Source organism: Apodemus sylvaticus, chromosome 3, assembly GCF_947179515.1.
Source record: "Apodemus sylvaticus chromosome 3, mApoSyl1.1, whole genome shotgun sequence".
Lineage (NCBI taxonomy): Eukaryota > Metazoa > Chordata > Mammalia > Rodentia > Muridae > Apodemus > Apodemus sylvaticus.
In genome coordinates this window covers 143,965,602-144,076,646 of record NC_067474.1, presented here as the reverse complement: position 1 = coordinate 144,076,646, position 111,045 = coordinate 143,965,602, and the positions used below count along the sequence as shown (strand labels likewise).

General features: G+C 47.4%; 3 protein-coding genes and 1 long non-coding RNA gene across 14 annotated transcripts; 2 read left to right on the top strand and 2 right to left on the bottom strand.

Moving 5' to 3' along the window:
* Positions 1-8,788: 8,788 nt before the first annotated feature.
* Snrnp40 (small nuclear ribonucleoprotein U5 subunit 40) lies at positions 8,789-40,725 on the bottom strand. 2 transcript variants are annotated; one of them, XM_052177514.1, is made up of 10 exons: positions 40,519-40,724; positions 37,837-37,966; positions 35,566-35,659; positions 33,099-33,264; positions 22,540-22,662; positions 18,305-18,425; positions 14,682-14,764; positions 13,483-13,544; positions 10,732-10,835; positions 8,789-9,260 (listed from the first exon to the last, which is right to left on the bottom strand). In XM_052177514.1, exons 1-10 carry the CDS (start codon positions 40,660-40,662, stop codon positions 9,211-9,213), a joined length of 1,077 nt encoding a protein of 358 aa, XP_052033474.1. In that variant the 5' UTR covers positions 40,663-40,724; the 3' UTR covers positions 8,789-9,210. The 2 variants fall into 2 exon arrangements, with proteins under 2 accessions (XP_052033474.1, XP_052033475.1); XM_052177515.1 differs by lacking the exon at positions 10,732-10,835 and having other exon boundaries at positions 40,519-40,725.
* LOC127681359 (uncharacterized) lies at positions 27,225-28,334 on the top strand. Of its 7 annotated transcripts, XR_007977107.1 has the most exons (5): positions 27,225-27,366; positions 27,436-27,504; positions 27,781-27,895; positions 28,063-28,246; positions 28,293-28,334. It is a non-coding gene; the product is annotated as an uncharacterized LOC127681359 (long non-coding RNA). The 7 variants fall into 7 exon arrangements; XR_007977110.1 differs by having other exon boundaries at positions 27,459-27,504; positions 28,063-28,332; XR_007977111.1 differs by having other exon boundaries at positions 27,827-27,895; positions 28,063-28,332.
* Positions 40,726-40,904: 179 nt separating the features above from the next.
* Zcchc17 (zinc finger CCHC-type containing 17) lies at positions 40,905-82,942 on the top strand. 4 transcript variants are annotated; one of them, XM_052177509.1, is made up of 8 exons: positions 40,905-40,992; positions 46,584-46,704; positions 51,457-51,514; positions 61,523-61,623; positions 62,876-62,967; positions 70,249-70,349; positions 72,738-72,883; positions 82,242-82,942. In XM_052177509.1, the coding sequence occupies exons 2-8, from the start codon at positions 46,639-46,641 to the stop codon at positions 82,401-82,403; spliced, it is 726 nt and encodes a 241-aa protein (XP_052033469.1). In that variant the 5' UTR covers positions 40,905-40,992; positions 46,584-46,638; the 3' UTR covers positions 82,404-82,942. The 4 variants fall into 4 exon arrangements, with proteins under 4 accessions (XP_052033469.1, XP_052033471.1, XP_052033470.1 ...); XM_052177510.1 differs by lacking the exon at positions 46,584-46,704 and having other exon boundaries at positions 40,906-40,992; XM_052177511.1 differs by lacking the exons at positions 46,584-46,704; positions 51,457-51,514.
* A 551-nt stretch (positions 82,943-83,493) lies between these two features.
* Positions 83,494-90,588, bottom strand: Fabp3 (fatty acid binding protein 3). The gene is made up of 4 exons (XM_052177513.1): positions 90,466-90,588; positions 86,901-87,073; positions 85,111-85,212; positions 83,494-83,776 (listed from the first exon to the last, which is right to left on the bottom strand). Exons 1-4 carry the CDS (start codon positions 90,536-90,538, stop codon positions 83,723-83,725), a joined length of 402 nt encoding a protein of 133 aa, XP_052033473.1. The 5' UTR covers positions 90,539-90,588; the 3' UTR covers positions 83,494-83,722.
* Positions 90,589-111,045: the final 20,457 nt, after the last annotated feature.

Sequence of the window (111,045 nt, the reverse complement as noted above, 5' to 3'; positions counted from 1 at the left end):
GCCCAGCATTGTAAGAAACAAGTCAGGTTCTTTATCATTCAGGAGACTCTAGGGCTTTGCTGGATTCTATGCCAGTCACTAAAGGACAAGCCCAACTATGTCATTACACCTTGGTAGCTAGCTCTATAAAAATCAAAGTGTGTGTGGGGAGGGAGGAGGGGCTAAGGATAGAGAGGGGTGTTCAGAGACAGAAGGTCAGGATCCTAAATGGCGCTGCAAAAGGGACCTCTCCCAGGCTGTGGGGCCCTGCCTGCCTGCTCGCTCTCACTAGCGTCTCCCGCATAGACTCTGCTGACAGCTGAGACAAATCTCCTTTCCCACCAGCCCTCGGAGGACACACGGGCTTTCAGCTCAAGTAGGCCCTGAGGCCAGCTGAGCTGGGACATTGAGAGATGAGGCGAGGCCCTCTCCAGCAGCCCGCACTGCTGCTGGGCCTTCAGTGCGCTGCATTGAGCTTGTCCCAGGGCCAACAAGGAGGTAATAGAGCCCGCTCAGGCGGGGCCCTCCAGCAGCTCTGACTGGACCCGTGCTGCCTGCCGCCTGTCCCTATCCTGTCACTGTCTTTCACCGGGTGCCTGGTCTGAGCCCAGGAAAGGCCATCCTAAAATCACAGAGGGCAGCAGCTCTGAACAGTTCCCAATGGTTAGTGACCTGGACACCCAGGGCCCTAGGCCAGGAAAGTAATAGCTCTGCAGGTAGGCTGTGCCTGCATGGGTGTCTGGTGTGTGTGGTCTGTGTATGATATGTATATGGTATGTGTATGGTGGTGTGGTACATGTGGAGTGTGTTGTATGTGTGGAATGTGTGTGTATGGTATGTATGTGGTATCTGTGTGATGTACGTGTGTGCTGTTTGTATGTGTGTGTGTAGTATTTATGTGTGTATGTGATGTGGGGTGTGTGAGGTATGTATGTGGTATGTGTGCATATTATTGTGTTTGTGTGTGTGTGTAGTATGGTATTAGTGTGGGTATATGATGCATGTGTGTATGTGTGTGGTGTTGTATATGTGTGTATGTGCCTATGTGTGTATGTGGTATGGTATGGGGTTTATGTGTGTATGTGTGTGTGGTATGGTGTGGTGTTTGTGTGTGTGTGGTGTGGTATTTGTGTCAGTGTATGATGTGTATGGTGTTGTGTGAGTGTGAATGTGGAGCCGTGTGTGATGTGTGTATGTATGCAGTGTTTGTGTGCGTGTGTGCGTGTGCACGTGTGTTTAGGTCAGAGGACAACTGTCTGGCTTTGAGGTGAGCTTCTTTACATGCTAAGTCATCTGGCCAGCCATGACATTTGTTGGAGACCACTGAGCCCAGGACTGGCTGATAGGACAAGCATTGCTGCAGCCATAGGATCCCTGTGTGGCCCCCATATCTGGCTTTTTATAGAGGCACTAAGGATGGTGTGTTTGCTGCGTGGCAAACACTTTTACTGACTGGGTTATCTTCCTAGTTCCCCCTTCCTCTTTCTTTCTTTTTGTTTGTCTGTTTCTGTTTTTGGTTTTTGAGACAGGGTTTCTCTGTGTAGCCCTGGCTGTCCTGGAATGCACTCTGTAGACCAGGCTGGCCTTGAACTCAGAAATCTACCTGCTTTTGCCACCTGAGTGCTGGAATTAAAGTGCACCACCACCTCCTGACTCCCCTCCCTCTTGATGGAGTCTTGTTATTTAGCCTAGGCTGAGTTCCAAATCTCCAGCCTCAGGCTTCGGAATGCTGGGATCACAGGGGGCCAGTGGTCTAGCATTAGATGCTTTGTTTTTGTTTTTGTTTTTTTGTTAAGTTTGTTTGGGTTTTGTTTGTTTTGATTTGATTTGATTTTGAGACAGGGTTCCTCTGTGTAGCCCTGGTTGTCCTGGAACTTACTCTGTAAACCCGGGTAGCTCTGAACTCAGATCTGCCTGTCTCTGCCTCACCAGCATAAAGCTTCTTATGATTCCCTGGTCTTAGCTGTGTCCCTGCCTGTGGCTTCACAGGCAGTTCTTTGCTGTGCAGAAGCCTGTTTTCTCTTCCCTCAATGACTGTGTGTGGGGCAGCCTTTAGCAAGAGCATGCTCGCTTGGGGACCCCGTGTGCACAGCACTGAGCAGTTTGTGGCAGCTCTTTCCCTAGGATGACATCAGCACTTCCAACTGTCTTTGAGCCCTTCGCAGTCCCAGCAGTTCCCAAAGCTCTTGCTCACCTCTTACTGCCCCAATGCAGTGTGCAGTCAGCCTTGCAAATCCCAGCCAAGACAGTGCCGAGCTGTGCTGCCATTCCCCCGTTACCTCATAGACGGTCCTTATCCCCAGCTAGCTTCTGCATTCAGTCTCCGCTGCTGTGAGATTCATCTTACATACCATTTCCTCAGTGAAACTTACCTAGCTCCTCTCTAGCCCTGCCTTCTACTAATACGGAGGCCTTTGGCAGCATCTGTTAGAGCATCTGTCTGTCTATCATCTATCTATGCATCTCTGTATCTATCTTATGTATCTATCTTTATGTATCTATCTCTATCATCTATCTATCTATCTGTCTGTCTGTCTGTCTGTCTGTCTATCTATCTCACTTTGTACCCCTGTAGACCAGCCTTGCCTAGAACTCACAGAGAGCCACATGCCTGGGATTAAAGGTGTGTGGCCTCAAGCCTAGCTTTAATTTTGTCAGAAAAAAATTTCAAAAACATTTTAGGAGGTTGGGAATAGAGCACATGTTTTAGTCCAACCTCTGGACTCAATCCACTCTCAAGAAGACGGAAACCTCTACAGGTGGTATCTGTGTGCCCCTGGGAACTTTCTCCTTCCGGTTTCCCCATCTGTAAGGTGAGAAAGGACTACTATGACCTACAAACAGATGTACAGATTACAGGGTCTTTTCTGATCTATGCTTTACTGGTGAACTTTTTTGAGACAGTCTGTCTATCTGTCTCTCTCCTGGTATTTATGTAACTTAGACTAGCTTCACTCAAGGAAACACCCCTGTCCCAGCCTCCACAGTGCTGTAATTACAGGTATGCACCAAGACACCCACTTTTCTTCTCTATGAGTTGCTAGGGATGGAACTCAAGGGCTTATACACATTGGTTAAGGAAGTATTTAGCACCAAGTCACCCAATAGCCCTTGTACTTGGGACTTAGAAGTTAGGGGCATTTTCAGAGGATTATTTTACACAAAGTTCCATAGTCTACCATGCAGCGATGACTGTGATTCTCTGGCCATGTTCCTGCATTTATGATCAACCAGGGGCTTTGGTAGAGGTTCTGAAGCTCACACCGTATGTGTGTGAGGCAGAGGCTTTCTTGCAAGGTGATGGATAACACAGTGTGTGTGTGTGTGTGTGTATGGGCATGTGTGTTTGTCATGTTAAAGGGACTTGGAGGGAGCTGGCCTTATGCTGCCCTGTGGTGTAGTTACAGGACAGCCAACACCAGTGATCTCAATTGCCTCTTGGAGCTGCCTAAGAAGCTATTCTGAGGCCCTTCTCCAAGATTCAGGTTTAGTTGTTTGGGGCACAGCCTGAGTGTGGGGTTTTTAAAAGCTCCCTGGGTGATTCCAGCATACACTCAAGACGAGAAGAAGCCATTAAGGTCCACACTGTGGTAACTGGAAAGGCTCCAGCGAGGATGAAAGGCAGCTCTCTCCCTCTTTGGACTTGTTGCTTTATGAGATAATACAGCACTGAGACTTAAAGGCCAGTGGACGGCGAAGGCTAGAGAGGGAGTAAATAAAAGTCTCTGCAGGGCCCGGCCGAAGGGTGAGAAGCAGCAGCGCTTCTGAACACAATGCTTCTCCAGGGGACTCAGGTGCACCCGAAGGATGCACGCTGGGAGTATTATGGCTGAATGCTGGCCTAGCATAGGAGGTCAGGTTCAGTCCAGTAGCAGTTCTCTCTCTCTTTCTCTCTCTCTCTGCTTCCCTCCCTCCCTCCCTCCTCTCCTGTTCATTCTGTTTATTCATCCCTCTCTCCCTCCTTTCCCCTTTCCTTTTTTTGACACAAGGTTTCTCTTGGTAGCCCAGGCTGTCTGGAACCAGGCTGGCCTGCGCTCTGCCTGCCTCTGCCTTTAAGTGCTGGGATTACAGGTGTGTGCACCACCATCGGGACTTTAGAATTTGCATTAAAAAAAAGATTTATTTATTTTATGCATATGAGTATACCACCATTGCTCTCTTCAGACACACCAGAAGAGGGCACCAGGCCCCGTTACAGATGGTTGTGATTCACCCTGTGGTTACTGGGAGTTGAACTCAGGACCTCTGGAAGAGCAATCAGGGCTCTTTAACCCCTGAGCCATCTCTCTAGCCTAGAATTTGCATTTTTCAGAAGTTCTGTGTGTTGCTACTGCTGCTGCTGCTCTAGGAAAGCACACTCTGAGAATCACAACTCCTTGGTTATCATGTGAAGCTCTGCCTTTAGTCACCCACTACTGAAACACAGAATAAAGGAATGACTGAATGAATTACTGTCACTGTTGTAGAGCAGGTTTTCCCAACAGTCTCACGAGGGACTTTCTGAAGCAGCAAATTCTTTACGTGTCCTTGGTCTCTGCCTACCAGACAGCCACAGGTATCTTCAAACATCATCAAATGTTCCCCAGAGGACAACATTGACCCAAGAGCAATGCTGGAGTCTAGGTGATCTTCAGAGTGGAATGAAAAAACCCCTGAAGCCTAGGCGTCTGGCACAGCCCAGGGAGAGGGTAGGGGTTCACTTGGGATGATTGCAGAGAATGACATCATATGCAGGGGTAGGTGGAGAAGGCTGATGAGAACATAGAGATTTACACACAAAGAGGCTGCCATGCTAAATCACCCCTCTCCCCAGCACACTTTGGCCTGGGGTATTAGCTGTCTAGTCTCAGACTCTTGATTTGTTTTGGGTTTTTGCTGCTAGAGATTGAACCCAGGGCCTCATCCACAATCCAAGTGAACCCACCCCAAGTCCCTTAAAAGTCCTGTCAACCCAAGTTCCTGACATTTCTTCCTAAGGCTTAAATTCTCACAGGCCAAACTGTTTATAGAGATATTTACCTCAGAGATATTTCACCCCATCTTGAGCCATTAAGACACGGCAGACTCAGGCCAGACTAGAGTGGTGCACACCTTCAACGCCAGGAGGCAGAAACAGGCAGATATCTGAATTCCAGGCCAGCCTAGTCTACAGAGTGAGTTCCAGGACAGCCAGGACTATACAAAGAAACCCTGTCTTGAACCCCACCCCCACATACAGAGCAGCATCAGGCCCCTGGGCCTATTGGTTAGCAAATACTGTGGATTTGATGTGTAGAAGCAACTGACAGCTGGCTCTGGATCAGTCAGCATCTCTGCCTGTCATTGTTTACATGGGACAAAGGATGACTGGAACGCTCTCTTTAGGGGACTCATCCTAGACTGAGGCCACTCACATTCTTCTTCCCTGAAAGGGTTAACTGTCTCTGTCCAATCAGAGGAAGTCTGGCAGACAGGGCTGTGCTCTCAAGAACAGTTCCTAAATAAGCCCAGGGATAGAACTGGGGTGGCTAGATCCACCTCCCACACGATTCAGTCCATAACAAGCCACCCAGTGAAAAAGAAGTTTGGCTCTTTAAGTGCCCGCGGTATTAAGTGCTAGAGCCTGAAGTCATAAAGGGAAATTAACTGAAAGCCAGAGATGCCATCACTCATTCGGGAGTAATCTATCTCTCCCAAAGTGAGGAGACGATTTGTACCCCCTGGAGATATTTTATGCTTAAATCTTTATTCCCAGGCCGAGGCTTCTGTTCTCTTCAATCCTAAGTGGTACTGCCATTTCCTGCTAATGGCTCCCGGGAAGGGGCTGGAGTTAGAAGAAGCACCTGCAATCTCCAAGGCCTTACCCCTCCAGTGAACTCAAGGGGCCAGGAGGCCTTTAGAAGTGCAGTGTCAGGGGCTGGTGAGAGGGCTCAGTAGGTAAAGGCGGTCTCAAGCCTGACAACTTGAGTTCGACCCGAGGGATCCACATGGTAGGAGAGAGCCAACTCTAAGTTATCTCTGACCACATGTGTATGTATCGTGGCATGTACTCACGCCCGCACATAGCCTGGTGACCCAAGTCTAACCTGTGGAACCCGTGTCAAGGTAGAGGGAATCAACTCCACCAAGCTGCCAAGTCACAGGTAGCCACATATACATACCATGTTTATAAACACACATAATGACGTGAGTAGAAGGGACTGGACTGAGAGGCATGTGGACCCAGGGTTAGAAGAAGCCGGGAGCCGGGTGGAGTCAGGCGGTGGTGGCACATGCCTGTAATCCCAGCACTCTGGGAGGTAGAGACAGGCGATTTCTGTGTTCAAGGCCAGCTTGGTCTACAGAGTGAGTTCTAGGACAGCCAGGGCTATACAGAGAAACCCTGTCTTGAAAAAACCAAATCCAAAAACCCAAAGAAAAAAAAAGCGGGGTGGTGGTGGCATACGTCTTTAATCCCAGCACTTGGGAGGCAGAGGCAGGCGGATTTCTGAGTTCAAGGCCAGCCTGGTCTACAGAGTGAGTTTCAGGATAGCCAGGACTACAGAGAGAAACTCTGTCTTGAAAAACCAAAAAAAAAAAAAAAACCCAAACCAAACCAAACAAAAAACAAAAAGAAAGAAAGAAAGAAAGAGAAAGAAGGAAAAAAGAAAAAAAGGGTTAGAGGGCTGTACTTGGGAGCATTTGCTGAGTCCAGATCCTAGCACACACATCAGCTGGTTCAAAACTGCTTGTAACTAACTACAGCACCCTGGATCTAATGCCCTCTATTGGGTACTGGGTACCTTTGTGGGTACTGCACCCACATGGTACACATACAGAGAAACACACATACACATAGATTAAAAATTACATTTAAAAAGGGATCTTAAGCTACCTGTGATCTCTGTGGGGACATGAAGACAAGGCTGAATGCCTTCTGGAGACACATTTCTCCTGCAGAAGGTCATCATAGCCACAGACACAACTGATGAGTGCTCAGGCCCCAGCGTGATGTCTGAGTCACTGTTGCTTCTGCTCAACGGTTTTCTTCCACTGTTTTAGTTTTGAGGCAGGATCTCTTGTGTCAGCTGTGTGGGTGCTTCAGGATGGCTGGCCTCTGAGCTTCTGGACAATCCCCTTTGTCTCCAGTCCCCATCTTGCACCACTACATCTGGATTTTTTACTCAGTTTCTGGGGACCAAACTCAGGCTTGCCTCCAACTAGCTGTGTCACAGAGCATGACCTTGAACCTGACTCCCCCCTATCCCTGTTCCCTGGTCCCCATCCCTGTCCCCTGGTCCCCATCCCTGTCCCCTGACTCCCCCATCCCCCACCCCTGATCCCCTGGCTCCAAGTGTTGGAGTTACACAGGCACGCGCCACTTCTGGCCTGATCTCACAGCACACAATCCTTCACGTGGTAAAGGCTGAAAGTAAAGAAATGAGTTACATGCTGTTTAATTCCATCTTTCCCAAATGTATTTTGACAATGGGAGCTTTAAAACTCAGTGTCTGTGGGACACACCTCGGGAAACCTCAATCTACAGGAGCGAGCAGGTTCCAGAAGGCGAGGACTGGACTCGTATACTCACTGGGATCTGGCTCCTTCTGTCTCGGTCACACTGCGGCACACTACCCTACCCTCAGGACTGTGTCTGTTTTTAGAAGGCCCTCCTTGCATCCTCTGCCCCATCCAAGCCTAATCACAGCATCTATGCTGTTTTCCTGTTCTCTCACAGGCACAATAAATCGCTTCCCCCTATGTTCCCAGTGTGCTTTAGTCAAACTTCATTCACTGTATTACAAGTAATTGCTCTGAGAGCCTTCCCACACTGCTGGCTTCTTCATTAATAAGTTATATAAATCTCTGGCATGTGCTCACTTAAAAAAAAAAGTAGTTTCTTTCCGACAATGTTCTCTACTGGTCTGTGCACATCTCATGGTGGCACGGACAGGGTGCTTTCTGTCTCTGTCCTCGGTTATGACAACTCTGCCTGTCATATAACGTGTTTGTTGAATGACTATGTTCTTAACCCAGGGTAGCACCCTCTCTGTAATTTAGGATAAATATGATTTAAGATCATAAGTTGAAGCCGGCAGTTGAAGGCGGCAGTGGTGGCACATGCTTTTAATCCCAGCACTTGGGAGGCAGAGGCAGGCGGATTTCTTTCTTTTTCTTTTTTTTTTTGGATTTGGTTTTTTTCAAGGCAGGGTTTCTCTGTGTAGCCCTGGCTGTCCTGGAGCTCACTCTGTAGACCAGGGTGGCCTCGAACTCAGAAATCCACCTGCCTCTGCCTCCCAGAGTGCTGGGATTACAGGCGTGCGCCACCACCGCCCTGCTTGGCGGGCGGATTTCTGAGTGATCTACAGAGTGAGTTCCAGGACAGCCAGAGCTACACAGAGAAACCCTGTCTGGGGGGTGGGGTGGGGAAGCCCAGAAAATGCACGGCTAAAGCCCCTCAGACACCACCTGCCCCGTGCACTGCTCGGGAAGCAGCATCCTGGCTGAGGCACTGGCTGGGGCTGCCACGCTCCTGCCTACTCCAGGACCCTGAGCACACGTGAGAAACGTGCTTTGGGCAGGGGGCAGAGCAGAGGGCCTGTGTGTTTGAGCAGGCTCTTGTGGACCGCACTCATCACCTTTGGATGTCCTGCTTCTAGTCACAGACATACATTTGCTCCTGACAAGGACAGAACGCCATGTTTAGAGGAGTGAAGAAAACTCACAAACAGAAAGAGAGCTCCTCGCAAAGGTGCACGCTGACATGCAAATGGACTGTACCTTCTGGACATGCGCTGTGACTTACAGCAGTAAGCCAGAGAAAAGACAGCAATAAATCCAAGCCACAAGGTTCTTGTAAAAAGGTGGATTTTTAATACAAATACAAAATGACTCAAACACCGAAAGAAATATCATACAAGCCAGTTACTCAATTTAAAAATAAAACAGAAAACAAATCCAACAAATTTTAATTGACATTCCCTGTCTCCAGCCTAGATTAAAAAACAGAAAATATCAAACCAATGTTTGTCCTTCTGAAGGAATCTTACTTTTGAAAGAGAAGAAACCAATCCCTGAAATCTGGCAGGTGGTACCAGAGGCCACAGTTGTTCTGGTGAGTGGGGTACAAGCGGCTGCTGGACACGGCCGTCACCTCCAGCGGATGATGATGATGGTCATCTGAGGGCAGGTTAGCCCAGACACCATCAGACTCTGGCCAATTTCATAGTCTGAGCCTCAGGGCCCGGAGCCGGGAGCCTCCCACTGCACACCTCACTGGATCTCGCCCATGTACAGCCTCTTGTCACTGGATGCTGAGAGGACTGGGAGAAAAAGAGCGAGAGGAGACAATGAAGGCTCGGGGATCCTCGGGGCTCAAAGGCCCTGTGTCAAGAGACAATTGTGACAAAGAAGAGCAATTGGATTTAGCTTGAATTCTCCTAAATACTACACACAGGAAATTGCAGTCTGGCTTCTCATTTCAAGTCCCCTTGAAACTGTGAAAATGGTTGTACATGGGAACAACCAGGCTCAAATCCTGATGGTCTTGCAAGTCAAACGCAAGATGTCTGTGCTAGACACACACACACACACACACACACACACACACACACACACACACACACACACCTCCTATCTGTTTATTTAAGGTTGTGGCATTCTCAGACAAAGTTTATGAAACAGTCTTTTTATCCATTCCAGTCTGATATAGAACTTGCTATGTGGACTGGCCAGCCTCAAACCTCCAGTGATCCTCCTGTTTCTGCCCACCCAGAGCTGGGGTTACAAGTTCCCACCCACCAGTCAATGTGCCTCTTATAGAAAGTCCTGGAGAATGCTGACAGGCTTTTTAAAATTGGCTTAGTTAGCCAATCAAATTTGCTATAATTTTAATCTAAATATTCATAGACCAGTCTTGACTACAGTCCCTGCCACTCCAAGAGAAGTAAGGAGTGACAAGAGGCCTCAGTCTATCAGCCTTCTCTGAGGTGAGGAACTGATGCCACACCATTTGGAACAGCAATTCCGATACTGACCCGTAGATGGCAGCAACCCTCCAGAGGCATATGTCCACTCATTCATTCTATCAATGTAAGTGTGCTCTCACTGGCTTCAGACACACCAGAAGAGAGCAACCTAAAACATGGTTGTGAGCCACCATGTAGGTGTCTGGAATTGAACTTGGGACCTCTGGAAAAACAGTCAGTGTTCTTACCCACTGAGCCATCTCTCCAGCCCTCCAGGGTCATTCTTAAACTGTAACACTGCCTCATACTGACTCCGTGAGATTCCCTTCCTGTGCTTTAAGTGCTGGGTTCATATCTGGGAGGCTGAGGTAGAGCCCTGCATGGATACACAGCTAGCACCAGCTAGGCCAAGGCTACACAGTGAGACCCAGGTGGAGAAAGACTTTCAGTTTGGCCTAGAAATGGTAGCACAGGTCTTTAAGCTCAGTACTTGGGAGGCAGAGGCAGGCAAACCTCTGAGTTCCAGGACAGGCAGAGCTACACCCTGAAAACCATGTCTGGAAAAATTAAAAAGACTTCTAGTTCCATCTGAGCATTCCTGTAAAAATCAACTCTTAGGTTATTATAGTATTGGTGTCTCCTTTATGCTGACAACTGCATTCTTTTTTGGTCACTTGTCCCAGCCTCACCCCCACCCCCACCAACCCTCAAAACCCAAGTGTTAACACTGGATTCACATAGCTGACTCCTGCCTGCCTCTATACTCCCAAGGTCCTGGAGAGTGGTCACTTCCCATCTGGAGCAGTCAGGGCAGCCACGGACTTACTGATGGGCTCGTCGGGGTGGAAAGCCACCTCATTGATGGAGCCAGCATGACCAGGCAGCTTATACAGGATCCTTCGGCTCGTGGTGTCCCACACATACACAAACCTGCAAGATGCCGCAATGAACAGGGGGAGGGTCAGAGCCCTGGGCTGGATGCACTGGGAATGCCTGTTTACTGAGCTACACTCTGGGCTTTGGACACTAGGACAACACCAACTTCAACCCAACACAACTGAGGCTGGGCAGCAGTGGCATGCACCTTTAATCCCAGCATTAGGATCTCTGTGAGTTCGAGGCCAGCCTGGTGTATAGTTTGTTCCAGGACAGCCAGGACTACAAAGAGAATGCCTGTTTCAAAAAACAAACAAAACAATCAAACTCTGACAAAACTGATAATAGCCCTTGATTGATTATGCTATTTACAGAATTCTGAAATTACAGAAAGATCCTACCTGCAATCCCAGCACTGGGAAGAGGGAAGCCAGGAGGATTATGGGTTTGAGGCCAGCCTAGAATATACTGTGAGCTGTTCTAAACCCCACTATATTCAGCAAATACACAGGAGTTTATTAATTGCATCCTATGCGCTCACAGTGTAGGCTCCAGAGTAACTGGGTAGCAGATTTGGAATAGTTGGGCATATTGGCAAATGCCTATCAACCCAGCACTTGGTAGGAACAGCTGCAGGACAGGGAATTTAAAGGCCACCATGGGTTACACAATAACTATGATGTCACCATGGGCTACATAAGATCTAAATGGTCTGGACAAGAGGCAGACCCCACCCTGCCTCTCAGCTGGTGCTCAGCCCTCTATGATGCCCTTCTCTGCCACGCACAAGTCAGTCTCCCTCGCCAGCCCCACCTCGGGCAGAACAGAAGACTGACAGCTGGGTCAGAAAAGCGTGGGCAAGCTCCACCGCACCGACTCACTGGCGAGGTCACCAGACCACTGCCTCGTTCTTCTGTTATAATAATGGAGAAAAAGGATTATAGCTTTTTTGAGGAAAAAAAAAGAGAATATATGCAAAGTGTCTGGCACATAGAATTAATGATTGCTATTGCTATTATGAGTATATGTGCTCTACAGCCAGAACCACATAACGTCATGTGGCTGACCCGAATCCTCTTGGCTTGGCCTGACCTAGCCTGGCCTGAAACAGGGCAGCGGAGGGTTAGAGTACACAAGAGGAAGTGATCTGTAAGCAGAAAGGGAAGCCCACCAGACCCAGGCACAGCTGGAAAGTGGTTTCTCAAGAAAGCAGGTTCTGCAGAAACCAGCAGAAGCCTAGCTCTCCAAGGGTTTACTTCAAGGCCCTGCTTGCTCCTCATGGCTGCCAATTACATGCTAAATTTAGAGGGGTTCCTTGTCCTCCCCACACTTGGTCATGTCACCATGTGGTAGAAACCAGGCTACTTATGTAACAGAACTGATTGCTGACTGTAGGCTATCAGGGTGGCCTGTGAAATCCAGCCAGGCCCAGCAGAGGAGACAGGTTTTCCTTCTGACCAAGCCAAGTGTCCTTTTGTAAGGACTGGTGCAAAGAAAGAGGACCGAGAGGACCAGAGGACATTATAACTCAGAAGATGTGAGCTGGGCATGCTAGCACATTCCTGCTGAGTTCAAGGCTAGCCTGGTGTACACAGTGAGTCTGAAGACAGTCAGAGACATATAATGAGACCTTGTCTTGAAAATAACAAAACCAAAAAAGTTTCTAAGCAGGTCTGCAAAGGGAACCCCGAGCTGTGCTGAAAGTTATGAGCCGGGGAAGAGCCCTACTTACAGAACTCCACACTGAACCCCAGGAGGCACGGACAAGTCCTCTGTCTTCGGCACTCAGAATCCCTTCTCCATCTGATTTCCTCCCAAGTACATGGCACCACAGACACCAAAACCAATCTGTATCTGACAGGTGAATTCTGCCCTCTGTTTCCCATTCAAATAGGGCCTTCTAAGCCACTCTTAAGTTCACACTCAGGAAAGTCTAGTAACTTGGCAGAGATGGAAGCTACCTAGCCTGAGACGTTGGCACTTTCCACTGAGACTGAATCTGCCTCTGAGTCATCTTTAACATTGGCAGAGGACCAAAGGTTGGGTTGATACAAGGGTGGGATTTGATTGTCACCTCTGACCTAGGAATTTGTCCTTGAAACAGCAAGTGTTCAGAATTCAAGACCCTACTAGCAGTACCCTGGGTTTATAGCGGATGCCAAAAGATTGCCTCTGACTTTGAGAGCCATTCACAGGGATGCCCAACATGTCTGTCTAAATGTAAGGAGGGAAAATTCTAATAAAAGTTGGACATATGAAGCAAAGAGCAATGTGTCATGCTGGGGTGGGGGTGGGGGGTGGGAGAGAGAGAGAGAGAGAGAGCGCGCACCATGGATAGCTCTGAGAAATACTGGAGTGGTTACTGGGAAGACACAGCCTAGAGAGCAGAGAGAGGCATGAGAGACTCTGGAGGAGAATGCAGGACTGGGATGGCAGGAGAGGACAGCCTCTAAGGTACTGGATGACAGGAAGAAGACAGAGACACTAGGAAGGTTACGAGTCTCCAACACATAAACACTAAGACTCTGCCTAAAAACTAAGACAGAAAACTATGTTTGTCCAACATGGGTTATAACCCTTCACTGCTGAGAGGCCCTCAGTCACGTGGGCAGCAGCTCTACGCACTGTCTGCACATTCAGGCATTAGATGCGTGGCCCGCACAGCCACACCATTCCCCACTTTATACCGAGAGATGCTCACCTGTCTGCTGAGCCGGCTGCTATCTTGCTTCCGTCTGGCGACCAGGAGCATCTCAGGAGGTTCTGGAATGAAAAGAAACTCCATGAACAGTTAATTCGCCAAACTCCTCCTGCTGCACTAGGAGTCACCTAACTTCATTTCCCGCGGGGCTTTGAGCATCTCCCAGACTGTCATCAGCTACCACACTCCTGCTCAACAAAGCACGCTCTGTAATCTCATTTGTTTGTCTTTAAATATTTATTTCTAAAAACTGTATTTATTTATTGGTTTTTTTAGACAGGGTGTTTCTGTGTAACAATATCCCTGACTGTCTTAGAACTCGCTTTGTAGACCAGGCTGGCCTCGAACTCATAAAGATCCACCTGCCCCTGCCTCCTGAGTGCTGGGAATAAGAACATATGCCACCATGGCCTGGCTTACCTTATTTATCATTCATGTAAGTGCATTATTTTAAATGATTTGTCTGCAAGTATGTGTGGGCACCACATGTGTGACTGAGAAGGCCAGAGACAGGGTCACATCCCCTGGAACTGGAGTTACAGACAAGTGTGAGCTGCTCTCTGGTTGCCAGGAATCAAACCCTGGTCCTCTGCAAGGGCAGCAAGGACAGCCAGTGCTTTTAACTGCTGAGGCATCTCTCCACCCTGCCTTGTAATTTTATAAAACATAAACACTAGATGCAGAGATGCTTAACCTAGTTATTAAGAACAAACCCGTGGACAAAAATTTGTTCTGTCTTTAAATGAAGTCTCCCTTAGCTCCACCTACCTTGATTCTATTAAAATATTTTAAAAATGTATATTGTTTTTATTTTTCTTTGTTGGTTATCTTGAAGAAGAAAAAACAAACAACAACCCTTCCCCCACCAAACACAACAGATTGAGATTCCCAAGGGATAAAGGGCCAGGAATAAATGCCGTCAAGGAGACACTGGAGTCAGAAGTCTAGGACTGAATGAGCATGGGCCCAGGGCCGGCTCTCTGTGAGACTGCCTTCTCTAATACACTGCACTCATTTTACATGGGGACAGCTCCCTAATCCAAGCGCATGGGAGCTAGGCAGGAGGGGGGCAGCTTTGGTGAAGAATGGCTACCAGACTTAACTCATAGTGAGTCAACAACTCTATCCTGAGCATCGCTTTAAATGTTTCCTCAGATCAAACGCGCACACAGCCAACCCCCGAGGCAAACCAGACTCACCTTTTCAAAGTTGTGGACGTTTCCTTGAAATATCTTCACACATCTCTCTTTGGGAGCAAATGGCCGGACATCCCAGACACGCACTACAAAGCAAATCCAAACCAGTCAAGCAACAAAGACGACCAGAGCCAGCAGCCTCCTTGTCAGTAACAAACACTGTCGTCTGGAGGAGGATGCCCAACGGGACATAGTGCTAACTACGAGTGCTTTCCTCCTCCTCCTCCCAGTGCAAACAACCTACACTAAAATAAAGCTGGGGGGCCATGACCATCTTTTCATTAGGCTAGGGGCTGAGGAGAGCTGAGGGAGGAGGGAGAGGAGAAACACAGCTGGGGATTTGCAACAGAATACAGTTAGATCTGACTGTCACACACACACACACACACACACACACACACACACACACACACACCCACACACCCACACCCACACCCACACCATTTTTGGGGGGTGGGGAGTGAAGCAGGAGGCTCAATGTAAGTTTGACTTTAAGGTCTGCCTGGATCTTAAAACACCCAAAATTCAAAAAACATTTCCCAAATGATTTATTTTTCTGACAGTTTAGAATCATATCCATCAACACCTCAATATGGCAATCAATGTTTTTAGTTAAAAAAAAAAAAGTTCTGGGGCTAGAAAGATGGCTCAGGGGGTAAGAGCACTGACTGCTCTTCCAGAGGTTCTGAGTTCAATTCCCAGCAGCCACATGGTGACTTCAGAGCCACCTGTAATGGGATCTGGTGTGTCTGAAGACAGTTATAGTATAACCATATAAATAAAATAAATAAATCTTGAAGAAAAGGTTTAAAAAAAAGTTCTGAGCTGGGCAGTAGTGGCGCAGGCCTTTAATCCCAGCACTTGGGAGGCAGAGGCAGGTGGATTTCTGAGTTGGAGGCCAGCCTGGTCTACAGAGCGAGTTCTAGGACAGTCAGGGCTATACAGAGAAACCCTGTCTGGAAAAACCAAAAAAGCCGGGCGGTGGTGGCGCACACCTCTGGGCTACACAGAGAAACCCTGTCTCGGAAAAAAATCAAATCCAAAAAAAAACCCACCACCACCACCACCACCAACAACAAAAAAACACCCCCCCCCCAAAAAAAAACCAACCAACCAACCAACCAACCAATCAACCAACCAAAAAAGTTCTGGGGCTAAAGAGACAGCCTTGTGCTTAAGAACACTTGTTGGTCTTGCAGAGGACTGGGTCCAGTTCCCAGTACCCATGTGGTAACTTATAACCATCCGCCTGTAACTCAGTTCCAGGAGGTCCAGTGCACCAGTGTACCTTCTGACCTCTAAGGGCATCAGGCACATACATAGGTGCACATAAACACATGAGTGCAAACATTCATATACAATGAATAAAAGGAAAAATATTTTTGGGCATACAATGTGAGCACATGCTTCAGTATACATTCATGTGTGGAGATAGCAGAGGCTAGACTCTTCCTCCCATGCCCCAGACAGGGTCTCATTCCGCAGCTTTCCCTGGCCTGGATGCTCTGTCAGTGGTTCTCAAGCTGAGGGTCTGGGTCCCCTCAACAAGCTTCTATCTCCAAAAGTATTTACATTTCTATTCATAACAGTAACAAAATGCAGTTATGAAGTAGCAACAATAACTTTATGGCTGGGGTCACCACCCCATGAGGACCTGTATTAAAGGGTTGTAGCATTGCTTTATGTAGACCAATGAGGCTAACCTTGAACTCAGAGACTCTGCTTCTCAAGTGCTGGGGTTAAAGGTGAACCACCATGCCCAGCGTCTACCTTATTTTTTGAAACAGGGTTCACTGAACCTAAAACACCCTGAGCTCTAGACTGGCTGGCCAGGGAGCCCGGGGAGCCCCTTGCAGCTGGGGTTTCAAATGTCTGAACTCAGGTCCTCAGGTTGGACCAGCAGGCACGTGACTGACTGTCATCTCCCTAGCCTCCACTGATTGCTGTGATGCAGGGCGGTAAAAACCAACGTCACCTTCCCTTTCACTTGATGGGCACTCTGACAGAAGCCACTATACTGACAACTAGGGCATATGACACTGTCCCCCGTCCTCAGGACACATGACACTGTCCTCATCCCCAGGACACACGAACTCTTCCTCCCCAGGACTCATAGCACTCTTCCGCACCCCCAGTTGCTGGGGATTTAATCCAGGGCCTCACATAGACCACGTGAGAGCTTTACCACACACTCCAGCCTTAGAAAACATGAATTCTGAATCTAATTTTGAATCATATATAGAAATATGGGTAATGTTAGGTAAAGTGAGAATACATCTTGGCTTCCTGCTCTACAAAATTAAGAAAAACACCACCAACAAAACACCAGCATTTGTTTTTCTTTGGATACAGTCTCATGTAGCCTTGGGTAACCTTGACTATGTAGCTGAGGTTAACTTTGAGCTTTTAAGAAACATAAGCCTATTTAAAGGGTAACAATAACAAGCAATTCTTACCATTTTAACAGCTATGTACAGGAAGCTTCCTGTTCCTTACTTTAAGAATGCAAGACTAGTCAAAGATGATCAATCCATCCATCCAAAGATCACATACAACCATGCACTGCGACCAGCAGTGAGAGCTGTTATACAGCAAGGGCAACTTCACATGAGAATACGATCAGGAGGTAAAGATTGACATCCATCCACAAACAGTTATTGAGCATCTGTTACATGCCAAGAACCAGTTGTGCTTTAGTCTCCACAGCCTCGGTCTCTTCACAGCAAGGGCATTTCCAACGCCACTGTCTGTCTCATGACCGCAGACCCATCCTCCCACTCTGTAACTCAGTGATGAGCAGAGGGAGAGGGTAAGAAAATGTGCAGGTAAAGCCAGATGGTGACATGTTTTCCTAAGGACTTTGTCTGATCCCAGTGCTGCTGAGGGATGACAACGGCCAGAAAAGAGCACATAAGAAAGCTTCAAACGGACAGCAGACGACCACCCATCTCAATTTTGCTAATCAGCCAAAGTTTCTAGTGTCAAGTTAGGACGCACAGCGTCTCGGAGCTGAAAGGGAAACTGTAGCCCTCTGACTATCTGTGTAGGAAGCCAGGCACCGAGGAGATGCCGTGGGTAAAACTGTGTACGCTGCACACAACACTTAGGGCAAGATTTGTAAATCCTGGTCTTAGAACCCTGGATTCTAGATCACTTCATGTAAATGGTCTCCTAGCTGGCAGGGCAGTTCTGTCAGCACCCTTTCCCCTGGACTTCGTTTAGGCTGAGGCACATGTGCCTCCAGGCCTTCTGCGTGGCTGGAGAGCCCAGGGGTGTGTGCATGCTAGGCACTCTACCACTGATATCTCCCTAGACTCCTAATAAAAACATTTTTACAAGATTTATTTTTTAGTGAGTGCATATGTGAGGGAGAGAGCTTGCAAATGAAGGAGGAGGTACACATGTCATGGAATGTCTATGAAGGTCAAAGGGCAATTTGTGGGAGTGACTGTCCTTTTATCACCTGAGCCCCAGGCTCAAATTCGGGCAGTCGCATCTGATGACAGGAGGCTTAGCTAGCTGCGCAGTGCCACCGCTTCCCCATGCACTGTATTAATACTAAATGTCCCCACCCCCACTTAAGGGCCAACAGACAGCAGCCTGGAACAGCTGCTATCCAAAGTTACCTGTGTTGTCCATTGCATTGGACAAGAGATAAGACCCTTCAGAACTCAAGCTCAGGCCAGTTACAGAGTCTGCATGGCCTCTCATGGTGTAGGTTAACTTGTTTTGGCGTAGGTCCCAAACCTGTAAAAATATAAAACTGCATTCAGGATTCAAATTGAATAGCAGCAGAGAAAAGGCCAGGTGTGGTGGCAGACACCTTTAATCCCAGCACCCTGCGATTTTGAGGCCTGCCTGGTCTACACAGTAAGCATCAGGATAGCTAGAATGACGTAGACACTGTCTCAGAAAAGGAAAGGAAAGGAATGAGAAAAACAGCAGAGAAGCTGGGACCTGGTGGCTCCTGACTCTAATCGCAGCACTGGGAGGCAGAGATAGGCAGATCTGTTCAAGGCCAGCCTGGTTTGCACAGCCAATCCAGGACAAACAGGGCTACACAGAGAGACCTTGCTTTAAAAACAGCAACAAACAGACCAAACAAATGGAGCCTGTAGAGGTGGCTCAGAGGGCCGGGGTGCTTGCTGCTCTTGGGTAGGATCTGCTTTGGTTTCTACCACTGACATAGCGGGTCACTGTCTGGAATTACCATTCCAAGGGGGATCCAGTGCCCTCTTCTGGTACCTGGCATGAGTGCTCGTGTGTGTGTGTGTGTGTGTGTGTGTGTGTGTGTGTGTGTGTGTCTTGCGTACCCACACACATACACCTCCCCCCACAGGCAAACCATTCATATACATCATTTAAAATTTAAAAATCTAAGAAATGTGGGGAAAAAACCTACATAAACTAGATGCCAGGCTTAGTGGTATATGTCTAATTTTAGCACTCAGGAAATAGATGAAAAAGGATTTTGAATTTGAAGCCAGTTGGAACAACACAAAATTCCAGACGAACTTGGCCATAAGACCATCTCGCTCCATCCCCCAACCCCTGTCCCCGCTGCAAGCCAAGAGCATCCCTTGGTGGGGAGAGGCAGAGGCTCAGGAGAAAGAGCTGAGCTACATACTGCACTTGAGGCCAGGCTTTTCAAAACAAAATTAAAAAACCTCATACTAATAAAAGTGCACAAGGCTGGGCACAGTAGTATATTTAGGAACATCACTTAGGAAACAGAGGTAGAATTGTTGCAAGCCCCAGGCTAATCAGGGACACTCAGGAAAACTGACAAGGCAAAATGAAAACAAAACCCGAAATTGTATAAAGTAAAAGAAACTGGAAAACACTGTGTAAGGTATTTCATCTTATGTCATATATACAGATATAGAAGCAATGCATGCATTATGTGTATATACACACATACATTTAGAAAAGAAAAAGGTAAAAAGCATGTTTATGCGAAGAACCCTTCTAGGCCTCCTCTGAAGACAGACACAGAATATGGAGGTGTCTGTCCTTTGCTGTTGTTATAGCCGAGGCTCAGGTCCAGGGCTCTGTATGCTACAGTAAATCAAACCTCAGCCTCGGCAGTATCGACATCTTCTGTACAAGTCTGTCTGTCGTTTAGACGCTTTGTGGTGCTGGAGATTGAACCTAGGGACTCAGGCAGACCAGACAAGTGATCTTCCATTCTAAAGATTATAAATAAGAATGCTTTGCATATGCCTGGTTCATGGCAGGCTCTAAATATTGTTAAGCATTTCCTAAAAATAACTCTAAAGCCAAAATATATAAATATTTACATAATAGACGATTAAGCAAATATATAAAAATAAACATTAACACAAACAAAAATAGCCTTGATGTCACGGAAAAAGATTAGCAATTTTGTAAAGGTCATTGGTAGTATAAAAATTTCATTTAATACTGCCATGTAATTTTTCTAAATGAATAAAATAACTGACATCCCCTAAACTAAGGCACTTACTTTTTTTCAGAAAGGAGTTGGGTAATGCATGTATGATGCAAAAAATCTGAACAGTGGGGCTGGAGGGTGGCTCAGCAGTCAAGAGCATACACTTCTCCAGCACGTCCTGGGGCATTTTCCAGGACATACACTGGGGGGCTATCAGCCACAGTATAACTTAGCTGCAAGGGATCAGACACCCTTTTTTGTTTCCAGTGGATGTATACAGACATGTACGCACACATGCACAAACCCAGTGCGAGCGTTAAACGTATGCCTACAATACCAGGTGTAGTTGAGGATGCAGGTTTGAGGACCTGGGCTCAAACCAAGCTGGGCGCGGTGGCATACACCTTTAATCTCAGCATCAGGAAGCATTGGCAGAGGGATATCTAGGAGTTCAAGGCCAGCCAGAGGTACATATTTACTGTGAAACCCAAACCAGAAGACTTAGCTTAGAAAGATAAGACCTGGGGAGTTGGAGAGATGGCTCAGCAGGTAAGAGCACTGACAGCTCTTCCAGAGGTCTTGAGTTCAAATCTCAGCAACCACATGTTTTTTAATGGGATCTGACGCTCTCTTCTGGACTGTCTGAAGACAGCTTCAGTGTACTTACATATAATAAATAAATAATTCTTTAAAAAAAAAGAAAGATAAGACTTCATGGCTGTGAGAATCAGGACACTTTCCAGAAACACAGGAAGGATAGTTTAGAACACAGAGCTAAATTTAAATGCAATATTCTTGGACTATATTTGTACATTCCTCATACTTGAGATAAGTTCAAATTTCAGAGCAAAACTGACATATAAAAGCATTCAATGGCTAGGACTTACTTTCTGCAGAGAACCCTCCCTATGAGAAGGTGTAACACACTGTCTCCTGAGAGGACAGGAAACGCCTACAGAAGGAAGGACCTGGCCGACCTCAGACCTATACTACACACCACCAGCAGCAGTCATGCTGTTTTTAGTCAGAAGACGTCATTAACACGAGACTGTTCTTTTGCCTGTCTGTCCCTATGGTACAGAGAGGAGAATCAAATTCTTGAAGCTTAACTAAAAAGAAGCCTGTCCCCTCAAAGGTATATACTCACATACTCCATATATTCTGGAAAAGGAAGTACGGGACAATGGTTGGTAGACATTAGGATGGGACATGGCACAGAACACACTGTAAACTTTGGGAGATGGAAACTGTCTTACACTCTGGTTATCTGTCTTTAGTTTTGTTTTAAGTCCATTAGTGTTTTAAAAACCTACATGCATGTCTGTGTGAGGGAGTCAGATTCCCCTGGAACTAGAGTTATAGACAGTTAAGAGCTGTCATGTGGATGTTGAGAATTCAACCTGGGTCCTCTGAAAGAACAGCCAGTGTTATTAATCACCAAGCCATCACTGGTTACTTCCAGTTTTTTGTTTTCTTTTGGAGATAAGGTCTTACTATGCTGTCCAGGCGGCTCTCAAGCTTGTGATCCTCTTGCCCTAGCCTCTCTAGGCTAGTACTATAGAGTACAGATGTGAACCACCATCTATACAAGCAGTAACATCTTTTAAATGGTGTGTAGAGCAGTCTGTCTGCATGTACACCTGCAGGCCAGAAGAGAGCATCAGATCCCATTACAGATGGTTGTGAACCACCATGTGGTTTATGGGAATTGAACTCAGGACCTCTGGAAGAGCAGCCAATGCTCTCAATCATGAGCCATCTCTCCAGCCCAAGCTTTAACATAAAATAAGCACATACCAAATGAACAAACATGCCATGTCTCTTTGCACATGCATCTGTTCATGTATTTACTCATTTGTGGAGTGGCCGGCACTCACGGAGGTGAGAGGACAGCCTGCAGGAGTCAGCTTTCTCTTTTCACCACATGGCCACTAGGGACTGAATTTAAGTCCCCCTGCCTCTGGAGCATCATATTAATCACCTGAACCTTGGTGATTTTAAAGTATTGAATAGATTTTATTCAGGGCATGGGGAGGGGAGTTGAGAGGGTAGTACAGACAGAGGAAGGCAGAGAGAGACACACACACATACACACACACACACACAGAGAGAGAGAGAGAGAGAGAGAGAGAGAGAGAGAGAGAGCGAGAGAGCAGGAGCGAGCGAGCAAGCAGAAGAGTAGAGGCTGGCCATGAGCATTGGAGAGAAGGGGGAGGGGAATGGGGAGAGAGGAGGAGCGGGAGCAGGAGGACAGAGCAAGAACAAGAGAAGCACATTTATTTATTATATGTAACCTTTACTTAGGATTAGAACAGGACAGAAAGAAAGTAAATTTCAAGTCACTTTCTTCCTTTTAGTTAGCATTAAGTATCAACCTCCTGCAATCTCAACATTTAAAAAAGACTAGCTTCTGATATATAGATTAAAAGTAAATATATACAAATGTACCTTGATATCATTGTCTATTCCACCAGAGATAATCTGATCACTCGTGTCATTGAAGGTCACAGCTAACACCTGGTATGTGTTCTGAAATGTCTGGATAGCTGCTTTCTTCCGGATGTCCCAAAGCTGAAGTGGAAAACAGGAAAACAGGCACCGTCAGTAATGCCATTCTCAGGGGCATCAGAGCAGATCCTTCCACTCAGCCTCAGGTGAGCAGGAAACACCAGACCCTGCTAAAGCTCGGCACTTCAGCTCTTCCCCACCTCAAACAGGCAAGCTTGGCTACAAGGCCACATGTCTGATAAACTTCCAAATAAACAGAACGTGGGCTGGAGAGATGGCTCAGTGATTAAGAACACTGGCTGCTCCTCCAGAACCCAGGTATGATTCCCAGCTCCCATGCAGCAGTCAGTTCCAGAGGTTCTGACTACCTCTTCTGGCCTCCAAAGCATCGGGCATATAAGTGGTGCAGACAGACAGACACGCAGACAACACACCTATACACATAATAAAAAGAAGGAAATCTTAAACAAACAAAACTAGCATGAAAACATAAAGACAAACCACATACAAACAAGTGTCTGGGACAAATAAGACCTCGACGACGGCCACACTGCACCTCTGCCTTGCTCAAGGAAGAGGGCCAGGTGTGTTCAGCCAAGTTTATAAACGGGTCTCTGCACTCAGTCCGCAGCCTGCTGATGCTGGACTTAGCAAGGTTGTAACTACTCTGCTTTAATCTCACAACACCCCCAGGGCTTTCACTATGAAACCAGAGTAGCCCATGGAGTGAGAGCAGATCACAATTTCTTACACAACGGAAGGCTGGTGGAACAAGTCATTTTAGTAATAGTTTCAGACTTTCTGTCTAAAGACGAGGTCTTGCTGCTGCACAGGTCCCAAACTCCTGACCTCCAGGATTCCTATTGTCTCAGCCTCCCAAGTAGCTGGTACCAAAGACACATGCCACAGCTTAGCTCAGATCCCTTTGTTAAAGTGTGGATCAACAATGTGCACCTATGTTCTCAGCTTCTGACAGGCTGAGCCATGCAACTCAACTCTCAGCTCAAGAGTTTGAGGTTTTTTTAGGCCTCATAGCAGCCTGTTTAAATACCTGAATTTAAAAAAAAACCCAACAAACCAAATCAAAAACCCATCTCCTTCAAGCACCTCCCAAAGCTTGAAAAATACAGTGCAAGTGCGTGTGTGTGTGTGTGTGTGTGTGTGTGTGTGTGTGTCTGAATGCATGTGTGTATGGACGCATGCCCTGTACTGGGTCTCCACCATAAGTTTGAGATACACACATGCATATACCACACACACAATACAAACAGCAAATTAACAAATGGTACATTGTTTACTCACACTTTAACAAAAGACTCTGAGCCAAGCCGAGGCATGTGTTTTTAGTACCAGTAGATATGGACTAAACAAGATACGGTATGGACCAGCAAGACCACAGAGTAAGTTCTAGACAGCTAGGAACAGAGTGAGATCAAAGACCCCAAGAGGGCTCTAAGAGAACTACTCAGCTAGTAAAGAGCTTGTTGGCAAGCCTGCTGACCTGCATTTGATCCTGCGACCCACACAGCAGGAGAGAACTGGGTCCTCCAAGCTGTCCTCTGGCCTCCACACACACATCATGGTGTGCACGCCCTGCCTTCCCCGGTAAACAAACAGGTAAAGAACTTCAAGAGTAGGGACATGGCTAGGTGTTTGCTAGATAACACGAGCACCTGGGTTCAGGTCGACTCCCAACACCCATGAGCAAGCTGGCCCAGTGCCCAGCGCTGGGAAGATGGCGCAGGATCATAAGGCTACCATTGCTGCTCAACAGATGAGCTCTCCAGGTTCATGGAGAGACTGTCTCAGAGTAGGTGAGAAAGAGGAAAGCCCTGCAAGCTGCCTGTGGCTTTCACCTGTGTGAATGTAAGCACAGCACCCACACAGCCTGAGGAGATGGAGCAGCAGGAGAAGTTATTACAGTGCAAGGTGGGGTCTGGGTGGCCTACCTGAGGCCCTGCCTCAAAACAAAAGAACTGCCTCAGTCAGGGTTTCTATTGCAGTGATAAAACACCATGGCCAAAGCAACCTGCAAAGGTTGAAGCCTGTGTACATTTCCAGGTAGTAGTCCATCATCCTAAGATCAGGATAGGATCTCAAGCAGCGCAGAAACCTGGAGGCAAGAACTCATCATCAATCAAGGAAATATCCCACAGGCTTGCCTACAGGCAGACTTCCCAAGGACATTTTCTCACCTAAGTCCCCCTTTCCAAAGGACTCTAGCTGTGTCAAGCTGACAGAAAACTAGGCAGCACAAAAAAACCAACCAAGCCAAAAGAATATGGAAAAACTCAACACCATATTTTATAAAAGAAATGCAAATAAAAACAGTTACTCTGGCACGGTGGTACACTGCAGAGGAAGGCAGGATTCTGTGTAGAGGCCAGCCTGGTCTACATAGTGAGTTTCCTGACAGCCAAAGCTGCAGAGACCCTGTCTCAAAAAAATCAAAACAAACAAAAACCAAAAGCAACAAACAAAACCCTAAAAAAAAGATACTTACTATGATAATGATTTTATTTTTATTTTAGTTTTTCTGGGACAGGGTTTCACTATGTAGCTTTGGCTAACCTGGAACTCATTCCATCACCCAGGCTAGCATGCCCAGCAGGATAGCTACCTTAATGAAAACAGACAGGGCTGGCCAGTGGAGGTGCATGTCTTTAATCCCAGCCCTCCAGGGTTGGGGGACAGAGGCAAGCAGATCTGATTTCGAGGCTAGCCAGGAGAGCCAGGGCTACCCAGAGAGGCCCTGTGGGCAAAACCAACAACCACAGGACAGTGCTGCATGCCTCTAGCTCAGCACTGCAGAGGCTGAGTGAATACTTCCAATTTAAGCCCGTCTGGACCACACATTAAGTCTGTCTTGAAACCAATCAACTAAACAACCACAACCCAAAGTGCCACGCACTGTAGTACACAGTATGGTCATTTGAACTTGGAGGTCAGCCTGACCACACAGCGCAGACTCAGTCTCATCACAGACACCTCTAATCCCAGCACCTAAAAGGCTTACATAGGAGGAACAATGGTTGTGAGGTGAGGCTTCTGCCTCAAAAAACTAAACCAAAAAACCTCAAGAATTCCTTCTTTCTGCTCCCCACTCCCAAGCAGCGGAATACCACATTCAGCTGTGAAAAATGTCTTTGCATACATTTGTAGTGTGCATCTGTGATGCATGTTCATGTGTGTGAGATGCATGTTCATGTGTGTGTGATGCACATGCTTGTGGAAGCTGAACACTGACAGTGGGTACCTTCCAACCTTACAGTGAGGTGGGGGTCTCTAACTCAGTCTGAAGCTTGTCACTTCAGCTAATCTGGAAGGCCTCCTTGTTTCGTGGATGCCCTGCCCCACTGCCAGTGCGCTGGGATTACGACAGGCCACCAGGCTCAGCATCTTTCTCACTCGCAAGTGGGTATCTGAGTTCTGGTCTCCATGCCTGCACAAAAAACATGTTTCCTCAGCCCCCCAAAAATGATGAGTCTGCTATACCATGTAGCTGTCATGTAAATGACAGTGGTACACTGCAGTGTGCTTGAGGTAAGTGGACTCCAGCAGTGGAGGAATCTTCTGTTGTCTCCTGTCTTAGTCAGGGTTTCTATTCCTGCACAAACATCATGACCAAGAAGCAAGTTGGGGAGGAAAGGGTTTATTGAGCTTACACTTCCACATTGCAGTTCATCACCAAAGGGAAGTCAGGACTGGAACTCAAGCAGGTCGAGGCAGGAGCTAATGTAGAGGCCATGGAGGGATGTTTCTTATTGGTTTGCTTCCCCTGGCTTGCTCAGTCTGCTCTCTTAAAGAACCCAAGACTACCAACCAAAGGATGGTACCACCCACTATGGGTCCTCCCCCCCTTGATCACCAACTGAGAAAATGCACCACAGCTCGATCTCATAGAGGCATTTCCCCAACTGAAGTTCCTTTCTCTGTGATAACTCCAGCCTATGTCAAGTCGACACACAAAACCAGCCAGCATATCTCCTCCAAATGCCCATTCTGGGTCAAGCTGGCTCTGTAGTTGAGAGATGGAGAGACAGCAGACAGCCAAGAGTGCTGGGAGCCAAACTGACCTTACTTTACGTTTAGAGTTCATTTTAAAGATAGGCTTAGGTTTTGACTTCTCTTCAGCTACAGACCTTGGAGAGATCGGGTGGTCGATGGTCACTGTGCCCTTCCCAGAAGAAAAAAAACATCTTGCAGCTGCCAGAGATTCACCTCGGCTGAATGCCCAGACTACGTAAAAGTATCCCAATTGCTCCCCCCCCCCCCCCCCCCCGTATAAGTTCCCTGAGAAAATACAGTTTTGGGGGCCTTGAACAAGTTGGTCTTGGCCTTCTTCGAGTCTCCTGTCTGTTTCTCTGCCCTTCTCTTCTAGGGTCCCCTGTCAAAAACACCCATGGGCACAAGAGAACTGACCCTGTGCCCTTGAGAACATCCAGCAGGTAACCAATGCCAACAGGGGGCACTACTGATTATCCCATGATAAAGAAATGCCTGCAGTGGGAAGCAGAAGACAGGCGCTCGGTCACAGGAGAACACTCAGAATGAACTCCAGCAGAGTGCCTCAACTTGCCCAGTTCATTTCTGCTGGGCTTGGATTTGATAGTTCCCTTTGTCTCTTTCTCAGGCAGGCCACCTCAGGTCTCTCATTGCCATTATGAACTCAGTCAAGGATGTTTTGCTACTTACTGTTCTTTTACATTTGCTTGTTCTGCACTTAATAAACTCACTCATTAGAACCCAAAGGTACAGCTATCACAGGTCACCCTGTACGGCTATCATAGGTCACACTGTACGGCTATCAGAGGTCACCCTGTACAGCTATCATAGGTCACACTGTACGGCTATCATAGGTCACACTGTACGGCTATCATAGGTCACACTGTACGGCTATCATAGGTCACACTGTACAGCTATCATAGGTCACCCTGTACAGCTATCATAGGTCACCCTGTACAGCTATCATAGGTCACCCTGTACAGCTATCATAGGTCACACTGTACAGCTATCATAGGTCACACTGTACGGCTATCACAGGTCACACTGTACGGCTTTCACAGGTCACCCTGTACAGCTATCACAGGTCACCCTGTACAGCTATCACAGGTCACACTGTACAGCTATCACAGGTCACACTGTACAGCTATCACAGGTCACACTGTACAGCTATCATAGGTCACACTGTACGGCTATCATAGGTCACACTGTACGGCTATCATAGGTCACACTGTACGGCTATCATAGGTCACACTGTACGGCTATCATAGGTCACACTGTACGGCTATCATAGGTCATACTGTACGGCTATCATAGGTCACACTGTACAGCTATCATAGGTCACACTGTACACGGCTATCATAGGTCACACTGTATACAGCTATCATAGGTCACACTGTATACAGCTATCATAGGTCACACTGTACGGCTATCATAGGTTACACTGTACAGCTATCATAGGTCACACTGTACGGCTATCATAGGTCACACTGTACGGCTATCATAGGTCACCCTGTACGGCTATCATAGGTCACCCTGTACGGCTATCATAGGTCACCCTGTACGGCTATCATAGGTCACACTGTACGGCTATCATAGGTCACACTGTACGGCTATCATAGGTCACACTGTACGGCTATCATAGGTCACACTGTACGGCTATCAGAGGTCACACTGTACGGCTATCATAGGTCACACTGTACGGCTATCATAGGTCACACTGTACGGCTATCAGAGGTCACACTGTACGGCTATCAGAGGTCACACTGTACGGCTATCATAGGCCACACTGTACGGCTATGATAGGTCACTCTGTACGGCTATCATAGGTCACTCTGTACGGCTATCATAGGTCACTCTGTACGGCTATCATAGGTCACTCTGTACAGCTATCATAGGTCACACTGTACAGCTATCATAGGTCACACTGTATAGCTATCATAGGTCACACTGTACGGCTATCAGAGGTCACACTGTACAGCTATCATAGGTCACTCTGTACAGCTATCATAGGTCACACTGTACAGCTATCATAGGTCACACTGTACGGCTATCAGAGGTCACACTGTACGGCTATCAGAGGTCACACTGTACAGCTATCATAGGTCACTCTGTACAGCTATCATAGGTCACACTGTACAGCTATCATAGGTCACACTGTACAGCTATCATAGGTCACACTGTACAGCTATCATAGGTCACTCTGTACAGCTATCATAGGTCACACTGTACAGCTATCATAGGTCACACTGTACAGCTATCATAGGTCACACTGTACAGCTATCATAGGTCACACTGTACAGCTATCATAGGTCACACTATACAGCTATCATAGGTCACCCTGTACAGCTATCATAGGTCACACTGTACAGAACAGCAGCCAAGGCCCGCCTCAAATCTGAGATCTTCCCCCGTAGACTGTACAGACTGTAGCTCGTCTCATTTCATTGTAGGAAACCCCCGGAACAGGCAATTTAGACCCAACAGCAGTTGCCAGGGCTTGAACATAGGATTGAAACAGGAGGACTGACTTCTTTAACAGGGTAAGGGTTTCTCGGGAGAAGATGAAATGTTTGGGTATCAGTCACTTTAGTTTTGATTTCCTTCATTTAAATATTAGGCACCCCGTGCGTACTGGGCAAGGTCTCTACAATCCAGTCTTGCCCATTACTGTACAAGACTTCAGGGTGAACTTAAGTTTATCTCAAAAAAAAAATTCCATAGAAAATAGACACTATGTCCTTGTCCTCCTACAGACCTTAGCTGTATAATCCTCCAGAAAAGTCCTTGAGAATCCAGTTCCCACACAGATGACGAACCTTTCTTCAATCTTTGTCTCAACAGATAATCTTTATACAGATCAAAATAATCTTTATCCCTTATTCCCCCCCTCCCCTAATTTGAGGCAGGGATTCCCTATGTAGCCCAGGCTAGTCTGAAACTCACCATTTTCTTGCCTCAGCCTCCTGTTTCTGGGATTATAGGAGTGTGGCCCAACGCCTGGCACCATTCTGTCTTTAACCTAAAAGGTATGGTAGCCACTTAAAGTTTGATTAAAATAATTAAAAAATTCTGAAACAATCGCAAATTTACTAAAAAGTTGTAATTTTCTTCTTTTTTCCCTAAAAGCATTTTAGAGCAATTTGCTGACCTAATTAATGCTCTATCCTCCTGAACACATTCTAGTGCCTGTCCCAAAGATGTTTACTACTTAACCTCAATATGCCATCAACATGAAGAAATTAAATTTACCACAATTCTCAAACGCCGTTCAAGCTTAATCATTATCCCTACCCCCTCCCCACCCCTTTAAAGATACCAAAGTCAGTTTGGAATTATGTTTTAAATTTGTCATGGCTTTTTCTCTCTCAGATTTTCCTTAAGTTTTGAGGCCCCAGCACTTCTAAAAACCATAGAAATCTTTGTCTCTCTGCACTTGAATTTGTTTGGTATTGCCTCGGTGAGACTGAAGACTTGTTATCTTTGGTGGGGATATTAAAGAAATGGTAACACATCTTTATCATGTATTAACAAGCGGATCACAGTTCTGCCTCATTTACTAATAACATTCAGATGCATTACTTGCCTAGACATGTTGGTACAAGCTGCTGTAGGTGCATTTTATATTTTGGGCTGAGGCCAGCCTTACTGGCCAGTCATCTCTCCTGCCCCTAGGCTCGTCCTAAAGCACTTTCCCTGACTCGGTCTAATCTAAGAGCCCAAGTTCTGTTTATTGGCAAATGGTATTTAAAGACCAAGACATAAAACAAACAAGCCAGGTGTGGTGGTGCTTTTGATCACCCTTGATCCCAGCACTCAGGAGGCAGAGGCAGGCCTCTGTGAGTTTAAGGATAGCCTGATCTACAGAGCAAGTTCTAGAACAGCCAGAGCAATACCCCATCTCGAAATACAAAAACCAACCAAACAAAAAAGACTAAGCCTTGAAGCTGGGACTCTATGTCTCATCGCAGAACATGACCTCTGCGTGAGGCCCTGGTGACTGTCACTAGGTCAAGTCGGGTCTTGTTGCTCCTAAGGCTTCTAATGCTGGGCGAGATGCGTTTACTTCAGAATACAGATGCTGGCACACACAGATTTACATCTTTTGTTTGTTTTTTCAAAAAATGTCCAGTGCATCCAGGCTGGCCTTGTGTTTGCCAAATAGCTGATGGTGACCTTAAAATTCTGATCCTCAATCATATGTTCACTGCTCATGCTCTGGGATTAGTGTGCACCATCCCTCATTCACACAGTGCTGGGGATCAAACCCAGGGCTCTGTGTGTGGCAAGCAAGATCCACACCTGCACTATCTCCCCAGCCCTATATTCACTCCCCAACAGACTGAAAGTTCACATACTGATCCCTCTGGAGTATTGCCTCTTATCCAAAAATATTTACTTTCAAGTAAGAACTCAAGAACCCTTTAGGTTATCGACTTATAAAAAGGAAACGAGAGTTCATGCTGATCGTGTTGAACACAGTACCACAAGACTTGTTTTAATTTTCTCTCCCCCCTTTTTTTTTGTACCCAAAACTCCATTTTTCTCGAGAGTGAGATATTTTCCTGCAATTCTAAATATTTTACATATTTGATCTGGCTAGAGCATGTAGCCGATTTCCCACTTTCTCCTCTACTCTTTGCCTTCCTGGGGGCCTCCCCCACTTGGATGTCCTCATGAGGGTCCTCCTGTTATCCATGCTGATCTGACCTCCTTACCACATAGTGGGGCCCTATCACAGAACCCTGTCCCATAAAAAAAAGTGTGACTGATGCCTTCAAATAAATTCAAAATAAAGAACTATGCAAAAAGCAGCCATCTTTAAGTGATATGAGGTATTATCCATATTACAGAATATTACTTTGATGGGGCTGGGGAGATGGCTCAGCAGTTGGGAGCACTTTTTGCTATTGAGGAGAACCTGAGTTTGAGTACCACATGGTGGTTAATAACCATTCTGGTTGCAAGGGATGCAATGCCTTCTGATCTCTGTGGCTATAAGGCATGGACATGGCACACTCAGACACACACAGACACCTATACACACAACATGAGGACAAAGGGCAAGCTTGGACATGGGGTTTCATCCCAGCAATAGAAACTTAAAACTAAGACAGGCCTATGGTCTCAGCTACTTAAAATGCTGTAGGTCAAAGTTAGCCTGGGCTATATAAGGTGATCAGGGCTGGACTGGACAACTTATTGAGAGTCTGTCTCAAGTGACAGCAGAGGTCTAAAGAAGGCACCTCATCTCCTAGAACTAGAAAGTGTGTGTGTGTGTGTGTGTGCGCGCGCGCGCGCGCCCATGTGTGGCTATGAACATGGTATCAGGATATACATGTATGAAAGTGTCACAGCGAAGCCCATGATGCAGCTGGTATTAAGAAGCATCTGCCTTGGACTGGAGAGATGGCTCAGCTGGTAAGAGCACCAACTGCTCTTCCAAAGGTCATGAGTTCAAATCCCAGTATCCACATGGTGGCTCACAACCATCTGTAAAGAGATCTGACATCCTCTTCTGGCTGTCTGAAGACAGCTACAGTGTACTTACATATAATAAATAAATAAATATTAAAAAAAGAGTTAAATCTATTAAAAAAAAAAAAGAAGCATCTGCCTTGAGATAACTAGAGTGTTGCTTTCCTATTTCTAGGCTCCATTTTCTTTGTTTGTAAAATAGCATGCTAGCTAAGACTAGAGAGTTCTAAAATCTCAGTGGAGTACCATTTTAAATATTTTCATGACCATTGTAGACTCACCGAACCAGGTTCTGATTTTTACTTACTTGCTACTTATTTATTTAGCTCTTTTTCTTGAGACCGAGTCTGGCTAGGCAGCTCAGGATGACCATTCTAACTGTAACTACCACTCTGGGTGTTTAATTATTATCATCTGTCTTTGGAGACTGTCTCATACATGGGCCAGATTGGTGGGTACACCAGTTCTACTCTGGGTATTTTTAGTAGGTTCTTCAGATGATCCTGACAAACGGTTTGGGAATCATCCAACTAAATGATCTGCAAATTCCCACGGTAGGTGACTGAGATCATTTGCTGACCTTTTTTAGATATCTGTCATTTCACACAACAGACATTACTATTAGAGTTCAAAGAGTTAATAAAGTACGCAAGGCAGTGTTGATGCATGAGGCTAGCCTACTCTACAGAATGAGTTCCGGGACAGCCTGAGCACACAGAGAACCCCTGTCTCCAAAAGAAACCACAAACAAAAACAAAAACAAAAACAAAAAACAACAAAAAAACCCAAAACAAACAAGAAAATCCCAACAAACTAGAAAGACTAAGACAGTGCACTGCTCAGTCACAAAGCTCACTGCGGAGCGGAGTCGGAGCCACGCAGCCCATTGATCCCAAGTAGCAAAATAGTTAATAGAACTCTGTATTTTAATTAAAAGTGTGCTTTGGCATATTGGTAGAAGACAGGGTAGAGATTACTTTATGCCACCTTACACAGCGACACAGAATGATAATACCTACCTTAACTGTACCATCGTCACTGCCAGTGCAGACAAGCTGGGGGCCCCGCCTGGCTGGGTAACAGGAATTCACAAAGGAAGTATGTCCCTTTAGCCTCTTCACTCTCTCTCCTGTCTCGCTGTCCCACACGGCCACAGTTTTATCTGTGGACGCTGAGAAGAGCATGCTAGAAAGAGAACATGAAAGACAAACAAGAGACAGGGACACTCAGTGGCTGCAAGCACTGGCCGCTCTTCCGGAGTTCCTGAGTCTGTTTTCCAGCACTCACACGCCAGCCCTACACTGGGTGTCACACTAGCTCCAGGGGACTGATGCTCTCTTTGGCCTCTACAAGTACTGCATGCATGTGGCGCGCAGACATACATACTGGGTAAACACCCAAATGCATGAGATGAAAAGATAAATCTCAAAAAAGAAAAAAGACAAAAATCATTTCTCTCTCTCTCTCTCTCTCTCTCTCACACACACACACACACACACACACACACACACACACACACACTTGCCAGAACAGTCAAGTTCTTCCAGAACACTGCCTGCTGCACTGTGAATTTAGCTCATGACCACAGGTGCCTCATCCTGCCTTTGGTAATCTTATTCACTTTCTAAATGCTGTACCAGGTTGACCCACACATGAACAATATAGTGGTTTTATCAATTCATCTTCTCCCTTTTGTGATACATATAGATACAATGTCCTGCCTGCTGTGGACAAGATGACACTGACTGTAGTAATTCTAGATTTAATAGGTGAGTAATTCCAATCCTTTGTTCTGTCTCTGGGAATGATTTCTAAGTTAAAGTTGATCTCACACTGTTCTCTCTTTCTCCGAGATAGGACCATGCTACATAGCCCAGGGAGGGCTGAACTCAAGATGCTCCTGCCCCATGACCACCCACGTGCTGGGAATGGAGTATATGCAATAATGCCCATTATAATGCTGGAGAAAAAAGTCATTTACTTCTATTTTATGACAATGGCTATGCTGCTTGTAAGTGTGTGCCATGTGTGTGCAGTGTCAACAGGTCTGAAGAGGGCATTGGATGGTCTGACATTACTGAGTTACTGGGGGTTGTTGACGAGAACGTGGGTGCTGGGAACTGAACCTGAATCTTCTGCCACAGCAGCAAGTGCTCTTAACCTCTGAAATGTCTCTCCAGTCCTTTACAGTGTGACTTAATTCACAATGTAATAATGTAGCATTTTGAAGTTTGAGATCAGAAATGTGAAACAGGCCAGGTGCAGTGACATACCCTCACAGTCCCAGTTATTCAGGGGGTGGAGGGGGCAGGATGATCACAAATTCAAGGTCAGCTCACAAACAGCTCTAGACACAGTGAGAAAACTTATCTCAAGAGACTAATCTATAGAACAATAAAACAGGAAACCTGGTATTCCCTTGTCCTTAAATGGATGGGCATGCACACAGGAATGCATGGATGGGCGCAGACACACTCTGCCTCTATGCTATTAGTATAATGTCTATCTTGGAATACAGGGCTATGAATTGGGGAAAAAAAAGATCATGGGTTGGTGAAATGGCTCAGAGGTAAAGGTACCCACTACTAAGCCTGATCTCTGTGACCCACAGCTTAGAAAATAAAAACCAATGCCCCAAATTGGCTGCTAACCTCCACAACTGTTCTGTCATTCTCTCTCTCTCTCTCTCTCTCTCTCTCTCTCTCTCTCTCTCTCTCTCTCTCTCTCTCTCTCTCCACACACACACACACACACAAAGTATGTCAAAACTCAGCAAAACTCAACAATTTTGGTAGAAAAGAACTTCTTAAAAATGTATAATATAAACAGTATTCTCTTTGGAGAAGTAAAATGTGGAGAATTTCCCCACCTATTTGCTTTTATTAATTTTAAGTCTTTTTAAAAATAGTTTATTATTTTCATGATAAGCAGCTCTGACTCTCTTAGCAGATGGAGGCATTTTCCAATTTGATTCCTAGAACCACATAAAGGCAAAAAAAGGAAACCAGCTCTACAAGCTGTCCCAGCCTGTACATGCCCCACACAACATCACACACACAATATAATAGATGAAACTGTAGCACTGGCTGCCCTACAACTATGTAGACCAAGCCGGCCTCAAACTCAGAGACCTGCCTACCTCTGCCTCCCGAGAGCAGACATGTGACCCTATACCAGGCAAAAAAAGAGATAATTCCAAATTACATTTGCTATATGTCTCATAAAATAAACTGGTCTGAGTACTGGTGCATTGGGAGAAAATGATGATGTGCTCTTAATTGCACACTACGTTGTTGTTCGTGTGGGCCTTAAGACTGTGACTAAAGCAAACAGGAGAATAAATTCTCCTGCCTCGGCTTTCTCAGTCTGACATTAGGATGACAGCACTATGCCCCGCTAATACAAACCCATTTCTGAGACTGGTAAAGGACGCTACGCAGCGCTGCGGGAAGCAGCTGTTACTTCACATCTGGACCCCTCACTCACCTGCCGTCTGTGTTGTAATGCAGCTCCATTACCGCTCCACTGTGTCCCTTCAACGTGGCATAGTTATCACAGTCTCCATAGACATTCCACAACACTGTTAGGAAGAAACAAAAAAGCTATCACCAGCCAGATAAACGTTACTTGGAAAATAACCAAAGTCTTTTTGAAATTATACACCCATGGAACAACATTGGTTCCTCAATTAGATCAGTTTTCCTGACACTACAACCTCTGTGTGCATGCATGCAGGTGTGAACTGAAATGAGTGCACCAGAGGACAGCTTTTGGTGGTGTTCATTAGGCATTGCCCACCTCTCTTTTTGAGATGGAAAAGGTCAGGAACTCGCCAAGTAGGCTAGTCTGGCTGGCTGGTGGGCCCAGACCCACCTGCCCACCTCCCCAGAGATGGCAGTGCAAGCACAGCCACCTTACCTGGCTGTACCTGAGTGCTGAATACTGAACTCAGGTCCTAACTGACTGAGCTGTTTTCTCAGCCTTCTTAGACAAGATTTGCTTACTTTTATTTTATGTATTTTGCTTTTGAGTATGTATATGTACCACATGCATGCCTGAAAACTATGAAGGCCAAAAGACGGAGTTGGATCCCCTGGAACTGGAGTTACAGATGGTGTGAGCCACCATGAAGCTAGTGGGGACTGAACTCGGGCCGCTACAAGAGCAGTGTCTGCACTCACCTGCTGAGGCATCATTCCAGCCCCGTTAGCTTTAACTTTTAAAAAGTTGGTACCTGGGCCGGGTGGTGGCGGCGCACACCTGTAATCCCAGCACTCTGGGAGGCAGAGGCAGGCGGATTTCTGAGTTCAAGGCCATCCTGGTCTACAGAGTGAGTTCCAGGACAGCCAGGGCTACACAGAGAAACCCTGTCTCAGAAAAAAACAAAAAACAAAACAAACAAACAAAAAAAATCAAATACAAAAAGTTGGAACCTTTTTTTTTTATATGCTAGGAATCTACAGAGTCTGAAAAGAGGACTGCTGGGGTATAGTACCTCCTCTTCATTTCTATTTATTCTTTAAAATATTTATTATTTACTGATATGTATGGAAGTGGAGGGGCAGTCAAAACATAGCTGTGGTAATCAATTGTGTGTGTGTGTGTGTGTGTGTGTGTATTCACACCCTCAGAGGTCAGAACACTGGTTCCCTTGGGCTGTATTACAGATTGATTGTGATGTCAGGTGCTGGGAACTGAACTCAGGTCTTCCGGAAGAGCAGCAAGTGGTCTTTTTTAATGTTACTCTTTTGTTTTATAAATAGTTGATTTTTATTTTATGTATGTTGGTGATTTGACTGCACATAAGTCTGTGTGAGGGTGTCAGATGCCCTGAAAGAGGAGTTACAAGCAGTTGTGAGCTGCCATGTGGATGCTGGGAATTGAATTCAGGTTCTCTGAAAGAACAGCCAGTGCTCTTAACTGCTGAGCCACATCTTCAGTCTGGTTTTTTTTTGTTTGTTTGTTTGTTTGTTTTGTTTTGACAGGGTTTCTCCATGTAGCCCAGGCTGTGCTGGAACTCCCTCTGCAGACCAGGCTGGCCTTGAACTTAGAGATCCACCCATTAAAGCCAAACTAATGCTCTTGCTAAATCAACTCAAGAGTTGTCTCCAGGAAAAAAATATTTTTAGGCCTGGAGAGATGGCTCACGGGATAAGAGCACTGACTGTTCTTCCAGAGGTCCTGAGTTCAATTCCCAGCAACCACATGGTGGCTCACAACCATCTTTAATGAGATCTGATACCCTCTTCTGGTGTGCGTCTGGAGACAGCTTCAGTGCACTCATATAAATAAAAAATAAATCTTTAACACACACACACACACACATACACACACACACTATTTGGTGTTACACAGGCCTGTAATTCTAACACTTGGGAGGCAGAGGCAGGAGGATTAGAAATTCTAAAGTCATTCTCAGTCCACAGCCAGTTTAAGGTCAGCCTAGGGTACATGAGCATGACAGAAGGAGAATGCAGGAGGGGAGGGAGGGAAGGAGAGAGGGAGAAAGAGAACAAAGACTATGTAACTCCAACCAAAGCAACCCACTTTCTAATTAGTACGTTTCTTTCCTTTTATTTACTATGAGGACCAAAGCTTGTACCAGAGCGAGTGCTCAACATTTTAACCCCCTGCTTTAGCATAACTGTAGTTTAACTTGCCAATTTAGACTGAAGTCTGATGCCTTCTATGACTTTCAGAATTAAAGAGACCATTGTTAGCAGAGAGCAGTAACTCCAGTTCAAAACTGTGCCTTACGTATGAGCCGGTCAAATCCTGCGGAAGCCAGGGTGGATCCATTGGGGTGAAACTTGCAGCAGTACACTTCCCCTTCGTGTCCCGAGAGCAGCATGATTGGAGCTTGAAGGGAAGAACACCTTGGCGGTCCCTAAACCAAAGACAAGTGTGAGGCAGCCGCTGTCCACGGCACAGGAGAGCTGAGGCAGCGCATCTCATCTGGGTCAGGGATCGCTCCTCTGCTCACAGAACTCTCTGGATCGTCCCCTGGACAGGCCAGCATATGCCCAATGTGCTCTCTCTTCCCTAAGGTTGTTTTTGTTCCACAGTTAACTTCTGACTCCTTGATCACCTTGACTTCATTTATGTGTCAGGATCTTAACACAGAAAGATGTCTTTCACAAGAGCCCTTGTATTTTGTGTCTTTTAAATATTTCCTCCCCAGAGTCTGTCTTTAATCACTCAAACTATCTTGAGTGAGGCAGCTCCCCCACCCCCCGCCCCGCCCCCCACCAGTATTCCACTGGCTCCAGGGCATTCTGTCAAAGCCCCATCACTACCTGAATTTCCCTTTCTCACATCATCACTTATACATTTCTTTTTCCCCCAAAGAGACGAAGCTCTGGGAGTACAGGAACATTCTTAATGTCGGTCATCATTTTCCTGTCTCTAGTTCGCTCAGCTAGCCTTTGTAGACCTTGTATGGTACAGCCTATTATGCAAAGTAGTTTTCTGGAGGAATGAGCAGAGTCTTAATATGTAGCTCAGGCTGGTCTTAAATAACTTCAGGCCTCCTAAGTACGGGTATTACACGTGTGCCAGGCTTAGCAGAGTAGATTTGATTATGGTCTTGGAGACTAAGTCTAGGCAATTCTACTCATCAAATAAGAACAAGCGTACTACCAATAATCCTGAAATCTCTTTAGCAGATTCCAATATGCGTACTTATTTTTATTATCATGTACTAACTATACAAAGTTATGGGTTTCATTATGAAATATCAATAAATGCAAATAATGTACCATGATCATACTCATCCAGCATATTTATTCAAAAAATGTTACATGTTGGCTCAAGAGCCGGCTCAGTGGTTAAGAGCACTTACTGCTCTTCCGAAGGACCTGAGTTCAGTTCTCAGCATCCACACTGGGCACACTGGGCAGCTTTCAAGGGCTGTAACTTTAGGTTCAGAGGATCCAACATTCTTTTCTGGCCACTGGGTGGAGGGGGGGGGCACACACATGAAAAACACACATAGACACACACACACACACACATAAAAATAAGCTTACTATATATATCTAGGTACTGGAGAAAACAGCACTTCATTAAACAACAGACCTTGCATTCTAGTGGAAAGTAAGTGAGAGGAAGGCAAACACAGCCAAGTAAACACCCAGTGCTGTGTGCCACGGGAAGAAACAACATGGTTTCCAGAATACAGGACACTCCAACGTAAAATACAGTAGTCAGGAAGGCCCCACTGAAAACCTGGTATCCGAGCAAAGATTTGAAAGAGCGAATAGTTGACCATGAGGGCATTCAGAAGAACATTCCAGCAAATGCACCAAAGAAAAAGTAACAATATTATATGTTGGTGTCTGGAGCCAAATGACATGCCAGAAATCTGGTCGATGAGCAAGGTACAGGGGGGAATTATTACAGAGAATTAGATTTTTTTTTAAACTCACAATAGAAACTTAACACAATGTTTTCAGCAGAGCACACCATGTGACTTAATATTTCCACGATTCCCCTGACTACTGGATTAATAACCAATCCTTGATTCAAAGACAAAAACCAGAAATACTAAGTTAGCTCTACCTGCACTGATGTCAGATGACATAAAAATGGTTTTAACTAGAAGGTAAAGATCATGGTTACACAGTTCTCTTCTTTCTTTCAATGGGATTTTGCCATAATAGCCTACACTGACTTGGAGTGCTGGATCTTTTGGCCCCAGCGTCTTGAATGATGCTTATGTGTGTCTAGCTTTTTTTTTTTTTTTTTGTGGAGGAGACATAATCTTTGTATGTTGTACAGGTTGGCTTCCAATTCCTTCCCTCAAAAATTTCTTGTCAGTCGTCTGGAAAGCTGGAACTTAGCCCCACTCGACTTGCTCACTTTACAGGCCACAACAAGAGGATTTGGTTAAAGAGTTGCGGCAGGAGGCACATCTATTTCCTCATCTGAACCTAATATAGTATGATCACTATTTTACAAGGCATGTTCTTAGAAGCATGGATTCTGATTAAAAAACATTTATTTTCCCAATTTGCAAAACAACAGCTTCTTCCAGTCTGTTACTAAGACTAAGGGAATTTTTACACGCAAAACATCCAAGAACCAACGAATGTTAATTACTATTATAAACGCAGAAGGAAAAAAAGGTTGTACCAGGTAGCAAACGAGCTACTATTCATTTCCATTGCTTCCCCTCTCATTCATTCGTTCGTCCACTCTGCAAACTTTCCTGAATGTTTCTTTTATGCTAAATCCCTGAAGATTTAAATGATTCACTACCACGAAAGGCTGAAAACAGGCGTCTAACAGGGAAACACGTACGAAACACACACAGAACACAAGGCACCTTTACAGAGGCCTATCTTAACTTGAGGTTCACCGTCTTTCCGTTCCCCCAGAGCCAATACGATCCATAGGAAGAGAGGCGGAGGGCCAAAGGCCGGATACCTCCCCACTTACCGCCTGCAGCAATGCCCCCGGAGTCGCCTGCTGCGGCCCGGCTCCGGGGCCTGCTCCTGCCGCTCCCAACAGCAGCTCATGTCGCGGCCGCTTGACAGGAACCAGGGGTAGCTCCGGGCCCTTGCGCTTCTGCTGCTCGATCATGGCGGCAGCCACTCTCCAGGGCGCCGCCACTAACCGCGCCGCGGACCGCAGGCGCCGCGCAATTGGTTCCGACTCAGTTCTTCCTCCAGAACTTCCGGAGAGGAGCAACCAATTGGCCTCCAATATTTCCTTCTGCAACGCCCTCTGAATACACTCTTGCGATTGGTACCGTCTTGCTGACGTTACGAGAACTCAACTCTGAGATTGGAGCGTGGAGCTGGCGTTCTTCCCCGCCCCCTCGGGCGCGCAGTGCATTGTGGGTGAGAACAAGCGGAGCAAGTTCAGCGTTCCTAGCGATGAAGCGGCTGTCCTGCTAGGAGCGGACGCGGAGTGAGTGTGTGGGGAATCAGGCGGGTGGCTGTTCCAACCTGGAGGGTGCGAGTCGGTGGTAGGCTTGAGCCTTCCATTTTCAGCTATCAGCCTTAGCAGCATGGGGTGGCAGGGGGTGTCGCCGGAAAGAGAAGTCTCTTGGTAGGTTAGAGTGGAGCTTTGGGATCTCTGGCTGCAGGACTGGAACCCTCAGGCCGCTATCCCTTGACAGCTGCTCTGCAGAATGCCAATTCTGCGTCCAGCTCTGTGTTGGCCTGAGTCTCGGCCTCCAGGCTTCAGTGCGAGGTTTGGCTGAGGCGGTGGACTTAGTTTTTGTCACTGATTTAGCCGTCTTTTTAAAGGGCTTTAATTTATGTCCCCGAGACAGCCAGTGATGAGCAAAGCATCTGATGGTTCTTCCAAAGCACAATTTAGTTGAGAAATGGGATATTTATGCTTGCATACCAGGCCTCTCGAAAGTGGTCCAAATGGTATTTATTGTGCAGTGCGTTGGGGGTCATTCTGAAGAAACATGGTCCCCTATGTCAGGGTGTGCGAAACGTGTTAAACAAATCTCACCAGTTGATCGGAAGACTATGTAAACGAGCGATGCCACATTCTATGAGTTACTAATAAAAGTTTGAAGGCTTTTCAGAGGAAAAGATGTCTGAGCTGTTCCTATCTGATGGGACAGTTCTAATTAGGGGGAGAGAGGAAGGGAGAACGTTCTGCACAGAACAGCATGTGCAGTGCCTTATCAGTTGGAAAGATGACTGAGACACAAAGAGCTGGTGTGTTGAGAGAGAGAGAGACAGCTTGAAGTGAATATGTTACAGGATGAACCCGGAGGTCATGAAGATTTGCAGGAAGTTGAAGCTTTTACTTTAAAATAAATAGGGAGCCAGTGAAAGTTTTCTCTCTCCTCCAGAATGTGGTTCAGAAGATGGCTTGATCCCTCAGGCTTAATGGTGTGATGAGATTGAAGAGACAAGGGGGAGGTTTACTGCCGGTAAATAGACCATTTTGGGAGCATGAACAGTAGTTCTGATCAGCAATATCATTGAGAACCAAGCTGGAACTGGGACTGAAGACACCTGTAACAGTATCTTGGGATAGCAGGGAAGTAAACTGGACAGCATTCGGTGATGGATTGGGTGATGCCTAAGTGAGGATTATGCTCTTAGTCCTAACACTGGAGGCTGAGACAGGAGGAGTGCTACAAAACCGACGCTAGCCTGGGCAACATTGAGATTTTCAACCCACAACAGGCTGCTAGCATGACACTTTATTTCATCCTCCTTTTTTTTTCTCCTCCCAAGACAAGTTCTCAATATGTAGGTAGACCTGGCTGTCCTGGAACTTACTCTGTAGACCAGGCTGGCCCTGAACTCAGAGATCCACCTGTCTCTGCCTCCCAAGTGCATGTATGTATTTGTCCCTCATGAATGCCTAGTGCTAGCGTGTGAACCTCTGTAGGGGTGCTAGAAATTTTAACCCCAAGTCATTTGCAAGAGCATTGTAGGGTTTTACTGCTGTGAACAGACTAAGGCAACTCTTATAAGGACAACATTTAATTGGGGCTGGCTTACAGCCTTAGAAGTTTAGTCCATTAGTGGTGGGCAGGCATGGTGCAGGAGGAGCTGAGAGTTCTATGTCTTCATCTTCTATAAGATTGAATCTCTCTGGCAGCTAGGAGTGTCAAAGCCCACCCCCACAGTGACACACTTCCTCCAGCAAAGCCACACCTATCCCAGCAAGGCCACACCTCCTAATAGTGCCACTCCCTGGGCCAAGAATATATAAACCATCACAAAGAGTAACAAGTGCTCTCAACCCCTGAGCCATCTCTCTCTTGTCCTTGCATAGTGAGATTCTAGCTCGCAAAGCCAGGGTTGGGGATGTGACCTCTGGGTTCAGTCTTTAGCACAGCAAGAAGACCTCTCCTACCAAATAAAAATTTTAAAACTGCTTAAGGCTTCTGTTCTATGGGCAGAGTGGTGCACGACTTTAATTCCAGCACTCTGGAGGCAAAGGCAGGTGGATCTCTGTGAGTTCAAGACTAGTCTGTGTTCTACATAGAGTTCTCGAGACAGAGAATCTGTCTGGAGAGAGATGGGGGGGTATCTCTTTAGATATTGCTCTTCATAATTTTATTTAGATCTTTTGGAATTATTATTTTATGTATATGAATGCTTTGCCTGAATGTATGTATGTATACCATGTATAGGCCTGGTGCTAAAAGCGGCCAGAAGAAGGCATCATATCCTCTGGGAGTGGACTTACATACTGTTGTGAGCCACCATGTGGGTGCTGGGAATAGAACCCGGATCTGCTGGAAGAGCAGTGCTTTTACCTGCCGAAGCTCTCTCCAGGCTTTCTCATTCTCTCACAGCTTAATTCTGCAAGCAGCCACTCAGTGTATTGCTCTTTCCATGACTAACGTGTGTGGAGAGGAACTAGGATGTCTGCCCTCATTTTGGGTGTTCCAGTGCTATTATAGAGTCTATACTTGGCTAATTAACTTTTTAAGTGTGGTAGTGATTAGTAAAGGTCTCTTAATAGAACTGTGGAGTTTAAATTAATAACACCTGTTCTGCCATGTGAGGCAAAGGATGATGCTGGGCAAAAGAAGGGAGTCTGGAGACTACATAGCTGGGAAATAGGAGGGGCATTCAGTCCTGTCTCTAGAATGGGCAGATCAGCCTCTGTGCTGTGTACGTTTATTAGTGTGTGCATGTTCTTGTGTAGGTGTGCATGCATGCACATGTAGGGAGATGAGAAACTGACACTGAGTGTCTCTTGTAGTCGATGTCCACTGTATTTATTGAGACAGTATCTCTCACTAAACCCTGTGCTCACTGATTCCACTGGGGATTTATTGGCTACCTAGCCCCAGGGATTCTTGGGTCTCTGCCTCTGCCTCTGCAATGCTGGGTTTACAAGCCTGCACATCTGGACCCAGTTTTCATACTTGGGTGCTGGGGATGGAAACGAGTTCTCATAATGACAAGGCAAGCCTGTGACTGAGCCTTCTCACCAGCCCCCAAAGTTGTGCATTTAAATTAAAAGCACATAGAAAAGTTGGAGAAACCCTCAGCCCTTAAGACCTCCTGCTACTCTTGCAAAGTACCAGGGTTCAGTTCCCAGCACCCACACTGGGGTAGTCACAACCAATTTTAACTCCAGTTCCAGGGGATCTGAGACTCTTTTCTAAATTTAGTGGCAACACACACACACACACACACACACACACACACACACGTAATAAAGAAATAAAATTTCCTTTTTTACTGTGTAACTTTGGCTAGGAACTCACTATGTAGACTAAGCTGGTCTCAAACTCAGAGATCTACCTGCCTCTGTCTCTTTTTTATAAGGGGAGGGGTTCAAGATAAGGTTTCTCTGTATAGCTCTGGCTGTCCTGAAACTTGCTCTATAGACCAGACTGGCTTTGAACTCAGGTCTGCCTGCCTCTGTCTCCTGAGTGGTCGGATCAAAGGGATAGAGTACCACTGCCTAGCTAAGACGTCTGTTTTTGATGTTTTTCAGCTCTGGCCAAGAGCATTAGACTCCGGGATCAAATTCTACTGTTGCTAGGAGTGTGTGTGTGTGTGTGTGTGTAACAATATCTCACTATGTATTTCAGGCAGTCTTCAAACTTTCTGTTCTTTCTCCCCAACATGATGTTTTCTGCCTTAGTTTCCTAAGTACAGGGATTGTTGGCAGTGTAGACAGAGGTCATTACACCCAGCTTCCTTGCTAGGTTTTTGGTATAAGCTTGGTGCTCTGACTCCTAGAGTCTGTCCATCATTAATGCACATAAAGAATAGAAGCTATGCTTTGAGGTGTATTACATGTCCTCTGCATAGCACTATAGACCTGGACATGGTAAATGCTCAGTGAATGTTTTCTTACCATTCTTACATGGTTTTTTTTGTTTGTTTTTTTGAGACAAGGTCTCACTGTATAACCTTGGCTAACTTGGGGCTCAAACCAAATGGCCCGAGGCTTCTCTTTCTGATGTTTTTGAGATCTAAGTGCACATACCCTTTCTTTCCAAAGTCATCCCATGACAAATGAGTGATAAAAAGAGCGAGCGCGGCGCAGGGATGATGTCACTGGAATAGTGATTTAGGACAGTAAGGCAGGGAAATTGCTTCATCACAGTTCAGCAGGGGTCTAGAACTAGCCTGAGCAACATAGGGAGACCACATCTCAAAACAGTGGCGGTGGCCATGCAGTTCAGTCCCCAAGTCTCGCTTAACGTGTACAGGGTTCTAGTTTGATATCCATTATCATAAACAAACAAAACTGAGCCCGAGCAAAGCCAAGCATGGTCGCACATGACTGTCAATCCAGCACTGAGGAGGCAGATGCGGGAACAGCTTCAAGAGCTTAAGGATAACCTGAGCTACACAGGAAAATTCTAGTCTCAAAAAGCCCCCAAAAAACTAGGCTAGGAGCTGGCGGTGGTGGCGCACGCCTTTAATCCCAGCACTTGGGAGGCAGAGGCAGGCAGATTTCTGAGTTCGAGGCCAGCCTGGTCTGCAAAGTGAGTTCAGGACAGCCAGGGCTACACAGAGAGACCCTGTCTTGAAAAAAAAAAACCAAAACCAAAAAAAAAAAAAAAAAAAAAAATACCTAGGCTAGGAAGATGGTTCAGCTGGTCAAGGTACTTGCTGTGCAGGTGTTGGCCTGAGTTCAAAACCCAGGAGTCCAGATAAAAAGCTATGCTTATGTGCCCGTGTCAAGGGAGTAAGATGGAGTGCCCCCATGCACACCAATATACAGGCTACCCATCCACCATAGACACAAATAAATGTCAGTGAAATTAAAAGCAACAACAGCGTCCCACATGAACTAACCAAACAACTAAATCCCCTGTGTAGACTGAAAGTCCAGTAGCCTAGTGACTGGGCGAGTAACAAATCAGAAAGAAGTGACATCCAGGTTCCCAGAATCCCACAACTAGAATGCTGAGATGGGCTGAGAGTCCTTTGTGTGGCATTACTACTTTTTGGAGGTTGTGTTTCTGGCAATGAACTTAGGGTTTCGTGCTGTGTGCTAGGTGGCCTCTGCCACTGACCTCCGTATCCACCCCCTTCATTATTCCTTGTTTTTGTGTGTTACATATGTGTTCATATATGTGTGCTCAGGTGTACATGCATGTGTGGGGATGTGTGGAGGCCAGAGGTGGATGTTCAGTGTCTTCCTTGATCGCTCTTCCCCTTACCTTTTGTGGTTGGTTGCTTGAGACTAGGTCTCACTGGGTATCTTTGGCTCTCATGGGGCTGACCTCGAACTCACAGAGACCCACCTCCTTTGCCTTCGGAGTGCTGTGGTTAAAGGTGCACGTCTCCATGGCTGGCCTCTTTACCTTCTGAAACACAGTCACCCACCAAGCCTAGAGATCTGGCTAGGCTATCTGGTCCAGACATCACTGACCTCTGTCTCTGCCTCTCCCACTGTGGTTACAGCCCCTGGCCACTGCGCCTGGATTTGTATGGATCTGAACTCATGCTTATACAGTAGGCTCTCTCTGATTGATCCATATCCCCAGCCCCTCCTTCTTTACTACAGATGTCTCTCTAATTGTTGTTTCTTTCTGAAAGGACGTTTGAATTAGCTTTAGCGGAAGAGAAATGGAGGAGCCGTAGACTGTTAAGGATGAATTCAGGAAGGCCTGAGACCATGGAAAACTTGCCTGCACTGTATACTATTTTTCAAGGAGAGGTATGTTTTGCACTTTGAAACTTCCCTTTTAGAGAGTATGAAAGCATCTGGGGTCATTCCATTTGAAACTATCTTCAGTGGGAAGGCTCTGGGACCTCTGGTACATACAGACCTTCTCTAAGCCACGGACGTCTGTGAACTCGACACCTCAAAGCATCTCTACCTTAGATTTTAAACTTTTATTCCCCCCACAAAATGGGTCTCTTTACCAGTCTTTTTTCATTTTAGCAGATGGAATTGTTATCTATTTGGTGCCAAAACTAGAAATCTGGTCATGGTACTTGATTTCATCCTTTGATTCACTGTTGATCTTTCCTCTCTACCTCTTTCATGAGTCCTAATCATACCCCCAGTCTATGTGGTGATTCATGCCTTTGCTACCCTGTCGTCCAAGTTCTGCATCTCTTGCTTGACTCTGACTGGAACTGCCTGCTTCTATTGCAGCCCCTCTCCAATCTGTTCATGACTCTGCACCCAGAATATCGTTCCAAGACTGGTTATGGCTAGGAATGTGGCTCAGTTGGTAGAGTGCCTGCCCAGCATACAGGAGGCCCTTGGGTTCCGTCCCCAGCACCACAGAAAAACAGGGTGTGGCAGTGTGAGCCTGTAACTAGCATTGTGGAGATGGAGGCAGGATGATTAGGAGTTTTGTTTAATTTCGAGGCCAGGCCTCACTCTGTAGCCTAGTCTGGTCCCAAGCTTTGTAGTCAGGCCTTGGCCTCAAATACAGCAGTGCTCCTGTGTCAGCCTTCCACATGTGGGAATTACAAGCATGAACTTCTATACTTGGTCAATTTATGTTTTTATGGCTTCTCATTTAAAAACGTGATCTGAGGGGAGACAGAACTTCACAGCTTTTCAAAAAAAGTTTATTGAGGTAGGGTCTCACTTTGTAGTTTTGGCTTTCCGAGGACTCACTATTTAGACCAAATTGGCCTCAAACTCGCAGAGATCCACCTACCTCTGCCTCCTGGGTGCTGGGGACGTGATTAAAAGCGTATGCCATCCACACATCCAGCCTTTAATTTTTTTCTGTGTGTTTGGGACAGGGTCTCTACAAGGTCACCGAGGTTGATCTCTATCTTCCATAGGATTTCTGTTGTTTTGATGAAACACCGTAACCAAAAGCAACTCGTAACTAAAAGCAACTCGGGGAGGAAGGGATTATTTTATTTCCACTTCTGCATCACAGTCCATAAGAGAAGTCAGGGCAGAGAGCCAGGGTAGGAGCCTAGGAACAGGAACGGAGGCAGAGGCCGGGGAAGAAGGCGTGGCACTACCCACATAAACCATTAATCAAGAAAATGCCCACAGGCCAGTCTGGTGAGGGGATTTTCTCAGTTGAGTTCCTTCTTCCCAGATGACTCTGGCTTGGGCCATGTTGACAACAGACTAGATGGTCTAGAAGTCGCTGTGTGGTCCAGGTCAGCTTGGAACTTGTGACTCCTGTCGTACTCCCTCCAGAGTGCTGAAGAACTTCACAGTCTGATTCTTTTATAGCAGCACATGGTGGAAGACTCTCCAGACACACTGGTGCTTCTGAGTCTGCTCTCTGTAACTTGACAAGTGTAGGCAAGGGATCCGATCTGTTTAGGCTAGCCTGGGCTACAGAGTGATAGCCTGTCTTGAACAAACCAATTAAAAGAAAAGTGCACACCCTTAGACCCTGGGAGGCAGAGGCAGGTGGATCTATGAGTTTGAGTTCAGCCTGGTTTACAGAGTGAGTTTATCAGCTAATATTTACATGGAGGACCAGTTTACATTAAGATTGAAAACACTGGCTTGGTGTTCATGCCAGCATTTGGGAAGTAGAGGCAGACCAATCTCTGAGTAAGATCTGCCTGGTGTGTACATAGTACGTTTTAAGACAGCCAGAGCTACACAGTAAGGCCCCATCTAAAAACAAACTTGAAACAAAATTAAAAAAAAAAAAGATTAAACTTGTGACATGTATTAGTGTGTGAGTACTCGAGAGCTTCACACACACACACACACACACACAATTGTTATGAATTTCTCCATAAAAGTAACTTCTTTTAGCAGGTAAGAAGTCTCTTCTCAGAGGCTCAGTAATCACTCAGGGGTTAACATATGACCAGGCTGTGTTCTAAATCTTCCAAGTCTGCTGTCTCCAAAATCTAGCTGGGATTGATTGCAGGATCACACTGGAGGATGAAAGGACCAGAAGCCCCGTGAGAGAAGGTTTTAAGTGAGTGGTGGCAGAGAGGTGCTAGGTCAGGGTGTTCGGAGGCTCCTGCTACAGCCTTGACCACAGCAGCAGTTTTACTTCACTGACTGCTTAGAATGGGTTATCTCAGAAATCCATATTCTTTTACAAACAGATTAGGCTTTTTTTTTTTCTTTTTGAGACAGGATTTTTTTTCGTGTAGCCCTGACTGTTCTAGAGCTAGCTCTGTAGACCAGGCTAGCCTCCAACTCAGAGAGATTCCCCTTGCTTCTGCCTCATTAGTGCTGAGACTGAAGGTGTGAACCACCACCTCCAGTAGGCATCTGTTTTTTAAAGTTGTTTTTATTTTGTACTCTCTGGTGTGGTACCTGGCATACATAGCTGCTGTATAAATAATGGAATACAACTGTCCCTCCGGCTGATAGTGTGACTTGTCCTTGAAGAAACTGGTCCAGCTAGAATTCTAGGATTCCTCTCTTAGCAGGGATGGTGGCAGTGTACAGTGACTGAGCAGATGAGAAGCCAGTATCCATTTTCTTCTCATCCTCTGAGATCTTGCTGCCAGCATCTATTGAACATGGCAGGGGTGTGAGGATAGCAGTGGGAGCAAGGGCTTGTCTTGGATTCACCACAGACAAGGGAAATGCTGGGGGTGGGGCAATCAGTGTTAGTAGAAATGTCGTTGGAGCCAAACTAAAGAATGGACAGGGCCTGGATCATGCTCTCCAGCACTGGACCAGGAGTTCTGCAACCCAGGTTAATCTTTTACATTATGAGGAGAACAAGTTTCAGGGCCAGCGTAGGCTCTTATCTAAAGAAGGAAAGACATTTTACCCAAGGCCCAAGTTTCCATTGAGATAATGACTGAATTTCCCTCCCTCCACCCGCCCTTCTTGAGTCATTTGAGTGATTATTCCTGGGACCCCAAGAAGACTGTGTGCTCATCTGTGGCAGGTGCCATCCTGTTAATTTCCACTCTGATGGCACCCTAGGAGTCACAGGGGTGGAGCCACCTGGTGCTGGAAGGAGGCAGAAGTGTCTTTCCTCACCGAAGACTTGAACGCTTCTCTTCTGAAGCTCATTAACCTTTCCCTTTGGGAGAGGCAAAATTAAGGTCTGTTATTACTTCTGAAGATGACAATGTAGCCCTGGAGTCTTAGGATTGAGAAGTTATTTTGTCTTAATTTTCAGCAGCAAGGTGGTTTGGGCCCTAGCTTCCAGATGCTGTTGTTACGGTTTTTTTTTTGTTGTTGTTGTTGTTGTTTTGTTTTTTTTTCAGATAACTGTGGTCCTTAATAATGCTAGTGTGAGGTTGCTCAACCTGTCTTTCAGAATCCTAGAGCAATGTCAGGGTGCTTTAGCTGAGACAGGAAGAAGACATTTGCTTTTAATTTTATTAAAAATGGAAAGACTTGGGGCTAGAAAGAGGGCCTAGTGGTTAAGAGTATTTGCTGCTTTTACAGAGGACACAGGTCCTTTAGCTGGTACCCACATGGTAGCATATAACCCTCTATAACTCCAATTCCAGGCGTCCCTGTGTCCTTTCTGACCTTTCTAAGCATCAGGCATGTGTGTAGTGCACATACACACAGGCGAGCAGTCAGTGCTCTTAACTGCTGTGACATTTCTCATTCATATATATATATATATATATATATATATTTTTTTTTTTTTTTTTAAAGGGAAATATCTGGGACCATTCTCACACAGAACAGATTACTTTGTGAACTTGGTTAAGTGCTTGGTATCTCTGACCTTCACTCATTTCATTTAAAAAGATGAGAGGGTTGGACCAGCTAATGTCTTTGCTGTTTTTGAGACAGAATTCCACTCTGCCAATAAACATGGACTCACAACACTCGTCCAGCTCCAGGCCTTCTTCCCTGCCTCCCTATGCCCCATGCTGGACTGTGCAGGTGTGCACTGCCGTGCCTGGCTGGACCAGCTCATTTCTAATGTCTTGTCGAACACCTTTTCTTTTCTTACCTTTTTAAAGATATTTATCCTTATTTTATGTGTATGGGCGCTTCCATTTGCATGTGTGCCTATGCACCACAGGGGTGCAGTGCCCTTGGGGGCCTGAAGAGGGCACTGCATCTCCAGGAACTGGAGCTACACATGGCCATGAGCCACTGTGTGGGTGCTGAGAACTGAACCTGAGGCCTCTCTAAGAGCAACTGCTCGTAACCACTGAGCCATCTTTCCAGATCCTTTATTATCTTTCTAAAAGCTCTTCTGGCTTCACCTTGTGATCTCTTAGTTGTACTGATTTTGGGTTGTTTTTGTTGTTGTTGTTGTTTTGTTTTGTTTTGTTTGAAAACTGTTTTATCCTTGCTTTCCCATAGCTTGTTCCTCTGTATTCCTCAGGACAACAGAATTTTAGGGTTATAAACCTTTCTTCACGGAGATTCTGGAAAGAATGTAATTTAACTTGATGGTCAGTCTTGCCTACACAGTGAATTGGAGGCCAACCTGCATTACCTGAGATCCTCTGTCAAAAACAATAAAGAGGAAAGATTGATTCTCAGTTGTGCAACATTGATTTTTGTATTTTGTCTTTATAGGTTGCTATGGTGACAGACTATGGAGCTTTTATCAAAATCCCAGGCTGTCGGAAGCAAGGTGGGAGCCCTTAACGGGGAATTCAGCACTTCCACCGCACTCACATGCCCCCCACATCCTCACCCTAGCTAGGACCTACAGTTTTCAGATAGTTGCTTGTTTATTTTACTTTGTTCTCAGTGCAGCAGTAGGAATACGGAGTTTTATGTGCATGCATGTGTGTATGTGCACTGTGTATGTGCCTTGATCTTAGGCTTACCGGCCTCTATTGGCTGAACACTAGATTGATGTTTGTAAAAGAGACTGGAGAGCATTTTAGCAGTGTGCGATGGCTCAAGTTTGTTCCTCAGCTCCCAGGAAGCAGAGGAAGGAGCGATGCCCCAAGTTTAGGAGCAGCCAAAGACTACGCAGTGAGACTCTCTCAAAAACGTAAAACCACCGCCACCACAAAGGAGCCGAGGGGCTGGCTCTGAGATCATGAGGAATTGAGCTCAGTTCCCAGCACCCACATAAACAGCCGGGCATGGCCTACATTGTAACCCAACATTGGAGGCAGAGACAGTGGATCCTGAGAGCTCTCTCTCTGCCCAGCCAACGTAGTCTAAACTGCAACCGTCATGTTCAGTGAGAGGCAGCAGCAGAGGGTGCTAGAGGCAGATGCCCAATGTCCTGCTAGAGGCACCTGCACACGCACACTTGGAGACACAAGAGTAGGCTGATCTCAGTGACTATAGGATGAGGGAAAGAATATGGGTCTGGCAGTGTGCAATGGAGCGTCCTGTGCACAAGAGAGACTAAGGCAGGGACTGAACTTGAAGGCAGTGAGGACCCTGTGGTTAATAGATGGGATTTTAGAATCTGTGCAACAAAGCCACACCCGTAGTTTATGCCTTCAATTCAGCTCTCTGGGCTCCATGATGGGAATATCGTGATGAGTGTGAGACCCTGCCACAGAAACAACCCAAACAGCCTCAGTGGGTAAAGACTCCTGCATCAAGTCAGAGGACCAGAGTTCAAAATGCCAAGCCCACGTGGTAGAAGGGCAGACTTGACTCTTGCAAGTTCTCAGACCTCCACAGTGTTTGTCCCCAGTAAAAACTAAAAGCTGGGCGTGGTAGCATACACTTTTAATCTTAGCATTCAGGAAACACAGGCAGGGGGATCTCAGTGAATTCCTGACCCTCTAAAGCAATCTAGTAAGAGACGTGGTCCCCCAAAAAATCAAACCACAGAAAACACAAGTCAGATCTCAGTTTACTGACATGGGAAGAATCTAAAATACGAATTTAAGAGCCAGTCGTAGAGCACTTATGTGGCGTGTGCTCTCTGACCCTTCTAGAGAGTATGTACTTTGTCTGTATTTTAAGTGACTGTGTTCAGAGACTATAGAACAAACTCCTCCCTGCGGCTTCCTGTGGCGAGTTGGCTTGCTGAGAGAGGAGTGTACAGAGGAGAGGGATTGTGTTCCCCTCTTGGAGTCTTTCATAGCGTCTTCTGTCAGAAAGCTGTGCCGTCAGCCTTGGCGACAATTGGGTGGTGCATTTCATCCTTGCATTAAGTGACTTGCCCATGGTTTTCACATTGGCAGGCAGTAGTCTGTAATTAAGTTCTGAGTTTTATGTTGGCTGGGACTTGGGGAGGTGGAGCTCACTCCACCCTCAGGACTCACACCTCTTCCTGCCGAAAGACAGATTTTCTTGTTAGTGTCCTTGCTGTGGCTGCTGATGCCAATTTCGTGTGGGCATTTATGTGACACTTGGGGACAGTGTGGAGATGAAAAGCCTGCTCCCTTTCAGCAGTCAGTTGTCACCTTGCTCATGGCTGTTCCCTGTCAGATAATACCTGTGATAGTGGCTGACAGCCTACAAGTGGATCTGTCAAGCTGACAGCTGTGCCAGGCTCACAGCGAGAGCTCAGGAGCCAAATCGTTAGGTGGAGTCTGGGAGCCCTAATCCTAGCATCTTGTGTAGGTGTGGTGGGTAGCCGAGTAACTGACTCCCCGCAGTGTCTAGCTTCTCTCTAAAGGGGGATATCGTTAGGTCCAGCCTCGGAGTTCTGAGCAGTGAGTTAACTGTGGTCTGATCGGAATGCAGCATCTTTCATTCCGGGAGGTGCTAATCTGAATTACTTTCTCAGGGTCTGTTCTCAGAATCCTTTAACTACTATCAAGTTAAAGGCTGGTATTCAGATTAAAACTAGTCTTTCTTTCTTTTAACATTCATCTGTTGGTTTGTGTCTACAGATGGCCTTGGGGACATACCGTTGTGGAGGGCGGAGTGGAGCTTGGAGCTGCTCTCCTACCGTGTGGGTTCCAGTTTTGAACTCAGGTTGTCAGGCTTGGGGGCAAGCGCCTTACCCTCTGAACCCTCTCCGTGGCCCTAACCTCACTGCTATAGTGTTGCTCAATAGAGCTTTATGTGCTGGTGGGAACGTTACAGATTTGTTCCCATTAGTTGTGTCACACAAAATCAGTTTTCACTTTTTTTGGACACCAACAAGCTCTCCAACAACTTTGAATTCAATTCTGACATATCAACCTTGAATTAATGTCAGCTCCTATAGTTAAACGGGTTTTGTCCCACAAGATTGACGTCTCTCAGGTGTCCCTAAAGATGATCAGCCAGTCTAACTTGAAGGTGTCCATGACCCCCTACTTAAGTTTGGTAATTAGAGTAGATCAGGTATTGTGTATACCTGTAATTCCAGCACATAGGACATAAAGGCAGGGAGATCAGCCTGATCTACATAATGAGTTCCAGGCTAGCCAAGGCTACACCGTAAGACTCTGTCTCAAACAAACAAAACACCAAAGTAAAAGTTCACAGAACTCACAGCATGTGAGTTCACTGTAACCTTTGCTGGTTACAGTGAGAAGTGCAGTTCAGGAATAAACATGGAAGGGACACAGGGCGGGTGAGTGGAGTGGGGTGAAGGTGTCCGTGAACTCTCTTCTATCCAGCACTGCACGCTCCATGCCAACGCAGGAGCTCCGTGGATACGTGCAGGGACTGTCCTAAAGGCCACTCGCTCCCCACTCTGCATTCCTGGCTGTGGAGCTGGATGGATGGGACTGAGTGTTCCGGTCCTCTCATGACTGGATCCTTCCTGTGACCACCCCGGCCAGAGACGATTTGTCACCTTATTGACATGAATTCAGGTGTGATCAAAGGGGACTTCTTAAAACTAGGAACACGTAGTCCTGTTATTCAGATAATCATGTCAATGGTTTCCATGCTGGAAACAAGGACAAAGACCAAAACTATACACACACACACACACACACACACACACACACACACACACACACGGTTTTATTATCATTGTGTTACAGTGATACAATGGGTGTCACAGTATACATGTAGAGGTCAGGGGACAATTTGGGGGAGTCAGTTCTCTTTTCTGCATTAGCGATGCTTCCTCCTATTTCCGCCTGGCTACATACTCCAGGCTGACTAGCCTGTGAACTTCCAGGCAACTTCCCTGTTGGAATGCTAGAATTATAGATGTGAGCCTCTGCATTTGGCTTTCTGTGTGGTTCCAGGGATTGAACTGGGGTCCTCAAGCTTGCAATCAGTTAGCTGCTGAGCCAGCTTGCTGCCATTTTTAATTTTTTGAGGCAAGATCTCACACTATATCCTGGACTAGCATTCACAATAATCCTTCTGCATCAGGTTCCTGGGTAATAAGATTAGGGGTAAGTACCGTTCTACCCAGCTTAATGTATCTTTATGTTTTATATTTTACCATGTCTGCAATCCAATACTCTAGCTGCTGATTTTTGTTTTAATCATTAAATGTAAAATAGCTATGCTGCTTGTGGCTGTCATAGTAACAGTGGAGCCCTATCCTACTACACACGGGAACAAATTAAAGCAGTGTGTAAGGAAGGTAAAAGGAAGGTAACGGCGACTGCCTTGAATTCACCTAAGCTGTTTAGATGGCTCAGGGCCTAGTACAGTATCTGAGAGCTACTGGTCAGTGAGTCTTGTTGCATAAGCACATGAATTGAGTCCAAGCTCAGCCATTTACTAGGTTTTTTTGTTTTTTGTTTTTTTGTTTTTGGTTTTTTGGTTTTTTGGATTTGTTTTTTTTTTTTTTTTTCGAGACAGGGTTTCTCAGTATAGTCCTGGCTGTCCTGGAACTTACTCTGTAGACCAGGCTGGCCTCGAATTCAGAAATCCGCCTGCCTCTGCCTCCCAGAGTGCTGGGATTACAGGCGTGCGCCACCACCGCCCGGCTAGTTTTTTTTTTTTTTTGACTTGGGAAAAGCATTTGGTTTTGGGGGTCTTTAGTTTCCTTCTCCGTGAAATGGGGATGATTTGTTTATTTTAGACTCTCGTTATTTGATTGACAGACTGCCTTTCAGCTATCCTCGGATCCATTTTTGCCTGCATTATCGTGTTAGTAAATGTTTGACTGTATCTCTAATCCCAACAGATAAAGGGCGTGAAAGCACTAACTTCTCTGCAAGTGTTACTGTCACAGGACATTCACTGGAGAGGACTGGCCAGAGCAGGCTAGAGAGGGAGTGTACCCCAGAGATCAGGCAGATCGTTCCTTTTGTCAAGCTTTGGCTGTACCTGGCCTCTGTGAATTGGCAAGTTTACCTTTTGTGCTCTTACCAGTGGAAGCTGTGAAAGAGATTAATGTTGAGCCTAAAACAGTGGGCAAACATTCTCGGCAGTTGCGCTCGGGCTTTCTCTCTCTCTCTCTCCCTCTCTCTCCCTCTCTCTCCCCCCCCAGTGTCAGGGCTGTGTTCTTTTCTCCTTGTGCTGACAGACATTCATTTGGGACTCACTGTGTTTAAGTGTCATGTTGGGTTATTGAACATGATGATGGATTTGATTTGCCCTTTGGGCATTTGTGGCTTCTCGTCAGAAATCCAGGCCCAGAGGCCGAGAGTCCAGCTCAGTGGCACAGAGCTTGCCTCAGGACTCAGGCTTGGGGGAAAGTCGGGCGTTTTTGTGTCTGTGTCTGGGGAATCTGCTAGAGTAGAACAACAAGCTACAGGGCACACACCTTTCATCCCAGTACTCTGGGAGGCAGAGGCAGGTGGATTTCTGAGTTCGAAGCCAGCCTGGTCTACAGAGTGAGTTCCAGGACAGCCAGGGCTACACAGAGAAACCCTGTCTCAAACAAAAGAACAAAAAAGAAAGAGGCTGCTGTGCTTGGTGAGAGAGAAGGACATACTCTTTAATTGCTAGTATTTCCTTGTGGCTTCTGGTAAGTAGACCTTTAGTTTTAGGGAGGAAATGCAGTGTTCTCTTGGATATCCCAGGCACAGTAATTTCATTTATATTATACATCAACGATAGAGGAATGGAAGGAGTTTCAGTTGTCAAACGACTATTGCAGTCAAAATTGCCCAACCGTGAGGTTTACCTTTCCTTCAGGGCATCTGAATTCTTTCCTCTTCAGACATTACAGTTAGGCAGGACTGCTCATTATGCTGTCATAGTTGGTAGATTAAAAACCCTGGATGCATGAATTATAGTCAGTTTGGAGATTATATGTGACCTAATTAAAATCATAGCTTATATTATAATCTACATATTTATACAGTGAGCATTTTGGAGAAGGAATGTTAATCCATAGAATCATCCATCTTAGATGTAAGAAACCCACTGGCCATGGATAAAGAAAACAGCTTCTAGTAGAAGCCTCACATAGAAGGGATAAACATTGAATTTCAGGCATATACAAACACTCAAACGTGTGTGGACAAGTTTGTTAGAGAGGGAGACATCAGCAGCCAGCCTAGGTAGTGCTTGTCCACAGATGTCCCGAGAGGCCGAGTCAGGCCTCACAAGTTTGAGGTCAACTTGGCTTATATAGTGAGAACCTGTCTCAAAAATGAAAGAAGTCTCTCGATTTACTGAAAATAAGTGAAAGAGTCTCTGTAATATTGCTTTCAACAAAGCAAAAGCTCTTAAGGAGGAAAAGAGGGTTTGGGGTTGTTTTGTTTGTTTTTAGAAACAGGGTTTCTCTGTGTAGCCCTGGCTCTCCTGGAACTCACTCTATCTTCTAGGCTGGTCTTGAACTCCAAGATCCATGTGCCCCTTCCTCTCAAGTGCATGTGTCAGCCCCCTGCTAGGAAAGGGTTTCTTTCAGCCTATATCTCTCAGGTTACATTCTATCACTGAGGGAACTTGAGGTAGGAACCTGGAGGCAGGAGCTAAGGCACAGGCTGTGGAGGGTGCTGCTTGCTGGCTTGTTCCTCGGGGCTCTCTCCGCCTCTGTCTCACAGCATCAGGACCACTGCCTGGATCCATATGTCAGAGTGTTGGGGACATTTGCCTGTTGAGGTCCCCTCTTCCCAAATGACTTTCGCTGGTGTTAAGTTAGCTAGCCAGCACAGATACTGTTATCTGTGGTTGGCATATTTTGAGTAATCCCTTAACATTTTAAAGATGCACTTCTAAGCAGTTGTAGTCACACTATATATTTGTGTTGTATTTTTATTTTGTCATGGAAAATGCTGGATATACACAGTACTGCACACATTTTTACTATGACATGAATCACTGGCACGTTTGGCTGGCTCTTCTGGTAACAACTGAGGATTGATGGGATTGCCGTGCTTGTGTTGGGTGTTTGTGTCTAGGTTTTCCTGTCATGATGCATTGTGCTAGCACGGCAGCCTGCATCTGTAGCCCCAGCTACTCAGGCGACTAAGGCAAGACGATGAGTCTGCGTGGTCAGCGGTCAGCCTGGGTGCTTAGCACAATCCAGCCTCATTATTTTCTTGGGCAGGATTCCTAGGTGTAGTTATAATGAGACGGATACCATGAGTGGTGCAGAGGGGCAGACATGTGGTTTTGGCTGATATTGCAAGCCATGGAGTTCTAGTTTCTTCCTTGGTTAGTCTCAGATGTATCAGATAGTTGTATTTTGGTTGCTTTTAAAGAAGGGATCTCCATTCTTAGTCTCGAGCTCTGGCCTCTGCCCTATGCTTGGGCTACAGATGATTTAGCTCAGACTTCATCTGCGTATGTTACTTCTCCCTGGCAGACTCCTGCCACCTACTGGTCAGGCTGCATATTTACAGCATTTTGTAGTTGGTAGATGTGTTTTTGAGGATGATTGACATAAGTGGTTTCTTGTGTCTCTACCCAAGCAACCAATTGCTGTGGTCAGGAGGATGGAGTTCCTTGATTGACTAGACTGTGTCTTGTGCCCACAGCAGGGAATTACCTTGGAATATAGAAAGAAGGTTGTTCCCTAAAGGAATTCACACCTTCAACAGCAGAAAAAAGGTATTCTAAAATTATTTAAGTGGCTGCAGAGATATGGCTTGGTGGTTAAGAGCATGTAAATTGTTTCTGTGCTTTGTGGAGTTTTTGTTGTTGTTATTTCTTTGGTTTTTGGAGACAGGGTCTTGCTCTGTAGCCCTGGCTGTCCTGGAACTCCTTCTGTAGACCAGGCTATCTTTGAACTCAGGGCTCTGCCTCCCTCTGCCTCCTGAGGGTGCCACTGCCCAGTGTGTTTTGAGACAAGTCTCTCAACCTAGGCTGACCTGGAACTCACAGTGTAGACCTTGAACCGGTAGAGCTTCACTTGCCTCTACCTCCCAAGAGCTGCGCACCTCTATGCCCGGCCAAAGTTAAAACTATTTTAACATTTAAAATGTATTTTTGTGGTGCTACAGATCAAACTCAGGACATACATGTTAAATACCTGTGCTAATGTTCTTCCCTCCCCAGACTTCTCATTTTTATAGTTATTGTTATGCAACTCCTAAAAGTTAATTCTAACTTAATAATGTTTCTTAGTTTTCTGTTTGCACCAGTATTCGTTATTGTTGCCAGTTTAATGTTGGAAATAGTACTTTGCCAAGGTATGTGGCATAGACCTGTAGTTGAGATCTGAAGCCAATGAGACCCTTTTTTATTTTTTATTTTTTAAATTTTTAAAAAATATTTATTTATTATTATATGTAAGTACGCTGTAGCTGTCTTCAGACACACCGGAAGAGAGTGTCAGATCTTTTTATGGATGGTTGTGAGCCACCATGGCGGTTGCTGGGATTTGAACTTAGAACCTTTGGAAGAGCGGTTGGTGCTCTTAATTGCTGAGCCATCTCTCCAGCTGAGACACTTTTAAAAAGTACTTTTTGTATTTCTTTTTCACTTAACATCAACTGTAATTATTTTCTGTAACTAGTTTAAATAGTTGCTTCCTTTTCCATTTGGCAGATTTACCATTGTTTGCCAAGATGTTATCCAATTATTAGTTATTAAAGTGGATTTGGAATTCTCTTGTTCTTTCTGTTTTGAAACTGGGTTTCAGTCTGTAACCCAGGCTGTCTTGGATTCACTATGTAGACCAGGATGGCCTCAAATTTGTGATCCTCCTATCTTAGTTTTTTGAGTATTGTACTAACAAGTATAAGCCATTGTATACAGTTTTTTCTTATATTTATTGTATTATTTTATGCAAATGAGTATTCTGCCTGCACGTATGGGGAACATGTGCATATCTGGTGCCTTCAGAAGTCAGAAGAAAGCATGGATCCCCTAAGCACTGGAGTTAGAGATGTTTGTGAGCCATCATGTGGAGCTGGGAATCAAACCTGCCTCTGCAAGAGCAAGTGCTTTTTTTTTTAATTGTATTTTCTGTGCATTGCATGACTGCACAGAATGTGTTTTGCATGTATGTCTGTGTGAGGGTGTTGGATGGATCCCCTGGAACTGAGACAGTTGTGAGCTGCCATGTGGGTGCTGGCCATTGCACTGGGGTCTGGAAGAGCAGCCAGTGCTCTCAACCACTGAACCATCTCTCCAGTCCCAGAAATAAACACTCTTAACTGCTGAGCTATTTCTCCAACCCCAATTCTTAATTTTGTTTTTGATTTTGTTTTCCAGACAGGGTTTCTCTGTGTAGTTCTGGCTCTCCTGGAACTCTCTTTGTAGACGGGATGGCCTGGAACTCAGGGAATCCCCTTTCCTCTGCCTCCTAGGTTCTAGGAATAGGCTGCCACTGCCGCTATCACCACCACCATTACCAGCAGCAGCGGGCTACGGTTCTTACATTTTTAACATTCATAGATAATAATACCGCCAATATTTTTGCCCATAGCTGTTTTGCTTCTATTGATGTTTTTTCTTTGGGAGCAATTCCAGATATTCTTCTAGCAAAGGTATGAATACCTTGGTCAGTAGCATTTGACTGGCGTGTGCAAGGTCCTAGAAGGACAAAGGATCAACACCACAGAAGGAAGCCTTTGCTTCTAAGGATTTTACCAACTTGTATTTCTGTGTACCCTGTCTGAGTGAGGCTGGAAAGGTGGCTCAGCAGTTAAGCGCAATTGCTGCTCTTGCAGAGGACCAGGGTTTGTTTCCCAGTACCCATGTTAGCTGCTCACCAATGCCTGTAACCCCAGCTCCTGGGGCTCTGATGTCCCCGTCTGGCCTCTGCAGGCACCTGCATACAGACACACATACAGACACTCCCAGCGTATAGGCACATACACACATAGTTAAACATAAATCCTTTGAGGGGGTGGGGTAAGCTCCGTGGTAGGATGCCCCCTAGCATGTCAGGGCTCAGTTCAAGCCCTGGCACCACAGAAAACAAAACTCAGCTCAATATTTCTCTGGTTGCTGCCATTTTATTACATATTTGTAGTTTTTCTTGTCTTTTGGTGCTAGGAATTGAATACCCAGCCTAGTGCATACTGAGCACAGTCTACTGATGAGCTCCTCTCTATCCAAGCAGTTACTGAACCAGCGTTCATTGGGGCTGGAGAGCCGCTCAGTGGTTTAGAACACTCACTATGCTTTCAGAGGACCAAAATTTGATGCCAGCAACCCATGGTAGCTTGTGGCTGTCTGTAACTCTGGCCTCTCTAGCTACACACAAGTACAGATGTGTACGCAGGCAAAACACCTATCCATATAAAGTAAAACTTAGACAGTGTTGGTTGTTGACTAGGTTAAAAGGTGATCCTAAACTGTTTTAGTTTGTAGTTTTAATCTATATAAAATGTTCATCAGAAATTTAAAACAATCCCTGCCTTCCTACCTGTGCATCCAGAGCATAAATGCTTGTTTTTCTTCCTCGCCTCAGGTCTGGTCCATCGAACTCACATGTCGTCTTGCCGAGTGGATAAGCCTTCTGAGATAGTAGATGTTGGAGACAAAGTGTGGGTGAAGCTTATTGGCCGAGAGGTAAAGTTTCTTGCACCTTCATGTGGTTCAGAAAATTTATAAAAAGCTGAGGTTTCATTGGAATTCCATGATGGTGTGTAAAATGTTTGTGGTGGCTGACGTCCTTATTTTTAAATCTTGTCCCAGTCATCTGTCTTGAATTCAAATCTTCTGGTTGTCTGTCCTGTGGGCTTGGGAGAAATAACAGAAAGTGTAGGTGTGTAGGGGGAGTGTGTTCATGGAACGTTCCTCCTGAGACTCAGATAGAGGAGAACCAAAGAAGGAGGTTTACTTTTTAGCAGAGCTTCAGAGAGCACTTGTCGTGTCTACCTCATCTTGGGCCGGAAGGAAGAGAACACACAGCTGGCAGCCATTTCTCCTAGAGTTTGGTACTACGCAGTGAACTGGCAGCTCGGGCATGGGAATGCTCGCCCTCCGCGGTCTACGAGGGAATGGCAGGCAGGAAGCCAGGGACACTACCAGGAAGCTGGAAGTGTTGAATGCTTCGACATGTTAGGTTCTGTAGCTGATGGCGGAGCCAGAGCTGAGTATGGTGTCATACTCCTGTTATTCTAGTATCCAGGAAGCTGAGGCAGGAGAGTGTGTGTATGTCTGCTGTCTGTCTGCCTGTTCCCACATGCAGGCCACAGTGTGTGTGGAGCTCAGAGGACAGCTTGCTGGAGTCTCTGCTGTCCCTGCACCATGCGACTAGGCTTGACCGCAGGCACCTTCACCACTGAGCCATCTCCCCGGCCCCTGGCCTCTGATTTACCTCCAAGATAGGAATGAAAGAAGATCTGTTCCTGTATCTCTTCAGCCGTTGTGTTTGCCCTTTTTACTTCTTGTTCTCCCCCCCCCCCCCCCCGGCCCCTGTGATCTTAGCTTAGTACGTAGTCAGTTGGAGGTTAGTTTTTGCTCTAATATTTGGACTCTGAGGTGTTACAGATCAGTGGTCAGGTATTCAAGGGATTTGGAGGCTTGAGAACACAGCTTGCCTGGTATATGCTTGCCTGACTGAGTTCAGTTACACTAGCACCTAAGGTGATGTGCTCCTGTAAGCCCAGTGCTGAGGAGGTCCAGACAGAGGACTCCAGGGACTTACTGGTCCCTGACTGAATGGGGGGGTTCCAGAGGGATGACTCAGGTTGACCTTTGGCTTCTGAACATACATGCACTGACATGACTCCCCTACACACACACACATACATACATAAACACACACATACACACACACACACAGGGGTTTTGGTGACTCTTTTTTTGTCTTTTTCAGATGAAAAATGATAGAATAAAAGTGTCCCTCTCCATGAAAGTTGTCAACCAAGGAACTGGGAAAGACCTCGATCCCAACAACGTTATCATTGAGTAGGTAAAGGGTTTGCAGAGCTGAATCCCCCAAGTCCAGACGGCAGTGAACTAGAGCAGGTGGGGCCGCTGCTGCTGCAGGCGGTGGTGTGGCTGCGTGTCCCAGCGTAGGTGACCTTTGATTTTTTTAGGTGGAACCATGCTTGAGTGTTCTGAGGCAGGGCCTCGCTGTGTAGCTTGTGTGGCCTCAAGTCTCAGAGCTCTTACCTTAGGCTCCCGCGTGCAGGGTTCAGGGGTGCACACCCCTCGAGGCCTGCTGTGTGGAGCGGAAGATGAAGGACCACACGGGAACCTTCTCAGCAGTTGTGTTTCCTTTCTCCTCTCTCCCTGTCTCCACCCTGTCTGTCAGCAGCTCATGAGGTGCTGCCACGGCCTCTCCAAGGCTTCTTTCTGCATTGACTCTGAGGGAAGGGTTCCCAGATCTTTGAACACAGCACCTTCCACTTCAGAATAGGTTTCTCTTGATCTAAGCGTGGCGTCTGGAGATTCAGGAAGCTTGCTATCTGACTCAGATCCTGTATTGAATGTCATTTAAAAAAAAATTAAAAGATACTCTTTTTTTTTTTTTTATTTTTTTTTAGGGGGGTACATATGTGGGCACAACTTGTGGGAACAGTTCTGTTCCTGCCACCATTCAGGTTTCAGGGATAGACCTCAGCTCCTCAGACTTGTATGACAAATGGTTTTGCTTTGTTTCAGGGGGAAAGATGTGTGTTTTTTGAAGGTGTCTCTCTCTCTATGTACTCCAGAAAGAAATGTGTCAATTCCAGGAGAACTGCTATTACCATATTCCCTTTATTGATTTGTTATTGTTGTTGTTGCTATTATTGTTGTTGTTGTTGTTATTGTTGTGTTGTTGTTGTTATTATTAAGACAAGGTCTCTCAACATAAGCATTGGCTGTTGTGAAACTTCCTATGTAGACCAGGACGGACTTTAACTCATAGAGATCCACCTGCCTCTGCCTCCCAAGTGCTGAGATCAAAAGCTATGCCAGTGTGTGTCTGGCTCCTTACTGATTTTCTAGCCAGAATTTGCCTAGTCTTTGAGGGCCCTTGCTAGGGGAGGCTTACTGGGAAAGGCCTTTGCTGTGGAACCTGCCGGTCTGAGTTCAGTCCCTGAAACCCATGCACAGGTGGAAGGAGAGGCCCAGCTCCGTAAAGCTGTACACTACTCATGATCCTTGAGGGGCTCCTTAACTGTTCGTAGTGTTTCCAGCAAGTCAGCTAAATCACACATTTATCTTTAAATCAACCATATTATTTGTTGATTTAATAGTAAACATCATGTTCTTCCTCTCTGACAGTAACATTATTGATTAATAAATAAACTAGATGTGGCAGCACATTCATATAATCCCAGTATTTGATAGACTAAGGCAAGAGAATATGTAGTTAAAGGCTAGCCTGAGCTACATAGTGAGATACTGGCTCAGGAACACAACCACAAAGAATAATGAATATAATTTGAATGAGATCTTTATAGCAGTAAAAAAAAAATGAAGCCCTCATATTTGTCAGTCTGAGAAAAATTGCTTCAGCTATGAAGGAATTTTATCTGAAAAGTAGGGAGGTGGTGCTTACTGAGAAGATATGTACCAGACATAGGCAGGTGGACCTCGCGCCTGTGATGCTCACAGTAACCTGTAAGGTGAGTATGGCCTTCTGTTTCACTTCACATTTCTAGTTTGTAGCTGGAGATACGTAACCTGTGATTGTGTAGCAAATTATATGGGTCAGATACTTTGGTAGGACAGGAGTAAAAGCGCATGTCCTGCTAGCCACTGCGCTTGACTTAGCCTTTCATAGTTTTGTGTTTAGTTGCTAAATCTGTGTATTTGTAGAGCACTTCAGTTGTAGTGGTAATCTTTTATAACTCAACTCAGAAACTCTAAGGCCTGGCATTTATTGATTACATTGTAGTAAAATTACCTTTTCTCCAGAGAATCTCATGCTCTGCAGACATACTAAAACATTGTGGATTTCTCAAAGCTAACCCTATAAAACTATAGGAAAACTATAAAACAAGTTTTATAAAAAGAAGAAAGGATGAGAAGGAAAGGCTTCCTGTTTACAGCCGGTGTCTCTGTGTAGAGACTATCTCTAGTACAAGCCAAGGGGCTGATCTTGAGCAGGGCTTTGGTTTTTTTTTGTTTTTTTGTTTTGTTTTGTTTTGGTATTTTGAGATAGTGTGTCTCTGTGTAGCCCTGGCTGTCCTGAAACTTGCTTTGTAGAGCAGGCTGGCTTTGAACTGAGAAATTCCCCCTGCCTCTGCCTGCCAAGTCCTGGATTAAAGATTTACACCACCAACAACAGAAGAAAAAAAAATGTCTCATGGGAGCTGTAGTGTGTCAGTGTGTCCCACAGTTAACCCTTTTGTCCACACTTCTTTGCTTGCAAATGTTCATCGCAACAACTCATTGGTCTGGTGTAAGGCCTCTGGCTTCTGCTCCTGTCAATACTGAATCCTTACTGAGACTCCTGGACATCCTGTTTCTGCCCTGGGCCATGGAGATCCTGTATTTTGAATCTATAAATTGGGTCCTTTATATACTCCAATTCATCGATGGGATCAGTGTTGGAATGGGCCAGTTCAAAGCCCTGGATCTGGGTCCGAGAGGTCTCTGAGGTGGTCAGCCCTTCAGGTGTCCTGCTTGCCTGCTCTCAGGGCTGGCTCACCCAAAACCCAGCCACCAGGGCTATCTTTACCCTGCTGCCCAGGCAAGGTGCAGGGCCTGCTTTGAGCAGATTCTTAATCTTGGTGAACCTCAGCTTTTCCCACCTGTAAAACAGAAGTAATTCTGCATATCTCAGATATGAATAAGGGCCCAGGAATGGCTCAGTAGTAAAGGCCTACTGAGACCCACCTAGTAGAAGGAAAAACTGATTACACTACAAACTGCCCTCTAACCTCTACACATATATCATGGAACAAGTGTATGTGCGCACATATGATAAATGTAATAAAATAAAAAGTGGCAGAGTAGTTTAAGAAACACCTTATCAGTGGGTAGTCATCTTAATGGCTTGACTGCCGTGAACAGTGTAACTGTTTGTGGTTATCAACCTGAGTGCCTTTTTGCTCTTCCCGGTCCTGAGCCTGCAGATTGTGTGGCCGTGAGCACGGTGGGTGCCTGTCCTACCCTGCTCCTCTCCTGCAGCACCTGACCGTCATCTTCCTTCAGCACAGCATTCATTCTTGTCCTTCTATCCAACGAGACAAGGCAGAGGGACGGTGTAGCCTGAAGAGGAGTTCATTTCAGGTTCCCATGCTCAGAGAGAAGGTGACATTGAGCTAGGTCCCGATGAATGGATGTGGTATTTTCAGAAAGCAGAAGGGACGGTGTTATGACAGTGATGACTTTAGGAAAGGCGTAGATAGAAAGCAATAGCAATCCAAGTCCTTTGGGGGAGACGTGACCAGTCAAAGCTGTTTCTCTTGGCCTCGATCTCTTTGCTTATGTTCAGCAGCCTGCTTTCCAGCTGCTACCAGTTGGCTAGCCTCTGTCAAGGTCTACCTGTCTCACCTCCCTTTCTCTTTTCCTTTTTGTTTGTTGTTTGTTTGTTTCTTGAGGCAGGTTCTCTCTGTGCAGCCTGGCTGGTCTCAGACTCACTATGTACCCCAGGCTGGCCTGGGACTCCCAGAGAGGTGCCTGCCCTGCCTCCCTAATGCTGTCCTGCTCTTACCTCCCAGCATCATCCAATCTAATAAGGTGTCTCTCTCTGTGGAAAGGGTTAAAGGTGATTTCCAGACAGGCATAACTCACAGCTCTTAGGACTCACCGTGAAGCCACTTAACATGCCTTGGGTGTCTCCCTCTGCTTGGTTATAAGGCTCGAGTAAAAAATGGCTCAGCCGGGCAGTGGTGGCGCACGCCTGTAATCCCAGCACTGGGGAGGCAGAGGCAGGCGGATTTCTGAGTTCGAGGCCAGCCTGGTCTACAGAGTGAGTTCCAGGACAGCCAGGGCTACACAGAGAAACCCTGTCTCGAAAAAACAAAACAAAAACCAAAAAACAAAAAGAAATGGTGCGGAGAGGAGGGGGCAACACAATCCTTTGTTTTAGTGTGGTGCTGGGGACTGAACCTCAGGCCTTGTGCATCCCAGGCATACATACTCTTGTTCGATCTCTCCCAGTAGTGCTCACGCTGGTGCTCACCACGTACTAGTTGATTGATCTGTGTGCTGGGTGGATTGAATGAAACAGACATGGCAACCCCTGGGGGAGCCGTTACTCGGGTGAGCTATGATTCCCTGGCACAGTGGCAGGGAATGGAAAGTGAGCCGGCCTCGTGACACCTGTGACATGGGAGGTCTGATTGGATGTGTACTGTGTTAGGATCCAGAGGACTGGGCGTTGACTAGAGGAAGGGTGTGCTTAAGCTGTAGCTCAGGCCCCCCACTTAAAACTCTGCTCTTCAAACAAGGACACATGAGGACGCCCGAAGACCTGTGTTCTCACATGCCTGCCGTGGGTTTTGTGATTCAGACTGCACTATGTTTTGAAAGAGTCCATTTCTATAATTCATACCAGAAAATTGACTCTTTGTGCACTTAGATTCTTCTAGGACAAAGACCAGACATTTGTGCAGACATTTTCAGAACTTAAATTATATGCTTGCCTGCAGTGTCCACTCGGGTAACTACGAATGACACAGGGGAGGGGGGGCTAATTAAATGTAAATTATTGAAAATTAAGTAAAATTTCAGAGCTAGGTTTGATGCTGCAGCCCTGCAGCCCTAGCTACTTACTGCCCAGGCAGATCAGTGAGCGTCTTGTCTCAGAATAAAAAGTAAAGGGGAGCCTGGGTGCAGCTCAGTGCTGCGCTACCCCACCCCGCACGGAGGAGGTCTCAGCCCAAGCCCCCGTGCCTCAGAAGTGAGATCAAGACCTTTTTGGCTTTCTTTTCTTCTTTTTTTTTTAAATCTCTATAGGTGTTTTGTCTGCATGTGTGTCTGTGCACCACTTGTGTGGAGTCCAGTAGAGGGTGTCTGATCCCTTGGAATTAAAGTTATTGATGGCTGAAAGGTATTTGGGTGTTGGGAATTGAACCTCAGTCCTTTGGAAGAACAGCAAATGCTCTTATCTTCTGAGCCATCTCCTTAGCCCCACGAAATTTAGGTTTTTTTAATTTTTTTTTTTTTACTTTTTATTGGTTCTTTGTGAGTTTCACATCACGCACCCCAATTCCACTAGTCACTCTCTGCCCCTTGTATCCACCCCAACTCTTGCAACCTCCCTGTCAACAGAAAGGGGGAAAAAAACAAACCCAGCCGGGCGGTGGTGGCACATGCCTGTAATCCCAGCACTCTGGGAGGCAGAGGCAGGTAGATTTCTGAGTTCGAGGCCAGCCTGGTCTACAAAGTGAGTTCCGGGACAGCCAGGGCTATACAGAGAAACCCTGTCTCGAAAAAAACCAAAAATCCCTCCCCCCCCCCCAAAAAAAACAAAAAAAACCCCAAACCCTTGTTCTGGAAGCTGTGGTGTGTCACAGTGTGTCCCACAGTCTACCTTTTGTCCACACTTCTTTGCTTGCAAATGTTCAATGCAAGGATTCTTTGGTCTGATAGGAGGCCTCTGACTTCTGCCGCACTATCAGTCCTGGGTCCTCACTGGCACGCCTCTCAGATGTCCTGCTGTTGCCCTGGGTCATGGGGATCCTGTGGTTTTGGCTCTGTAGGACCGGGCTCTTCATGTACTCCAGCAGTTCATCAATGGGGTAGATGGGGTAGCACGATAATTCTGTAGTCACACTAGCTACATTTAAAAATGTTTAGGAAACCATATTTTTCTCTGACATTGTGACATATGCCTTCAGTTTCCCCAGAGGCAGATGGATCTCTGTGAGGTCAACAGTAAAATACTATATACCAATGAGAATACATGACTCACAACTATAGACAATGATTCGGATGAGTTTCACAAACAACAGAATTATACAGGAAGTATCCTCTGTGTGTGTGTGTGTGTGTGTGTGTGTGTGTGTGTGTGTGTCTGTGTGTAGATATACCTTTTGGTACTAAAAGTTGAAATCAGGGATCTTTGTATGCTAGACATATATTCTTAACACCAAGTTAATGTAATATCCCAGGTACTTTAGTATGTTTACTTTAAGACAAATTGCTTAGGCTGCTCTTGACCCTTTGAAACTCCTCCTTAACCTCCTGAGTCTGGGATCCTAGGGGTGTACCGTATAACTAGCTGGTGCGCTGCCAGATACTGTAAAAAGTCGTGAATTTGTGCTTTCAGAAGCTAGGCAACACTCTGGGAATAGGCCTGACTAGAACAAACATGGGATTTCTGCTGGGCTCAGTCCAGCTCAGTTCCGATGTTGGAACTGTAACTGTGTGTGTGTGTGTGTGTGTGTGTGTGTGTGTGTCTCTAGGAGCTCATTCAAGTGTGATAGGAATATAAACAAAAGTCATCTGTGGCCCAGGGGCCCTGGGAAGAAGCCTTGGGAGAGGGAGCCTTGGAACTTTTAGCTCTTTGCTTTGTGGAGGGAGGGAGGGAGGCAGGGCAGTGCAGAGCGGATCTGCCTAAGGAGAGGCACTCACACCTATGAAAAGTAGAATTAGCTCTTGGCCAGGGCCTAAGGAAAATAAAGAGGGGGCTGGAAAAGGAGTTGAGAAAGTAACTGAAAGCCCTAAGACCAAGGTCTCCTGAGGACCTTGGCCATGGTGTGTAGAAAGCCTGTAAAGCCCTTTTAAATCCATGAATGATCTTATAAGAGCGGGGGGTGTTCCCCCCACACACAGTGAGTAATTATTCTCTCTCCCCTCCCCCTTCCCTCTCCCTCTCCCTCTCCCCCTCCCTCTTCTTCTCCCTCCCTTCTCTCTCTCTCTCTCTCTCTCTCTCTCTCTCTCTCTCTCTCTCTCTCTCTCTCTCTCTCTCTCTCTCTCCAGGGTTTCTCTGTGTAGCCCTGACTGTCCTAGAACTCACTCTGTAGACCAGGCTGGCCTTGAACTCAGAGATCCACCTGCTTCTCCCCCTCCTGAGTGCTGGGATTAAAGGCGTGTGCCATCACTGCCTGGCAATTATACTTTCAAATATCTTTCCTGTATATTATGGAAAGGAAACCTAGTCTCATTCATAATTGTTAATTCAAAGCCTCATTCTAAATAAGAAAAAAGGGAGCTGTTTCATTGTCTCGTTCTGTCCAACATTTCTCCTTTCTTTCCCTTTTCCTTTCAAAAACCAAACCAAACCAACAGGCAGCAGTGCACTGTAATATATCTGGCCCCTTCTTTGCAAAGCACCAGTGGTCAGGATGTCTTTCATTACAGGCAAGAAGAGAGACGCAGGCGGTCCTTCCAGGATTACACTGGGCAGAAGATCACCCTTGAGGCTGTCCTGAACACGACCTGCAAGAAGTGTGGCTGCAAAGGTAGGGAGCTACCATTCCTGTCTTCTCTCCTTGAGGACGCTCTGCCGACTGAGGGAGACCACCGGGTTTGTTTAGCTCCATGTGTTTTTCAGTCAGCTGCTGCCTGCACTCACTCACACGGGCTCTGCCACACTTACCTCCTAGCATGATTACTGTTCTGCACAAATGAAGTGTCTTGGAGATATGTTCCTTACGGGTCCAAATTAGACCCTTTCTTCCTCATTTTTAGCTCAGAATTAAGTTCTGAATTTTTGTTTGTTTTTTCGAGACAGGATTTCTCTGTATAGCCCTGGCTGTTCTGGAACTCACTCTGTAGACCAGGCTGGCCTCGAACTCAGAAATCTGCCTGCCTCTACCTCCCAAGTGCTGGGATTACAGGCGTGCGCCACCACTGCCTGGCTATGTTCCAAATTCTTAACAGCATGCCCTTTTCATACTAGAGACAGAGGACTGCCACTTTTGGCTCTATTTCCTTAGGTTTCTTGTAGTCTTACTCAAATATTAAAAGCTTTTTAGCCTGACTTCCCTTATTGGAGCTATAATGAGAGAGACTGCACCAGGACAGCTAGGGCTACACAGAGAAATCCTGTCTCCAGAAAGAGAGAGAGAGAGAGAGAGAGAGAGAGAGAGAGAGAGAGAGAGAGAGAGGAGAGAGAGAGATTGCCATCTTCTCGTTTCCAGACTGACTTCAGTTTGTCACCTCCTGTCCCAAGTTTACATCATGCTTTGTTCATTTTTATTTATTTATTTATATGAATAGACTGTAGCTATCTTCAGACACACCAGAAGAGGGCATGGTAGTTGTGAGCCACCATGTGGTTGCTGGGAATTGAACTCGGGACCTCTGGAAGAGCACTCTTAACCATGAGCCATCTCTCCAGCCCTTATTTATTTATTTATTTATTTATTTATTTATTTATTTTTATAGAATAGAGTTTATTTGGGGGCATGGGAAGGGAAGTAGAGAAGGGAGTAGAGGCAGAGACAGAGGGGAGAGAGAGGGGAAGAGAGAGAATAAAAGAAGGGCCGGGCCAGGAACATGTGGGGGCAGGGAGGGGAGAGGGGAGGAGGGGTCATCGAGGGAAGAGGTCAGCCGCTTTGTTCATTTTCTGCAGTGATGGTAGCAGATCTGTGTCCTGCTTGAATTTGTGAGTTTTATTGCTGTTCCACCTGCCTGCATGTTTGTGTGAGGATGTCAGTCCCCTGGAACTGGAGTTACAGACAGTTGTGAGCTGCCGCCATGTTGGTGCTGGGAATAGAATCTGGGCCCTTAGGAAGAGCAGCCAGTGCTCTTAACTGCTGAGCCATCTCTCCAGCCCTGACTTTGTGGGGTCTTATAGCCCCTACTTTTATTAATGAAGAGAAAGAAGGAGAATGTAGCAGTGCGGGAAGCTGTCCCCAGAGGGGTTGTGGCCGCATCCCTGATATTTGGAAAACTGTGCTGTGTCCCCTTTCCAGACCTCATCTAACTTCTGGGCTCAGTATACAAACACGTTACATTTTGCTCTGTAGCACTTTTTTCTTACTCTTGAAATGAGCTGTCTAGAACTTCTTCAGCTCCAGGGGATTGGACGCCCTCTTCTGGTCTCCTTGGGCACCTTCACTCATGCACACACACCCCACACAGTTGTGCATACATATACAACTCATCCTCAAAAACAGAGGGGAGCCTCAGTAATACAGGCTCGGGGTAGAGCAGCAAGAATAACAACAAGTAGACTTTGACACAGTCAGCAGAGGTCAAGTTGAAGGTGGTTGGTTGGCTTTGGTGCATCAAAAGTAGCACAAAGCAGGGAGACAGCCGACCCGAGCTAAGTGTTGGCTTTACTGCTGTGTGAGCCTGAGCTACTTGACTCCAGGTCTCAGTACCTGAGATACAGGGGCAGGGTGTTGGCTTTCATGAACCCTGTGGTCCTTGCCAGACCTGACAACTGTGACTTCTCAGGCACCTTGGGTGTCTGTGCCTGCCTCTGTGTGTTGGCTTGGATGTCCGTGCCCACAGATTGCCAGCTCCCTGCCTTTAGGCCCTAGCCTGATGTTCAGTTCCCTCTGTTAAGCATTCTGCTCTCTGGAGCAGCCTTTCATCGTCAGGAACGAGTTCCAAATAGATCTTTAAAAATTAATAAGGCCCATTGCTAAGGGAGGGCGGCACGCCGGCGTGCTCCTACCTCCTGCCATTTCCAGAGCCGCACCAACGACTCTCATGGCTCTTACGCCAGCAGCTCGCCTGGCTGCGGTTAGTGAGCATTGCCACCTTGAGGGGGCAGAAACACTGCCCCAGATGAACTCAGCAGTGCTCTGACTTGGAGGGCCCTGTCAGGAGCCTCCAGGAAGCATCCGCCTGCCGAGGAGAGGCTCTTCCCTCTCTCCCTCTGCTCTTTTCCACAGGCCACTTTGCAAAGGACTGTTTCATGCAGCCAGGTGGAACCAAGTATTCTCTGATCCCTGAAGAGGAAGAGGAAAAAGAGGAGGCAAAGGCAGAAGGACTTGAGAAGCCTGATCCCACAAAGAATTCTTCCAGGAAGAGAAAGAAGGTAAGAGCTGCCTTGCTGTGTGTCATGGTTGTGTAGGTCTCAAATACAAATGCTTTTTGTACGCATTTAGAAGCAGTAAAAAATCTAAAAAGCAAGCCCTCATCATCTTTTCAGAGAGTTTTGTTTTTTTTTTAAGATTTATTTATTTTTATTTATATGAGTACACTGTAGCTGTTTTCAGACACACCAGAAGAGGGCATCAGATCTCATTGCAGATGGTTGTGAGCCACCATGGTAGAAATTGAACTCAGGATTTCTGGAAGACCAGTTGAGAATAGCCAGGGATGCTCTTACACTCTTGATCCTCTTCCCAAGGGTGCCTCTGAGTGTGGGTAGAATCATTAATTTCTTTCTTTTTTTTTTCTTTTTGCTTTTTTGAGACAGGGTTTCTCTGTGTAGCCCTGGCTGTCCTGTAACTCACTCTGTAGACCAGGCTGGCCTCGAACTTAGAAATCCACCTGCCTCTGCCTCCCAGAGTGCTGGGATTAAATGCGTGTGCCGCCGTCACCACCACCACCACCACCAGCACCACCACCACCACTATCTCATTGTTATTAGATACTTATACTTCCAACTTTCAACTTCAGCTCTAGGCTCTATGCCTCCTTCCCTGTCTTTGTGTACGGTCCTGGGTTAAGTGTACTGAGTTGAGGCTCTGGGGTCAGGAGCACTGGCTGCTTCTGCAGAGGACCTCGCTTCAGTTGCCAGGTCCCAGTGGTGGCTGGCAACCCCCTGTAACTCCAGCTCCAGGAGATCTCACGCCTTCTTCTGGCCTCCACGACCACCGCATGCATGGGGTACGTGCTTATGTGCAAGCAAAACACCCATACATGCAAAATGAAAATAAATTAACCTTCTCTGGAGAGGGGAGAGGTGTGGAGAGATGACTCCTTGGATAAAAGCGTGCTGTCCAGAGCACTGAGTTCAGTGTCCAGCCCTGTGTCATGTGTTAGCTATAGTCACCTGTAACTCTTGACTCCAGAGAAGTCAGACACCTCTGGCCTCTGTGCCCTGCACTCACAGACATGCATATTTACATTAAACATAATTTAAAAAAATTAAATAGGAATAAATCCTAAAAAAGATCACTGAGTCAAGGGAGCCAGGCTGACCGCTCACACTTGTGCGCTCAGCACTCAGGAGGCGGAGGGGGGTGGGTCAGCACTCAGGAGGAGGGGGGTTGGTCAGCACTCAGGAGGAGGGGGGTGGGTCAGCACTCAGGAGGAGGGGGGTGGGTCAGCACTCAGGAGGAGGGGGGTGGGTCAGCACTCAGGAGGAGGGGGGTGGGTCAGCACTCAGGAGGCAGAGGGGGGTGGGTCAGCACTCAGGAGGCAGAGGGGGGTGGGGTCAGCACTCAGGAGGTAGAGGAGGATGGGTCCCCACAGGTTCAGGGCAGCATGGGGTACAGAGTGAGTTCCAGGCATTTTGGGGATGCAGACTGGGTCTCAGTTTTAGAGAAGAAAAAAGCCTGGTGGATCTGTGAGTTGGAGGCTAGCCTGGGCTACATAGACCCTGTCTCAAAGGAAGAATGAAAGAAACAAAAGAAAAAAATAGAAAAGATAGTGAAGACTTTAGAGTTCTTGGGGTTGGAGAGATGGCTCTGTGGTTAAGAGCACTTGTTGCTCTTGCAGAGGACCTCGGTTGGATTCCCAGCACCCACATGGTGGTGCACAACCATTCTTTTTTTTTAATTTTTTTCTTCTTTTGTTTTCTTTTTATTTTTCTTTTCTTTTCTTTCTTTCTTTCTTTCTTTCTTTTTCTTTCTTTTCTTTTCTTTTTTTTTTTGGTCTTTTGGTTTTTCAAGACAGGGTTTCTCTGTATATCCCTGGCTGTCCTGGAACTCACTCTGTAGACCAGGCTGGCCTCGAACACAGAAATCCGCCTGCCTCTGCCTCCCAAGTGCTGGGATTACAGGCATGCACCACCACGCCCAGCTTTTTGTTTTCTTTTTATTTTCTTTTTTCTTTTTTTCCCCTTTTCTCTTTTTCCTTTTTTTCTTATTTTTTTTCTTTTTTCCTTTTTTTCTTTTCTTTTTTTCTCTTTTTTCTTTTCCTTTTTTCTTCTTTTTCTTTTTCCTTTTTTTCTTTTTCACAAGCATTCTTAGCTCTAGTTCCAGGGGGTTTGATGCCTCCTTTAGCTTTCATGGGCACCAGGCTACGTGTGGTGCACATAAACACATGTAGGCAAAACAACTCACACTAAATAAAAGAAATACATTAAATAAGGAATTCTAAGACTCTAGATAGATTTTATCAAATTGTCTTCAATTGTTATGAAAGCGTCCTTCCCTGCTCCTATCAGTGCATGGGTGTTTCTGTCTCCTGGAGTTGCCTCCTCTCCTGCTTAGAGCACAGTGATTCATAAGCAGACTTTATCGTGGTGCAGACAGAAACTGCGATGTGTGATGTATTGTGCAGGGAAGAAGGAAAGCCAGCCAATGGTTGTTTCCTTAACTTGCAGGATATTTCTGTGGTTGGTTTTTGAGTTTTATTTTGTTTTGTTGTGACTGCTGTTTGAAGGTTAGGGAGGACAGGACCTCTCACTGTGTAGTCCTGCTTTAGCCTTGGAACTCTTTATTTGTAGACTAGGCTATCCTCAAACTCACCAGAGGTCCACCTCAGCCTCCTGAGTTCTGGGATCACGGGTGTGCACCTGCACACGCAGCTTTTTTGGTGTTTTTTTAAGATTGATTTTCACACTGTAGCCCCAGCTGGCTTTGAACTGTCAGTGGTCCTCTGGCCTCAGCGCGCTGAGCGCTGAACTGCAGGTGAGTCCCCATACTCAGGGAGAAGGGTCCATTATACCATGAGAAGAATTAGCCAAGTATGAAAATCATACTTGTATGATTGTCTGACTTGTATGTCCTCTCAATGTCCCTAACCTAAACTCTCCCTAGTACTTTAGACTTTGGATTGAGTCTTTCAAACCTAGCTTGAGGTCCTTGGGAAGTTGTGGCTGACTGTGTAGGTTTAAACTAACTGCAGTTCTTGATTTGCAGAGTGGGATTGTTGAGATCTTTGGCAGGGTTCCCTCTGAGATGATGCCTGCCTCTCAGAATAGAAAGTGATGACAAGTTAGTCCCTAATTGATTCTCAGTTTTAGGAGACATGGTCTCATGCCGCTCGGACTGAGCTCAAACTCCTATGCAGTTCAGGCTGACCTTCAGCTGATCTCCTGCCTCCACCTCTAGAGCTGTTCTTCACCACAGCACCCAGCTCCAACACTCCTAAACACGCTGCCATACTCTCCAGCCTCTTGGGGTTTCCTGTAATTGTTTCATGTCTATGGGTGTTTTGCCTGCATGTACTTCTGTGCACTGTGTGTCCACCTGATGCCAGCAGACATCAGAAGGGGAAGTCAGTTTTGAGCTGCTGTGTGGATGGTGGGAATTGAACCCAGGTCCTCTACTAGAGTTGCTAATACTCTTAACCAGTGAGCTATCTCTCCAGCCCCTACATAATCTCTTTCATGAGCTCTCTGACCAAACACACACACATCACACTTCCTGTTTCTGCCCCTAAGAGAGAAGACATATATATGGCTTTATCTTATTCTCTGTCTCACATTCAGTCAGTTCCCAAGGCTCTCTTCTGGTTGTTGTTTTGTTGTTGTTCTTCTTCTTTTTCTTCCTCCTCCTCCTCCCCCTCCTCTTCCTCTTCCTCTTCCTCCTCTTCCCTATTCCTCCTGCTCTTTCTCCTCCTCCTCTTTCTCCTTTTTCCTTCTCTTTTCTTTTTCTTCTTTCCTGGGACAGTGTGTGACTGCTTGCATCCCAGGCTGGCCTTGGGTTGGTGATCCTCCTGCTGGCCTCCTGAGCGCTGCTGCTTTGTGGCTGTGCCTGGAGAGGGGCATATTTTAAACATTTTAAAATGACGTTGCTCTTGCCTCACATGTGTCCAAGATAGTGTCAGACACTTGATATAACAAGACAGTAAGATCACCTCTGGCTGGTTTTTGTTTGTGTGTTTTGTTTTTTGTTTTTTGAGACAGGTTTTCACTCTGTAACTGGTTGGCCTGACAGAGATCTACCTGCCTCTGCCTCCTGAGTGCTGAGTTTAAAGAAATGTCTTGGCCAGTTTATTTAAAACGAATTATTTATTCATTTTGTTGGAGAGGAATGACATCATGCCTTGCTCTTATGGAGGTCCAAGGACAACTTGGAGATGACTGTTCTCTCTTCCTGTCTTGAAGGTCATCAGGGCTGGAAGCAAGCCCCTCTACCCACTGATCCTTTATCTTTAGGTTATATGTTGATTTATTTCAGTACATCATATCAGTTAGGTTTGGGTCTCCCAAGTTGCATGAGTCCTCCTGTCTGTTCTTTTACTCTCTAAATCTCTTTTTCCTTTTTCTCCTCTTGGAGACTGGGTATCCAAGCCTCCAAGGCTGGCTTGAATTTACTATCCCCCTGCCTCACCTGAGCACCTCGATCACTGCCCCTCCACTTGGCTTCCCTTAGGTGTGGTGGGCTTTCCTTTCCATAAGAAATGGGCTTTGGGAGTCCATGTGTAGGCTTGGATACTACTACATTGCTTGTAGTTCTAGGGCCACGTACAGAGCTGAACAGTTGTTCTGAAGGGCATTCGATCCACACTGTCAACAGGAGTGGGAACCGAGTGACTGTATGTAGTAGGCATATGTGGAAGGCATCTCACATGAAGTAAGGTCACATCGGTCAATCAGCTAATTGCTTAAGGAGAAAGATAATCAGCCAAGGTATGCACGGTAATAAAGGAGAAAAACACATCCCCAGGTCACTGACTCTCATGACCTTCAAAGGACAGGAAGCAAAGTGTAGACAGGCCTGCTCAGGACTGCAGCCGGAAGTCAAACAGGGAGCTGTTGAACCTTACCCATCTTTTCAGGTCGGTTTCTGTATTCCGGCAGAAGAACGCAGTTAATACAAAGCCTGTGGGACAGAAGGTGCCCGGCAAAATCTGCTCAGACGCCTCGGTGCTTCAGCTTTCTTTAAAAAACATTTAATTATTTCAGTGTATTGTGGTGTGTGTGATGGCGTGCTCATGCCACAGCCTGTGTTAGAGGTCAGAGGTCAGCTTCGTAGAGTCGGCTCTCTCCTTCCAGTCTTCTGTGGGTTCAGGGATTGAATTCGGTCACAAGGTTTGTAAGCAAGTGCTTATCCTGCTGCCATCCTCCTGCCTCCCCTACCCACTCCTACTTTTGAGACATGGTCTGGCCTCCAGCTCATTGTGTAGTGGAGGATGACCTTAAACGCTGGGCCTTCCTGCCTTCATCTACCAGATGCTGAGACCACACCCAGGTTCGCTACACCCACTTCTGCAGTGTGATGTCCTCTCGAACCCTTCCCTACACACACACACACACTGTACTTGAACTTCACACACTAATGGAGCTTCTGTTGTGTGTACCTTTGTTCCAGTCACAGAGGTACACAATGAAGAACATGGCCAAAATCCCTGTCTCTGTTATTGTGAGCTAATGGAAGAGATGTAAACAAATACAGCATGACATTACTATACCAAGTAGTGCAAATGCCACAGAGAAAGAGCTCTGGAGTTGTTTATTTTGTGACGTCCGGACCCAGCACCTTGCTTGTGGTAGGCCAGTGCTCTGCCATGAGCCACAACCCAGCCCCTTATTTCCATTGTAGATAGGGTGCTACTCTTAGAATAAGAGTATTATCTGAAGCCACGTGTGATGGTGTGCTCCTATAATTCCATCGTGAGTGGCTGGGGGGGGGGGGCAGCGGCGCATTCCAAGGTCAGTGGAATACAATGCAATACAGCTATCTGGGCTGTATAGCAAGACCTTGTCTCAAAGAAGGGAAGGAAGGAAGGAAGGAAGGAAGGAAGGAAGGAAGGAAGGAAGGAAGGAAGGAAGGAAGGAAAAAAGAAGGAAAAAAGGAAGGAAGGAGTATTCTTTGGATAAGAACATTGTCTGCATCTTTGCAGTGGCTGGGTGCTGCGGATGAGCTTGGCACACTTCAGAGGATGCGGATGCAGTGTAGGTAGCATAGAGGGGGTGGCAGACGGAGACCTGGAGACCAGAGCGCCCGGCTGCTGGTCGTAAGAACTTTATTTTCTACTCAAGAGAACTTCTCAGCAGTGCAGTGATAGGATCTGACTGGCTCACAGCACTGGCTGACCCAGAACTTGCTTTGTAGACCAGTCTGGCTTCGAACTCACAGAGATCCATCTGCCTCTGCCTTCCCTTTTAAGATAATTGTTCTGGCTGCTATGTGGAAACGTGCGTGTCAGAAAGTAAGGACAGAATCTGCAGGCTGGGTGACAGACACTTCCAGGTGAAGATGCCTGGAGCACGCTGGCATGACTGGCAGAGAGGATGAGGAAGGAACTGATGTGTGAGTAGATCTGAAGGCAGCTGACAGAGTCTGCTGAGAGATTGGATGAATGGCAGGGGAGGGCACTGGTAACGTGGCATCAAGCTTGGACTGTAACTGTAAGATCCGAGGTGAGAGACACTGGAGAAGCTGTCAGGATCTCAGTTTGAGCAGGGTGGTGGTGGCACACACCTGTGATCCTAGTGCCCAAGAGGCAGAAGCAGGCGAATCTCTGAATCTGAGGCCAGTCTGGTCTACAAAGTGAGTTCCAGGACAGCCAGGGCTACACAGAGAAACCCATGATGGGGAGAGGTGTTAGTTTGAGTTGCTGTCTGTGAAGATGGGAAGGAGACCTGGACGAGGTTCTGTTTGTGAGAGGGAAGGGTAAGGAATTGAGGTGCCTGCTACACACCCTTAAGAGACCGTGAGATAAGCAGTTGAGTCACCGCTGGGTTCCAGGGAGAAGCTAAAGTAAAAGACAAAAGTGGAAGTCGTCAGTACGTACATACACTTGCTGTTTCTGAGATTGCCTGAAGGTGGATTGCTCTACTTATTTGCTGAGACTGTAAGGAGACCCTGGGAGTTGCTGAACTGAGTAAGTCTGTGGTGGAGCATTTGCCTGAATGCAATTTTGCCTGGTGTGCATGAAGTTGTGGACTCAGTCCCCAGCACTGGGAGTGAGGGGCTGTTAGGCAATGCTTAGTGCCTGTAGTGTGTCAGGCTCAGAGCTTACCCTTAGAGCATCCTTCAAGGTGAACACTGCTTAATAAGTCTTCTGTCCCAGAGACAGGGTGAGTCAAGTGGCAGCCCTGGAATTTAGCTGTCTTATTCTTAAGATGGCAGTTCTGACCGCCATACCATGAGGCTCCCTACAGTGTTCTTAGGAGATAGATCCGTCCCATCATCTACATGCAGAGTTTGACTCTGCCTCTGTGATCTAGGACAGTGCTTCTGACATCTCCATGCCATGGACACTGCTTCATTGAATCATCACCCATATGGTGTGGGTGCTGTTCTGGTCTGTTTTCCATTTGAAGCGCTAGGCCTCAGTGAGGCGAGATGACCAGCCTAGGCCGCAGACCAGGAGTAGAGCGCAGACCGAGGTCTGCTCTGCGGGGCGCGTGGCCCCCTGCCCCCTCCATCACCTCAGGTTGGATCGCCCAGGCACACAGGCTTGCAGGAGGCTGGCTACAAAGTCTGCAGGAGTAAGAGCCTCCTTCTCTGCTCTCCCTCCTCTTCTGTAGTTTCCTTTCAGCAACTCTGCTGAGGCAGCTTATCCAGTGTGAAGAACTACCCAGGGAGCCCCACAGAGGCCTGGGAACCAACCTACCCACTCTGGTTTTGTGCTGTTAGGTCTGGTGACATGGTTGTGGGCAGGGGTGTCTAACTTTAGGAACTCTCTCCCCTTGCCGGGGGGGGGGGGGGGGGGGGGGGAGGTTGGGGGGGGGGAGAAGAGATGTGGAATGTTTGTTTACCTTTGCAGACTTTCTGGCACATTCTCTCACAGCACTTGCCCTTTCTTTGAATGTGAGGGAAGTCAGGTGACCCTGCTCCCTCCCCAAGCTCCTTTGCACCACATGTAGCCCGTGGTAGTTACTCCCCTTCAGGGGGAAGGGAGGCCATTTTCCCATTGCCGGCACATCAGTGACAGGTTACTGAAGGTCAAATGTGAAGGTTACTGAAGGTTAAGTGTGAATCGCAGTGGGATCTACATTCTGGCAGTCACCAGGGGATCAGGACTGTCCCCCATCCTCTGGGTCAGAGCCTCACCCCTCCAGGATTCTGGACCTCCCATGCCATGTTCTGTAGAGTAAGCTTGCTTATGAAGATAGTTTTTATAAAACTGATAGCAGAGGGGTCAGTGATGTTGCTGAGTGGGTGAACGCAGTTGCCAAGGTGACACCTGACGTGGATCCCTAGGTGGGAGAGAAGCAGCTCTTGAAAGTTGTCCTCTAACTGCCACTTGTGGGCTACGATGCGCACACGTGTGCACACACACACACACACACACATAAATTATAGATATAACAGTTACAGTAGACAGAAAACCTGGCATACATTTTTCCACAGAATGCAAATAACTGACATGGTAGTATATTCATGCAGTTCCAGCACTCCGGAGGCTGAGGCAGGAGGATTAGGAGTTCAAGGATAAAACTGGGCTACATGAGACCCTGCTTCAAAAACTCTTCCCTCCGAAATACTTATTTTTTTTTTTTGATGCTCTGAACATTGGAACTCTCTATGTAGACCAGGATGGCCAAGAACTCACTGAGATCTACTATTCCCAGCAAGTACTTAAAAAAATAAGCCTGGCAGTGGTGACACACTCTTAATCCCAGCAGAGGCAGGCAGAACTCTGAATTCCAGGCCAGCATGGTCTACAGAGTAGGTTCTAGGACAGCCAGGGCTACACAGAGAAACCCTGTCTCAAACAGACAGACAAATGACAAAGACTAGATGCTTGTTTTTAAACAACAACAGCAACAAACCACTGGGCTGGAGAAGGACTGCTAAAGTTCATGGAGGTCAGTTCCCGGAACCCACACTAGGTGTCTCACAACTACATGCAACAAACTCCAGCCTCAGGGGAATCTCAGGGCATTAACTGTGCACGAGTGAGTGAGTATGTGTGTGTGTGTACACGTACGTGGTGATGTGTCTGTGTTGTATATATCAGCACACTTTCACCATGGTTCAAATAGGATAAAAGAGTGTTGTGTGTCTGAGCTCTCCCTCTCGCTTGGGATTTTACTGCCTTTTTTAGTCTGGCTGGGCCGAAGCTTACGGTGTGCACCCTCCTGGTCTGCCTCTGTAGCACTGGGGTTGCAGGCATGCACTGCTTTGCCCAGGTTTCTTTGCAAGGTCTTCTGCAGTCCTGCCTGACCTTGAGCTCCTCCTGCCCTTGTCCCCACTTCCCTACTGCTGGGATTGCCGGCATGCAGCACACACAGCACACAGCTCTAGTTGACCTGTCGGTCCCCTGCTGTGGCTTTCATGTTAGAGACGCATGAATGTTGAAACTTTACGTTTCCCTCTTAGGAAAAGAAGAAAAAGAAGCATAGAGACAGGAAGTCATCTGACTGTGACAGCTCTGACTCTGAGAGTGACACGGGCAAGAAGGCAAGGCATTCGTCAAAAGACAGCAAGGCTACCAAGAAGAAGAAGAAGAAGAAGAAGCACAAGAAGAAGCACAAGGAATGAGGCTGGAGCAGGCCGCCGCGGCCCTGGCTCCCGCAAAGACTCTCATGACGGCGTGGCCTCCTTCCTACCCCACTGACTTTGTCCCCGTGGTCTCAGATGGCTTTTCCTCATGCAGCACGCAGACTGGGGTGCCACAAGGCCCCCAACACGTTTTCCCTTGTTGCTCCTGAACCTTTGCAAGCAACCCCTGCAGCCATCGCAGTCACACACTCCATTTCTTCATTCAGTAGAAAGTTCTAGTCCCACCCAGCTGCCACTGCCTGAGCTGGATTCCTCTGCAGGAGTCCATGCTACAGCCACAGGTGCTGCTGTGGAGGTGAGCCTGGCTGTGGCAGAGCAGCCCCGACCTGCCTGCTATCTGGGGCAGCTTCGGGTGACTCCTTCCCTCAGCCAGGGCCTGTACCCCAGTGACTGCTGAACCAGAGCTCCAAAGCCAAGGTCATTGTTCTGCTTTCTGTCTGTCATGGTGTGGGTGACTGGTTCCATTTCAGACCTCTGCTTAAATTCCTGGCATAAATGGAAATGTGTTTGGTTTTAAACTCTCCAGAAGGCTTTATTCCTATAATCCTTCCTGGGTGACTTACAGACTTAACACATCAGTTCACAGAAAACACTTAATATGTTATCCAAGACCCTGGAAAGAGGCCAAGCCGAGGCACAAAGCCAAGGCCACTAGCAGGTTGCAGCTTTCTCGAGATTACTCATAAACCATCTCTTCCATAGTGAAGACCGCCTTCCCCCGGGCTGCCCCGGGGACCTGCTGGGCATGGGTAGTGGCTCTTAGCAGTCAGCTCCCACCACAGTTGTTCACTCCTGGACTTTGCTGTCCGGAGCCTGTACTCCAGAGGGAGGTGACCACAGCACACCATAGAGCAAATCTAGGAATGTTCTGTGCAAGGTGAATGCAAAGTAACCACTGAGTGACAGCCAGCCGCTCTGCGAGGGCGGGGCAGCACTGGTGCTGCCGTTCCCTCCCTGAGCCTGACACTGTCCACTTGGCTCCTTAACAGTGCTGCTTCCCAGGTGACCTGCAGCCTTCATTTCAGCCTGACACACCGGAAAGGAAGACCAGAGGCAGGAGGCAACTGGGTGGCCTTGGTTCTTCTTTATTGGCCTTGGAGCACCCTTTGGATACAGTTTTAAAAAATAAATCACATACACAGCGGGAACTGGGTCCAGGCTGATGCCCTGTATCTCCAGAAAAATCCCAACCAAAGAGTATTTATACAAAATGTTGAGGGGAAAACCATGAGGCAACATGGTGCTGAGCTGAGGGGTAGCCGGTTGGTGGAGTAGCATCTGGTGACACAGCGGCCAGGTCACGCCTCCTTCTCATAAGTCCGAGTACTCACCACACTACCGTGGGTGAGAGTCTGGAAGGAAAGACAGGGTCAGATGGGGCAGAGCAGGGAGAGAGTGCTCCCACCTTCATCCTAATCAGCACTTGAGTACCTACTGTGTGCCAGGCACTTTACTTTTTTTTTTTTTAATATAAATCTTTTAAAATAGATGTTATAATTACCATTTTAGAGATTTTGGGGGGAAATAGGCCCTTGAAAGAGGAGGAGGTAAATTGGTCCAGTACATTCCTGTTCCTCTTTCATGTTCAGCACCTGCCTAAGGAGGGGCCTCCTGTGTGCATGGCAGACAAACAGGTGGTAAGAACAACCAGCGCCTTGAGAAGCTGCTAAGCTACCAACGTTTTCTCTCTCCCCTGACCATCCAGTATTCTGGCAGGGTAGAGCCCCGCCACGGCCTCACCTCACTCTAGTGCCCAGCGAGCGTGGCCCTGTTTGTTATCTCCCTTCCAGAGCTCAGCACCTCAGTTCTAACTTGGTGGAGACCCCAGTCTTATGTGAATATACAGCTAGCAGGTTCCACCGAGCCACAGAGGTCTGTCCATGCTCCTGGCCAGGTACAGTCCTACAAGGCTATTATATTCTAGGGATGCTCTCAAACTTATCCCAGATCTGCAGGCCTGGTTGTATCATCTTCTGTCTAGACAAATATTTTCAGGCAGGGCTGGAGAGATGGCTCAGTAGTTAACAGCACTGACTGTTCTTCCGAAGATCCCGAGTTCAAATCCCAGCAACCACATGGTGGCTCACAACCATCCGTAGTAAAATCTGATGCCCTCTTCTGGCGTTTCTGGAGACAGCTACAGTATACTTAGATAAAACCATAAATAAATCTTTTTTTTTTTTTTTAAGATATATTTCAGGAAGCCAGGAGCAGTAGACAAAACTCTGAGTCAGGAGGGTCTGCTCCCTGGCAGTGCCCAGCAGGCACACACTTGCTCCTGCAGATGTCTGCATTCCTGCCTGGGACGGGAGAGCGGCAGCTGCTCCTCTCCAGCCTGGGATCAGCAAGCCCTGCTTTCTGCCTCTTCCTGGGGAACAGTAAGCAGGAGGACGCGTTGTGGGCACCTGCTGCATTCTTGTCACTTGGCTGGTGCTCTGGGCTAGGAACACACTGGCCTCCCAGCAGCCCCCAGGCTGCAGCCGCTACTCATTACAGCGGCCCTTGAAGAAGGTTATATGTTGTCAGATAGCCTTTAGGCTGATGCTTGAACCAAGACCTGTGTGGATCCACAGCCATCACCCCATCCCTGCCTCGCTTGTCCTAGTTCCTCTGGACCCCGGGAAGGCCCTGGGCTGAAGAAGGCGTGGTCCTTCTTGCCATAAGGCCCCGTTGTTGCTCGTCTTACCAGGATGAGTTTCCCATCACTGAGCTCCCTTACGAGCGTAGTCTCCTGTCCGTTCCACTTCTGTACATGGACGAGTTTGCCTCCGTCCAGCGTCACGATTGACTGTGGAAAGAGGCAGAGCCTAAGCTGTGACCAGAGCCAGGATGGAAGGACAGAACAAGTCTGGACAAACCAGGAACCTAGCCAGTGATGGTGCTGGGGTCAGCATCCAGACAGCCCACCTCCACCCCAGCTGCACAGGCATCCTGTCTGTGGCCGCTCAGCAGGGGAGGAACCCTGAGGCAGTGGGTGAGGCGGGCAGCTCAGCCTTGGGTATATTGGAAAATTAAACTTTTGCTTATATCATGTGACCTCGCTTAACTGGCAAAAAAGGGGCAATCGCAAGGTCCTTGGGGCAAGGACCCAGGCATCCTTGAAGTGTTCTCCAGTTCTAGCTCCAGGGACCATTCGGTCCCTGGTGCTGCCAGCCTACCTCAGCTAGTTCCTGTTGGGCAGCTGCCCCAGAGCTTTCTTCTCTAGGAATTTGGGAGTTGTAGGTCAGAAGGAGAACTAAGCAGGGGTTTTCGGTAGGAGTCTAAAAAGGTGACAGCTGTGTGTGATCATCTCTTTGCTGCAGTCTCTCCTCCACCTTCTGGAACCTCTATTTTCCACTGTCTAAGCATCCTGGTGGATCACTGTCCTATTTAATGTGGGATCTGGTCCCTCAAGAAAGATGGCAGGGCCGGGCGGTGGTGGTGCACGCCTGTAATCCCAGCACTCTGGGAGGCAGAGGCAGGCGGATTTCTGAGTTCGAGGCCAGCCTGGTCTACAGAGTGAGTTCCAGGACAGCCAGGGCTACACAGTCCTGTACCCTGTCTCCAAAAAACAAAACAAAACAAACTAAAAGAGAAAAAAAGAAAGATGGCAGGTTCAGTGATGTGGGCAGGTATGGACACATGGTGGAGCAGGGCGCCTTCCCCATCTCCATAGCCAGCCTGCTGTGTGGACCTGGGCTGGGCTTGAGCTCCTCTGCAACTGCAAGACTGGTACCTACCCTGTTCTTTCTGGGGGCAGCTGTGAGGAGGAAACAGCTAAAGAGATGAATTTTAGGGTTGTGATGCAGGGGATACTGGTACAGGGACAACCTATAGATAGAGACATTGCTTGGGTCTGTGCCTGGCCCAGTGCTGGACGATTGGAGCAGGTTGAGGAGACAGCCGCCAGGAGGTAACTGAACAGCAGCACGGGAGGTAGACGCTCCCTCCCATACCCTGAAATAAACACCCAACCGCACTCCTGCTGGTAACTGCAAGTCCTGGAACACAGCTCTGCCTGTCAGCTAGTGGCACTGGAAACAGTTTCTTCCGGTCAGTGGTCTAGCCTGGGAGCTACAGGACGGGAAACCAGTGGATAGAGTTCAGCTTTTTGTTCCCAGCTGCCTCCTTTGCTGCCAGAGCCAGGATGACCTCGGGGTAGGGCACTGACTTCTGGGCATCATTCCTAAAGCACTTCAGGTCACAGCCATGGCTGCTGATGTCCTCAGAGCTACTGCATACCTTGGTGTACAAGGTCACCCAGCTGGAGCTGGAGATACAAGGTCAAAATATCTTGGCTCTGCTGCTGCCTACTCCAGTGACAGCTGATAGATCCTTCCCAGGAAGGTGAGAAAAAAATAGGCCAGAGCCTTGTTGTTGGTCCCTGGGCCATGCCATCCCTGAGCAGGCTTTGTGAACCTGCCCCTTGGAGCCTGAAGGGCCAGTCTCTTACCCTACAGTGTTCCCAGTGCCCTCCGTCGCCTTTCTCTGACTCACCTTGACCTTCCTGTCATCTGCTGTCACCTCATCGAATTCTACTCCCAGCTGAAAGCTGATCTCTGTGTTCTTGAAGGTACTGTGTGTCTTTATGGTGATAGTGTCCCCGTTCTTCTCGATGATCGTGGTAGGCTTGGTCATGCTAGCCACCTGCCTGGTGGCAAAGCCCACACCTAAGGGCAGGAGCAGATGGTTGAGAATTCATTAGCTAGGGTAGAGAAGTGTTGTACAAACCCAAAGAGGCCTAGGCATGGGGCCTAGGCACAGGGAAGGCGGTCCATGTCTTTGCGTGGGGCCATTTTCTCATTCAGTCTTTTCCTTAGCTCTACAACTGTTAGACTGATGTCAAATATGAGGCATCTGGATGTTGGGGAAGGTCGGCAAGAGCAGAAATGAAGGTATCAAGGGATGTGACCCACATAGCCAGCCCCTCACTCAGTTCTGTCCCAGAAAGGTTTTGTAGAGGTCAACAGATCACAAGTCAGACGGAAGGCGCTAAGTACCACGTCACTCCAGAGCTGCATATCAGCTGCCTTCTGGTCTCCTGAGCACTCAGACCAGAGACTGAAGAATCAAGAGACAGTCAACTGCCTTCTAGAGTCTCCTGGACAAGGACTGTCTCCCATTTCCACCCAGAAAACTGAGACAACACTGCTCTCTGCCCTGTGTGGCAACGGCACAGCTTCCCAGTTAGAGGTACAAAGGAGTTTTGTCTTCCACAGACGTAGAGGGTTGAAATAGTAGCAACAACGGGATGACTTGAAGTCCCCGGGGAGACTCCTTACATAATCATTGGATCTGAGAGACCTAGGCAAGGTCCCAAGTGTCCCTCAAACAGGTGAAGTACACAGACCCCTTAGATCAAGCCTGTGGTGCTTTGGGTTGTAGCTTTCCTGGAATCTTCCATTGTTGACTTACCTATCCTCTGGCCCCAGCACATGCTGATCCACCCCCAGCAATGTGGTAGGAGGCAGCCCTCTATAGGGATATGGTATTATGCATCTGCTAGAAGATGTGTGCATTGCACAAGCTCTACGTGGTGGCCAAGTACGCTTGGGAAAGCCCTAAGCATAGGTTTTATTACTTTCTTTTTACAAATGAGGCTTAGACACTGTGTTGTCTTAGCCAGAGTCAAACAGGCCAAGCATGGTGGCTTTCCTAGAATCTCACTTAGGAGAACAGGGGAAATGCCAAGAATTCAAGGTCAGCTTGGGCTGCCATAGCTCTAGAACACGGGCTGTAGGGAGACCCTGTCTCAAAGAGGCTAAATGAATAAATACCAGTGTTCAGTGACGTAGCTTCCCAAACTGTCCTTTAGTCCCACTTCTTGTCATTCTTGGAACAACATACTCTACCCTTCAAGCCACCATCCATGCTGTAGTCACTTAAACTAGTCTGGGATACTCTGTCCTAAGAACCTCTGGTTCTATAGGACAAGTTGGGGGCTTTGGCTACACAGCAAGCAGTGAGAGACTTGGCTTTACCTACTGGTATCTGGGTGACTTGGAAGCCATTTTCCCAAGACCCACCCACAGGTGTAGGGTGCCAATGAAGCCGGTTACTGCTGAAAGCTGGGGAGAATCTGCACGCTACTGACCTTCAGCCTGTCTATATGTTCAGGCTAAATAGAATTTCAGTTCCCTAACAAAAGCTGTGGGTGCAGCTTGGGATGACCACGTGTTCAGCCTGCTCAAGGCTCTGGTTTCCATCAGCTCCTACAGAACAACGGCCTGAAGACAACAGGTCCTGAGGCAAAGAGAAGTCTAGGAAGGCAGCCGCAGCTCAGGGAAGCAGAACTAAGACCCAGGTAATCTAGTACTCTATCTTCATAGCCAATAGCTGGACGTGGGCGCATGCATCTAACCCCAGTGCGGGACAGGCAGAGGTGCACAGTGAGATCCTGTCTCCAAACAAAAACCAAGACCAGCTGCCTTCACGGAGAACCATGCTGTTGTCAGGGTAGGGTAGATGCTGGCGGGAGCCCGGGCTCCAGATATGGCTCAGCAGTTACGGTGCTTGCTTAGCATGTGCAAGGTCACAGGTTCCATTCCCCAAACCGAAAAGACAAATTGCTTTGTGGGCCTGTTTCAGAGAAGAGCCAGAAGTAGGTGAGAGACACCTACGCACATATCATATTCCAGCCCTCCTTCCTCGGGAAGAAGTAATGGAACCTAGCTTAGCCATGACACAGCCCAGTTTTCCCTGCCCCAGCCTAGTAGACCAGGATGATATAGCCAGGGACACCACAGAAAGGGTCTTTATCTAGATTCAAGGCAAGAAAGGAAGGGCTGGGAGCGGTCTTGGGAGAGTGGTTCATATGACATTCCCTACTCCCAGTCCTCTGTTGAAGTAGGAAAAACTCTAGGTAGGTCTGGGTTTTCAACTATTTCAAAGGCTGAGATAGCAGATTACAAGTTCAAAGCCAGCCTGGGCAAGTTAATAAGAACCTGTTACACAGTAAAAAGAGGGTGTGTGTGGGTGTGTAACTCAGTGGTTAGAAGTGTCTGCCTGGCATGCACAAGGCTCTAAGTTCAGTCTTCAGCATTGACAAAAAGGAATCCTGGGTTATTATGATGAGCTTGTGCATACTGGGCTGTTTTCTATTAAGCAAATCATGAACTTCCTTTCTTCCTTTTCCTTCCTTCCTTCTTTCTTTCTTCCTTCCTTTCTTTTTTCAAGACAAGGTTTCTCTATGTAGTCCTAGCTGCCCTGGAACTCCCTCTGTATAGACCAGGCCTGAAACTCAGAGATTCGCCTGCCTCTGCCTCCCACTGCCAACAGCACACAATTCCCCCAGATCTTACAAGTGAGGCCGCCTTTTGAAATATTACTCTTCCCCAGCCCTAAACCACACCCCTCATTCACAGCTCTTGGCCGCCCAAGTGTAGCGGTCGCCTTGCTCTGCCCTAGCAGCAAGGTCTCCGACCCACCCCGAGATAGTTGCACACACTGCGGGTGAAGCTCAGGCTGGTGAGAACGAGGGCATCTTCCAGAAAGAGGCCTCTGCACTACCCCAACATGGAGGGCGAGGGCTTGTTGCTGACTGTGCCTGGGCGTGTCTTCACCTCTTCCCAGATGGAATTCACTGATTTTCTTGAGTCTTCCTCCAGGGTCCTAGGATTTCCTCCTAGAGTTCACTCCCATCAGCTCCCGAATCCTTTCGGGATTCGATTTCTGGACCACCATCCTCTTCACTTTCTCCTGCTGCCAGCCTCCCGCCTTCTGCTTTCACTCCCCCCACACCTCCAGATCACCTACAACGCTTCCTAGAAAGCCTCCCAGCCCGGACCGCAGCAGTCACAGCCGCCCCTACGCCTTCCCCGCGAGCTACGAGGCTCGCCAAGCTTGAACCGTGACACCCCCCTCCCAGGAGGCCGGGGTGGGGTGGGGTGGAGTGGAGTGGAGTTGCTCCAGCTCAGGCCACCCTCAGTGCCTCAGTGTACCCTGCCTGGACTGGTGAGGGGCTTGCAGGAGGCACACGCGGCACTCCAGCTGGAGCTCAGCGCCAAGACCGCCTTTTGCGGTGCCCCTCTGACTCTAGATCCTGCGCCAGTCGTTCGCTCACCGAGTGACTTCATGTAGTCATCAAAATTCTTGCTGTCCACTAGCTTCCAGGTGCCGACAAAGGCGTCCGCCATGGTGCGATGAGGAGGCGTGCTGGCACTGAGAACCGCAGCTCCCGGCTGGAGAGCCTCTTTAAATAGCCCTCGCATCACATGATGAAAGTGGCCCACACCCCTTGCTCCCGAAATAGGAAGCCGGGGCTTGCACTCCCTCAAGGGGCTGGCGCCCATCCCCCACAGTCCTCCCGGCGCCTACGTCAGCGGCGCCCGCGGTCCTGCTGGAGCCACCTAACCCATCCCTGGCCTGGCTGCGGGGCGCGCCCCGCAACCCAAGTGGAGCATCCATCTCACGGTCATACTGAAAGGTACCTCGTCCTTGAGCTGGTGCCACGCTGGGGAAAACGCCGCCTGATCCTTCTGCCACCTTGTTTTTAATTCTCTGTGGTTTTATTCTTATTGTGTGCGTGCACGTGTAGGCGCGCTTATTGGGGGGAACTGGGGCGCTGTAACTTGTGGAAGTCATCAAACTGGGGTCATCAGGCTTGGCGGCAAGTGCCTTTACCCAATGACCCATCTCAACAGCCCTATGTCCTCTTCTTGTAGAAGAGGCGCGGAGCTAGAAGAATGACGCGGTCACCATACGTAGAAAAAGATCGGAGCCCGGACAGAGAGCATGGTTTAGTGGCCATTGAGCCCTCTCGCTCCTCCCAGACAAGTAGAAAAGAGTTGCCTTGGGCACCGCCGATGGTGCCTCCGCGGCTCAGGGAGACCGCGACCTTGCTTTCCTCAGACTAGCCCCACACGTGCCTGCCCCTCCCCGCGGAATGCCTCCTGCCTGCGCCTTTCTCCGCAGTCCCACCCGCCACGGCTGCCAGAAAGCGCTCCAGGCTTTCCTGACCTCTGAGCTTGCGCCAGGGTCGTTCTTCACTTCAGATGGTTCTTCCGGCCTCGGAAAGCTGCGACCCTCTGCTGGAGTCAGTCTTTCCCCTGACTTCCGCCACTAGGCAGCTTGTCACTTTAAAGCACATTATTAAATAAGACCCACTTTGGTCACACGGAACTTTTTCGTTGGTAGGTGGTACCATCCCCTTTTTACAGGTAAGTAAAGGCTTGTGGAGCCTATTCCCTTAGTCAGCGGTTTCTGTTTAATTATTACCAAGTTAGTATCTCAATATGTAGCTAAGCTTGACCTTGAACTAAAGATTCTCCAGCCTCTGTCTCCTGGGTTACAGCCCTGTGCCGCTGGCCTGGCTTGAGTCAACAGTTATTAAGACAACTGCAGGGAAGAGAATCCTGAGTTGGGGACCAGTCTGAGCTACGGAAGGCAAGATCCTCTCTCAAAGTAAGCGCCTGCGCAGGCCCTGCTTTGGAGAAGACCACGTGGGAGTGACATGCAACGAGCGACCCTAGGAGGGACCTGTCCTGACTTGGGGATTCAGAGGAAGAGGGACATAGATGAATTTCTGAGTATGCAGGCCCTCTACCCAGAGGGGCGTGGTGTGCACAGGACCTCAGCCTTTAGAAGGCTGTGCAGGCTACGTAGTCAGTCAGTCGGGAACCGTCACCAGAGCCCTGGAGCCTGACCAGTAGACCTGCAGTGTGGCAAGGCCTCCTTCCTGGGCCTCTCTCTGTCCCTGTGGAAGTCCCTTCCACCCACTGGGCTGTTCTGGGAAGGAGGCCAATGAGGAAAAGTCCTCTCACCCCTGTCTTGCTTCCTTTGGAGAGTCCAGTTGCCAAAAGGCTGAGAGGCCCAATTCTGCCAAAGCTACAGGGACAGGCCTCCGGGCTGGGCCTGGAGCCCTGGTGACCTCAGCGATAGAGCAGGTGCCAACGGAAGGAGGACATGGGATGGTTTCTGATTCAAGGTCACAGGCTTTAGGCAAGGAGCCTCTTCTCTCAAAGACTGAGGAGCCTGAGGCCCAGGGACCAGAGCAGTCTGCCTGCTTGGACTGGGTAAGGCAGTACTGGTGAGCTGGGCCTGGGGACAGCTGCCGCTGCCGCAAAAAGATCTGTCCAGATCTCGGCTGCACTAGCTGTACCCTGTGGCCTTGAGCAGTTACTTAAGACTCCGAATCAGTTTCATCTTTGAAATGGGGGATATTCAGAAATCGTTAGAGAAAATACATTTAAAAAACTCTGGTTTGTCTTTTTTTTTTTTTTTTTTTTTTTGACAGAATTTCTCGATGTAGCCCTAGCTGTCCTGGAACTCACCATGTGGACCACGGTAGCCTCAAATTCAGAGATCTATTGGCTTCCATCTCCTGAGTGCTGGGGTCAAAGTCATGAACCAACATACCTGGCCCTGATCTTCTCTTCCTCCTCCTCCTCTTCCTCTTCCTTCTTCTTTCTCCTCCTCCTCTTCTTCCTCCTTCTTCGTCTTTTGTTTTATTCCTGAAACAGGGTTTCTCTGTGTAGCCCTGGCTGTCCTGGAACTCACTCTATAGACCAGGCTGGCCTCGAACTCAGAAATATGCCTGCCTCTGCCTCCCAGAGTGCTGGGATTACAGGTGTGTGCCACCATTGCCCGGCAGTTTGCTTCTAAGAATAGCCACTGAAAGGAGATAAGATAGCTCAGTGTGGTAAGGTGCTTACCATGCAAACATGAAAACTTCAGCACCCACATAAAAACCAGGCATGGATGTTCATGCTGTAACCCCAGCACTGGACAGGGCACAAGATAGGTGGATCCGGGGTAAGGGTGCTTGCTGGCAAGTCAGTGTAGCAGAAATGGCGGGCTCCCGAGTTCAGTGAGAAGCCCTGTTTCAGTGGCAATAAAGCGGGCAATGAAAAGAACAAAATCTTTAATGAAGAGCACTCTAGCCCTGAGGAGAGAGGAGGAGATATCTGTGGGTTCTAGGCCACCAGTCAGGGCTGCTAATGAGACCCTGCCTCAAGAGAACGGTGGAGAGTGACAGAAGAAACCTGTCACATCCGGCTGGTGTTTACCCTACAGCCATGAAGGACAGCCCAGTCTTAGACCTCAGGGCGCTAAGACACGGGGCCGGGCCTTGCAATCCTTGAGCTGAGCCCTGCCTGAGTTGAGCAGCACGGGTTCTTTTTTCTAAAGATTTATTTATTAGTATATGTAAGCACACTGTTGCTGTCTGCAGACACACCAGAAGAGTGTATCAGATCTCATTACGGATGGTTGTGAGCCACCGTGTGGTTGCTGGGATTTGAACTCAGAACCTCCGGGAGAGCAGTTAGTGTTCTTAACTGCTGAGCCATCTCACCAGCCCCCAGAACAGGTTCTTGAATTGAGAATTTGAGCGATAGACCTATGCAAGCTCAGACCTGTGCCACTAGGCTTGAGTCTAAGCCACGCTCTCTTCCTTCTGCTAGGTTCATTATTGTTCTTGTTTGTGTGCATGACTGATGTGTGTGAACTTCAGGCATGTGTGTGTATGTGCATGCGTGTGTGTGTGTGTGTGTGTGTGTGTGTGCGCGCACGTGCATGTGTGTGCATGTGCATGTGCGTGCGTGTGTGCGTGTGCGCGTGCGTGTGTGTGCGCATGCGTGTGCGTGCGTGTGTTTGTGTGTGTGTGTGTGTGTGTGTTATGGAGGGTAGAGGACAACTTTCAGGCTTTTTCTTTCCTTTTACTCTGGGTTCTGGGACTAGAACTCAGTTCATTAGGTGCTCACAGCAAACACGTTTACCCACTGGGCAGGCAGGCTCACCAGACCACTGGTTGTGTGTGTGTGTGTGTGTGTCTGTGTCTCTGTGTGTGGTGTGTGGCGTGTGTGTGGTGTGTGTGTTTTACCCCCAGCACAGGGCCTCATGCATGCTAGTCAAATGCTTTCCCATGAGGGTATATCCCCAGCCCTCAGTCATGTTTTTAAAATTTGAGCAGAATCTCACTAAGTGGCCCAGGCTGGCCTTGAACTACTCTACAGCCCAGGTAGGCTTTGCCTCAGTTTCCCCAGGCGTGTACCACCTGCTTCAGTTCATTCTCCCTTCTAAGTGTGTATGGTTCACACTTCATTCTCTGAGGGAAGACATTCCCTCACCGTTACACTCACTACATCAGAGGCTGGGGATGAACCTCATTTCTTTCCTCCCCCTTCTTGCCTTTAATAGTCCAGATGTGGCTATAACATCTGGCAGGCATCAGTGCCTGTCAAGAGCAGCATCTCCCCAGTCTTCCCTCTATGGTGATATGGGGATTCTGTGTTTCCATGGCAACCACAGACTGGGAGGATGAAGAGGAGAGGCGAGTAACCAGGAGGGAGCCCGGGATGGGCAGTAGCACTGGCTGATCTGTGGTTCCTTGGGGAGGAGGGGAAGAATACGGAAGCTCCTCATCTCCAGCTGTTTCAGGGGCTCCCTGCCATCTTGATGCCTCTACAGGGGAGTACCCATTAGCTTGGGGGAGAGCCTAGAGGAAGAGGCCAGAGGGGCTGAGGGCTCCACCAACCCAGAGACAGACATGGAGACGCTCCTTCTGCCCATCCCTACTCCATACAACAGGGAGCTTTCCTGGCAATGGTGGGACAGGGCGTTCTCTGTTTACCTGCCAGGGCATCAGCGAGTCTTAGCTTTCACCCCTCTTAGTGAATGCCGTGTCTGCTTTGGAAAGAGGACGGCTTGGGTCATCCCAGACTTCTTCCTTACTGCACAGAACACCGAGGCAAGCCCCGTGACCTCCAGTCTCCTTTCCCCTCATATAGAAAGGCCTTCAGAGTCTCAGAGCATGGAATTAAGATGGAATTAATGGGCTTAGGAGTATAGCTCACCGACAGAACATTTGCCTGGCCTTTATGAGGCCCCAGCCTTGATTCTTACATTGGAGGAGGTAAGGAATGAACATAAATAAATACAAATCCCAACACAATATTCGGTGAATAGAAATTTCCTTTATTTCACACTTCCAGCCCCCCTCCCCAGTTACTTTAAGACCCTAACAGAAGGAAAGGATGTATAGCGTTTGTCACTGAGGCCATATAGCTGGTTTTAGATACCGTGAATAAGTTCCCTCATCTTTGCATGTTTCTATTTAAATCGTCCTTTCATGGGGACGATTTTGACTGAGATGGCTCAGTTAAAAGCACTGACTACTCTTTTGGAGGTCCTGAGTTCAATTCCCAGCAACCACATGGTGGCTCACAATCATCTTGCAGTGGGATCTGACGCCTTGTTTTGGTGTGTGTGAAGACAGTGCTCCCACATATAGAAAGTAAAATAAATCTTAAGAAAGAAAGAAAAAGAGAAAAGAAAAGAAGAGAAAAAAAGAAAAGAAAACCAGTCCTTTTACAACTGTTCCTTGAGCTGAGTTGAGCAGGGATCCAAGCTAAAAAGGAGAGCAGCCGCCACAGCCTCCTGAATGCGTGTGCGCATGCGCGCACGCCCACGCCGTGTAGGCGAACACGGGCACGGAGGTACTCCCTGGGAATGTTCCTTCTGCCACTAGGAAATCTGTTTCCCTGTTCCTCAGGAGTTCTAGAGAAGTGATGATAAAGGCACAGGTGTACCCAACAGCGCGTGCTTCTGAGAAACCGCAGCCTGTGGCAGGTGCTCAGAAAGAGAACAGTGTCTTTCCCTGTTCAGAGAGGAGGGACACCGTGCCTTTCAGGAAATAGCCCATCTCTTGGTGGCTCACACAATAAAACCCAAACTCATTGACCTGCTTTCTCTTTCTCTCTCTCTCTCTCTCTCTCCCTCTCCCTCTCTCTCTCTCTCTCTCTCTCTCTCTTTCTCTCCCCCTCCTAACCTCCCTCCCCTCCCTCTTTTTTAGTTGTCAATAAAGTCTTGTCATAAGAATGCTTAGGAGCTGGAAAGATGGCCCAGCCATGAGGAGCACTGGCTGCTCTTCCAGAGGACCCAGGTTCAATTCCCGGCAGACTCATGGCAGCTCTGTATGTAACTCCTGTCTCTGTCTCCAGTTCCTGGTGATCTGACACCTTCACACAGACATGCATGCAGGAAAAACACTAATGCATATAAAAATAAAATAAATCAATAAAAAATAAAAAGAAGAAGAGTGTCTGGCAGAAGGTAGGACTCATACATTGAGTGGGTGAATGCTTGAATGAGCAGGTGAGTGATCTAGCTACAGTCAACACACGCCCACTCGAAAAGAAAGAAGAGGTGATTTATTCCACATTTTATATGACCAACCACGGTCCTGGGAACGCGGATTCAGCTTATCCCAAATAATGTATTTGGTTTTTCTTTTTCTTTTTTTTTTTTTAAATATTTCTCTCTCTCTGTCTCTCTCTGTCTCTCTCTCTCTCTGTGTGTGTGTGCATGTCACTGTCCACCTTGTTGACTTAGTTCCTCTATTGCTGTGTTGTGTACTCCAGGCAAGGTGGCTTCAGGTTGGTTTCCTGTCTCTGTCTCGTTGTAGGAGTGCTGGGGTTACAGATGGACACAGAATCCGTCAGACTTGGACGCGTGGCCAGCAGACTACTTTCACTACAAAAGCATTTACCTGCTAAGCTGCGTCCGTCCGTCCGATACAGACTTGTGATAGTCATAAAACAGTTGCCAAGAGCTCTTGCTTTATGCCTGGGGGGGGGGGGGGGCGCCGTCTGATAACATTCTTCGGTGGAAGCAGGTACTCAGCTGAGTGACTACATTCCAAGAGATTTTTCCAGATAGTTACAAGGATGTTAGGGACTAAAATCAATCCCAAGGTATTCTGAGGTCCGGGTCTGAAACATTCCAACTGTGCACAGTCACCAGGTTCTGATGGCTCCCTCATCTATTGAGTCTTCAGCACGGGCGTGGCCTTTTAGAGCACCTCAGTTCAACATACCACTCCATCTTTGGGGGCCATAGAGTGGGGCTGTGGTGCATGTACCAGTTGCGTGACCTTGCGACCTCCCTGGGTCTGAACTTATTTCTCTGTAAAAACCATCAAGATCATCCACAAGCTCTGAGGACTCAGAAGACAAGAAATGGCCCCTGGGGAGTGTGGAGCAAAGGCCTTTGTCTGTGTCCCCTCGCCAAGGCCCCTGCCCCCCTCCCTGGGCTCTGCCAGCCACCCCACCCCCAGCACCAGGGCCCGTGGCTTTGCAGGGAGTGGCAAGCTTTGTTCTAGGTAGGCCTCCTGTCTCTTCCGGCCCAGCCCCTGCCTTATTGAGTTAAGACCGGTTTCTCAGCTTACCTGTCACATCCAGCAGTTATCCTGCTTTGAGGGGATCTAAGCGGTCTTAGCTGTTCACTGGAAGCCGTTCTCCAGGCTGTGTTCCTCCCTGCGGTACAGAGGGTCTTCCTGGCAGGTGTTTGGCTTTCTGATGCCCGGACCGGAGCAAAGCAACCCCTGGGCTTGCGGTTCCTCCCTGACTTCTGCGCCTTTTTCTTTTCTTTTCTTTCTTTCTTTTTTTTTTAACAAAAAAGATTTTATTTATTTATTTTATACATATGTGCATACACTGTTGCTGTCTTCAGACACTCCTGAAGAGGGCATCTGATTCCATTACAGATGGTTGTGAGCCAGCATGTGGTTGCTGGGAATTGAACTCAGAACCTCTGGAGGTCAGTGCTCTTAACCGCTGAGCCATCTCTCCAGCCCCTCTTTTTTTCTTCTGGGCCAGCCAAGTGACTCAGCCCTTAGAGATACTGGCTGCCAAGCCTGTTGACCTGAGTAAATCCTTGGGACAAGGACCAACTCCCACAAGGTGTCCTCTGATCTCCACACATGTGCTGTGTGGTACATGTGCCCACAGTCGCACAGAGACAGTAAGTCATTTTACACTATTATTATTGTTATTATTAATTACTGTTACTGTGTGAGAGCACACATGCGTGCATACATATGATATATATGTGAGCGTGTATGCGCCAGCACACATATGGACAGAGGACAGCTTTGTGGAGTCGCTTCTCTCCTTCCACCTTTACCTGGGTTCTGGAAGCCAAACTCATGCCGTCAGCCTTGCAGGGCAGCAAAGGGCTTTGTCCACTGAGCCTTCTGTGTCACTGAGCCTTCTGTGTCACTGAGCCTTCTGTGTCCTCTCTGCTCGCGACTCCCTCGCTGGCTCTTAGCTTTCCCCTGCCAGGGGATCTTGTCTCTTGTCCTCCTTTCACACCCCAGCCCCAGGCCCACGTGCCCCCAGGTGACAATTGTCCTCTGGGCTGCTCTGCCAGCCTGGATCTGAAAGGCAGCTTTCTTTGGGGACAGGGCTGTTGCCAGAAAGTCGTGAAACCAGGTCTCAGACTTGGGACACGTGCTGGTTCCTCCTCCCTTCACCAAGTTCTCCAAAGGAAAGATTTCTTCTGCAAAAATTGAACCCCCGATAGTGGGCTAGAAGTAAACAGAAAGACAAAGCTGTGTTCCGACGAGCTTCCCTTAAGGTCTGGCAGAACCGTAGCGGGCAGCAGGCAGTATACAGACTCAACTGGTGAGCGCACAGAGAATTCGTGACCGTTCCGGCTCAGCCTGAAGTGGGGCTTTTACATCAGCCCTTCACCCCCAAGGCTCTCAGAACAGTGCAGAAAAGGGTTCAGGTGCCGGGCAGTGGTGGTGCATGCCTGTGATTCCAGCACTCTGGGAGGCAGAGGCAGGCGGATCTCTGAGTTCGAGGCCAGCCTGGTCTACAGAGTGAGTTCCAGGATAGCCAGGGATATACAGAGAAATCCTCAGAAAAACCAAAAACCAAAAAAAAAAAAAGAGAGAGAGAGAGAGAGAGAGAGAGAGAGAGAGAGAGAGAGAGAGAGAAAAGAAAAGAAAAGAAAAAGAAAAGAAAAGAAAAAGAAAAGAAGAGAAAAAGAAAAAAGAAAAAAAAGAAAAAAAAAGAAAAAAAGAGAAGGGTTCAGGTAAGAGCCAGAGGGTGGGGCAGAGTGCCGTGAACTGCTGTCTTCCGGACACGGCGGCGTGGCCATCACATTCACAAACTCACAACACGAGGTGGGACAGCCAGCATTCCAGCGAGGATGGAAGAGGGACTTGTGAGGCAGTAACAGTGGCTGCTGAGGGGATGGGGAGTCACTTTTCTTTGGGGTTTGGCAGCACTGCTAACTGGGCTCAGTGGGGCGTGAAGAAGAAAAAGAAGACATGCGGTTGGAGGTGGGGATGTGGGGCTTCTGGGGATGTAGGAAGGGAATGAGGTTTGGATATGAGCAAAGATACATTGTATACAAAATATACAAAGATACATTGTTTACATGTCTGAAGTTGTCAGTATGGTGCAGATTTTCACCCAGAAGTGAGGGAGAAAGGTGCTTTATCAAACAGCAGGCAGTGCTCAAGAAACAGAGGCAGGGGGATCCTGATGAGGTCAAAGTCTACACAGTGAGTTCTAGGCCAACCAGAGCTACATAGCGAGACCCTGTCTCAAAAACAAACAAATACCTAACACTTCACCTGCCCTGGGCTGTGGCCTCCCTCCCTGCTGTTCCGGCCCCTCTGCTTGTATACATGGGATATCTCAGTGTTCCCATCTCAGTGTACTCTGTTCAGGAACAGCCTGCTCAGGATTCTGGAAGAATCCAGGAAGTTCCAGGAGGCTGCTAGGCCTGGTTCCCAAGGACAAATAAGTGATCACTGTGTTCCGAGGGAGGGGGCCAGCAAGGAGAGGCTCTTGCTCTCCACAGCCCAGGGTCACATATGTTCCCGGAAGCAGATGCAGAGCCAAAGCTGGCATTCTGGTTTGGCCTGCTCTGGACCTCTCGGAGGTCCCTGAAAGCAGCCTGGGCTCTACAGTCAACAAAGACATAGGTATCAGGAGGAAGGAACGTGTTCCTGGGAAGGTCTGGGCTAGCTGGGGACAACCAGGTCTGTAGAGATGTCCCCACCTCCACGATGATAGTTAACAACAGTGTGGCAGCCACGTCTGTCCTTTAATGTGTGGTCTTGAAAATAGCCTCATAATGCAAAGATATGGTTCCTGTTCTGTGCTCAAGAAAAAAGCCAGGATTTAGACTCATCAGCTGGGCTCTTGAGGTGGTACAAGTCGGCCACCATGCCGAGCCCCTTCCTCCTGCCTTGCTGCTTTGCGCCGTGACCTTGGGCTTGTCTCTTCCTTTCTGGACTCCCCGCTCCTTGGAAGGGTGGGGCAGATGAGCTCCTTCTAGCTCTGGCTGCCGCTGAGGTGGGGAGGGATGTCCAAGTAGGGAAGAGGGTAATGCAGAGCAGAGCGCAGAGAGGACAGATTTTTCCAGTGTCCCTATCTTAAGCCTCCATCGGCGGACAGGCTGGCAGGCTCCCCTTTGCCCTGGAAGTGCAGCCAAGGGAGCAGGTGATGCTCAGCCCCAGCCCAAAATATTCTCTGGTCACTGAGGGTTACCAAGGTCTGAATCCCAGCAGTGCCTGCCAGCATGCAGGCAGGGCCCATCTGCCTTGACTGACAGCCTCTCAGGGCTGGTGGCCCAGACTGTTTGACCTACACTCCACCCTAGCTCCTGCCTCTCACACAGTATCAGTTTATCTGGGCACCAGCCCTGGGCTGGGGCTGTATCTAAATGTTCTTCCTGTCTCCTTGGCCCTGACTTCCAGCCAGATCAGACCACTCACACGTGTGCGTGCACGCACAGATACACACACACACACACACACACACACACACACACACACGTACACATGTGCATACTCACACACACAAACACACAGATACACACAAGTACACATGTGCACACTCACACACACAAACACACAGATATACACACAGGTACACATGTGCACACTTGCACACACACAAGCATATGCACACACACAGTTATACATGTACACACTTGCACACACAAACACACAGATACAAACACACACACATGCATATGCACACACACACATGTGTATGTAGCATTTCTGACGATTCTCATTGCGCTGCCTGTTGGCTTGGTGCCTGGTATCATACCTGGTACAATAACCAGCATGTGACCCACACACGCCTCAAATGAAGTAGCAGAGTCTCAGCGTAGGGAACAGCCCATCTGCCCCCCTCCGCCACCTCGGTAGTGCTACAACAAGACTGCACCTTGGGAATGTGTCTTCAGAGGAAAACTGTGAAGCAGTGCCAGTGGGCAGAGGCCACAGTGCCCAGACCCCTGTGCTAGCACACAAAGCTCTAGTCTGTGGCCAAGGGAGGAGTGTGGGGCCACCAGTGCTGCCATCTTCAGCTAGGGGAGACTCCCCGCCTCAGAACTGTTCCCCCCTGTTGGCATGTGTGGGTCATATGCTGGTTATTATACCTAGCATATCTCTGAGCCTGGGATGAACAGAGGCCCAGGATGTTCTCAGTCTCTAAGAGGAGAATTCTGGGGCAGTGTTGTCTGAGTTCCCAGGGGCAGTGAGGCAGGTCTATGGGATGTGCCTTTAGGCCTTCCGCCCTCTACCATATCCATAGTTTAACTGAGGCTGAGGATAATTTGAGCATGACACGGGGTTATGGGGGTTGGGGGTGGGTAGGGGGAGAAGGGGTGTCCTGGGAGAAGAGAGGAAGGTTGGGCACGCGCGCGCGTGTGTGTGTGTGTGTGTGTGTGTGTGTGTGTGTGACTGAAGAGATGGCTCCTTGGTTAAGAGTACTGGTTTCTCTTCTCCCAGCACCTACATGGTGGCTCACAATTGTCTACAACTCTAGTTCAGAGGATCTAAGACCCTGTTCTGACCTCCTTGGGCGCCAAGAATGTACGTGGTACGTGGACTTACATTCAGGTAAAACACTCATACATATAAAATAAATTTTTAAAAAATCTAATTTTTTTAAAAAGTGATTCCGAAGCTCTGAGATGACTCAGCGGATAAAGGTACTTACTTTAAGACAGATGACGTAGCTGGGCGTGGTGGCACACGCCTGTAATCCCAGCACTCTGGAGGGCAGAGGCAGGCAGATTTCTGAGTTCGAGGCCAGCCTGGTCTACAGAGTGAGTTCCAGGACAGCCAGGGCTACACAGAGAAATCCTGTCTCAAAAAAACCAAAATCCAAAAAACCAAAAAAAAAAAAAAAAAAAAAGAAAAGAAAGAAAGAAAAAAGACAGATGACGTGAGTTCAAAGCCTGGGACCCACATGGTAGAAAGAGAAAATGAATTTTTGGAATTTGTCCTCTGACCTTTACATGTGAGCACTCCGGGGGATGGGGAGGCACACACACATATGAATAAATAAAAATTTTTAAACGTAAATCCTTTGGATTCCACAGCTTGATGAAGCCCAGCCTGGAGTCCCTTTCCTAGTTCTGTTCACAGGGCGTCGACTTTGGGCGCCCTCAAGCAGACGATGGGGCTCTTAGCTAATTGTGAGCCAAAATTGTTTTGACAAGGAGGTGGGGTTCAGACCTTCATGAAACCCCAGGTCTCCAGTCTGGACTCACCACTGTTCCTCTCTGGACCTTGGCCTTCCCAGCTGGGACCTGCAGATTGCTTGCCCTTGTCCTCTGGCCAAATGATATGAACGTCACGAGGTAGGGCTGAGTGTGGAGGCACATGCCTTTAATCCCAGCACACAGGCGGCGGACGCAGGTGGATTTCTGTGAGTTCAGGACCAACGTGGTCTATAGAGCCGGCTACATAGTGAGACCTGGTTTTAAAAATCAAACCAACTGCTGAGAAGCACCTAAAGAAATGTCCAACATCCTTAGTCATCAGGGGAATGCAAATCACAACAATTCTACCTCACAACAGTCAGAATGGCTAAGATCAAAAACTCAGAGGGCAGCAGATGCTGGCGAGGATGTGGAGAAAGAGGAACACTCCTCCATGGTTGGTGGGATTGAAAGTTGGGACAGCCACTCTGGAAATCGATCTGGCAGTTCCTTAGAACATTGGACATAGTATTACCTATACTACTCCTGGGCATATACCCAAAAGATTCTCCAACATATAACAAAAATACATGCTCCACTATGTTCATAGCAGCATTTATTTATAATAGCCAGAAGCTGGAAACAACCTGGATATCCTTCAACAGAGAAATGGATACAGAAAAATGTGGCACATTTACACAATGGAGTACTACTCAGCTATTAAAAACAATGAATTCATGAAATTCTAAGGAAATGGATAGCATTAGAAAATATCATCCTGAGTGAGGTAACCTAATCACAAAAGAACACACATGGTATGTACTCACCAATAAGTGGATATTAGCCCAGATGCTCCAAATATCCAAGATACAATTCATAGACCACATGAAGCTCAAGAGGAAGGAAGACCAAAGTGTGGATACTTCGGTCCTTTTTAGAAGGGGGATCAAAATACCCATGGGAGGAGATACAGAGACAAAGTGTGGAGCAGAGACTGAAGGAAAGGCCATCCAGAGACTGCCCCACCTGGGGATCCATCCCATATACAGTCACCAAACCCAGACACTACTGTGGATGCCAACAAGTGCTTGCTGACAGGAGCCAGTATAGCTGTCTCCTGAGAGGCCCTGCCAGAGCCTGACAAATACAGAGGTGGATGCTGGCAGCCAACCATTGGACTGAACACAGGATCCCCAATGGAGGATCTAGAGAATGGACCCAAGGAGCTGAAGGGGTTTGCAGAGTCATAGGAGGAACAACAATATGAACTACCCAGTACCCCAAGAGCTCCCAGGGACTAAACCACCAACCAAAGAGTACACATGGAGGGACCCATGGCTCTAGCCATATGCAGCAGAAGATGGTTTGTCGGACATCAATGAGAGGAGAGGCCTTTGATCCTGTGAAGGCTCGATGCCCCAGTATACGGGAATGCCAGGAGGGAAGCAGGAGTGGTAGGTTGGTGAGCAGGGGGAGGAGGGATGGGATAGGGGGTTTTCGGAGGGGAAAAGAGGAAGGGGGATAACATTTGATATATAAATAAAGAAAATATCTAATAAAAAAAATCAAACCAACCAAAAAACAAAAAACAGCAGACCTGAGTCAGTCCTGGAGTAGTGTAGCATCTTGTGGTGTCTGTGGCCGATGCGCCCCCTTTTGTGAAGGGAAGGCATTGCAGCCCTGTCCTTCTGGGTTGAATGGCTAGTTCTGTCTTTGCCTTCTCCCGGCTTGTCTCATAAAGTGAGGGGGAGCTTAGAAGACCCCAAGAGAGCTGGATCAGGAAACCGGGAGGGAGGACAGCAGCCCCAGGAGAAGGGCACAGTGACAGCACTGCGTTCTTTAGAGCATTGCTCATGCGCGAAGAGCTTAAGGTGGACAGCGGGACCTGGAAATCGCTGAAGAAGCTGCCTCGTGTTAAAGACCCTGCCGACTGCTTGATGTCGGCTGAGCTGAGCATGTGATTGTGGAGATGTGGAATGTAATAGATCCAGAGCCGAAACTGCCGTGAACTATCACGATTCCTTGAAGATAAGATAATCCAGGAGCCACCTTAATTCCTTTAAGATAAAATTATACCAGACATCTGATTCCCTTGAGACAAAATTATCACAGGCTATCTTAATTTCTTAAAGATAAAATTAGCACCAGCCATCTTGATTCTTTGAAGAGCCCTACTAATTTATATCTGACCTGACATTCCCGTGACTTAACAGATAACTGTAGACCTCCAGCCTGCCCCAGCCCAAAGGCTAAGAAACCAAGAAAACAACATCTGAGCCCCTGAAGAGAGTTCCTAGGTGTGCTGTGACCCACCCATCCCCTTATCTAATTCTCTCATCCAGATGATTGGTAAATATGTTGATTTATAACTTTCTTTTGGTTTTACAGCCAAGAAAACATTCATTCATTGCTATCGCCTTTCTGCGGTAGAGCCCCATTCGGGACTCTGTGCTCTCGTGTTCCTGGCGGCGGATAATCATCCTCGGCTCAGAAAAATACCTCTCTTTTATTTCTTTCAAAGCAGAGTTGTCATTTTATCTGACAGGGAGTGTGTGCAGTCCGTCACGTGTTTTCCGCACAAGCATGACTGCCTGAGTGAGTTCAGGTCCCCGGCACACATGTAAAATCCAGCATGGTGGTGTGGGCCTGTAACTCCAGAGCTGGAGGTTAAGGGCTAAGATAGGTGGATTCCAGGGCTTGCTGGCCAGCCGTTTTAGGTGAAATGGTGAACTCCAGACTTAAAGTTGGTGAGCCAGGAAAACAGCCTGGGGCTGAGATGGCCCAGTGGTTAGGGGCACTGGCTCCCCTTCCCGAGGACCTCTGTTCAGTTCCCAGAATCCATTCTGTCGGTGGCCCAGCCATCTGTACTTCCAGTTCCTGGGGATCACATGCCCTCTTCTGGCCTCTAGGCTCACCAGGCACACATAGTGCACAAAATAAAATAAAATATGCACACCTTTAATCCCAGCACTTGGGAAGCAGAGGCAGGTGGATTTCTGAGTTCGAAGTCAGCCTGGTCTACAGAGTGAGTTCCAGGACAGCTAAGGCTACACAGAGAAACCCTGTCTCAAAAAACAAAAATTAAAAAATATATATATATTAAAAAAGAAAAACAAAAAGGGAAAGTGGGCAGGCATTAACCTCTGGCTTACATATGCACACGCATGGTGAGCATGTGTGCATGTCTGTGCACACACAGACAATACACATACAAAAGGGAATTTCTAGAGCTAGCTTTGGGGGGACCCAATCTCCCATGTTTAATCTCCTCATAAGGGACTCGCTGAGCAATGTGCCTTGTTCACCTCTGTGACCCTTTCCAAGGGACTTCACAACCCCCAGAAAGCAAACATAGCTCCGGAGGGGACCCCAGGAAGTCCCCCCACTAATCTCATTTGGGGGCTTTCCCTTTCACAGCTGTCAACTTGTCACACTGTCTTGGTGAATCAAAGTTCTCCATGTTAAAGGTCCTGCGGACGGACTGTGTCTGATAGAACATCGTAACTGTGCAGAGACACCATCCATGCAGGTCAGTGTCCACCATGACCCTGGGCTATCATATCGTTAACCTTTTAACATTTATTAGCATCGTTTTAAATTAGCAACCTTTTAGCATTTATTGTCAACTGAGGTATGTGACCGACATCTTCTCGACTTTTCTCTCTCTCTGTTTTAATTCTAAATTTTATGTTTACTGGTTAGCATGGTGGTGACATGTGCTTTTGATCCCAGCTCCTCAGAGGCAGAAGCAGGCAGGTCTGTTCTATATGGTGAGTTCCAGGCCAGCCAGAGCTACATCATAAAAGTATCTTTCAGGCCCTGAGTTCAATTCCCAGCAACCACATGGTGGCTCACAACCATCTGTAATGGGATCCGATGCCCTCTTCTGGTGTGTCTGAAGACAGCGACAGTGTACTCACATAACATAAAATAAATACATCTTTTTAAAAAAGACTATCTTTCAAAACAAAACAAAATCATTTATTAGTATGTGTGTGTGTGTGTTTGTCTGCTAGCATGTATGAGTGTGCATGTGTGTGTGTTACACTGTCAATTTGTAGTGCAGTGTTAAAGATAAGCTACAGGTTTAATCCCAGCACTTGGGAGGCAGAGGCAGGTGGATTTCTGAGTTCGAGGCCAGCCTGGTCTACAGAGTGAGTTCCAGGACAGCCATGGCTACACAGAGAAACCCTGTCTCGGAAAAAAAACAAAACAAAAAAGATAAGCTCCAGGGAATGAAGCGCGCGCACGCGTGTGTGTGTGTGTGTGTGTGTGTGTGTGTGTGTGTTTGTGTGTGTGTGTGTCTCTGTGTGTGTGTGTTTGTGTGTGTGTGTTTGTGTGTGTGTCTCTGTGTGTGTGTGTTTGTGTGTGTGTGTCTCTGTGTGTGTGCCTCTGAGTTGTGTCTCTGTCTCTGTCTGTCTCTCTCTCTTTCTGTGTGTGTGTGTCTGTGTGTGCCTCTGAGTGTGTGTCTCTGTCTCTCTCTCTATCTCTATCTTTCTGTGTGTGTGTGTGTGTGTGTGTGTGTGTGTTTTCAAGGCAAAGTCAGAGGACCACCTGTGGGAGTTGGTCCCCTTCAGATACTGTGTGGGTCCCAGGGATCTAACCCAGTTCTCAGACTTCGTAGCAAGCGCCTTAACCCCAGAGCCATGTTGCCAGTTCCCTGCTTGACTTTCTCATAACACTTTAGCACAGATCCCTAAGTCTGCTTGTTCTAGCCTGGCCAAGCCCCTAGGTAACCATGTGATAAAGACAGACAGCACCCTCATCTTACGCATTTCCCTCCTTGCCATATCTCTCCCCACCATGGCTCCTCATCTATATATCTCTATATAGATATATATCTATATAACCTACTTATCTATTTCTATGACTAGTTTTTTTCTTTTTAAGACACTGTCTCTTTACGTATCTCAGGTTGGCCTGGAACTTACTGTGTAGCCCAATCTGGCCTCAAACTTAGCATCCTCCTGCCTCATGTGCCCAACTGTCTTTCTAGTTGGCATTTGGTTGTTGTTTGTTTTGAGACTGGGTCTCACATAGCCCAGGCTGGCCTCAGACTGGATATGTAGCTGCAGATGACCTAGGACTCCTCACCTTCCTGCCTCCGACGACGGAGTCCTGGAATTAAAAGGGCTCCATACCACCAGGTTTTGGTTTTTAGTTTTAAAATGACACGTATTTACTAGTTCTGTATGCCTGAGAGAATGGTCCACACATGGCAGTCGGAGGACATTTTGTGGGTTAGTTCTCCCTCTCAATCAACTTTACGTGGGTTCTGGGCCTTGGATCCAGGCTCAGCTTGGCAGCTAAGGGCTTTACCTGGTAAGCATCCTGTTTTGTTCTGGTTTTGAGACAGGCTTTCTTTGTCTGGCCCTGTAGTTCTGTAGACCAGGCTAGTCTCGGACTCACAGAGATTTGCCTGTTTCTGCCTTCCGAGTGCTGGGATTAAAGATGTGCACCACCATCTCTTGGCTTTGTTTGTTTTTAAATATATTTTTTTAAATGATATATATTTTTTAATTTTTGATTTTCTCTGTGTAGCCCTGTCTGTTCTGGAACACACTCTGTAGACCAGGCTGGCCTTGAACTCAGAAATCCGCCTGCCTCTGCCTCCCAAGTGCTGGGATTAAAGGCATGTGCCACCATTGTCCGGCAGTTTGTTTGTTTTTTTAAGACTTATTTTATGTTATAATTTTGCCTGCATGTACGGTTTTGCAGCATGTGTGTACCTGTTGCCTTCAGAAGTCAGAAGAGGGCGCCACATGCCCTGAAACTGGAATTGCAGCTGGTTGTGAGCTGCTATATGGATTCCTGTAACCAACCCAGCGTCCTCTGCAAGAGTCGCAAGTGCTCTTAAGCGGAGAGCCATGGACCCTACTGCGCTGTATATCTCAGTGAACTGCTAGCCTGCCACCTCCGGTTTTCGCTTTTGTTTCTGAGAGTTTTCATATAGCCCAGGGTGGGTGTAGCCGAGGCTATCCTGGAATTGCCTGCCAAGTGCTAGGACTGTAGCGTCGTGCCACCATTCAGGATTTGTGGTTGGTATTTATTGTTTTGTTTTGTTTTGTTTTGTTTAGAGATAGGGTTTCTCTGTGTAGCCCTGACTGCCCTAGCTCTGTAGACCAGGCTGGCCTCGAAATCAGAGATCCACCTGCTTCTGCTCTCTGAGCGCTGGCATCCAGGGCGAGCGCCACCGCCCGGGTAGAGGTTGATATTTTTATGTGGATAGCATTTCCACCGAGGAGTGTGTGGTCAGTCACAGACACTTCACAGTGGCATGTTTCCTGGTCTAAGGGACTTTCTCAGTGGCAGAAACCAAGGGGACGCTGCTTTTTAAGTGGCCTCACCGACAACCAGCCCCGCCCAGGAGGTGTGGCCCCGAGGCCAGGAGTGTAATTTGGACTTCCCAAAGGCTACCCTCCCTATTTCGAGGATTGATCCAGGAACCACGTGATACAAGCCGGCCAACGAAACCCCACAAATTTGTTCCTGCATATCAGGACGTGAGTTTGTTTTTCATCCTTAGGTCTGGGCAGACCTGCCCTGCCCTTGGCTGCGGCCCAGCTCCGGAGCCTACTCTGAGATTCACTCTGCCTGCCATAGCCATTGACCGCCCGTGTTCACCCCAGTAACACCCTTGATTTGTGCACATTCCCGCGCGGTTTCTTCAGACTAGAGTGTAAACATCTGTGTTCTAATAAATGCCGGAGGCTAGTGTGCAAAGGGTAAAGATTATGTCTTGTATACTCTTTATCGCTGTGACCGGCACCGGCTGCAAGGTCTGGCATGAAAACTAGCCTGGGCAACAGAGACCCCATTTCAAACAAAAGCAAAACAAACTATTATTTTTTAAAAGTAGATGGGACTGGAAATTTGGCTCAGTGATAAGCGTGCTGAGCACACACAGGGCCCTGGGTTTAATCCTCAAAACAAGACAGGCAGGAGGTGCGGGAGAGACCGGGTGCTAAGTGGTCCGCTAGTGCCCAGCGAGACGACTTTTTTTTTTTTTGTCTTGTGTGACAGGCTCTCACTTTGCAGCCCTGGCTGGTGTAGAGCTTATTAAGCAGTGCCCACAGTGCCTTCAGATGGTGCATTATGCCAGCCTCGCCAGCCTCCTGTTGTTGGAATGATAGATGAGAGGCACCTTGCTCAGGTGGGAGTTAATTTTCATCCAGATCCACAGCTATTTATTTATTTATTTATTTATGTATTTATTTTGGTTTTTTGGATTTGGTTTTTTCGAGACAGGGTTTCTCTGTGTAGCCCTGGCTGTCCTGGAACTCACTCTGTAGACCAGGCTGGCCTCAAACTCAGAAATCCGCCTGCCTCTGCCTCCCAGAGTGCTGGGATTACAGGCGTGCGCCACCACCCGGTTAGATCCACAGCTCTTAATTTCCTTAAGGTTCCCGCGTCAATTCCTGAATGCTGGACCCAGTGAGGGCCTGGGACCGTGAGCTTGGTGATGCCTTGAGAAACCAAGCCTGGGGCTAGGGAGGGGGCTTGGTGGGCAAATCACCTATGAGGACCTGAGTTTGTGTTCCCAGAACCCACATAAAAGTACAATGTGAGTGGGGCGGTGGTGGCTCACACCTGTAATCCCAGCACTCGGGAGGTGGAGGCAGGAGGATCGCCGTGAGTTTGAGGCCAGCTTGGTCTATAGAGTGAGTTCCAGGATGGTCAAGGCTACACAGAGAAACCCTGTCTCGAAAAATCAGAAAAGAGAAAAGAAAAAAGTATAATGTGATGTTGTGCCCCGTGGTCCCAGTGATGGAGGACTGAGAGGTGAGCGTCTGTAAACCTGTGGGCTAGCCTGGCCTCTGTGGTGAAGACAGGCTGGTGAGAGACAGTCTCAAGCAAAAGGCAGAATGCCGCTGAGGACAGAAGCTGAGGGTGTCCTCTGATGTCCAGGTGTACAGCCATGTTCCCTCCTCTGCTCCCACCCACCCCAACAAGTGTTCTTCCTTCCTTCCTTCCTTCCTTCCTTCCTTCCTTCCTTCCTTCCTTCCTTCCTTCCTTTCTTTCTTTCTTTCTTTCTTTCTTTCTTTCTTTCTTTCTTTCTTTCCCTTCCTTCCTTCTTTCCCTCTGTTCTCTTTTCCTTTTTGATTTTCAAGACAGGGTTTCTCTGTGTAGCCCTGGCTGTCCTGGAACTCGATTCGATTCGTAGACCAGGCTGGCTTCGAACTCACAGAGATCTGCTGGCCTTTAGAATGCTTGGATTGAAGTCATGTGCCATTATCACCAACTCATTCTCTCTCTCTCTCTCTCTCTCTCTCTCTCTCTCTCTCTCGATGGGGGTCTCACCATCTTGCCCTGACTGACCTGAAACTCACCATATAGAGCACAGGTTCTCAAACTGTGAGTCATGATTCCTTTGAGGATTGTTCGTAGAGGTGGCCTAAGGCCA

Coding starts and splice junctions, on each gene's coding strand:
- Snrnp40 (XM_052177514.1), bottom strand. CDS start 40,662: ATGATCGAGCAGCAGAAGCGCAAGGGCCCGGAGCTACCCCTGGTTCCT. Junction 37,967..40,518: donor CGGGGGCATTGCTGCAGGCG/GTAAGTGGGGAG, acceptor TCTTTGGTTTAG/GGACCGCCAAGGTGTTCTTC. Junction 18,426..22,539: donor GAATAGACAATGATATCAAG/GTACATTTGTAT, acceptor ATATTTTTACAG/GTTTGGGACCTACGCCAAAA.
- Zcchc17 (XM_052177509.1), top strand. CDS start 46,639: ATGAATTCAGGAAGGCCTGAGACCATGGAAAACTTGCCTGCACTGTAT. Junction 61,624..62,875: donor TGAAGCTTATTGGCCGAGAG/GTAAAGTTTCTT, acceptor TGTCTTTTTCAG/ATGAAAAATGATAGAATAAA. Junction 72,884..82,241: donor CTTCCAGGAAGAGAAAGAAG/GTAAGAGCTGCC, acceptor TTTCCCTCTTAG/GAAAAGAAGAAAAAGAAGCA.
- Fabp3 (XM_052177513.1), bottom strand. CDS start 90,538: ATGGCGGACGCCTTTGTCGGCACCTGGAAGCTAGTGGACAGCAAGAAT. Junction 85,213..86,900: donor CAGATGACAGGAAGGTCAAG/GTGAGTCAGAGA, acceptor CTCTTTCCACAG/TCAATCGTGACGCTGGACGG. Junction 83,777..85,110: donor GTGATGGGAAACTCATCCTG/GTAAGACGAGCA, acceptor CTTTCCTTCCAG/ACTCTCACCCACGGTAGTGT.